Source organism: Momordica charantia (genome assembly GCF_013281855.1).
Source record: "Momordica charantia cultivar OHB3-1 chromosome 4 unlocalized genomic scaffold, Mcharantia_2.0 BLBB01000004.1, whole genome shotgun sequence".
NCBI classification, from domain to species: Eukaryota; Viridiplantae; Streptophyta; class Magnoliopsida; order Cucurbitales; family Cucurbitaceae; genus Momordica; species Momordica charantia.
In genome coordinates, this window is record NW_028275162.1 from 7,273,639 (window position 1) to 7,393,220 (window position 119,582).

General features: G+C 34.5%; 7 protein-coding genes, 2 long non-coding RNA genes and 2 pseudogenes across 11 annotated transcripts; 4 read left to right on the top strand and 7 right to left on the bottom strand.

The window, feature by feature from the left end:
- The first annotated feature begins 2,296 nt into the window (after positions 1–2,296).
- On the top strand, positions 2,297–3,997 carry LOC148211705 (uncharacterized; annotated as a pseudogene).
- A 119-nt stretch (positions 3,998–4,116) lies between these two features.
- On the top strand, positions 4,117–6,286 carry LOC148211706 (uncharacterized; annotated as a pseudogene).
- A 10,978-nt stretch (positions 6,287–17,264) lies between these two features.
- LOC111012210 (peroxidase N1) lies at positions 17,265–19,281 on the bottom strand. Its single transcript, XM_022286271.2, is given in 4 exon segments — positions 17,265–17,731; positions 17,734–17,898; positions 18,560–18,722; positions 18,833–19,281. Coding segments are annotated over 4 exon segments (996 nt in total). The 5' UTR covers positions 19,247–19,281; the 3' UTR covers positions 17,265–17,477.
- Positions 19,282–30,024: 10,743 nt separating this feature from the next.
- On the bottom strand, positions 30,025–33,972 carry LOC148211707 (uncharacterized). Its single transcript, XR_015790262.1, has 3 exons — positions 33,928–33,972; positions 30,509–30,601; positions 30,025–30,429 (listed from the first exon to the last, which is right to left on the bottom strand). It is a non-coding gene; the product is annotated as an uncharacterized LOC148211707 (long non-coding RNA).
- An 18-nt stretch (positions 33,973–33,990) lies between these two features.
- Positions 33,991–34,617, bottom strand: LOC148211708 (uncharacterized). Its single transcript, XM_088122566.1, has one exon. The coding sequence runs from the start codon at positions 34,615–34,617 to the stop codon at positions 33,991–33,993; it is 627 nt and encodes a 208-aa protein (XP_087978692.1).
- Positions 34,618–42,284: 7,667 nt separating this feature from the next.
- LOC148211709 (uncharacterized) lies at positions 42,285–48,144 on the bottom strand. The gene is made up of 3 exons (XM_088122695.1): positions 43,888–48,144; positions 43,262–43,810; positions 42,285–43,179 (listed from the first exon to the last, which is right to left on the bottom strand). The coding sequence occupies exons 2-3, from the start codon at positions 43,791–43,793 to the stop codon at positions 43,004–43,006; spliced, it is 708 nt and encodes a 235-aa protein (XP_087978821.1). The 5' UTR covers positions 43,794–43,810; positions 43,888–48,144; the 3' UTR covers positions 42,285–43,003.
- A 140-nt stretch (positions 48,145–48,284) lies between these two features.
- On the bottom strand, positions 48,285–49,672 carry LHCB6 (light harvesting complex photosystem II subunit 6). Its single transcript, XM_022286215.2, has 2 exons — positions 49,383–49,672; positions 48,285–49,024 (listed from the first exon to the last, which is right to left on the bottom strand). The coding sequence occupies exons 1-2, from the start codon at positions 49,607–49,609 to the stop codon at positions 48,475–48,477; spliced, it is 777 nt and encodes a 258-aa protein (XP_022141907.1). The 5' UTR covers positions 49,610–49,672; the 3' UTR covers positions 48,285–48,474.
- Positions 49,673–63,122: 13,450 nt separating this feature from the next.
- XYP1 (Bifunctional inhibitor/lipid-transfer protein/seed storage 2S albumin superfamily protein) lies at positions 63,123–64,219 on the top strand. The gene is made up of 3 exons (XM_022286217.2): positions 63,123–63,540; positions 63,683–63,709; positions 63,858–64,219. Exons 1-3 carry the CDS (start codon positions 63,195–63,197, stop codon positions 64,034–64,036), a joined length of 552 nt encoding a protein of 183 aa, XP_022141909.1. The 5' UTR covers positions 63,123–63,194; the 3' UTR covers positions 64,037–64,219.
- Positions 64,220–77,229: 13,010 nt separating this feature from the next.
- LOC111012184 (uncharacterized) lies at positions 77,230–77,676 on the top strand. Its single transcript, XM_022286237.1, has one exon. The coding sequence runs from the start codon at positions 77,230–77,232 to the stop codon at positions 77,674–77,676; it is 447 nt and encodes a 148-aa protein (XP_022141929.1).
- Positions 77,677–86,454: 8,778 nt separating this feature from the next.
- Positions 86,455–93,122, bottom strand: LOC148211710 (uncharacterized). Of its 3 annotated transcripts, none has more exons than XR_015790550.1 (4): positions 92,837–93,122; positions 91,755–91,870; positions 91,335–91,441; positions 86,455–88,034 (listed from the first exon to the last, which is right to left on the bottom strand). It is a non-coding gene; the product is annotated as an uncharacterized LOC148211710 (long non-coding RNA). The 3 variants fall into 3 exon arrangements; XR_015790549.1 differs by having other exon boundaries at positions 86,455–88,413; XR_015790548.1 differs by lacking the exon at positions 86,455–88,034 and having other exon boundaries at positions 91,073–91,441.
- A 1,929-nt stretch (positions 93,123–95,051) lies between these two features.
- On the bottom strand, positions 95,052–100,258 carry LOC111012207 (sulfate transporter 1.3-like). Its single transcript, XM_022286268.2, has 10 exons — positions 99,786–100,258; positions 98,760–99,142; positions 98,329–98,394; positions 98,108–98,221; positions 97,514–97,630; positions 96,913–97,039; positions 96,529–96,815; positions 96,252–96,442; positions 95,479–95,561; positions 95,052–95,382 (listed from the first exon to the last, which is right to left on the bottom strand). The coding sequence occupies exons 1-10, from the start codon at positions 100,150–100,152 to the stop codon at positions 95,162–95,164; spliced, it is 1,956 nt and encodes a 651-aa protein (XP_022141960.1). The 5' UTR covers positions 100,153–100,258; the 3' UTR covers positions 95,052–95,161.
- Positions 100,259–119,582: the final 19,324 nt, after the last annotated feature.

The following is a 119,582-nucleotide window of genomic DNA, read 5'->3' on the forward strand; positions in this document are numbered from 1 at the left end:
ATATTAAGTAATTTCTTTTATCCCTTCTTCTATTTCTCTTATATTCTCATCAAAATCATGAAAATTTATTTAAAATTTTATTAAGTGTGTTACTTGACATAAAAAGATCATAATATTGATATTAAATGTCTGGTTTAATTATGTAATTAAGAAATATATTTGATTATTCATTAATTTTCATTAATTTTATTTTCTTGCTTCGATATTTCCATATCGATGTCGACATTTTCAAAAGTAAATTGCTCATTTTTTTACCTACGATGACTAAAAGTGACTAATTATAGGCTAATTAAACTACCATTAAAGTAACAGTTACTAATTTAAACAATTTTCATCAATTTTTATAATTTTAGTGATTTTTTCAGAAATATCCGTCGACATCGACATGTCCATAAAATCGAGACCTCGGCATTTCCATCGACATCAAAATTTCGAACCTTAGTTCTAACTGCTTTGTCAACGAACTGATCCACACTGCTCGGCCCTCCCCAAGCTTTGTCTGATTCTGCCCCGAGACCGGGCAGCTCTACGTGGTCTTGTCCCCCAAACTTAGAGACATAGCCACGTACTCACACTTGATCGAAGTGGTTCCCACTGCTTCTTTCTTTGATCAATTCCACTGACATCTGAAAGAAGATTTACTCTCTACATTAGGCTTGACACTCCCACCCAAGCATGTCGCCACACTAGAAACAGAGCTCGTACCCTTCAATGCACTAATTTGCCCATGTAACTTCACCAGCTCGCTTGAATGTCTGACAGCTGAGGTCTGAACTCGATGGCCTATCAAATTCCCATTTCCTTTTTTTGTACTTCCCAACTGTTCAACTTGAGCTGATGGCAGATTCTTCTGATCTTTTCTGGCCATCAATGCTTCTAGTCTTCTAAGGTCTTGCCCTAAACCATCTGCAGTTACTCTGTGCATTCTCTGTCTTAGTGAACCCTTGGCAACCCTAAACTTTGACATATAAATATAAGATCTTTTGTGGCCTATTGCCACTATCCTAGATTTCCCTTTTGAGCTTCTAACAACCCCCAACAAACTCACTGTTGTAGCCACCATCGTCTAGCTTCCCTGTGGATAACAAATTCAATCTGAAGCTAGGAATATACCTAACGTCTCGCAACACCAACTTGGCCCCTTCACTTGTCTTCAAAAAAACATCTTCAATTCCTCTTCACTCTCATTTCCTATCCTCATTGAACCATAATCATCTGCAACAAAAGATGAGAACCAACGTCTGTCTGAAGTAACATGCAATGGTGCTGCAGTGTCCACTGTTGTAAAAGATGAGAACCAATTTCTATTTTCAAAATATCCTTAGGTTGATGACAAAATGAACCTAATCTTTTGTCTGATTCTTTTAGGATTCAACATTGACCATTTATACTGAATTTGAGGTTTTTTAAAGAGTATTATCATCGATAATGAATAAGGATTCGATTAAGGTTAAAGATAGATTCAAGCCTGAGTATGTTCAAGGAGTAAAATGTTTCATAGAATTGGCAAAACTTCATGTCAACAATACGGGAAAAACAAGATGTCCATGTAGATATTGTATGAATGTAAAGTGACTTTCAATTGATGGAGTAGAAAGACACTTGTTTATAAATGAAATATTACATTCATATACTCAATGGATATACCATAGAGAAGAACCAATCCCTTCAAGTTGTTATACAAGACATGAAACTCTTTCGCACAATGAATTAAGTAGAGAACACAATGTTATGAATAATGAGAATGGTGATATGTCTGGACTTCTCAATGATTTACAATACCTCATGGTAGAAGAAAATGTAGAAGGTGAACAATTTTGTTTTGAGACGGCCCCAAAAGAACATGGAAGAGACACGTCTAACAATTTTGAGCAGTTGTTCAATGAAGCGCGTAGTCAATTGTACCCAGGTTGTACAAAATTTTCATCATTGGATTTTTTTATAAAGCTGATGCATATCAAGGTCATTAACAATTGGAGTAATAAATCCTTTGATATGTTACTTGAATTGTTAAACGAAGCATTTACGATAGTTGCATCTATACCTAGTACATCATACGAGGCTAAAAGGAGACTGCCTGATTTAGGGCTTTCATATGAGTCGGTACATGTCTGCAAGTATGACTATATATTATTTAGGAAGAATATTCTGACTATCAAAATTGTCCAGTATGTGGTGAACCTCGTTATAAAAACAGTGATGGGAAAGCTTCACAAGTCCCCAAAAAATGTTATGACATTTTCCGTTGATACCAAGATTGAAACGGTTCTTTTCTTTAAAACATTTCGCTTCTGAAATGAGGTGGCATAAAGAAAAACGAGTTGAGACAGAGGGTGTCTTACGACATCCAGCTGACGCTTTGGGGTGGAAGCATCTAGATAGCACATTTCCTCGATTTGCTTCAGACCCAAGAAATGTTCGTTTGAGACGAGCTTCAGTTGGGTTTAATCCGTTTGGGAATACGAACAATTCGTATAGCATGTGGTCAGTGGTACTTATTCCATACAATTTGCCTCCTTGGAAATGCATGATGGAAAGTAATTTATTAATGTCATTGCTTATTCCTGGGCCGAAGTCACCTGGAAAAGATATCGACGTTTACTTACAGCCATTAATTGAAGAGTTGAAAGAGTTATGCGATACTGGGGTTCGTACTTACGATTGTGCAAGTGGTGAGTACTTTCAATTACACGCAGCTCTTTTATGGAGTATTAATGACTTTTCAACGTATGGCGACTTGTCTGGATGAAGTATGAAGGGATATCAAGCATGTCCCATCTGTAGAGAGGATAATTCATCTTTTCAAATAAGAAACAAAATTTGTTTCATGGGACATCTACGTTATCTTCCTCAAAATCATAGTTGGCGTGGGAGTAAACTGTGTGATGGAAAGTTATAACGATGCCCCCCACCAGTGTCAATGGATGGAGATGCGATTATTCAACAAGTAAATACACTGAATTTTCCAAATTTTGGTAAGAATCCAACAAAACAAAAGAGTAAAAGAAAGCGAGATTTAAATTGGACGAAAAAAAGTATATTCTTCGAACTTCCCTATTGGTCGAAACTTATGTTAAGACATAAGTTGGATGTGATGCATATCGAGAAGAACAAATGTGACAATATAGTAGGAACTTTGTTAAATATTGATGGTAAAACAAAAGACACAATCAATGTGCATTTGGATTTGGAAGATTTAAAAATTCGGAAAGATTTACACTTACAAAAAGAGGGGAATAAAGTTGTAAAATCGCATGCTACGTATACATTAACTGCTGCTGAGAGGGTGAAGTTTTGCAAATTATTGAAATCGACTAAGTTTCCAGATGGATTTGTTTCAAATATATCGAGATGTGTGAGCGTAGAGGATGAGAGGCTATGAGGGTTGAAAACTCACGACTGTCATGTTTTGCTACAACGACTCTTATTGATTGCCATTCAAGCATATGTATCAAAGTTTGTGGGTACGACTATCATTTAGCTATGTAAATTCTTTCGTGATATATGTGCAAAGACAATACGTATCAGTGATTTGGATCGATTGCAATCTGACATTATAATCATACTATGTAAGTTGGAGAGAATATTCCCACTAGCATTTTTTGATGTTATGGTAGATCTTGCAGTTCACTTACCATACGAAGCAAAAATTGTGGGGCCAGTTAGTTACAGTTGGATGTACCCTATCGAGCAAAGTCTCCGAACCTTAAAACAATATGCACAAAAGAAGAATATAGCTCGTCTTGAGGGTTCGATAGCCGAATCATTTGTCATGAATGAATCATTGACTTTCTGATCATTGTATCTGAGTGGAATTGAAACGAGATTCAATAGAGATGAACGCAACGATGATACTATTGTCAGTTATTGACGTGTTTAGGCTAAGTGCACGTCCTCTAGGGCATCAACTTCGAAAACATTATCTGTCATTGAAAGAAAAGTTGCACATTGGTATGTACTGAACAACTGTGCAGAGATAGAGTCCTATCGCGAGTAAGTTTGGCTTATGCTACGTTCACTTTAATTTCACACTTGGTACATATAACACTAATGTTGTTTTTCTCCTTTTTTGGAATTGTACTCAACATTTGAGCTCAATTCAAATTCTTGAAGACAATGTTTCTGCCCAATATGAACAACACAATACACAATTTCCTAATTGGTTAAAAAAATGTTATATTGATTTTTAGGGTTTGAATGTAGATGAACACAAAACGAAATCGTTAAGTATTTTGTTATTATCAATTACAGGTTTTGACATTACGGGAACAAGGCGAATTAGATGATGATCTTTATTCACTTGCGTTAGAACCCTCACTAATTGTACGTTCATATAGTGGTTGTATTGTAAACGGACTACGCTTTCATAATATAGAACACGATAGTCGTCGAACGATACAAAATAGTGGGGTCATGGTGTGTGGAGGAGAAGGGGATGACATGAATTTTTATGGTGTCTTGAGTGATGTTTGGAAGTTAGATTATGCTAAGGGGAGACGTGTCATACTTTTTAAGTGCAAATGGTTTGACACGGACTCTAACAAGAATAGAATTCGAGTTAACTTAGGTTTTAAGTCGATTAATACGTCTAAGTATTGGTATGCCGACGACCAGTTAATTCTCGCTAGTCAAGCTCAACAAGTGTTTTATTTGGATGACCCTAAACTTGATAATAATTGAAAAGTTGTGCAACATATTCTAAATAAACGTGTATGGGATATTCCAGAACAAGAAGACGTTGAAAATGATCAAATTTCGTTGTTAGAAGTAGGACCTAAGATCGAAATAGATGAATTCACTCAATATATAATACTTTTCGTTGGTTGCCTAAGTTCGTAGAAAAATACGACCAGACCAAGCAGGTCAGTTACAGGCACACGTACAGGGTCGTGAGCATCCACCAACAGACCCGTCTGTTCCAGCTTTTCCTCTAGATACGTCAATTTAAATATATGTAAAATAAATAAGTATGATTTAACTAATTGGTTTACTGTTTGACAACATACAGATAGATTAGGCGTGCGAGGATATACCCGATTGATAGAGCTAGCAAATCAAGTTCGTGCAACGAACGCAAAGGTACATATTGAATGTAACCACACAGTTAATAAACCAATATGTCTCATGGTCACCACATTCTCTATCGCGATCGAGGTACATACACGCGAACAAGTGGACCTAAAGGTTAACAAGTGGAGTGAGGTCGAAGAAATTCAGATTAGGACAATTGTAACTCAGCTCAAGGTTTGAGATTAATTACTTAATATGTTTTATCATTTTTTATGATGCAACAATAATAACACTTAAATATATGTTCAATGTTTTTTTGTTGTAGGGTCATTTTGATTTCAACGAATCAGATCGAGTTATAATGAAATTCATCTAGCATGAGATGAGATCGACACATAAGGCATATAGGACAAAATTGCGCCAAAACTACCTGAGTTATCCCACACTTGAGATTGCGTGCAACAATCCTCCAAAGCGGTTGTTGGCAAAACCAGACGATTGGAACATGTTGTGCGATAGATGGAAGACAGATGAGTGGAAGGTAATTTACGAATATAACTTATATTTTTTTTTAGAATTTATATTCAATATATATTCTCATTTAAGTTTTCTTTCGTTAGCAAAAATCTAAGACCAACAAATGCAACACTGTGAAGAGGTCATTCAATCATCGTATAGGGCCGGAGGCATTTGCTATTATTACAAAGGAAAAGGAACAATGCAATAATACTTTTTTAGTCATATACTTATATTACTTAAGATCGATTATCAACAATTATGTGTTATCAATTGCAGAAAGAAGAAGAGGAAAATGCCAACTTTTCTGAAATCGATTTTTTCATGGAGACAAAATACTCTGACACTAAAGGTTGAGTTGAAGGAGCGGAGACAACTTACATAATTTTACAAATCTTATAACAATTAACTTTAAATTACGCAGTGAATTTTATGTGTAAACATTTTGTTCTTTTTAAATATGTATGTAGCTAGACATGATGTGTGTTAGAGAAGAATCTAAACAAGACGGAGGCGAACCGATGCCAGACCTAGAAGTATTGGAAACAGTTCTTGGTATTGATCAGGCTACGTTAAGGGTGCTGGTTGGGGCCCAAAACCAAAGTTTCGTAGAGGTTATGCTTCAAGTGTAGCATCTTCACAAGAGGAAGAAGTGTTATCTCAAGAAATATATACTCTTAGAGAAGAATTTCAGGATCGTCTCACGCAAAAAGACAAAGAGCTTGAGGATCGTCTCTCTCAGAAAGACAAAAGAGCTTGAGGATCGTCTCTCTTAGAAAGACAAGGAGTTAGATGAGCATCTCGCAGCCAAAGAATCTGAGATTACGGGTCTACGCGATGAAATGTCAGATTTGAGATCAATGGTGCTACAACTTATGAGTCAGTCTAGTGGAGCCAGCTCGTCAAAATAGGTACGTCCACGTAGAGTGTTGTTAGAATTTAATAACCGTAAATTTGGCTATCTTGCAGTTATGGTAGCCATTTAGAACATGTATCATGAATGATTTAACTATGTTTATGTTTGAAATATTTTTGGATGATTTTGGTGAATCTGTGAAGTGAATTGGTGAGTGCATGTTTTAGATATTAATAGCAAGTTTTGGGAACATGAAGTTTGTTTTATTAGTTTCGTCAAAATAGGTACGTCACGTATAGTGTTGTTAGAATTCAATAACTGTAAATGTGGCTATCCTGCAGTTATGGTAGCCATTTAGAACATATGTCATGTATAGTTTAGCTACGTAGATGTATAATGTGTTTTTGGATGATTTTGTTGAATCTGTGAAATGAATTGGTGATTGTGGATGTTTTACATAATAAAAGAAAGTTTTGAGAATTTGTACTTTGAATGATTAGTTTTTCTTAACTTTTGGGGGTCTTATACGTACCTTTCCTTTAGTTTGTGTAATTTGGATTGAAGTTAATGAGTTATATGGACATGAGAAAACTGTGTGTGTTTTGATAGTGAGACTAAGTTTTGTGCATTTTAAGTTTGTTTGGGAGAGTTTTTATTGGCCTTGAATATATGAAAGTGTTTAAGGGAGGGGGGGGGATGATTATTAAGTGAATTGGTGATAAAGTTTGTGTACATGTTTTTAAGACTTAGTGAAAGTAAGTTTTGTGAATTTGAAAGTTGTTTTAATGAGTTTTTGTAAACTTTTAATGTTTACTTTGAGTTCATGCATATGAAGTGAGAATAACATATTTAGTTCATGGCATGTGGAAAGCTTAAATGTTTAATTCAACATGTCGAATGAGTTAGAATTGAAAGTTTGTTTGAATGGAAGTGGTGAGTTAACTTGTGGAAGTGTTTTTGTTAACATAAGTTTATTTGTTATTTGTTTTTTCAGGTTCGTTCGATTTCTATATCGAAAGCTTCTGAAAAGTTGATAATATCTCTCGTGAAGAATTTGATGATATAGGACATTTTCATATGTTTAGGTTTTTTATTTTGGGACTTCTTAGAATAGGTTTTCAATTTTAGTTTTTATGGAATTCTTGTACTTTTTGTAAAACCAATTTTTGTTTAATATTATAAATTTTTATATGAAATTTGAAATTTATGGCATCCAGGTTTTTATTATTGAAGTAATAGATCAGAAACGGGAAAAAAGCAATGGCGACGAAATCTAAATTTGGTCGTTGAAGGCTAGATTCTGCGATCGTCGCCGATGATATCTTCGGTGACCAAATTCGTAGTCGTTGTCGAAGGTGGCCTTCGGCGACCAAAAATAGAGGTTGTCACTGAAACCATCTCGCGACCGGGCAACGACGACGATTCTGGCGACGACTTAATTTCGTCGCCAAACGTGTTCGGGGACGAATTTTGACCTTTTACCGACGAAATTTGTCGTCGCCGAAACCTCGAATTCTTGTAGTGACTACCCATTTTGATGAATGGTCTACAGATGTGTTACTCTCAACACAAGCTAGAAACTCTTCAATTCGTTCTTCTTCTGACTTTTTGGGGGTCATATGCCCAATCTCGCAAAGCTTCATTGTACCAGCATTCCTATTTGATGTGTTGTTCCCCTTCTCAAACTCTTCTTTGAACTTCCTGCAAAAACGTTTAATGTGTCCCTTCTTGTGACAGTAATAACACTCCACTCCCCCGCTAAACCCCCATTAGCCCTGTTATTTCTCTCTTGCTGCTTCCCTGTGTAATTCATCTTGACTTTCCCCTTGTTCTGAACTACCATAGCTGATTCAACCCTATTTTCTGCCCTTGAAGTAGTTGCAGACATTTTCTCCAATTTCTTTCGGGTTTCCTCAGATAAGGCAGCATCACAAATAACTGCAAATTTCAGACTATTATCTCCCAACGAATTCGACATCGTGGTCTTCATCATCTTCCAACTGTCAAGCAAAGATGTTAGCAGTCTCATAACCTTCACCTCCTCATCGATCTTGATACCCACCCCTTCTAGTTTGTTCAATATGTCGGTGAACTCATTAATGTGGGAATTTACCAAGGCTCCCTCCTCCATGTGGATATTGAAATACTTCGTCCAGAGAAGTATTTTGGTGTTGGCAGAAGGTTTCTCATACCTGTCTTGCAAGGCCTTCATCAGCTTTTTCATAGTCATCTCTTTCGCCACAACGCTAGATACACCCATCGATAAAGACATCTTGATGTTTGCAACGGCCTGCTCATCCATCTCTTTCCAATCCTTGTCAATCATCCCGCTGGTCTTTCTCCTAAAGTCTTGTGTATCTTCTTGCACGAAAGAAGATCATTTACTTGCATCTTCCAAAAACTAAATTCTGTCTGGTGAACTTCAGAACTCCTTCATAGTAAGGGTGTGCATGATATTTGTCTCCCATGATTCTGCAACCTATGCTGTAATACCACTTGTTGGGAAATTAATGGCCCTGAATAATTTCCCCTTCCACAGGAATATTCAAACACACATCATAATATGCAAATTAAAACACAAAAATACGACACAACAAAATTATATTGGTTCACCAACTAAGAGCTACGTCCAGTCTTCCACTCAGATGTGGGTAATTCATTAGTATTGTCAAGAATTTGTCTATAATAAACTTTCCCCAAAAATATATCTTAGAGGTCCCAACAAAAGCCTCTTGGCTTCTAAGCAATCTAACACAATTACTGCAAAAATATCGGTCTCGATATGTCCTTCCTATGTTGCCAACACCTTAACCACCGCCACGAAATTGCTGCAAAAATCACCCCAAAAATCTGCTGCACAAAAAGAACCCACGACTGCTCTTTTTTCTTTTTGTTCTCACGACCACAACACATATGTCAAAAAAATAGGGCAACATTAAATTGGGCTTTTAGCCCATTAATTTGTTTTCACTCCTTTTTCTTCTTTTTTTATTTTGGGTAAGCCCATTAATTTGTTTTAACTCCTTTTTTTTCTTGTTTATTTTGTATATGCCAATTACCACTGAACTATGCTCACTTTGACAGGCGAACAACATTTAGTATCTACAAGTTATACTATATAATATATGTTTATAATTGTCACAATTATTCAATTATCTATTTATTATATTAAATATTTTTGAAGTTAGATTTCTCATCGGCTATATATTAGGGGTGTTCACGGGTTGGGTTGGGTTGGGTTAGGGGTATTTTGGGATCAACCCGAATTTTCGGGTTGGCCATATGGGGGAACCGACGGGTTAAAGATTGATGGTCAACCCAACCCACCCAACCCAACCCAAAAATTTCGGGTTGGATCGGGTTGGGTTGTCGGGTTGTCACGTTATAAAAAAAATATCAAAAAATTACAAGGCAGCTACTGTTTCAAAGGAAAAAAATTACATGGTAGCTACTGCAAACACCAGCAGCTGTGATGGCAAATGGTGACGGGCCAAGACGGGACACAGGGGCGGCAGCGGCGATCTGCGATAGGACACAGGGGCGACGGCGACGATCTGCGATAGGACACAGGGGCGGCGACGGCCACGGGACGCATGGGCGGTGACGGGATGCAGGGGCGGCGGCGGATGTAGCGGATAACGGGCGGCGACGGGTGTAGCGTGGAGCTTGGGTGAGGAGACAACAATGGAGGAGAGAAAACTATGGAGAAGAACAAACTATGGAGGATGAAATTAATCAAAATGAGGGAGGGAGGAAGGTGAGTAAAGAGGAGTGAAAACTCTAAAATGGATGGCTAAGATTAAAGTTCAAGGAAGGGTTGAGATTAAAGATAATAAAAATATTATATATTTATTATAAATATAAATATATATATATATATTATTAAATAAGTCTAATTCGGGTTGGGTTGGGTCAACCCGAATTTTTAAAGGGCTAACCCGAGACCCGACCCAACCCGGTCGGGTTGAGAATTTTCCAACCCAACCCAAACCGAGGTTTAATTGAACCCAACCCAACCCTGGGTTGGGTTGGGTTCGTCGGGTTCGTCGGGTTGTCGGGTTGTCGGGTTTTTTGAACACCCCTACTATATATCTCCTACAACATTTAAGATATACAAAGTTTATAGATTATTTTGGGTATATATTTAACTATAGAGCATACATTATGGACGGTGGATTTAAGTATAGTTGATTTTCAAAATTATCATCTAAATAATATCTTAAAATTAAATTTAAAGTGAGTCTAAACTTTCTTAATATCAATTTCTTAATCTGTCAAACATCATCTATGGAAAGAGAAGTAATTTTGACAATGACAAAAGTGATTTCCCAAACGCACCCTATATCCAACTAAACATATAAGAATTGCAACATTTGCCTTCTATTTAACTTTTGGTATATTCGTGCACTAATCTTAACAAAAGTAAACAGTAAAATTTTTCAAAAGTCGGGTGTATTTGAGAGTGATGGTAGAATGAGAGATTTTGAAAAAAAGAGATTTAAGTATTTGATTTTCCAAAATTGATATTTGAAAAATCAATTTAAACTGATTTTAAGCTTTCCTAGAATAAATTTTTTAATTTGCCAAACATGATTAATGGAGAGGGAAGTGATTTTGAGAATGACAAAACTGATTTTGGCCATACCAAAATCACTTCTAAACACACTCTAATTTTAACGAAAATCAAGTCTTATATAAAAATAAATTGAATTATGCACTAGATGAACCATTGAATCAATCATCCAAATTAAATCTCACAAATTTCAAAAAGTCAAGCTTAAGTGTCATCTTCAAGAAATCCTAACAATTTTGTATCACACGTGTTTTATACTTTACTAAATGAATATGAGAAGAATACTTTTTTTTTTTTAACAATTCTTCAAACAACTTATTAAAAAGTAAATCGTTATACTTATTCAAATTGAAGATAAAGATGGTAACACTTATTCAAATCTAGTCCAATTTGATTAAATTGAAAGTATAGGGTAAAAATGGATAAACTTGCCAAATTAATTAGGATAAATGTTTGTTTTTTCCTATTGTTGATGCAAAATTTTGTTGACCTGTTGAGGTTAGCCACGTGGCAACTGGCCGAGCTAACGAGGTGAGAGCTCATGCAAGGTAGGACCTGCAAAAAGAAAGTAAATACTCCAACGTTCAAGTCAGTATATGCACGAGCTCAAATAGGTCATTCTCGGAGCAGAATTGCATATCTGAGTAAGACGAATGAAGATCCTTTTAGAGGCGGAGTGAAGGGACACATCTGTTATGGCCTTTACAACAAAGCGGTTAGATGTCGGGCCATAGGTCGGTAATGGTTGAGGTCGGCTATGGATGAGCTTAGTAGCTCTGCGGTAGACGAGCTAAGGAGCTTCATCATAGGTGAGCTAAGGAGCTCGGCCATAGATGAGCTAAGGAGCTCAACCATAGGTGAGCTTGGTCATAGGTGAGCTAAGGAGCTCAGTGGTAGATGAGCTAAGTAGCTCGGCCATAGGTGAGCTTAGGAGCTCGACCAAGGTGACCTAAGGAGCTCATTCAAAGGTAACCTTAGGAGCTTGGTGGTAGATGAGCTAAGTAGCTCGGTCATATCTCGCCACGTGGTCGGTCATATTTTTGCCTCCAACATTTGCCCCCACTTTGATAAGTTAGGAAGCTAACTTGTCAAAAGACTATTTCATAGGATTTTGCACGTCAGCTTAATAGCTAGAGGGTAAGTGCAAGTGCACACTGTCACAAGTAATAATCTGAAAATATTTCAAGTTCGTCTCCATAGGGACTAGTTTTCTTTTAAAATTGATTTTGTAAACTACTTGAATGAGCAATCAAGTTTGGGAATAAAAATTGGTGGAATTGTTGGGAACACAAAAAACACACAAAAATAATAGAATTTAAAAGGCCAACCCCCTACTATTGTTTAGTTCTAAAATGATGAATTACACCTACCAGATGTGCCCGTAATTACACTCAATTTATGCAAACTGGTTCAAGTCCTATTCCATATCGCTTTTGGTTTGTTTAGAAGTTTAGGCTAGTGTTTACATATGTCTATGCAACTCTAGAATCCTAAATAAATCAAGCTCCAACTTACATTTAACGGGTAAGAGAGCCTATGTCTAGGATCTTGTTTTAGTTCTTATTTCTAAGTAACTTCCCGTTTTACCTTGATGAGATTCGTTTGACTCTAACCTTTTCAGAATTAAATTCAAACTAATGTGATTTAAACAAGTGGCCAACAAGAAAATCAACCTGATAAATTGTATCAATCAAGATAAGCAAAGAGAGTGTAATACGTCGTGCTCACTGATAAATGTAATTTAAATAGATGAACTAAACTCGTAGGAGGGTTGAAGAAACAATTTGCCTACTCATGGAATTGAAAGAAATTAAAGCACAAGAGAAGATAACAAAAGAAAGCATTTTAATTAGAATAGGAAAGAAAGTACAAAATGGAACAATTGAATTGCAATAAAATAAACAAGAGTAATTGTAGAAAAATAATTGAAAACAAAACTTAAATAAAAACTACAAAACTAAAGTAGAAAGGAAACAAAAGCATGGAAAATGAGATGCCTTGAAGTGATGTTTAGGAGCTCCTTTTATAGACCATGAAGGTAACAAGATGTTGAGAAATGCATGGGAGGTTGGAACCAGATGAGGTTGTAGAGATTTTAGGAACTAATAACAAATCTTGGACCAATTACTTAGTCAAAAGTTGTTATTCCCGTTTTGACAATCTAGGCATCGAATGTGGCTGAAGCATTGTGAAGCTTGAACTTTCAAAATAACTTGGCTGGCTCATTCCTCTAGTAAGCTAGAAATTCTGGTTCTGCAATGTGTCTGACGCATTTTGATCATCAATCTTCACTTTTCCTTACAAAATAAGCATATTTACACAAATTAGCCTTCATTTAGCTATAACTGAATTCCAAAGTCCCTAATCACAAACTATGCACATTTTTCATAAATTATATGCTTGAACTTACATTTTTCATCATAATTAACTCACAACTAAGCATGTAAAACTACTCTTTTTAGCCTTTAATCAAGTCTTATTATAGGACATACCAACATGTGGCAAAATTTAAGAGAAGTTTGGTCAAACTCTCTTTTCTGTAAGGTCTTATCATCAAGACTTGAGCTAATTTTTAGAAGTTTCACAAAGGGCATAAGTTTGAGCAGCTCGTGATTTATGTAGATCAGCTCCCTAAGTAGTGATGCACGAAGCTAGATTTTGCAGAAGCTTACTGATAAATGCTTTTCCTTTGGGCCTTGATAACCCAACAATCGGAGCAAGATATTGAGGTTGGTGAGCTATCTATTGGGAGCTTGGCGGGAGACGAGATTAGAAGCTTGTCTGTAGACGAGTTGTGGATGAGCTTAGGAGCTCGGATGAGCTTGAGCTAAGTTGGGTGCTTAGGAGTTTGAAGTTGGAGATCGACCTAAGTTGGGCGCTTAGGGTTTGACATGCGTACTTTATGTTTTGGTGCCCCCATTGAGTGTAGGTCAGCAACTCTTAGGTAGGGTGTCGTGCTTGCTTGAACATGATTTGATGATGAGAGTTCATCCTTAAGACAGAGTGGAGCTATGTTGTGGTTCTTTTTTAGGCCAAGGTGACCTATCTCACGTGAGCTTATCATTTTGATCGAGATGAACTGTTTAATGAGAGCTCACCTTAACTAAGATGAGGTATCGGCTAGAAGCTTCTTCTTTAAGTGGGGGTGAGCTAACTGATGGAAGTTCTCCCATTGGTTAGGGAAGAGCTATCAAATGGAAGTTTTTCCTTTAAACGATCATGAGCTCATCTAGAACTCTATCTTTAGTTGGGGATGAGCTATCTCTGAGATATCTCTGATCCAATGACCTATCTCATGAGAGCTCATCTTTTGAGTTGATGGAGGCTCATCCTTGAAGGGAAAGTCATCGTTTAAGTGAAAGTCATCCTTTAATTGCAGGTCATCCTCTAGGTCAAGAGTGAGGGCTTCCTCGAGGGGAAGGTCATTCGCAATGATAAGGTCTTTATCTTAGAGTAGGTCTTCCGGGAGAGAAAGTCATCCTCAAGGGTGAGGTCTTCCTCGAGGGGAAGGTCATCCGTAGTCATAAGGTCTTTCTTTTGGAGTAGGTCTTCATGGAGAGAAAGTAGCCATCAAGAGTGAGGTCTTCTTGAAGGGAAGGACATCCGCAATGATAAGGTTTTCCTCTTGGACGAAGATCTTAAAGAGCTTTGGAGGTCCACCCGATTGCTAGGAGTATTAGAGCTTTGAGAAACTGTACAAGTCATAGCTTGGTTTGGTAGGAATGACTTAAAATTATCGATTCCCACAAACGGTGCCAACTGTTTATGCACAATTCTGCCATTGAGGTCGGCCACATGGCAACTGACCGAGCTAACGAGGTGTGATCTTATGCAAGGTAAGACCTGCAAAAAGAAAGTAAACACTCCAACGCTCAAATCAGTATAGGCGCGAGATCAAATAGGTCATTCTCGGAGCAGAATTTCATACCTACTTAAGAGAAATGAAGATAATTTTATAGGCAGAATGAAAGGACACGTTCGTTATAGTCGTTACGACAAGGCGGTTAGATGTCAGGCCATAGGTCGGCAATGATTGAGGTCGGCTATGGATGAGCTTAGTAGTTTGGCCATGGATGAGCTTAGTAGCTCAGTGGTTGGTGAGCTAAGGAGCTCGGTCATAGATGAGCTAAGGAGCTGGGCCATAGGTGAGCTAAGGAGCTCGGTGCTAGATGAGCTAAGTAGCTCGGCCATAGGTGAGCTATGCAGCTCCATCATAGGTGAGCTTAGGAGCTTGGTGGTATATGAGCTAAGTAACTCGGTCATATCTCGCCACGTGGTTGGTCATATTTTTGCAAGCTAAGGAGCTCGACCATAGGTGAGTTAAGGAGCTCGGCCATAGGTGAGCTCGGTCATAAGTGAACTAAGGAGCTTGGTGCTATGAGCTAAGTAGCTCGGCCATAAGTTAGCTTAGGAGCTCGACCATAGGTGAGCTAAGGAGCTCGGTCATAGATGATCAGCTTAAGAGCTCGGTGGTAGAAGAGCTAAGTAGCTCGGCCATATCTCGCCATGTGATCGGTCATATTTTTGTCTCCAACACCTATTATTGTTATTTTGAGTAGAAAAGGATAGTTGATTAATGAAACTTTTTATTAATAAGATCATGACGGTATATCGTTTTTTTATTTTATTATCATTAATTTTTTTATAGATTGTGCACAATGAACTAGAGCTTGTTTGAGAATGATTTTAGGAGTGATTTTAACAAAAAAAAAAAAAAGATTTAATGATAATTGATTTTGTAAAAAGTGAGTTTTATATAATTATTTTAACATTTGATTAGACACTTTTTCAGGTCATCATTATTTCATTTTGAATTATTAATATTTAAAGTTTAAAGAGAGAATTGGACAAAATTTTTAGAGAGAAAATTTGGAGAGAAAAAAATCTTAGAATAGAAATTCTGGAGGGTGAGAGACAATAATTTTTAGGTAGAGAAATAAAAGAGATGTGAACTAAAAATTTAGAGAGAGATTACAAAAATTTTAGTGAAAAAAATTTGAGAGAATAAACAAAACTAAAGATAAATAAAGTTAAAGAGTGACAAAAATTTTAGGAAAGAGAAAAAAATTTCTCTAAGGTAAATAGAATGACATTTTTTAATATTAAAACAATAACCATTTTAAAAATATTTTTCTATTAACCTTTTCTTAAAAAAGTAATCTTTGCACAACATTCTTTTATTTTAAAATGGAAATGATTTTAGCATGAATTAAACATAAAAATGATTCTAGCAATGCCTAAATCACTCTCAAACACGTGCTTAGATCAACTCTAGTTTTCTCATGCAATTTTTTGTACAATGGTCTTTGATAGTGCAAGTCGGTGGGTATCACCATCAAGTTTTCCAACTGTTCTGTTTCCCTATAAAATTATGTGTTTCTAAAACATTGACAACGTTGTAATCTTGAATATTATTGACATCAGTCGCTAAAATAAGTTTTAAGGAAAATAAATAAATAAATTATAAGTCTTTGATCTCCGTATTTGGTTGTAACGAGTTGACGTTATATCTAATAAATTATTGAACTTACAAATTTTATCTAATAAATTTGACCAATTAAGTACTTTAATTAAAAAGTTAGTGATTTTTTAGAAACGTTAGAAACATATTAGATATAACGAAAGTTTAATCTTTTAGAGTTTAATGACCTCTAGATATGACTTGAAAGCTAAGGTACCAAACTTTTTTTCTTTGAAATCACTGTTTTATATATACACGTCACAACTAATTGTAATTGATTGTTGCTATCCTTTTTTGTGTAATAGATTTCATTAACCTTGCTACAAGTATAAATTTTCCACTAATAGAATCATAGGACAATACATTTAAGTCATATGAATTTTCCTAACCCATCAAATAAATAACACGATTGGATTTACAATGTTAAGAATTGAATAAGAAAGCTTGGTTGGACTTAATACAATATGTCACAAATAGAGCTTATTAATAATATAGTCTATCAATATATAGAGTCTATTACTGATAAAACTCATATATGCAAGTGATAATTAACCTCATATATATTACTGATAAAACAAACATAATTTCAAGACTATTTTAATCTTTTTAGTAGATTTTTGGGCTCCTTTTTTATTTTGTAAATCCAAAATGTTATTGTTATATTTTACACTAATGGGACTTGTTTTGGCATACACGTAATTTTTTTATTAGTATATTAATATGTGGGATTAAGATTTGATCCCACTAGTTCATATATACTGCTATGCTCAAGTTTTTGTAGCCGAAAGTATTTAAATATGTAGGAAAGCGGTTGAATCTCTTATCGGTTTTCTCGATCGTACTTCGTATACTTGTAAATTTACCATATATATATATATATTATATACTTGGAGTTTACTCAAAATATGTATAGAAGTATACATTCACTTCCATCGCAATATTTATCTCTCTCAATAAAGAGAAAAGTACAGACACAACAAAACTCAAACTGAATGACTAAAATCTAGACCAATTTTTGGCCAATTCTATCAACTTTTGATGATATTCTTGTGGTAATCTTTTTAGTTAACTGCAGAGCAAACTTTGCGAATTTCACCCTGAGACCCAGTCTTGACCTCAACGTTGCCCAACTTGACCATGGATTTCCCGAACTCGACGTTGAAGGTGAGACCCAAGAGGCCTCTGAGGCCGAGGAAGCGCTGGACGAAGGTGCGGGTCGAGGCGTCGGTCCACAGCATCTGGTCCGACTCCAAGATCCCGCGCCCGTTCATCAGGTTCGAAAAGAACGACGTGTCAAATCGGCTCGGCTGCCCGTGTCCAGTGCCACTCTGCGGGAGCCGTCCCCATTTTGAGGGCACAGCGCTTGCAGTTGGCTCAGGAACGATGGGTTTATCGTCGGGTCGGCGCCGTTCCCCGTCGTCGTGAAGTTGAACAGCCTGTAGCTGAAGAACTGGCATGCTGTCGTTCCGATCGTGTGCCCACCTAATGATATACCAACCAAAAATATTTAGTATTGACCCGTTCGCACTTATTTCACTATTACAATTTTCAACAAATAGGAGAGATAAATGTAGAAAGAGCTATTTTGTTTTCAGTTTTTCAAAAAAATCAAAGAACCGCGGAAAAAAATAATAGTATAGATCAACATGAAGATTGGTGATAAACTAATTAGCACTTAAGTTTTTTTTTTTCTTTTAAATGTAGTTTATATTATTGAATCGAATTACCAGATTAGTTATTGTTATTAGGGATACTACTATCAATGAAAATCTAGCAAGATTTAGAAGATATATAATCCACTCCTAACTGTCAATTAGTTTTAAAATAGAATTTTATGAATATTAAGATGATATTAGAGCTTAAAAAGCTCAAACGAGTATTCCATTCTAAAATTGAGTTGAATGAGTTCAAAAAATATCACCATTTTGAGAGACCATGTTAATTAAAAATCTATTAGACATAAAATTGAAAGTTCACCAATCTATTAAACAATTTTAAAGTTAAAGAGACCATCGAAAGTGAAATTTTAGAAATTTATTAGACCTCTTTAAATTTTAGAGATTTTAATAATATAAAAAATTGAAAATTTAGGAACTTATTATATACAAATGGTATAAATGATGTAGTTTAATTAGCTAATTACCAACAAGAGTGACAAGGTCTTGGGTGTTGAGACCCTTGTCACTGAATTTCTTCTTCTGAACATCAACTGAGTCTGTGAATCCAGGCAGGTCATTGGCCTCTGAAGCCACTGAAACTGTACCATCTCTTCGTCCAGTGGGCACTCCCCAACTTATCCCACTTGTCTGCAACCAAACAAAACAAATTTCAACATATTAATAATAATAATAATATAACTCATTTTCTATTAAACAGAACTACAAAAACCATCCAAAAATATGCATGCATGGCCTACCAAAACCACAGAGTCACGGGCAGCCAGTGTAAGAATGTCAGCACAAGACACGACGCCGGGGCAGGCAGCTTCGAGCTGCGACTTGGCATCATCGATCACCTCGAACCCTTTTAGGGAAAGGTTGGGCCCGGCCGTTCTCTCGGTATCGGAGCCCGCAATGAGGACGGAAGCATCGCAGCCTCGAACGAAGCAGTCGTGGAAGTGCATTCTCAACAGCCCAGGAGCGGTCGTGGGGTCGGATCGAAAGTGGGACTGGACGGTGGACCGAATGATGGACTCGACTCTAGGGCAAGAGGCAGAGTAGAAGCCAATGCGGGTGCCCTGGGCATGCACGGCGGTGGCGGTGAGACCGAGCAGCACCGTCACGACCGACACAACAAGAACAAGCATTGGGTTGAAACCAAGTTTGGCCATTGGAACAGTAGAATGGAAAATGGAGTGTTTTGTTTATGGATGAAGTTATTTGCATGGCAATGAGGAGGAATTTATAGAGAGTGGGAGTCAAAATTAGAGTAAGAAAAGCCGGCTGAAGAGGATGGGGTACAGCGATGCAACGTTGTCGTTTTGGGGTTTGTGGAGATTAGTCAAATAAATTGATTTTTATATTCCGCGTGGAGCGGAGGGAACGGGAAGCACTCATTGGAATATGACAAACGACATGTCGGATCTTTCCACGTCATCTTATCAATTAATTAATAAATCTTCATTTTATAGTCAAACATGCACTAAACCTAGTGAAGCATTTTAGTTTTAAATGTTTGATAATAATTTATTTTAATGTTTAATTGGTTTTACAAATACTTTTGACTTATTTCAACACTATTTTCATCTTATTTTCAAACCTAATAATTTTAACTCCACTCTACCCATATATATTTTAACAAGTTTTCAACTATCTATTTTCATGAGTAAATGTTAAATTTTATTGATAATAAATTTAGTACATAATATAATACTTAATGAGTCGATAAATATTTGTACGAGAAACCCCACCTACAGGAAGAAAATTTCTAATTCCTCTTCTAAACGTTATAAGTTTGTAGTCATTTCGATTTTTTCTTTTTAAATCTTTGGTGGCACTAATACCCAATCATCTAAAATTATGTCAATTCATGAAGCTAATATCATGTCATATAAATTTATCTCCAACCAATTTAAATATTTTGAAAAATATTAAAACATAAATTATTAAAATTAAAACTCTTCGAGTTTAAACGAGTAATTCAGCCTTTTAAATAACAAGTGTTTTGGGTCATGTGTCAAAGTTATCCACCAAAACATAGTCTCTCTTGGTGTTTATATGGCGACTCAAGAAATAAAGAAAACAATTTAGGGTCTGTTTTAATTAAATGTGCTTTGCTCTAAAATGGGTTTATATATATCTATAAACACTTCTTAAAAAGGTGTGAATATTTAAGAAAGAAAGCTGAGGTGTTTTATCTATGGAGGTGATCTATCGACCAACTACGTGGTAACATTTGGAATCGACAGCTACTAAGATGATCAAGGTAGTTACTTTAAGTGGATTCAACAAAGTTAAGATTCTTCGGCTCGACGTTTGAAAGTCGAACCACATTTTATTCTACATTTCTTACTGACCTATGATAGGTACGAGTCAAGGTTAAAGAGTAACCGAAGGAGCATAGGTAGTAGACATATTCTCTGACAAGAGAGCTTGTCTAAGGTTTTCGAAAGTCCTATCAGAAGCTCTACCGAGAACTCGCCTTTATAAATAGAGTCTCCCATCTCTCATAAAAGTACACGAAATATATTATTCTCCCTTAAATATTAGATCGAATTATATACTAATTAGAGTGTTAGAGTGCTAACTCTATTTTACAGGTCTTGTACTTTGGCGCTGTGATACATTTCTTTTACCAATGACTCTCAATTCGTCTCATTAATTCTTTAATACGTGTTTCTTAATTCACTAATCTCTCTATACTCTACGTATATTTTCTTTCACTGACTTTCTTTTTTTTTACGTACTTTCTTTTGACTTGTCTTCTTCACACCTTTTGACAAATTACACACATTTCTCAATCACTAATGTCTTTTATAACTACTTTTCTCCCCCTAAAGTCTTTTTGTACCTAAGTTTCTCTCACTTCATTTTAAAAGTTTTAATTGTTTCATTTTTATAATAATTTATCAATTCTATAAATATTTGTTAGGTAAATATTAATCCATGTTATCATTTTAAATTTGAAGTAGTATAAAAGTTGATATAATTTCAAATTTCGACTTTTATTTAACTGATCAATCATATTTTAATTAGTTTATAGTTTCAGTTTTTTTAAAGTACAACAAATTTAAAGATGATGGATTGAACCTCCGACTTTTAAATAATAAGGAGGGTGACTTAACCATTGAGCTAAATTCATATTTTATAACTTACGTTACATGTGTTTTAATATTTGAACTCCTTTAATATATATATATATATGTTTTCTTTTTTAACTTCATTTAACAAAACAATATATTCTAGCCACTAATTTTTTTTTTAGTTCTTTTAATTTTTTTTCTATTAAAAGAGATTAGAAAATGACCATCTTCTCAATAAAATGAAAGATGTCATCATGCAACTACTGTATAGAGAGAAAGTATGTAAAATATCTCCCCTTTTTTATTCACCTATAACATCTTTATCTTTATTTTACTTTTCTTTTCTTTTCAAAATTTGTAATTTAAAGAAATCTAGAAAATAATAAATATAATATATTTTAGTTAGAAAAAAAAAGGAATAAACATAATAGGTATAATGGATCAGGTATGGCTGGTCAATGTTATAAAACCATAGTTTGCATAATTAATTATTGTTACAAGTTTCCCAATCCCACATATACTAATTAATAAACTCAAATTACATAAATCAATTAATGAAACCCACACTTTTTATATTTTATACTAATTTTTACAAATTATAATCCTATCTGGCTTTGTTTTTAGTACAACAAATTGGATACTAAAGTTTGAACTTCAGATTCCAAAGAAGAAATAGGTATATAATTACTGCTAAATATAAACATCAAATCATCTTTGGCCCGGAAGGCAAATCATTCTTCATCGCATAAGCCCATGACAAGTCATTTCCATATACTTCTTTCGGGCGGGGTACTATTGGCCGGGCATGCGAGACGACGTTGCTGAGTATGCGAAGACGTGCCTAAATGGCCACGGCCTGAAAGGACTATGTCCAAGGGACTGCCGCTCGGCACAAAATCTTTGTCTTGTCAAGAAATAGGTATACAATTATTGCCAAATTATATTTATGTGACTAATTTCTATAGTACATATTATTCTTTTATATTTTTTAAAACGTACATTATATAAATCTAAATTATCTAGGTTTAAAAATCCATGAACTAAAAATTGTTAAAAATGTAGGAGCCAAGCAAAATCTATACATTTCTAAAATTTAAGAAAATCTTTCATTTGCACAATAATCTAAATACAAGTACAACATCCCAAAATTCCCAAAATGAAGATTTAAAAACTTAAATTAAAAAAATCTCTCAATAAATATAAGATAGAAGGAGATGATGGGGAAGTCCAAAAGGTGCAAGTAGTGGATTTTGTACATTTGCAACAATTACAGATTCCTGCTTTTGTTGACTCCATTTTTACTGTTGACTTTGGTCAACGAAACATTAAAAAGAATTTTCTAGTGTCCTCTTTTAATTTTTTTTTTCCTTTTTTGGATGTCTCCTCTTTTAAAATTAAAATGATACATTTTTCAACTCGTTAAGGATCCCACATTGATAAGATAAGTAACGTGACAAGTGTTTATAATAGATATGAGTTACTATTCTCATAGTCAATTGGTTTTGAGATTTGGTTTTGAGATGGAACCGTATGAATATTACTTTTAAAATATCTATTTTGATCCTTGTACTTTTTAGAAGGGATCATTTTGGTCCCTTCAAATTTTATTTTTTCTCATGTATTTCTATCATAATTTTAACATGACACTTTACTCATTAAATTTTTTGAAATGTAAGTATAAATTTTGTATTAATTAGTTTTCATTGTAAATAAAATTTGTACTAAAATTTCATAAATAATAACTAAAATAGTTATTTTTTAAATGTATAATTAATACATGAATTAAATATTAAATAAATATTTATAAGTACAATAACTAAAAATGAATCAAGCTTAGAGCATTCAGAAGCCTTACATTTCAATAATTTGATTTGTTTAGGTAAAGAGAGAACTCAAAGCCGCCTTTGTCGTTGGGCAGTGTGAACACATTCCATTTCTTTTGAATTTTAGAAAGCAATATGGCGAATTTGTTTTCGATCTTTTATTTCTAAAATTAAATTTATTAAATTACTTATATCTATGTTGCTTCATTTGTTTTATTTTTTAAATTAAATTATTAAGAGTTCTAATTTAGTCGTTATAATTTTAAAATTTTCAATTTAACCCTATGGTTTGAGTTTAGTTTGGACTTAGATCTATATAGTTTTAAAACTTTCTATTTAATCTCTATGTTTTTTATACTTCATAAATCCTCCATATTGTTATATTAAATATGTAACATATTTCAATTGGACGTTATTTATTGAATAACTATTGAATAACTATTTACTGATTACATTAGGAGTATATATAGAAAAATGTGTGAACGTGTGAGTTTTCAAGTGAGTAAAAATTTTTACGAATGATTTATGAGATTTAATAAAACTATAGAGATCAAATTGAAATTTTAAAATTTATAGATACCAAATTCTTAATTTAATCCAAGCTATCGAATTGTGCACTCCTAAACCATTGAAATTTGAATGCGAATTATTAACCATTTATTTTTCAAATTTTCTTTTGATTTCCTGCTTGTAAAGTTGGTTATTTAATTTCCTAGTACAATTTGGCTCTTGCTTTTTACATAGTTAGATGTATAATATAAGATGATTTTTAATCTAGCATCTCATAATCTGACAGTTATATCGAATAATTTGCTCATGAAAATAGAATATGATTTTCAAAAATTGGCAAAAACTAAAAAAGCCAAACTCAAAAAGAAAAGTTTGAAATACGTGTAATTATAATTTTCAAAAAACAAATTTGTAGTGAGTGAAATTTAACTTTAAATTTTATTTTTCTTAAATTTAATTGTAGGATAAAATTAATATCTTCTCTTAGAAGACATCGTTTTTATTTAAATTCTATTTTATTCTTAAAGTTTTCAAAATATCTATTTTAATCTTCGAATTTTTTTAAAGATAATCACTTTGGTTTTTAAACTTTAGACATGACTATTTTGAGTCTCTAAAATTTCAAAAGAGATTGTTTTTGTAACGCCCCAAACCTAAGATTCTAAGGTAAACACACTTAATTTTAGAGTTTTTATGATTGACATCGAGAAAGAAGGTGCATAGGTAGTAACTATCAATTCTTTTAAATTTTTCTTAATTGCTTCTATAATCTCTAGATTTCTTTCGTTCAAATTTAGTACCAGTTGATCTATGTACTCTTCCTCTCTACTCGAGCGTCATAGTTTTAGTCATTAGTATTATTCTATCATCTAATAATCACCCACTCAATTCTCACCTCAGTCAACTTATCTAGCTCCAATGTCATTTACCACGAAAACCAAAATAGTTATTTATTTTTTCAAATATTAGAAACTCAAATATAACAAAATTAAACGTTTATGAATTAAAATAAACATACTTCTAAAATTTAAGTACTAAAACAAAATAATTTTTATAAAAATCAGGACGAAAATGAAATTTGGATAATGATTATTATACCACTAGAGATGCTTCCCAAAATTTTCAAATTTGTCACTACTTTGCTCATGGTGCTTCTGAATATTCTTCCACTCAAAGCTTGGCATCTTTGAAAATTTTGCAAAACATCAACATCATCTAGTGCAGCCTATCCCTATATCTACAATATATATATAACAATATGGTGCCAAAAATACCTAATCTAGCCATTATTCATAGAAAATTAATCCACTTTAATTAAAATGGATGTACACCATACTCTCTTTTTTTAATTATGTTTATATTACTACAATATATTACTCTCTTTTTTATGTCATATCCCATCAAATCAGCTATTAATCGTCCAATAGACATGTCACACCATTTTTAGATTAGATTATTGTAGCGTATCTTATTATATTTATGTACTTAAGTCGTAGAGAATTCTTTTTTTTTTATGTTGTGTGTAAGAAAAACTTAGAGAGAAGAAAAATGCATGACTAATCAATATACTATGTCATTCCTACTAAAGTTACATGCTTCTTATATACGTAACATATAGAAGTTAACTCAACAACTTAACACTGATTATATTTACATTATGCAGATGTATAAATATAGTTAAAGTCTAAATTTTATTTTGGTCAATTAATACTTAGAATTAACAGGTTAATTATTCAATTATACTAAGCTTACTGAATAAGATACCCATTATCATCCTTAAAATAATAATAACTTTTAGAACTAAGATTCCATTTTAGTTCCCTAGTTTAACCATGTCTATTTTAAAATCATCATGAGTTGGCACATTGGTTCCAAAGGAGTCAAGAAATGAATTCAATGGGTAGTTACCTAGGTTTTAAAATCCTCAAGTTTCCCTGACAACTAAATATAGTAGGTTTAGATATTTGTCTCCTGAGATTAGTCGTGGTGCGTGGATGCTAGTCCAAACACTCACGTTTAAAATTTATATATATATATACTTACTTATTTGGGTGCCTAAATTTTCAAAATTCTTATTATGTAGTCTTTGAAATTTAAAAAATAATTAGTCTAGTTCTTGCTACTATTCTACCCTCAATTATTTAACAATGTGAATTTGGCTTCCAATATCTATGTTGATCAACGGTTGAATATATATGCACTGAAAGTATCGATCATTGGGCGAATATCAGGTATAGCAAAGTTAATGGGGACGAAAATGTTCTTTTCTAAAGTTCGAAAATTAAAATAGATATTTTGAAAGTTAAGATATTAAAGGGCCGTTTTTTCATGTGAATCTTTGCACACATGTTGTCTTGTAAACATGTAGGTTACTAAAAAATTTCAAGGTGCTCACATATTGTGAGGGCAGTATTGTAATTTTTCAGTGAAAAAAAAAGAAAAAAAAAATAAGATATCTTAGTGGAAGGGTAGTTTGGTCTTTTGACAAGAAAACAAAACATGGGACACGTGTGTGTGTGTGTGTTGTGACGTGTTTAAAAAAAAAGAATAGGAAAGGGAAAGGGGAGAAAACGAAGGAGGAAAAACAAAGAGAACGGAAAAGAAAGAGGGCAAGGAGAAGAGAAGAAAGTAGAGGGGAAAGGAGAAGAAATTGAAGGTAAGGTTTGTATTTATGGGTTTTGTGAAAAATGTCATGAGAAGTTTGAGTTCTATGGGTATTCAATGAACGGAAAGCTCCTGTTGTTCTTGGATGAGAAGGAATGGTAAACTCGTGGGGTTCGATTTTGCAAAGGATGTATGTTTTGGTTGAATTTTATGGTGGAAATATTATGAGGGAACGTTGGTATTGTGATGGGTTTTTTTTGGTAAAGAAGGGTTCCATGGGAGAAAGAAAGGTAAAAGAAGTGCAGATTTAAGGTGGGTATGGAATCTGTAGAAGAAGGGAAGAGAGAGAGAGGAGTGTGGGGGTTGGTGTTGAAGAGAGAGAAAGAAATCAAGAGAGAGGTAATTGATAAATTAAGGTAAAAAAAAATAAAAGGAATGGGTATGTGCGTGAGATGGAGCGTGAGAAAGAGAAATTGAATGGGTTTGGTGGGACCTACTTGTAAGAAAGAAAAGTAGTGAGTTTTTAATGAAAAGAGAGAGTGGGGAAATTGGGTAATAGGATATTTTGAAGTTATTATGATTGAAGTTTGAATTAAGTTATGTTGAAATTGGAATTAAGTGAGTTAAATTGGTTTTGAATCGATATTTCAGGTCATACAGGAATTGGAGCAGCCTACGTACCAAATTCACCTCGTTCATAGGATTTGTGGGTGGTTATTTGACTAAATATTTTCAGATATCTATTATAGAACCTCAAGAAAAATATATAACATGTGTTTGATTATTTCTGCTGAGAAATTGTGTTTTGTTGAGAATTTCTGAAAAATTGTTGTGTTACTAATATGATTAGAAAGAAATATGTTTAGAAGTGATTTGTGATAGAAATGTTCTTAGAAAGAAAGAAAAAAGAATTTTTAGAACTATTATTGAGATTGAGAATTTTCTGAGAATCGTTTTCAAACCACCATATTGTTGTATCCAGGTGATTACTTGTATGCTATGTGAATGTGTTTCTATAGTATACCCAGAAATAGAAGGTCTTTGGGACCATTTTACTCTGCGCGTTGAGAGAAATATTCTGCTGTGTATATTGAGATTACTCTATGCCAGTGGACCAAAAATAGAATTATTCTGCTGTGCGTATTGAGATTACTTTGCACTAGTAGACCAGAATAGAATGTGGATACATATATGGTGTTGAGTTTTCTTAATCTGTTTTAGGTTTGAAAGAAGATATTTGATATGTGTTTCAGAAAGTGTTTTTACGAAGTATATGTTGTTACAAGTTATGCTCAGAAAATTACTGAATTTTAGTTGCTCAAGTTATATGAAGTTTTAACGAGAACGTTTATTATTTCAGATTTATGAAGCTCGTCTGGAGAATTGAAATTTCAGTTGTTTTTATGGAATAAGTTTTACGAAATTATTTTCTTAATAAAATGCCACTCACTGAGCTTCCTAGCTCACTGTTTATCATTGTTTTTCTCCACCAGGCTGCACCTGAGTTTCATAGAGACTTACCGACCAGTTTCTGCCACTCACCGTCTCAGAATTTGCATATCATTTCGTATGTACAACTAGAATGACTTATACTGGAATAGTTGTACCTTTTGTGGTCGTACAACATGTTTAGAAGTCGTGGCCGAATAGTTATTTTTAAAATGAATTATGTTACACTTTATGTTTTATATGTTGAACAATAATCTAAATTAGTTTTAGAAATTTAGAAAGAATTTGACTATAGACTTGGTAGATGGTTGGGGTTTGTGGTCGGCACGACTTGTCCTATAGTTAGTAGGTGTTTAGGGCGAGTCATGTCACATAATCCTATAACATCCGGACGGAATCTAACGTATTTTGGGTGTCCTTTTAGAATGTGGGTTCAAGATTCTCATGTTGAAGACATCATTCCTTTCTGCCCTTCATTCAATTTTACTAATTTATATTTTTAATTTTATAGTTTAAATAAACTAATATACTAATTAATAAAGAACTTTATGCAATAAAGTAAATTTATATCTTACATTCACATCTAAAATAAATTTCAATTCAATTAAATATCTCAATTTATTTTTAATATTTAGAAGGAACTATTATTAATAATATTTATTATCATAAATATATAATCTTAAAGTAAATTTTTTACGATCAACATACATTTAATATGTTTCCTCTAAAAAAATATAATAGGATAAATATGTAAACACATTTCATCCAGTATAACACCAATTATATAATTGTCTCTTTAGAAAAAAAAATATTAGAATTGAAAATGAAATTTATATTTTATATTAATTATTTAAAAAATATTATATTGATGTAAATTAATTTATTCTAAAAGTATATATATAATTAATATATGAAATTAATATGAATTAATAAAATATTAAATTAATAAAAATAAATCTATAATATAACTGCAAATCATAGTAAATTAATGTATATTTATATGAATATTCATAAAAGCATTTTTTGAATATTATATAAATTTAAAATATTTTTAAAAATAAATTCGACAAAACAAACATAGTTATCCCAATATTTCCTAAATGATTTCAGACAGTATTCCCGAAAAAAAAAATTCTTTTTTTTTCTTAAGTTTAAGAAAGGCATTTTTAAATTTTACTGACTGAAAAAGAAAATCTAAAATTTAACAATCAAAATAAAATATAAACCTATACTTTTTCCCACCTGTATTGACTTTTAAGTTTTAGTTGTTTTCCCTAATGATGTTTGTAATGTCAGTTTCAATAAATCTATCTTATTTTTGTTTGCAAATGTATTCTTTTCTTTTTTTTACTCTAATTTATTGAAAATAACATTGATTTTAGTTGCATTTTATAATTAGCAAAAAAAAAGGAAAAAAAAAAAGAAACGAGAGTACTGAACGAATCATTATAATTAAATTGTGAAGAAAAACTTAAAACTCAAACTTCACCCAACTAATTTTTCTTTATTTCTTTACTTTGATTAACTCAATTTATTTCTTTTGGTTTTCCTCAAATTTATTACAATTCTTTTTCAAATTTTTGTCAAATTTAATTACTAATTATTTTCAAATATTAACAAAAAATTTAATAGGCAAGTTCCATTATATTTTTTTAAATTTAAGATTTACTAAGAAAACATTACACACATGATATGTTTCAAAGCGAGAATTTGTAAACGTTTCTATTTTATATTATATTACTTTAGTTAAATCTTCAATTGATTAATCTAATTTTCATCTCAAATTAAATTAGATCCAAAATCATGCAGCTAATAATTACATAATTACGAGCGTTAGAGATAATTAGAATGAACAATGCAATTGAATAGAATTGTTGAGAATGCGACAAAGTTATATACTAACTAGATAAGTCTGCGAATTTATAAGTTAAGCTAGGGTAGAAGGTAAAAGAAGGAGAATTTTACTTTTTTTTTCTCCTCTTTTTGTCATATGTCTGGTTCCTTCTTGAACTTTTTCATCAAGGATTTAAGCGGAGAGGCTCTTGAAGTGTGTAGTATCTTTATAGCGTCAAGGTACTTGTACGTAGCGCTTAGACATCATGCCTTCTCTATGTAGGTACCCCTTTCGTAGTGCCCTAAGCTACCCTTTTCATAGCACCTAGGGTACTGAGCATTTTGTCTTTTGACTTTCTTTTACTTTATTCTTTTTACTTCCATTCTTATCTAAATCAAATATTTGATTATTTTCAAAGTAAAATTAGCAGCAAAAAAATAACCATATAAATTTAGTTTAATTGGTCAAGATATTATTATTTATTCTAGATTCAAATCCTTCCCTCTCTATTAATGAAAGAAGAACAAAAAAGTGGTTGGAAATAAGGAATTGCTTAATGAATTAAACAATGATGATTCAATACACACATACTTGACTTAAGTCCAAGTTTTTTTAAAATTATTTAATTTAAAATCTTATAGCTAGAATTTGGTAATACTGTTGTGTATATATGATTAATTAAAAAGGAATTGAGAGCATGCTTAGCATCTTATCAGATAAATAAATCTTAAAAGGCCATAGGGAAGTTTTTTAATATTATCATAAATAAACAAAATTATCAAGAGAGATTATTTGGAAGTCTAAAAGCTTTGTCACTAGTTGGGAAAAAATATGACCTACCATGAAATAATAATAGATCATTATTCGTGATCGGAAGACAATACCTTGAAATTGCACAGTGGATGACCTATTAAGCTCGACAAGAGTAGTAACAAATCGTTGATAGCTGCGAAATGATTAGGCGTCGAGGTACCATTCCCAACGTGTCTAACCATGTAACAAACTCTTCAAATGGTATAATAGAACTCAGACGTGGACCCACTTCATTTTACCTATAAATAGAGATTCATTCGTGTAAGTAGGTTTCCTATTTGATTAACTTGTTGTGATAGCTATAGGTTGAATTCTTACTAAATGAGCATCGGAGTGTTTGTTCTCTTTGTGCAGGTCTTCGGTTGCATAGATCGCTTCGAGTAGCTCAACCATATCCACCTCGCACGTGTCCTTAGGTGTAAGATTGATATGGAAACACTAGAGTGGTGAATAGGGTTGCTTACGAACTTATAAATTTTAAAAAGAAAGTTTAAGAATAACAAAAAATCAAATGAAATTTAAATGCATAAATGAAAGAGTAGAGTGAGAGATGACACCATAAATTTTTATAGTGGTTCGGAAATCCCTACTCCACTCCCCAAGATCCTTTCTTGGGTATTTTACTGCAACGACTCTCTTGCAGGTGAGAATCAAACCGATCGATTCTCTTTTTGTCATAGGCTAAAGAGAAACTCACGATCCTTTTTATTGGTTCAAGATCCAACCAACACGATCTTTTTCACTAGTTCAAGATCAAACCACTACGATCCTTTTTACTGGTTCAAGATCAAACCACTCTCACAATACCAAGGTGCACCCACACCTTAATACAAAATCCCAAATGAAGTAAAAATAAACACTACAATAAATACCTCACGAAGGTGAATTATACAATATCACTCGAATACATAGATTAAGCTCCCACTATAATGTATCTCTCATAATAACAAAAAGCACCAAATTTTGATATAGAGAGAATGAGAATTTAGAGATTTGGAGAGCAAAAATTGAAGAGGAGAAAGATGTTTGCTTTGATAATTGGTGTGGAGAATGATGAATTTGGTGGCTTTAAATAGAGTTTCAAGGATGAATCTTGGTTATTGGATTTAGGGCAAAATTTAATGAACATTTGAGATTAAGAAAAAACATAAGGAATAAGGAATAAGGAAAATCTAGAGAAATTGGTAGAGATTGAGAAAACTTGTGAAATTGAGAGAAGCTTGTGGAAGTGATAGTATTGTGGGAATTTGATTTGTGGAGATTGAAAGCGACATATGTCATCTTTACATTTGTTTGATTGTTGGATGTCAGGTTAGCAAATGTCTAATTGATGTCACATGTCAACTTATGAGTAGTCCATTTGTCCATGTCACCCGCCACGTATGATTTTTTTTCCCTAGCTTGTTTTGACCATAACTTATTCGTTTGAATTCTGATTTGAGTGATTCGAAAGGTGTTGGAATCGTCATTCCGAGCACTACACTATGGACACCTTGAAACAAGTCATTGGTAAATAAAGCTTGTTATCATCCAAACATATGATATGATTGAAGCTCCTAAAGTTAACATTAGGAAGGTCAGATTTGAGTCTTTTCTCTCATAGCTCGCTCCGAATATATAGCTTGGTCCTCTCTACCTCGCATGTGCTCTTCAGGTGTTCAAATTTTAGCATCGACAAATGGTGCCATCTGTGGGAATCTCGATTAAAGTCATTCATCTCTATCATAAATTTTTTGAATCCCATTATTTCTAACATTCAAAGCAAACACCTTAGGAAAAACTCACAAAGAGAGAGCTCATCTAGGGAAAAAGAGTGTGACCCACGAGGTAGCTCTTGTCAACCAAGCTCCCACGAGATAACTCTCTTTGTCCTCAAGGATGATGCCCCACAAGATAGCAGTCAACCACAAGGATGAGCTCCAACAAGTTATCTCTTCTTGGCCAAAAGGGTGCCCCATGAGATAGAACTCATCTGCCAAAAGAGTGAGCCTCCACGAGATAGCTCTTCTCGGCCTCAAGGTTGAGCCCCCACAAGATAGATCTTGTTCGCCAAAAGGATGACCCTCACGAGATAGCTCTCCTCAACTAAAAGGATGAGTTCCCACGAAGTAGCTCCCATCAGCTGACCCTCATCATTTGGCCGGTCCGACTCAGCCCAACCCAAAGAAGCAAAGGCCCGAGCTTAGCTGAAGCCCAAGCCCTACGAGCCTCAGGCATTATTTAGCTCGGGCTAGGGCCGACGACTCAGCCACTAAAACCTAGGCCTGTGACCCAATCCATGGGTCTAATACAATGGGCCAAAGTTGGATCGGACTTGGATTGGCCCTTTGGATCAAGCTTGAATAAGCCCATATAATAATTTTTTTAATTATTAAAAATTATTTTTGAAATATTTTTTCAAACAATGTTCTTAGTTTTAGATTTTGTGTTTTTATTTTATTCTCTAGTACAATTTTTTTTTCAAAATGTTATCAATAAATTTTGTTATATCATATTCTTACAACTTCATTTATTTTATTTTTAAAGAAATTAATTGTATTACTTTACTATATTAATATAAAAAATATTTAAAAGAATGAGAATGACAAAAAGGAAATTAATTAACTATATCTTAATAAATTAATATATGTATATATTCAATATATAATAATATGGACTATATTGGATCGGACATTTGAGACGTCCCGTTTAGACAGTCCAATTTAAAAAACAAAGATTCATATCCAATCCAATTTAAGGATTGGTCGGGTTGGGTCGAGCCGGTCAAACGTTGACTTTGGGCTGAGCTTGGATCGAGCTTGGGTTGGACTTAGGTAGACCTTTGGGCTTTTAGCCCAATTATGAGGCTGACCATCAGCTAAAAGGATGGGCCCTACAACATAACTCACCTCAGTCAAAAGGATGAGATAGCTCTCATCGGCCAAAAGAGTATGTCCCATAAGATAGCTCTCCTCGGTCAAAAAGATGAGCCTACACGAGATAGTTCTCATCGACCTCAAGGATGAGCCACCACAAGATAGCTCTTCTTGGCCAAGAGGATGAAGCCCACAACATAGCTCACCAAGGCCAAAAGGATGAACCTCTATGAGATAGTTCGCCTCAACCAGAAAGGTGAGCCCCCTATGAATAAGGATGTTCACGGTTCGGTCTGGACCAGTTTTAGGGTCGAATGTATTTTTTGAATTGAATTTGAAAAAATAAAATAATAGAAACCGCAACAAACCGAATGTATTTTTTGAACTGAACCGTCAATTTGGTTCGTTTCGATTTTACGATTTCTAGGTTTTCTGGACATCTTTCTTATGGGTCTATCTTGTGGGTCTGACTGGACGATTTTTGGATGGAGGCAATGCGGCAGAGACGGAAAGGTGTGGTGGCAGCCACAGAGCAAGATACAGTGCGGCGATAGCAGTGAAGACAAAAAGAAACTGTTGAGTCTTGAGGAAGAGTTGGGGAGATAAAAAAAAGTGAAAGAGAGAATAAGAAAACTAAGAACAAGATAGAAAGTAAAGGTGAGGAAGAAGAGTTCACAAAGAAGAAGGAGAAGGGTTGAGCCTCGGAAAAGGAAAAGGAAAGTAAATTTGAAAAGATAGAAAGTTAAAAACCTAAAAACTTCAAATAATAAAAGTTATGTTTGTCATTTTAAATTTTAAATTTTAAGATTAAAGGTATTTACCAATTCTTATTTAGACTTTCAAGAAAATAAAAAAAAGGGAGAAAAAAAAGTTTTGTCATACCAGTTGTGTGTACTTGTACCACAAGGTAAAGGTTGTTGTCACTTGTCAGCTTCAACCATCCCATCAACTTTGGCCATCAGGAAAGTTATTGTTTTGTTGATAATAAACAGTGTCAATAAGAAACAAATTAGAAAGCCACAAAGGACAGTTCAACGACCAAAAAGACGATAAACCCTCTGCACATGCTTTCCTCGCCAAGCTGTGTGCTACTCCGTTCACCTTCCTCGAAATGTGGTGAAAACCTTCAATTGGCATGAAATCCGCCACCTTCTGGATATCTTCCGCCAACAAAGAGGTCTCAGTTAGCTCCACAGAGTAATTGTTGATGATGTTCACGACTTCCAAGCAATCCGATTCCACTTGAACTTTGATTCCAGCCTCAAAGGTACACAAATGTTTCATCGCTTCGAGCCCTTCTAAAATTGCAAGAATTTCCAAAGCTTTAATAGGCCATTTCCGTTGTAGATGTTGACAACCCGCCAGAATGAGATGCCCTTTCCAGTCACGAACCATCCACCCAACTCCTCCTGCGTTCAAAGAGTCTATCCAAGTACTGTCAAAATTGAGCTTCCATAGAAAGGGTGCCGGGAGAATCCAGCCGAAGGAGCCAGAAATTTCTTTATCGTCCAAGTGTCGGTTCTTTTCGAAACTTTTAGAAAAATCTCGAAGTTTGCTTTCTATAAGATTCATGAGCTTTTGAATGCATGTCTGCTCTGTGGTATTGTGCACAATTTGATTCCTGTACGTCCATATACTCCATAGTAGAATGAGTTCTATTTGCCTTTAATTTTGATCTGAATCTCTCCAAATCCAGTTCAAGTAGTCCATAGCCGTCCAAGCTAACCTGTCCAAAGGAAACGAGCCAACATTAAGATTCAGATAAAAATCCCAAAGTTCTCGAACAAAGCTTCAATTGAAGAACGACAGATGAATTGTTGTCTCTTCTTTCTCTTGACAAAAGGGGCATCCCTTATTAGTTACTATGCCTTTGGAGCCAAGGTTTGCCTTGGTTGGAATGATGCCTTGAATCATCTTCCAGCCGCAAATCAAGATCTTAGGTGGGACTTGAACTTTCTAGAATCTCTTCCACTATTTACCCAAAATGTTGTCGTTCGAGGATGAAGCTAACGTAGGGTCCTGAATTTTAATACCCAATCTATAGGAGTTTTTAACCTTAAAAAGACATTTTTTGTCAAATCCCCAAATAATCTCATCCCTATTACTATTCTTGCTTAGGGGAATATTGAGGATTAAGTCAGCTTCATCTTCCTGGAACCGTTCCTAATTGCATCTCATTCCACATCCCGGAAGCCCTAATGAGCGACGCGACCTTGCAATTCTTCAGATAGCTGTGCACAAAAGTGGACTTAAAGTTTCCAGTTCTAGGAAGCCACGGATCTTCCAAGATATCCACACCCAGACCCGACCCTATCCTCCACCGATATCCTTTCATGAAAAGACCATAGCCCCACAGGATACTACGCCAGACAAAAGATGGATTGTTCCCCAATTTTGCTTTGATGAAGCTTTCGTTTGAAAAGTAACGGTCCTTAAGCGCCCGAGCAACCAGACTATTAGGATGCTTTAAAAGGTTCTAGATTTGTTTAGCAAGCATGACTTGATTAAAGATATTTATATCTCTGAAGCCCAAACCTCCTTGGTCTTTCAGAATGCACAAACTTCCCAAGTATGGTTATTGTGGCAATTTTATCCATGAACTTTCAATTGTAAAAATTAAACCCTCAAACTTATTATAAGTGAAAAAATTTGACCCCTGTTTAGGGGTAAACATACCCAGGACACGTGGAGGACCCTTATTGGTGTTTGAAGAAACTAAATAAGAGGGATTGCCTAGGTCCACCTCGGCCTTCCCGAGGAGACCGGGTTCGCCCATTATCAAAGACTAAGTATGGGCGTCAAGGTTCGACCTGGCTGGGGTCCAACCTGCTCGGAACCCGACAGGTCCGATATGAGAAAAGACATATAACCGCCGGTCGTGTGTACTGTCGGATCCATCACCTATAAATAGAGGGCTTCATTTCACGCTCAGGTATCGAATCTCACCTTGAACTAAATACAGAATCTGATCTATACTGACTTGAGCGTCGGAGTGCTTACCCTCTTGTGCAGGTCCACTCTAGTGTTCAGGTCGGAACCGGAGACCGGGTTCGAGCTTGATTAGTGAAGAACTGTTGAGCAAACTCTTGCATAAACATTTGGCGCCGTTTGTGGGAAAGGACGATCTAAGTCATCCCGATCTAAGAAACATACGCAAAGATGGTGCAGCCAGCAAACTCTAATAACACGACAGAACGGAGGGGTTTGAACGCTGATAACGGCCCTCAACGAGATCTTGACGCTAGAGCGGTCGAGGACTAGGTTCGAGCAGGGCAAGAAGAAGATCTTCCACGGAGATCGGCCCGCCATGCGAACCAGGAGTTACCCCCTGTTCACCCTAAACCCTCAAAAACCAACCGAGGCCGAGGAGGGACCTCCAGAAAGGCCTCCAGAAGGGCCAACCCGACAGCGGACCCTGAGGCTTTATCTACTCTCCAGCGCGATTTGGATGATATATGCCATCGGTTGCGCACAATGGAAGAAATGTACGCTGAGGCGACGCAAGCCAACCGGACAGCGTCCCCCTCCAGGGTCCCAGGCGCACCTGGAGAAAAGGAAGGACGAGTTCCATCTCTCCATCCTGGCGACCGCGAGCCCATTCCCAACAATGAGGGGGTGGATTATAGCTTGCAGGACAATGATCTTAGAAAGCACCTCACCGATAAGAAGAAGAGGGCATCTCGGGAGCCGGAGGACTCTCCGTCCTACTCCCGAGAATTCTCCAACTCGGACCTCAAGGCTCAGTCAAAATACAAGCCTCTAACACCAGAAGCTGTGATCACCAGAGAAGAATTCGACCTGATGAAGCACAGGTTCGACGAGCAGGTCGAGGCGCTCAAAGCCAGGTGCGAGAAGAAAGAGTGCTCGTTTGACGATGGCGACCTGGGAGAATCGTCATTCACCTCGGACATCCTGGAGGCCCCAATTCCTCCAAAGTTCAAAACTCCCACAATGAAACCTTATGATGGGTCTAAGGACCCGAAGGATTATGTTGAGGTCTTCGAGGGCCTCATGGACTTTCAAGCGGCAACAGATGCGATAAAGTGTCGCGCCTTCCAAATCGCGCTCACCGGCAGCACGCGCCTGTGGTACCGGAGACTGCCGACCAGGTCGATCTCGACCTACTCCCAGCTGAGGAAAGAATTCATTAGCCAATTCTCTTCTCGTCATTACGATAGAAAGACAGCGACTCACCTCGCCACCATCAGGCAGAATGAGGGAGAGACGCTGAGAGAATACGTCACGAGGTTCCAGGAGGAGCAACTGAAGGTCGCGCACTGCTCCGATGATTCGGCCATGTGCTACTTCCTCACCGGCCTGGCCGACGAGACCCTTACCATGAAGCTCGGAGAGGAGGCTCCAGCAACCTTCGCTGAAGTTCTGCAAAAGGCAAAGAAAGTCATTGAGGGGCAAGAGCTCCTCCGAACCAAAACTGGCCGACCTGAAAAGCAAATCGACCAGAAGAAGCTAAGCCAAGAGAAGAGGAAGGTCGATTCTAAGTCTAAAGACAAGGGATCGTCCACCTTTGGCAGCAGAACCGAGTATCGTCGGTCGGAGATCGGCAATAAACGAAGCCAACCTTACGAGCGTTATACTCCAACCACCATCCCCATCTCTGAGATACTTACGAACATCGAGGAAAGCGGGATGGAAAAGCTCCTCAAGCGACCTGAGAAGCTCCGAGGAGATCTAGAAAAGCGTAACAAGGATAAGTGTTGCCGTTTTCATCGCGATCACGGCCATAACACGGCGAATTGCTGGGAGCTAAAGCGCCAAATTGAAGATCTCATTCAAGATGGCTATTTCAAAAAGTTCGTAGGAAAGCTGAGGACCAACTCGGTAGAGAAAACAGAAGAGAAGAAGCATTCAAGGACGCCACCTCGTCGAGATGAGCGACCTGCGGTCATCAACACAATATTCGGGGGCCCTAGTGGGGGCCAATCTGGAAACAAAAGGAAAGAACTAGCTCGTGAGGCCAGGCGCGAGGTATGCATCATTAGGGAGTAGAAGCCTACTTGCTCCATTACCTTCTGTGATACCGACCTGGAGGGAGTTCATTTGCCTCATAATGATGCACTTGTGATCGCTCCTCTCATTGATCACGTCTTGGTCCAAAGAGTACTGGTAGATGGAGGCGCATCTGCCAACATCTTGTCCCTCCCAACATATCTAGCATTGGGGTGGACCAGGTCACAGTTGAAAAAGAGTCCAACCCCTTGGTTGGATTCTCTGGAGAGTCAGTCTCCCCTGAAGGGTGCATCGACCTGCCGATCACGATCGGACAAGATGCCACCTAAGTAACGCAGATGGCCGAGTTCGTGGTGATCGACGGCAGATCGGCCTACAACGCCATCTTTGGGAGACCCATTATCCACTCATTTCGGGTCATCCCCTCCACGCTGCATCAAGTCCTGAAGTACTCAACCCCTAATGGAGTAGGCACGATCCGAGGTGAGCAAAAGACTTCAAGGGAGTGTTATGCATCCGCGCTTAAGGGGTCGTCAGTATGCGCCCTGGAAGAGAAAACCAATCAAGACGAACTACCGAGGGAAGGCAAAAAGCAGTTCTCCCCGCCAACAGAGGAGCTCGAGCTTGTTCCCTTACTTAGCTCTGAAAAACAGGTAAGTATAGGAACCAAACTGGGGGCCACTGACAGGGAGGAACCGATCAACTTCCTGAGGTCTAACTCGGACGTCTTCGCATGGTCTCACGAGGACATGCCAGGCATTGACCCAAAGATCATGGTGCATCGCCTCAACATAGACTCATCATTCCGACTTGTAAAGCAAAAAAGAAGACCTGTAAATAAGGAGAGGAGTGATGTAATTGTTGAGAAAGTTAACAAACTTTTAAAGGCTGAATATATAAAAGAAATTATGTATCCCGAGTGGCTCTCTTATGTTGTGTTAGTTAAAAAATCCAACGGGAAGTGGAGAATGTGCGTGCACTTCACAAATTTAAATAAGGCATGCTCAAAAGACTGCTTCCCTTTGCCAAGGATCGACCAGCTCGTGGATGCAACAGCCGGGCACGAGCTGCTCACCTTCATGGATGCCTACTCCGGATACAACCAAATTAAAATGCACTTGCCAGACCAAGATCATACCGCGTTCATAGCAGACCAAGGTCTGTACTGCTACAAGGTGATGTCTTTTGGCCTAAAGAATGCGGGTGCGACCTACCAAAGAATGGTGAACAAAATGTTCGCCAAGCAGATCGGTCGGAATATGGAAGTATATGTGGACGACATGCTTGTCAAGAGCAAGCAGTCAAAGTCGCATCTTTCCGATCTGACCGAAGCCTTTGGAGTACTGCGCAAGTACCAAATGAAGCTCAATCCGACCAAATGTGCCTTTGGAGTCTCCTCGGGAAAATTCCTTGGTTTTATGGTAAACAACCGTGGGATCGAAGCTAACCCAGAGAAGATAAAGGTCGTGCTCGAGATGGAGGCACTCAAGACTCTAAAGCAGCTTCAGTGCCTCAATGGCAGGATTGCAGCCTTGAATAGGTTTGTGTCAAGATCAACGGACAAGTGCCTTCCTTTCTTCAAGGTTCTTAGGAAGAAGGGACCATTCGAATGGACGGTAGAGTGTGAGCAAGCACTAGAGCAGTTAAAAAACTATCTCTGCTCGGCACCTCTACTCGCAAAACCATTGCCAGGAGAGAAGCTCCACTTGTATCTGGCAGTGTCTGATAGCGCCGTCAGCTCGGTCCTAATCAAGCAGTAGGGCGCGTGCCAAAGTCCCGTTTATTACACTATTAAAGGCCATGACTGAGGTCGAGACCAGATATCCCCAAATGGAGAAGCTGGCCCTCGCTTTAGTCACATCGGCCCGAAGACTTAGGCCGTACTTCCAGGCACACACTGTTATAGTACTCACAAACTTGCCCCTAAAGAATATCTTCCTTAAGCCTGAAACGTCAGGGCGTCTGATGAAGTGGGCATTGGAATTGAGTGAGTACGACATCCAGTTCGGGCCTAGAACCGCGTTAAAAGGGCAAGCAGTGGCGGACTTCATCGCGGAGCTTACCCCACCGTCCCAATCGACCGAGTCCGACCTTTCGTGGACAATCTACGTTGATGGATCTTCCAATGAGAGGGGGTGCGGGGCAGGAATTCTGTTGCTCGCACCAAGTGGTGAGCGATTTAAGTACACCCTACGATTCAACTTTCAGACTTCAAACAATGAGGTCGAATACGAAGCACTTCTGGCAGGCCTGCTCGTTGCTAAAGGACTGGGGGCCAACCACATTAAGGTCTTTAGTGACTCCTAGTTAATTGTAAATCAGATTAAGGAGGAGTACCAAACGAAGGACCCCCGAATGGAAAAATATCTGAGCAAGGTCAGATCGCATCTCGCCCAGTTCAGGACTTACGAAGTGATTCAAGTTCCAAGATCTGAAAACTCCAATGCGGATGCCTTAGCCAAATTGGCATCAACATATGAGACCGACCTGGCTAGGTCGGTCCTGGTCGAGATCTTGGACAGTCCTTCAATCTTGGAGCCAGATGTGATGGAGGTTGACACTTCATCACCCTCTTGGATGGACCCAATCGTGGAGTTCATCAAAGGAATTCCACCGCAAGATCCGAATGAGCAAAGGAAGATGGCACGGAGAGCAGCTCGGTTCACACTCCAAGAAGGAGCGTTGTACCGACGTGGCTTCTCCCTGCCTCTGCTTAAGTGTGTGACTCCCGAAGAAGGCCTTTACATTCTTAGAGAAATCCATGAAGGAGTGTGTGGAAACCACTCAGGCGCCAGGTCGTTGTCGGCCAAGGTGGTTCGACAAGGGTACTATTGGCCCACTGTTGAACATGATGCAAAACAATTTGTGAAGACCTGTGACAACTGCCAGCGCTTCGCAAATATTATCCATCAGCCTCCCGAGCTGCTTACCCTCATCTCGGCCCCATGGTCATTTGCGCAATGCGGGGTTGACATCATAGGTCTTTTTCCCCTAGGCAAAGGGCAAACCAAGTTCGCCGTTGTCGCTGTGGACTACTTCACCAAGTGGGCCGAGGCCGAGGCGTTGTCCCACATCACGGAGTCCAGAGTCACACCTTTCATATGGTCAAACATCGTATGCTGTTTCAGTATACCGAACACCATCGTGACAGACAACGGAAAGCAGTTCGACAATGCAAAGTTCAAGGACTTTTGCAGAAAGTTGGGCATAAGCCACCTCAGTTCGTCCACTGCGCATCCAAAAGCAAATGGGCAGGTTAAAGCGATAAACAAAATCATAAAACGAGGACTCAAGCTAAGACTGGATTCCAGAAAGGGAAGGTGGGCTGAGGAGCTACCTAAATTATTATGGTCATATCGGACCACCCCAAGGGAGTCAACTAGTGAAACTCCATTCTCTCTAGCCTTTGGCTCCGAAGCTGTTGTACCAGTTGAGATCGGCAAACCAACAGACAGAGTAGAGCAGTACGAGCCAGCGAAGAACGAAGAAGAGCTACTTCTTAACCTGGACTTATTGGAAGAAAAACGGGAAATGGCTCAGCTGCGTCTAGCAGAATATCAAAACAGAATGGCCAGACATTACAATGCCCGAGTTCGACCTCGAAGCTTCCAAGTTGGACATTTGGTCTTAAAGAAAATTCAGAGTCATGTGGGCACCCTTGACCCAAGTTGGGAGGGACCGTTCGAGGTTAAAGGCATAGTCCGACCTGGAACGTATGTGCTGGCCGATCTGGAAGGAAGAGTGTTTGCACATCCATGGAATGCGGAGCACTTGAAGCGCTATTATCCTTGAAATGTCAAAATGGTCCTAAAATGGACTTGTAAAAATTTTCAAGGGGCGGAACTTTTAATAAATGGAGTGATTTAATTTCATAACTCCGAGTTCGATTAGAAATTAAATAAGAGCCACGGACTCCCATAAGGCAAAATTCAATCCTTTAAAACCCATGGGTGTGAGGTGCGATGTGAATGTTAAAAGTGGACTCAAAATTCAACCTTTTGAATGTTTAAGTTAAAGGCAAGATGTAGAAAGTTCAGATTGCTTAATAATATCTTTCGGACTTCCGAGTTCGAGGAGAATATCAAAAATCAATAAAAGAAACTCTCAAATTCAAACCTCGGATAAGAGGTGCGATGTGAAAAGAGTTATCCCACACTCAATCCTTTAAACTCATGAGTTAGGGGTGCGAGATGAAAATATTCATATATGATTTCTGACTTACAAGAAAAGGAAAAAGCTTAAGGAAAAGGCAGTAAAAGAACAAACGGAAATGGAAAAATGGAAGTTTCATTGATTAAAAGGACAGAGTCAAGGCTTGTATACCTTGTAGCTCTGCCCAAAGGCTTACAAAAGAAAAAAAACACACACAAACAACAATAGCAAAACTAATGAGGCTCAACTGCTCCTGAGGTGAGAAGATAGCTCGCCTTTAGAGCCTAGAAGGTTGACCTCCTGAGATCTGTTCTGCTGAGAATGAGCTTCCTCTTGGGTAGTGCCGACCTCAGTAGGCTCCTGACTTGGGGCCTCATCTTCATCCAGGTCGGAGTAGTCAGAGTCCAGATCTCTGACATACTTGTCCACCAGGGATGCAGGACCTGGAGTGCCGTTAGGCCCAGAAGCCCATTTCTCAGCGTACCTCTTCTTCAGATCGCCGAGGTCGACCTGGAGGTGCGGCATATCAGCAACAATGCCCTTCATCAGAAATTTGAAGCCTGCGTCGTTGAAGTCTTTGGCAAACCCATCAAAATCTGGGTGTTGCCTGAAGGCTGCTTCAAGGAGAGCTCCGTTGGTGAGGCGCTCCTTCTCCGCCTTCAGCTCAACAATGAGATGCCCAATTGCAGCGTCATTCCCTTCAAGGGCCTAGAGCATGTCGTCCTTCTCCTTAAGGAGTTGGAACTTTTCCTTCTCCAGCCCTTTGGTGATGGCGTGGGCAGCTCGGAGGTGGGCCTTATGCCTCTCATCCTCCCTCTTCAGCAGCTCGGCCTTGTCTTCAACCTCGACCCTCAGTATGTCCACCTCGCTCCGAGCCTTCAGCAGCTCGCCCTTTAGCGTAGTGGCAGCCTCCAAGGCAGCAGAAGAATTCTCCCTCTCTTTCGCTGCCAAGGCCTCCCTTCCATCTAGCTCGGCCTTGATCATGATCGCTGAATGGATGGAGGCAGTGAACGCCTGTAGAGCACAGAAGGCAAACATATGTTAGACCCAATCGCAAGTTAAGAAATTAAAAACAAAGTTAAGAAGTAGATCTTACCTCGACAGCATGATCGATTGTCCGTTGCAGTACGGACCCAGGATCGCTTACAAACTTGGATGCTCTTCTGAGACAGCGATCCAAGCAGGCAGCCGAGATGCGTGACACCTGGTCTTTCACCCCGGAGCTTGACGGTTCCATTCTGAACCGCATCTTCACGTCGGATGTCCCCCCCCATCCGAGCTTCCGGGTCATCCACCAGATCGGCGTGGCTTGAGGGCAGGGGGCCGCGAGGTCCAACCTCCGAGGAGGAGGTGGCTTTCTTCTTTTTCTTTCTCCTCTTTAGAGGAGAGCCCTCTCTCACCTCGCGAAGAGGTGACACGTCCAATGCTTCGGACTCGCTCCTCGAGTGCTTCTCCCTAGAGCGCTCCCCAGTAGAATCCAACTCGATCACCAGAGTCGGAACTTCAGTTGATGGCCCAGCCTGGTCCTGAGCTGCGGGTTGGTTCATAGCGGGAGTCACTGGGTCAGAGCTTTGAACTGTCTTAAGGGCGTGAGCACGGCCCTTAGACTTACGTTTCACGCTGTTCATGAATCCACACACTATGGCTGCAATACGAATAAAACGGAAAGTCAGAAATGAAAACTTAAAATTGAGATTGAAGTCGAGATCGAGCACGGCTTACCGAGCTCGGAATTTGACCTTGAAGCTTCAACCGGGCGCACTAAGGGGTTGTAGTCTAACAACCCAGATTCCAGAAGCAGCTTGTCGGTCACCAAAGTTCCGATCTTCCGACCTCTGGGGAAGTGATCTTTGTAAAATTTGAGGGTGTCGAAAGAGGCTTGTGTAAGCTTAGGGATTGGTTTGATCGACACTGCACAGGACAAAAAAGATTCAAGTTAGACATGAAAAGGGAAGAATAGAAAAATTTAAAGAGGTAAACGCAACGGCCTCATACCTAGGTTCCCAAACCTAACAGGCACATCATATAAGGGACGACCTGACTCGTCCTTTGCCAGCCATTCACCTAAGGCAAAGAACCACTTACCTACCCATCCTTTGATGGAGGTCGGCCCCTTGACTATGTCACCGCGCTCTTCCTCGCCCACATATAATACCGACCTGGTTTTTTAGCTATCCTCTTGGCCTTAAAACACCCAAGAAGTTGGTCAAGGCTTAGTAGCTCGGCCTCATCCTCGTCCCGAGCTCACAACCTAAAAAGAATGGCTAAAGCAAAAATGACACCCCACCCATTGGGGGCCACTTGAGCAGGAGCCAGTCCAGTTCGGTTTAAAAACTCATGGGCAAAAGGATGAAGAGGAAGTCTGAGGCCGTACTCAAACATCTTTAAATAAAGAGTGACCCATCCCTCTGGGGGATTGTCAGCTCTTTCCCCTTCCTCTGGAATCCTAAGAAGGATATCATTCGGAATTTTAGACCCCCTACGGAGGGGTCTGAGATAGTGCTCGGGCATCTTTGAAGGGTACTTCAGACCCTGGCCCGATGTGGAGGTATCATTATCCTCCCCATCATCTAAGAACCTAAAGTTCTCTATTTCTTCCAGCTCGGACTCTAACCTACGAGCTAAGACCTCCCCAGAATCGCTTGGTTTGGGGGGCGAACTACTTATGGTCTGACCCGCACTACCTATGCTATCACTACTGGAGGGGGAGGACAAGAAAACTACCATATCTGAAAGAAGAATAAGAACAAGGAAAAGTGACTGACCTACAGAAAGGGTTCGAGCTGGTTTCAGATCGAACTCCAGAAATTCAAGAAACGTAAGGTTTGACCTGAAGTTTCGGGACTATTTATAGCTAATCGGAAAAACTTCTGCGCCGTACACGTGTAATCAACGAGCGACTAGGATCTTCTCGAGATCCGCAACGACAGAATACTCGAGTGCTCCGACAACCTGGCAGATCGAAACGTCTTCTGCAACGGTTATATTCCCTCTACAAATGAAAAGTCGCCACGTGTCAAGAATGGATTCGAATGAACTTCTCTGTCAGGTCGAGATCGAACGTGACAGAGAGGGGGCCAATGTTTGGGGGTAAACATACCCAGGACACGTGGAGGACCCTTATTGGTGTTTGAAGAAACTAAATAAGAGGGATTGCCTAGGTCCACCTCGGCCTTGTCGAGGAGACCGGGTTCGCCCATTATCAAAGACTAAGTATGGGCGTCAAGGTTCGACCTGGCTGGGGTCCGACCTGCTCGGAACCCGACAGGTCCGATATGAGAAAAGATATATAACCGCCGGTCGTGTGTACTGTCGGATCCATCACCTATAAATAGAGGGCTTCATTTCACGCTCAGGTATCGAATCTCACCTCGAACTAAATACAGAATCCGATCTATACTAATTTGAGCGTCGGAGTGCTTACCCTCTTATGCAGGTCCACTCTAGTGTTCAGGTTGGAACCGGAGACCGGGTTCGAGCTCGATTCGTGAAGAACTGTTGAGCAAAGTCTTGCATAAACAACCCCTAAACTTTCAAGAGTAAAAATCAAATCCTTGAACATTCACTAATAATAAAATCTCACCCTCTCAATTACGAGATTGTAAAAATTAAACTCTACCATTTTAAAAATTATATCTAGTATACCAATTCCAAGTATTATCAAAAAGGGATTGAGCAAAATTCATTTGAATCTTGTGTTTGAATTCAGATTCTCTCACATAGAAGCCATTAGAAATCTCTAACTAGAGATTTGGTTTCTTCTGCAATTTTTGCTGCTTTCTCCATCTCGATCGTTCGATGTTTAAGCATATGTTAAATCAACTACCTAAGCCATTACCACTCTGTTTCTGCTGCATGTGGTAATGGCTCGCTCGACCTCGAATAAAATCGAATGAGGCAAGCAAGAGTTGGTTCCTTCCCCACATGCCTCAACAATATAAATGCATCAAATATTTCGTGACTAAATTTTAGTAATTTCTACTGCAGAGGACACGAAGAGTTCGTAATCAACAACATGGGTATTGGGTAGATTTCTTCAGAGTAGTTCGTAATCAAAAATGGGAAGTTTTGGAAGAAACAACGGGGGATATGCCTGAAAAGCCGTCATTGAAGCGCATCAACAGAGAACAAACAAGAAAAATGAGAAACCCGCCACATAGAGAGGGAAAAAGAGACAGATTCAATCGGGTCTGCTTCAAATTGGAAGATGAAAGAAAATAAATTCGATTTGGTTATAAGAATCTTCGAAACGAAATAAAAATATATTTTTTTTAGCAGATCTGCTCTCATCCCACCCAAATTAAAATTTTACGATTTAATTTTTACAATGGCATATTTTAGAGGGTCCAATTTTATTACTTTGGAAGGTTTTAAGGGTTTAAATTTTTACCATTGAAACTTTATGGTCTAATTTTTTCACTTATGGAAAGTTTCAGGGTTTAATTTTTACAATTAAAAGTTTAGGGATGAAATTGTAACAACTATCATATTTTAGGGGTGATTTGTGCAATTTACCCTAATAATAATAATAATAATATATACAGTTCAGTTTTAGATTTTGGTTGTCAACCCAAACCGAAATCGAACTGTATTAATCGATTTTAAAGTTTAACATACCGAACTAAACCGAGAAAACGCTAAAATCGATTTTTCGGGTTGGTTTAGTCTGATTTTGTCGGTTTCATCGATTTTGTCGATTTGATTGTGCACCTCTACCTACGAGATAGCTTACCTAGTCCAAAAGAACTAACCCTAAAAAATGTGAGCTCCCATTAGATAGCTCATGTAAGCCAATAGAGAAAAAATCTAATGAGAGACCGATTAAAGTCTCCAAGGAGAGACCAATCACGATCACCTCGACTTTGAAGATAGGCCACCTCAAGTTAAACCTAAAGAATGAGATATTTCAAGAAAGCTCACCTCGGCTCAAGCGCAAGCTCCCATGTGAGATCTCACATAAGACTAAAGGATAAGCTATGACAAGGATGAGCTATCCCAAGAAAGACTAACCTGAGGTATGAAGCATAAAACCCATTTTTCAAAGAGCAATACCTCGGCCTTACTTTATAGCTCGGCTATACTTAGAGAATTTTGACCTTAGACTCTTCCAATGCGACCTTAGCCACTCCAACTTCTATTAGTGCGGCCCAGCTTTCTTCCTCTCTTTTCCACACCAAAAGTCATGTGCTTGCCAACCGCTACATGACAAGCATCAAAGTGAACCGAAAATGCAAGAAAATATGAGTACAAGTGATAAGTGGTTAAGACCGGAGTTAAGGAAAAATGCTACCTCGGCTAGAGGTAGGAGCCTTCAATAGGTCGATTTGACTCAACACCTCGTAAGGGGTAGACATATTTTTAGTCAGAGCTAAAATGAAAAAGAAAATGTTACTAACCTAAATCAGAAAGAGTTCTGACACACGCAAGGAATACCAAAAGTAGAAAACGACCGTTGTCAGGGTCTAGGGTATAACTTCTGATCCCCTAAAAATGATCGTCTTCGAGGTCCGAGGTAAAACTCATCATCTCCTAAAATTTATCATCATGATCATGGATCGAGGTATAACCCCTCGTCCCCCAAAAACGACTATCACCATAGTCCAAAGTAAAACTCCTCATCCCTTAAAAAGATTGTCACACCACAGGAATTTATGGCTTTCCTAACAGTATTTTTGCTGACACTCGAAAAATCGTCGATGATCATCCGGGTTTGAGGTATAACTTCTCATCCACTAAAAATGATAGTAGTCAGGGTCCAAGGTATAACTTCTCATATCTTAAAAACGATTGCCATAAGGTTTTGAGGTATAGCTCTTCATCCCCTAATCAAGATCGTCATCAAGTTTCAAGGTATAACTTCCCATCTCCTAAAATCGGCCCTTATTATTTATCCTTACCAGATTAGGATTCAAGGGAGGAAATATCATTCTTCGCCATGAAGAGGTGTAATTCTATGGCATTCTAGTTCTTTAGTAACCTTTAAACATTTCACATGAAAATTTGAGGGTTAATTTTCATAATTAAAAGTTGGAGTTTTAAGTATAACAACTTATATACTTCCAAGTGATTCATTCAATTTACCAAAAAAATAAAATAAAAAATAGAAAAGACAGTTGGAATTGGCATGACACACACTCATTTTGAATTTGATCAGGGCTCGGAAGTCCGAACAAAACCCCTCCCCTTCAAAATCTTATCTCAAAATCAACACATGTTCATGTTCATGTTCAGTTCCCAAGGCCCTTTCTGTTTTTGGTGAAAATATGAACAATTTTACCTTCACATTAACAAATTCTTCAATCTTCTATTTTACAATCCAAGAGCACCCAGCGGCGTCTTCCCCTGTCCAGCTTCGAAGTAGAAGATGAGCATCGCCAACATGGCGATCCGAGCGTGCTTGATCTCCGCCAACTTCAATCTCTCCAGCTTCTCCGTGTCCGGAATGTAAACTCCGTCCTTCAAACTTCCGGCGAATCCCAACGGATCGAAGAATTTCCCGCCGGGGTACCCCTGTTCTCCCGTCGCGTTCGCGAAATTCTCCGCCGTCCTCGACCAAGGCGTCGCCCACTCCACCGATTGTGACTCAGGGTTGAAGAAATCCACCCACCGCTTGCTTTCCACCCATCCCATCAGCAGCAGCTGTGTTCCCAGCAGAGATCCGAAGGAGAAGGGAGCAATTGCCCTCGGATCCGCTCCGGCTTCGAACCATGGGATCCCACTCCAAGCCTGCCCCACGAAGATTCCGACCACAGCCGCCATTGCCCACCGGCCGTGGATTAGCTCTGCCTCTCTGTACCACTTCAGGAATGCTGGGTCCTTCCCCAAGCCCAGTGGGTCGAACCCGTAGTCGCCTGGGAGCCTACACAAGCAAACAGGTGACTAATTGCTTACAAAGTGTTCGATGAAATGCCTCTTCCAAATTATAAACAGTAATTGCTTAGAAAGCGTTCGACGAAATGCTTCTAATAGACTATGAACGATAACTGCTTAGAAAATGTTCGGTGAAATGCCTCTTCCAGATTATAAACTGTAATTGCCAAGAAAGCGTTTGATTATGAACGATAACTGCTCAGAAAGTGTTCGATGAAATGCCTCTTCTACTTGTAGATTCAATACAATAACTTATGAAAATGTGCACTCTTCCAATTGCAGGTCTAAATCTAAATCTAAACAATAGGTGAAAAATGTGCAAATTGTGAGAAGTGAGAGGGACATACGAGCCATCGAGCCATTCGGGGTCGACCAAGTTGCCGCCGCCCCTAACGCCGGGGAGCCAAGACTTCTTGGGCTGAGCAGCGGCGACGATGACGAGCTTGCGAGAGCCGACGACATTGACACCACCTCTGGCTCCAGCGAGCAGGGCGTGGCTTCTGCTACTGCCCCCACGGAGGAAGGGGGAGCCAAAGCCATTAAGCAGAGCAGCAGAAGTTGCAGTTGCAGCCATGGATGGTTTGTGGAAGAAGTGTTTCAGCTTTGAGGTACGTAAATTATGACTTTATGAGATATGGTGGATTGAATTGTGGGTTTAAATGGAGCCATGTGTGAATTGTGATGATGAGAATCTGGAGGGGAAATCTGAGGGATAGATTTCGGACCAATGAGAAACAAGTTCTTGATCATCCGCTCCTCCACTTGGCCGCCAACCACGTGGACTACCCCTTTTTCAGCCTCATCTTTCACTCCCCAACTATGAAAACCAAATCCTTTTCATCAATTTAATGAGCACCACCTTCTTTTCTTTGGGTTAAAATGAAATGTACTTTTGATTAAAAAAATAATAATTTTTCAAGATGAGTCTAACTTTCAAAGTGGCGCCGACTAGACCATAGTTTGACTGGTTAAGATATATATGATCGATCAAATAATTTTTTCTATGAGCAATGCTATTAGTAATGGTCAAGAAACCTAAATGATCATTTGAAATCAACAATTGACAATAAAACGTAAAATGAAAGATGGGTTTCTTACAAATTAGAAAGATAAATTTCCAATACTCTTGAAAGAACGTTTAATAGTAATTTGGTTGACAATCATTTTCTTACATTCATAATTGATAAATAGAACATTTAACTTAGAAGGGATATTACTAATGTCTTAATCAAAGGGATATTACTAATGTCTTAATCAAAGGGATATTACTAATGTCTTAATCAATTGAGCTATACTTAGGTGATGTAATTAATTACAAAATCTAACTTTAGATTTTGATGTCAAAATAGGATTAAATTGATTGAGTAGAATGCTTCAAATGAAGCTTTACTATAATTGAAGCAATTGAAGCATTTTGGATTCTATTGATACTTTTGTAATATTTTTAGATGTATTTATATATGTATAAATCCTCCCCAACTATTTAGGCTTGAAACCCAAGAAAATCTTCTTGGGCCCACTAAGCCCAATTGCACACATTGGACCAGTTAAGTCTATTGGGTTTAAGGATCCAAGATCAATTGGGGCCCAAAAGATGTTGAATCATACAATGTCATGGGTTTCAAAGCCAATCTTGATGGACCACAATCCAATTTCACTTGGATATTAAACAAAAGCAATCAATCAACCCTACATTAAGAAATTTAAAGTTACATAGTTAAAGGAAATAGGTGCTACATTGCTCTAGAATTACATTTTGAATGATTCTAAGCTTGTTTTTGTGTAGTTCAAAGGTTTTGTTCTATTAATTAAGAATATCATTCCATTAACTTTGTAGTCAATTGAGTTTTGTATCGATCTGCGATGGCTCGATTGACAAAATTTAATTGATTTAAAGTTTTTATTCCGAGTTTGAGTCTTTTTAGGCTTCTGCCCTCACTTATGTTTTGTTGTTTTGCTTATATTTATGGTCGATTAAATTTTTAAAGGATTATTTGGTAACACTTTAGTTTTTCATTCCCTTTTTTAATGAATGTCTCTAAAATTGTACAAATTCAAAAAAAAAACATACAAAGCTCAGTTGAAAATATTATTTTATTTTAAAAAATCACAATTATTATTATTATTATTTGTCCATTTTAAGACTCGTAATATACCTGTGAATTGTGATTTCCGACACTTGTCTATATAATGATTTATTCAAATTATATAAATGAACAAAAAAATAACCATGATAATTAAAATAATTTTTATACAAAATTTAGAGATTTACATAAAGCATTTAATAGTTTAAAGATAATTGTAATGAATATAAAAATTTAGGAAAGAAAATTCTTTCCGCCTCGCTTAGCCCTATGCCATCTAGGTTCATATTAGGTATTTTGGACACTGCTATTGCAAAATATAGTAGGCTCAAGGTGATAACATTAACCTTTTGCATCGGTCTATATTTTGCATTCTTGAATCATACCAGATCTCCAATCTCCTACTTTAATGACATTTCCCAATCGATTCCTTCTTTGTTATCGAGCTGATAACTCGATACTTTCTACGAGCACAAATCCCACGATTTTAATGGTCACACAGAATTCTCCACCTTAAAGCTTCGCGGGAACTACTTTATGATGACAGACGATTACTGCCCAACCTATAGAAACCAAACAAGGGCTTTCTTTTTTGTTAGTACAACATGTGGATGAATATTCAAACTCACGACTTTTTGGTTTAATATAAATGTCAGTTGAGCTACACTTGACAACAAAGACTTAGTAGAGATTTAATAGTCAATCCAAGCATAATTTAATAGATGGAGTATTTAATCACCGTCCGTGTTGATGATTTAATTCTCGAGCAATAATGGTTGAACTAAAAAAATGTAAGAGACTAATTAATATATATTGTATTTGGGTCCAATATTTGCGTGAAATAACATTCGAGCATGGCCCACAGGGCACGCAGCAGAAACCTCAGTCAGCTGGTCGCATGTCTATGAAGTTTGAACGTTGTCCCCCTTCCCCACTTCTTTATTAATTGTTACTTTTAATTATTATTTTATACTTTTCCTTTTGGCCAAAAGTGAGATAAATTCCCAATTTCAATGCATGCTACTTACCAGCTCAATGCATCATCATCATCTAAGTTTGGAAAAAATAAATAAATAAATAAAAAATACATGCATATATCGTATTTACCGAATATACTTTGATTCTTAAGTCAAACCAGAAGCTTTGTGTGCGGTAGAATGAGTATTAGTAATTTTTTTACACTTCCATGGTGAGTGAGAATGTCCTAGATACTACTCACATTCATTGTTAACTATATTAGTATCATTGCCAAGACGAGCATAGTTCAACGGTAATTGACATATATCTTAAATCAAGAGATTGAGAGTTCGATCTCCCACCCCACATGTTTACCGATATTAAATGTTGGTGTGAACATGCTTTGAACGGAGGATCTCCTACTCTGAATATCATTTTAAACATAATTAAATCATCAATGAATTCAAACGCTTAAGTTTGTGAGTTAGGGTAAATTTAGTTATTTATAAGATATCTAATAAGACTAAGTCTAGCTCGTTAACTCTATCATCACTAGACAACTAGTTTATAATATGACAATTTCCCACCATGAGACGTGTGTCACTAATTTATTGGCTAAAACATTCTTCAAAATATGTCTTATAGGTTGACACAAAAACGAGTTCTTTTCACTCATCCAATCTCTAGCAGAGTTAAGTCTAATATCTTTAACCTCCTTTTCATAGTAGACTTTTAATTCATCAAATTGGACCGTAAACTTGGTTGAACGTTTCAATTGTTATTGAACTTCGAGTAGGCTTTTGTTTGCATGATATCATTAAAAAAATATTTCCATACATGAATTCGATGAATTTAAATCATAGCTAGGCCTATTACCAAGTTGATACAGCTTCAACGAAAGAAGATACTAAAACTAGATTCTTTTTCGTTGAAATTTAAGAATTTTGAGAGGTTTATTTTATGATTGATGTTGTGCACAAACCAAACTTAACTTTGTGCAAGACTTGTTCTTCCTTAATTAATGAGTTTTGAGGAATTTTTTTTCCCTTACTCATGGTTTCACTGAATATTAATATGGTATTAGAGTCCAAGAGTTCAAACGAGCCACGATCTTGACTCCTTTTATTGCCAATTGATTTTGAGATAAAACCCCACGAATATTAATATTGAATTCTAATTTGTCTTTTATTGTATTTTTAAATTTCGGCCAAGCAAACACAAATTTACTGTATTCCTTGTTTTTAAAACATCAAATTGATTCCAGATCTCGTACCAAATAAAACAGGGCTAACAAACTGAAAGTCAATAAAGATTATGTCAATCAACTTATTAAATTTTAAGAAACTATATTTTTTTATTATAATTTAAACATGGATGAGACTCAAACACATACCTTCAAATAAAATTACAATTTTTTGACCTGTTAACTTTTGTTTATGTTCTCCACACGAGCGTAGATCAAATCGTCAATGCATTACTTACCCCCTTAAAAATATTGGATGCTCAATCCCTGGTTGAACTCAAAAAAATATGGTGCGTTTAAGTTTCTAAAATCAATTTTTAAACTTTAAAGATCAAAATATCAAACAAAGCATACGTAGCACAGTGGTCAAAATATTAGTAACATATCTTATAGGTCAACGTTCAGATTAAATTGGTTATCAAACAACTTTGTTTTCAAAGGTTGTTAAATTTTATTTTAACCAAACATAAAAAATGTGGACATTATATCACTTAATTACTTTTCTTATAAATTGGAAAGCATGAAATGGAGAAAGACAACATTTAAAAAATGTAGGTGATATTTTGAAACATTAATAATGAAAGTTGCTTCCATTTGAGGAGAAAATAAAGGAGGTAATTGAGGAGCTCAATCAATAGCAATTATGATCACCACCATGCCTTTCTGTCATCTAAATTTCAAAAGATTAAAAAAGAAAAAAAAAAGGTGAAATCAAAATAGGAGATTCTTTTTAGCTTGATAATTTTAAATTTTAAAAGTGCTTTTTTTTAATATTATAAAAAAGTAAAAAAGTTAAACTGTGTATGGGTATCATAATGATTGGGTGTTTTTCTAAATGAAGGCAGCTTTTTCTCATTTTTTTAGTGCTTTATTGTCTGTTTTTTTTTTTTCATTTGTTATTATCATGTGATGCCCCATTGCTAAAAAATCATATAATTGCTTTAGATTGTGTTTGATAATTGTTTTATTTTCCATTTTTTGTTTTACAAATTAAGTTTTTTTATTCATATTTATAATATCTTTCTACTTTTAAAAATATTTTGAAATGCTGCAAAGTTTAAATCATAACCCCTATACTTTTGCTAAGGATACAGATAAAGTTACCAACTAATTTATTTTCCTAATTAGAGCCTCCTTGGTGGGGCACTAAGCCAATATCCATAAATTGTTTTCATACTAAAAATAATATTACAAGCATATCATGTTATTTGTTAGAATATCGATTTCAAAGAAGTCGCCATCTTTCCTCTTTAATAGCCTCTCAAACATCTTTATCTTAATTAAATTGTTTCTCAAACAAAGATCATAAGCGAAGGAAACATGTTTCTTTCGTTCACGGTATACTATCAACTCTTTTACATTCCTTTCCTAAAAAAAACTTGTCCCCATTTAACTAAAATCATATGTGTTGATACAATAATTTGATTTTGATCTCCGATGTCGATGGATCCAACGAACACCTGCACATAAATAGAGAACTACACACCAATGTGGTGCTAAGTTCAACACACTCTGATGTCTAAGTAGCAAAGGGTTTAATCGAGGGTAGCAAGTGTAGGATTGCGAGAGTATACCTCGCGCCCAAGATCTCTTCTCTCTTATTTATAGAGGAAGTCTCTTTGAGCCGATTCAAATGGACCGACTATAATCTGATGCGGTCCATTGTAAAGGGAAAAAGAAAGGAGAGCCACAAGTTATTTCTCATCATAATGTTATCTTATTAAAAATATCCATGTCTTCATTAAATGATTAGCCCACATGCATATATATAGTGAAGTTTTGAGGCTAGGGACAAGGCAAGAAGGTACGCATGTCGATGTTGATGAAGTTGCCAATTTCATGAAAATGTCGATTAAATGTTAATGTAGATGAATATTTTTAAATGGGGTTGCATTTCTAGCTAAGTTAAAAATTAATAGTATTAATATTATTGTGATATCTTGTTGATGTTTTTTTTTATAATTTATTAATTTTTTGGAATACTTTAATGTCGAATTCATAGAAGACAGAAACTCAGTACTTTTGTGGAGATTAAAGCAAGCCAGCACATAATTACATCATACCAAGTAAGGGTTTAGGGTATGTATGGTTAAACATGAACATAATATAAATAGCTAAGCAATTAAGACATCTTACTCCTTCTCTAGTTAGAAGTCGATGGTTCAATCTCTGGTCTTTAAAGAAAAAAGAAAACTATGTTTGAATTACTCTCTCATTTTCCTTCTCTTTGTTTTATATTCGGTGATAATTGACTTTGTGTTAAGATATTAAAAATTAAGCAAATATCAATCACAGTAATCTTTAAGATTTTTTTGAAGTACAATATTTGGTTTGAGATATATGTCAATTACCGTTGAATTGTGTTAGCTTTGGAAATAGTAATCTTTTAATTTGAATTAAGATGGATAAATAGAAATATCCCTCTATCATGTGGTACATACATAACTTTAGAAGGGCCCATTAAATAACCAAATAATATAAATATATTGATATGTGATTCTTAATTTAGAGTAAAAATAAATTCTAACATAAGAAAAAATTCAAGCAAAATGAAATGAACTTGTATTATTCAATTGTCTAAACGAAAAATACACATAATGAGGGTTTGGTTGGAAATTAAACATGTTTTAAATTTGAAATAAATTATACATTATTGTGCACAAATATTTCTTAATTGTCTAATTAAACATAGTTCAATTTGTTTGTGGTTTAATTGGTGATTGTTTTGGGGCTGGTTTTAACTTCCTATTGTCATTTTATCTTATAGGAGCCCTTCAATCAAAGAAAAAGGAAAAGGAAAAATAGTGGACAAAAATAAGTTTCAACAAGAGCCCAGTTAACTTTACGAGTTCTAATCATAGTATATGTTTTGATGATAACAAACTTTATTTACTGACAATTTTAGTATTTCAAATTATGTGTTAGAGAAGATGAATTCAAATACATTTTGAATTACTCAACTTAAAATCCACCTCCCCTAACAAGACAATTTTTTTTTAAAGAGTTTAAGTACCTATTCGACGAGAAATTCAACGAAGAGAAACTCAAATTAATGAACTTGTATTGTATTGAATTTTTATAGTGTTACAATCTCTAATGTATGATCCTCTAATTAATTCTCTCATATGTGAACTTTAATTCAAGGGCTTTTGAGTTTGTTCTTGAATTAATGAGTTTGCGCCTTCAGCTTCTAACGTATTGAAGAATCTTTAGAGTCTTCGGTTGTGAAGCTTGATGCTTGGCAAAGTTTGTGGCTTGATGAAGTCTTCGGCTCGCTTGACGAAATATGCAGCTTGATGAAGTACTTTGGTTCGTGAGGTATTCGACTTGTGAAGTCTTCGGCTTGTAGCTTGTGAAGTTCTTCGATCGGTTGTCTGGAGAAGAGAAGATCTCCAGTTCTTTCAGTCTTATTGGTTCTGGATGCTTCGCAAACGGTTGTAGATGACTCTGAATCTTCAATGCTTCTCGATCTTTCCAAATGTCCCAAATGAGAGGTGACCCCCTCTATTTATAGAGCCGGCATGGGCTTGAGCCCAATCTCCTTGTGAATTTTGTCCAATTAGTTGATTTCATCGGACGGTCATAAAAGAGACACGGGGCATAATTTGATTCGTCGATTTTAAAACTAATTTAGCACACGTGTAAATTTAAGATTGGTCCTAAATATAATTTTAAATTGATGACATGGTATTTAATTATTGACCAAATTTTATCATTCAACGATACCTATTAATCATTTTGAAAGTTTAACAACCTATCACATACAAAATTGAAAATTCAAAAAACATTTATCAGAAAACTTTAAAAGTTTAGGTAAGATGGACTAATGTTGTAATTTAACCCCAAACAAAGAAAAGTGATTAGCAAACCAATCTTCAAAATACTTTCTTAACAGAATATATTTTTTTCTCTAAGATTTGAAAATATATAAAAGCTTTATTTTTCTTTTCTTTTTTGGGATAAAAAAACTTAATTTTTAGAAAAGAAATAAAGTGATCGTATTGAGCGTTTCAAACTTTCAAACTTGGATTGGGCCCACCAACAAAACAGCTTTGAAACGGTGCGTTGCGTTGCGTGAGCTGTAAACTAGCTCAGCAATTTCAAGCGTGTACGAATTTGGCCACCTCACTTTCTTTCTTTATTTCTTTCTCTTCCAACCATCTTTTAATTCCTTCTTTCCCTGTGTCACTCTACGTCTCAAACCTTTTATTTCCACTCTAATTAGTTGGACCAAAATTTATTCTACTACGTTAGTTGAATTAACGAGTGATGAAATGGCGTGTTCATGAATGGAACGAAGAAAGTAGACTGCTTAGATCCCGTTTATTTACCCGCAATCGTAATCAATGATTCGTAATAAAAACTTTGATTCCCATTGATGGTGTTTACCAAATTGTAGGAATGTAATCAAATGGTCATCAAACTTTGTAATCTCGTTACATAAAAAGGTGTAATCTCATTACACTTCTGTAACTTCATCAATCTCATTCTCATTACTTATTCCGTGGACCCCACATATATATTATAATTAATGTACCACTTTTATCTTTTCTCTCTTCTCTATAGATTAGATCCATATAATTTTTAATTGATTTTTTTATACTCTTATAATTTTTTCTCCAATTTTTATCAAGTTGATGTGATTTTATTATATAATATGAAAAATTAATATTAATTAATATCAATAAATTTTTTAATGTGGTATTATTACTTTTAAATGTTAGAATAATAAAGCTTAATAATTTGTTACGTTAAAGTTTGGTTGTGCTCATATAAAATATTTTATTTGATGTAATTTTATTTTAATTATTCATTATGTATTGATATTAGATAAATTGTTATAATAAAAAATATTTACTATCAATAATATAGTAATAAATTAAATTAAAATTTATTATTATTGTAATTTAAAAAAGATTAGCACAATAATGTATTTGTAATTAGCTAAAAAAGAGAAAGGGGTATATTAATAATTCTCATATATCTCATTCCGATTCCAGACAGTTTTAGTAAACAACATCAAAGAATTTTGATTACGATTCCAGAAAATTTGTGGTAAACAACATCAATGGAATAACATTACGATTCCGATTCATTTCCATTACGATTGCAGATAAGTAAACGTACTCAGCCAAAAAATAATAATAATAATACAGTTGAACTTGTATATTTGACTGCTCAATCCATTATTTTTTTAGTCTTTACCCTTATATTATTTGGTTGGCCTAGTGTAGACTAATTAGTCGAGTTAATATGTTATATATAGACATAAAAAGTAATGATATTTGATAGTGGAGATCTGTTAGAATTAAATTTGAAAGTTTGGAAGAAGTTGTAATTGAAACTAAATTTGCAGGTGAATAATGACTAATATAATAAATAAATAACTAACAACCTTTTTGGTTGCAAATGAAGATTTCGTTCATGTGTTATTAAGAGGAGATTTGGTTTCACACTTTAAAAAAGTGATTTTTTTATATAATATTAAAACATATATTTTCTTTTCAAAGGTAAATTTAGGATCATTAAATTACTAAAAAAATGTATTATATTTGAGAGGAAAGGCATTAAAAAAGGTTCTAAAAAACAGTTAGAGAAAGAAGAAAAAAGTTGGAGAACGTTAGAGACAAAAAAAAAAAAAATTGGATTGAGAGAAAAAAAAAAGTTTGAAATAGGGAGGGATAAAAATTTCAGAGAGAAAAAATTGAAGATTAGAGACAAAAGTTTTTAGATTTACATAAAAAAGAAATTAGAGAGACAAAAAAGTTTGAAAACGAGAGGAAAAAAATTTAGATTGAGAGCAAAAAAAATTAGAGAGAAAAAAAAAGTTAGAAAGAGAAAGAAAAAAAAATTTGTAAAGAGAAAAAAGTTAAGAGGGGGGAGATTAAAAAAAAAGAAAAAAAAAGTTTAGAGAGAAAGAAGTTAAATAAAATCAAAAGTGAGGAAGGGACAAAAAACAAATAAATTAGAGAGTATAAAAATTTTAGAGTGAAAAATAATTATGTATAAATAAAGTGAGAGTAGAGGACCAAAATTCAACCGGGGAAGAGATTCGAACTTATAATATCTTGATTGGAGTACGTCAATTACCGCTAAACTATGTTCACTTTGGCAAAAAATTAATTCCTTCTTAATCACTTGAGAATCACTCAAACATTGTAAAATACAAGTAATTTTGACAAGAACAAAAATGATTTTGATAATATCAAAATCACTACGTAGATTTAGTGCAAGTTTTTATTGAGTTGATCCAAGACAAGTCACATGTTGAAGATCATGTGGATTTTGAAATTAAGATGAAAGCTCGTGAAGTAATTTATCGACAAAGGAGAAAATCCTATTACCAATAATGAGAAATCGAAGATATTTTTATTAGATTTTAAATCTGTATCTTAAAAAATTAAAAAAAAAAAAAACATGGCAACTAAGGTTGCACACAGTCGGTCGATTTTGAACTCATCAAATGCCAACCACTGACAGGTTGGTTTTTGTTGGTTGGAGCTCGAAGGTTTTTGAAGATTTTGTTGAGAGGATTGTTGTAGTCTTCCAACACTTTTAAAGTGAATATTTGTTTTAAACGCTTTTGAAATGCACCTCGATTATCTTGCAACAAGTGTTCATTAAATTTTATTTGCTTGCTATTGTTGTTCTATCGATCTAATCATATTATATTATAACAACTTTCGTATTTACTTTTTTCTCAAAAAAATAAAAAGAAAACTTTCGTATTTTTTTTAACAGTTAGTAAAATGTTTGCTAGTATTACTGTTAGAAAATTAATCTATACAACGGATTTCCTCCAACATTTACTATTTATTTTCTTTGAAATTAACATGCTATTGTAATTTTCTAAAGAGTACATTATTATTATTATTATTAAAAAGAGGCATTATTATCCTCATTTTTACCAAAGAATATTATTCTACTCTTTCTCTTAAATTTCGAATTCCCATGTAAAATTATCGAGTCCCTCCCTAATTAATTATTTTTTTTTTTTTGGTTGGAAGTACCGTACCTAATTCATTATTGACTTGCTTAAAATAGTAAAATTACACATTAATTAGGGAGAAAAAACTTTTTCTTCCATTGGCATTAAAAAGGAAAAAAAAAAAAAAATTGGTTTCACAGCGTTTCTGTTGTCCATCTGTCGTTGCATTGCAATTGCGACCTTTCAAAAGGCCATTGCATGCAAAATAAATAAAAAAAAAAAAGACAAAGGCATGTAACTGAACTGTCCGATGCGCGACACGTTTCCACACTACTCATTTGCCCCCACGTGGCACCATCTCCCACTCTCCTCTCTATCGGTTCAAAAAGTTCAACTTCTAGCGCCTCCCTCCTTCTCAGCCGCACACAGAAATTCCTTTTTCCATTCCTTTTTCTTTTTTCCACACCTACTTTTTCGAAATTACTAATTAAGTCCAAAAAATATGATAAAATATTGATAAAAAGGTTATAAAAATAAAATAATTCGTAAAAAATATTTAAATTAACAAAACCGTTTCAATATTTCTAAATAAATAAAGAATTATTAATATTAATATTATGTGATATTTTGTTAATATTTTTCATATTTTATTAATTTCTTTTATTTTGTAATACTATGGAAATGTCGATTTATCCCTTACATTTTGATGTCGAACCCATAGATACGTGTGTTGACCAGTAAACAAATGTTTAATATCCTAATTAAGCCTCAAAATTTGACTTAAAATTTTAAGATGTTAGATTATAAAAAAAATCCATGAAATTTGTCCATTGTTTAAAAACAATATTGGTGTCCTTTTAAAAGTTTGAATACTACTCTTAATTTTTCATCCGTAAATACTATTTAGATAAACATCCGTTAATATTTTGAATGGAAAGTTGACGTGATAGAATCTAAAATGACGTGATAATTAACGTTGAAGAAACTATTATTTTAAAAAGGAAAATTATGGCAAATTTTAATATAATTTGACTTTTCTTTCTCTTTTAAAAATGATAGCTTTTTCCACATTTTTCTTTCTTGCTTCCATGTAAATTCTCAAGTCCTCCAGATTTTGTCATTTTCCGTTCAAAATATTAACAAATGTTTGCTCAAAATGTACTTTTGAAACGTTTATGTAACATCAAGAGTAGTATCGAAACTTTTGAATGATAAAGATATCTTTTGAAACGTTTATGTAACATCAAGAGTAAATTTTTGAATGATAAGAGTACTTTTGAAACAAATGGCAAAATACAGAGATTTTTTTTTAATTGTAGAATCTGTTTAGGGGAAAGAATACCCTGGACACGTGGAGGACAGCCATTGGTACCCCAAGGTGACCATGAGTCATGCCCCAGCTCGGACCGCCGAGATCACCACCACTAGCGTTGACAGATGCTGAGTATGAGGGCCGAGGTGAACCTGGCCGAGGTCCGACCTACCGGGAAGCTCGGTGGGGGCCGATGTGAGCTACTGTCAGCGGCGTGATTCTCGGGTGTAACCGTCGGTCCCGAGATTACCGGGTGTAACCGACGGTCCCGAGATTACTGGGTGTAACCGTCGCAAGATTAGCGGACTACCACCCATAAGTAGAGGACCTCACTCCGCGATCAGGTACGATGATTTCTGACCTCGAACTAAACTGGGAAACCGACCTATACTGACTTGATCGTCGAAGTGCTCACCATTTGTGCAGGTCCGCCCAAGTATTCAGATCGGTCCGGAGACCGAGTTCGAGCTGCAATCTGAAATACACTGTTGTGCATATCCTTGCATAAACAGAATCCATATCACAATTTTTTTACTACAAAAAGTGAAATTCGAACTCATGACTTCTTAATCAGAGACATGTGCTAATTATTACTAAACTAAGTTGATGTGGACTCCAATATCATATTTATAGACCAAGAATTGTGACTTATAAGAACTGTTTTTAGTTCTGTAATGGTTGAAATATTACCTTTTGAACTTTAATTATGTGATTAAAAATAGTTTTTTTTCCTTATTGGAAGGTGGGAATATAACCATAAAATAGTAAAGTATCTTTATCTACTTTGTGATGTTGGAATTCACGTGATTAAAATAAATTTTATTAGATATATATTGATTTTTTAGTATAACATGTGTGGATGAAGAATCGAACTCCCAATCTCTCCGAGATATATGCTAATTACCATTCAACTATGATACTTTAACACTAGTGATATATATATATATATATATTGATTGGTTTGTTTTGGAGTCAAATTCAAATTATTATACGTGAAAGTGGATAACTATTCAAGATAGATGATGTGCCAGTATAAATTTTTTTTTCTTTTTAAGATTATGTCAGATTTCGTTCCATTGTCTTATTTTGCAAAGTTATTTATTTACCATTTTCAAATGAAAAATCAATTTATTTGTATTACGGAGATGTCATATTATCATTTAATTAAATAAAAATATTTATTTAGTAATTTAATTGAAAAATTTAAAACTTACGAAACAAATATAAAGCCATAAAAGTAATGAATTTTACTAGATTTAAATCCTCACTTTTTTGTTTACTTTTATGTCAATGATGGTCAAAGTCATCTCTGTATTTTTTATTTTTGTCCATTTTAATATCTGTATTTTCATAATTTCTATTTTAATCTACATATTTTTAGCAAAAGTGACTTTAATGGATACGTTGTTTACAAAATCTTAACACAAATTATATACCAACAAAATCTTTAACGGGTTGAGATATATTTAATTATAATTTAGATTTAAACGAATTAAAAATTAAAAATAGAATTTAGACGTTTCAATTTATTCCCTCAAATTCCTTATTTAAATGCCCTTTACCAACCTCAATCCACACTCCTCCACTTCCCCACTCCTTCTCCCTCTGCCTTCGCTTTTCTCTCTCTTCTCAGCAATGGCCGCCACGAAGCTTTCTCTCGCTCTCTGTGCCCTAGCCGTCCTGGCCGTCAATTTCTCCGGCGTTGCGCCCGCACACGACGCTCCGCCGCCGGCGGTGGACTGCTCCAGCCTCATTCTGAACATGGCCGATTGCCTCTCCTTCGTGTCCAACGACAGCACCACCACCAAGCCCGAGGGATCCTGCTGCACCGGCCTCAAGACCGTTCTCAAGGCCGACGCCGACTGCCTCTGCGAGGCCTTCAAGAACAGCGCTCAACTAGGCGTCGTCTTGAACGTCACCAAGGCCCTCTCTCTCCCCGCCGCTTGCAAAGTCTCTGCTCCTGCTGCTGCTAACTGTAAATGTAAGCCGAAATCGTAATCGGAATCGAAATCGTAACCGAAATCGAAATCGAAATCGCTTTGTTAATTAAATTCTTCTTCGTTCTCTCTGCGAAACCCTAGCGAAATGTGTTTCTGAGTGAAATCGATTTTTCTGTTTTGCAGTGTCGACCTCTCCCGCCGGTTCTCCTGGTACTATTTCTCTTAACGATTTCCGACTAATCTGTTGATTTAGATCTGGATTTTTGAATGTTGTGGAGAATTTCGAAATGTTGTTTGGTAATTCTGCTGTTTTGTGAGTGTTGATTTGATTATTTGTTTGAATTATCGTTCGATGCAGCGCTCACGCCGAAATCCTCGCCTGGACCGTCGACTGCTGCGGCGCCGGAGATCGGCGCCCCGACGACGAGCGAGCCGGCTCCGGCTCCGGCCCCCGGAAAGTCCGCAGCGTCGGCAGTTTTCGTCTCGGTTGGATCCCTAATCGCCGCCATTGGTGCTGCTCTGTTCTGCAGTTTTTAAGTGGGAATACGGTGTCGTTTTGGTAGGCAGAGAATTTGGGGGAAAATTGAAATTGAAATGTTAGTGTTTAATGTGGATGGAAATTTGTGGGAGTGTTTGGTTTTGGTTTTGTTTCTCTTGTGGTGGCTGTAATTTGTGGTGTGTGACTCAAAGCAGATTATAAAATTCATTTTTTTTACTGTCTTTCAAATCCACTCAAATATCTTTATTTATTTTTTGTTGAAAGACTTGAATCTTTTTATTTATTATTTTGGTGGTTGAATTTTTATATTTCTTTTTCACTTTTATAAATGAAATAAACTAAAGTGTATAGAACAAAATATTACTTTTAAAATAAGATTTAAATCAAGTTTGCCTAAAAAAATAACAACTATTTCCTATTCTATAAAGTTCAAATTCTACACTCAATTTTTAAATTTGTTTAAAAAGAAGAAAATGGAAGCATGTTGGAGAATGATTGTCAAATAGAGGTATATGTGAGCATGTGGTTTCAATTATACCCATGAAACGTGGATAAGTTTAATTATAACCTATATTTTTAAAACTCTCATTGTTAACCTTTTAAAAGTTCAAAAAGACATTTTCATTAGCTTTCCTAATTCCTAACAAATATTATTATTTTGGAGAAAACAAGATATTTGAAATTATATAATTTTTAATATATTATATTTTTCATGATTTTAATAAAAATAAAATGAGTTTATAATTAATGTAAGTATTTTAAAATTTCAAATTCAAAAAAATTTGAAAATAAATTTACATCACAAAATTCAAAATAGTTAAAAAAAAAAAAAAATCTAAATAGAAGACCGTAGCTTCGCTTTGGCTATGCAGTTATAGTTGAGGCTTGGTATTTCTTTGACTTTATTAATATGTGCTTTCTTTTATTTTTACCTCGACTTAGACAATTTTAAGATTTTTGTTATAATAAAACAATTTTAAGATTTTTATTATAATAAAACAATTTTAAGTATTAAAGGTTAAAATTAGAATTTTGAAATAATAGAGGCAGGATTGAAATTTGAAATTTATTCAAAACTCCAAGGACATATTTGAAACTAGTTGTGCCTTTTATTAGAACGGGAACTCTGACCCTGATGGTTTATTTATCCTTAATATTAATTTAATAATATATTTTTTTTATGATTGAGCTTCTGTCCGTTTTCAAATTATCTCCTTTCTATCACCTTCATCTTCCTCCCCTCCGACCGCCGTCTAGTCCTCGCCAGCCGTCACTACCATCATCGTCAACTTCCGGCGACTTTGGCCAAAGATGAAGAGGGAGATTCAAATCGGGAATCGCTCCGGTGAGCTGATTGTTCTGCAAATATAGAGTAGCCAAACGAATCAGATTGTTAAACCCAGATGAAATCTCCCCTAAAATATTGTCGTCCGCCAAATTCAACAGAAGCGCCGGAAAACAGAGTTCCCCTGCAGGCTGAGATTATGAAGCGCCTGAAGATTCCGGAAATTCGCCGGAATCCGGGCGAACAGAGAATTAAATCGCAAAAACAGAGTTACAAGCCCCACCGGAAGTTCGCCGGAAGATGAAGCTCGAAAACCCCATTCCGGTCACAGCGCCGCCCGGTCGGAGGCCAGATACGGCTGGACAAAACCCAAAACCACCATCGTGAAAACTCCTCGCGGGAATCCATTAGGGAGCTCCATTCTTGCACCAAATTGAACAGAAAATCGCTAAGAGTACCACACGGTGAAAGAAAGGACATAATTTGAAAAAATAAAGAGTCAAATCAGCAACAATTATAGCATCAAGTCAACCCACGGTCAAAATAGTTTAATCACCATTTTTCAAATTTTAGACCAAAAAGTATTATTTTGAAATTTTAAAGACTAAAATAAATACCTCCTCCGAATTTCATAAACTAATCATATTTACTTTAAAATTGTAGACACCAAATAGACCTTCTATTTACTCCACACAATTGAAATTTCTTTTTCTTTCCTCACAAAATTTTGAACTGTTTCATTGAAAACTCGGATTCACTAAATCAAATGGATTAAGCAAATACGCGAATTATGTGATCCAAACAATAGAAATTTTGAAAATGACTTTTTTATGTTTTCGGTGTTTTCAGATTCAGAATTTAAAATTTTTAAGATGCATAATTACATTAAAAAGAACAAAAACTTTGATAAATATATTACTTCGATTATAAACTCATTTTATGTTTGTTAAAATTAAAACATGTAAAATATAATGTATTCTAAATTATATAACAGTGTAAAATAATAATTATATAAAATTTATAAAAGATGTTAATAAATTAATTAATATAAATTTAGATTAAACTAAAATTTAATTTGTAACTAGTTCTACTTTACCAATATATTACTAAACACAATTGAATAATTTTTTAAATTAAGATTCAATTACCAAATCTGCTATCAAATACATATCTGAAAGCACTGAAAACAAAGAATACAACTCTGTTTTTCAATAAATCCATCGTTCAATCAAACGTACCATTTATTATTCTAGAAACAGTAATTATGATAAATTTCCAGAGCTTCACCGGTGAACTCTCCTCCACATGGCACCAATCAGCCGTCCTACATTTATTATTTAGTACTGTAATTGTAAAAAAAGAGAAAAAACAAATAAAATGAAAAATAAAAAATAAACTGAAAAGAAAAAAGATAAATTACGGATTTGGTCGCATCGGAAAGAATGATCTCCCTTTGATTCTTCTTGTCGTTTTAAAACTCTCATTGGATAATGATTTTGTTTTAGTTTTCAGTTTTTTAGAATTATGGTTCCAAAAAGACTTCTCTTTTGAATATATATATGTAAGTTCTTAGTCAGATTTTAAAAATAATATCAAATTTTTTAAAACTATTTTTTTCTTCAAATGTGGATCAGATTTTAAAAATATTTACAAAAATTGTAGTCCTGCCCTAATACTTGCTGGTTCCATTCATATTTTGACATATTATTGAGTGATATATTACTTAATTTGATACGTCCCTCACTATCATTAAATATCTTTTAATCGTCAACAATGAATGAAGCTAGTATGAAAAACTTTGCACAAGAATTTTCTCCAAAAAAAACTATATAAGAACACAATATTTCCAAGCTTATTTTTTAAAAATAGAAAACAAAAGACGAACTTAATTTTTTATTTTCTATATTTAAAAATTAAGTCTAAAAACACTACATCATTAATGATCTACTTTTAAAAAATATTTTTGAAAATCTAAGTCAAAATTTAAAACCTAAAGTAATAGTTTTTGAAAATATAGTTTTGTTTTTAAATTTTAGCCGGATTGAAAAATCAACCATAATTTTTAAATATAGACAAAAATTTTGGCGGGTGAGCTATACTCACTTAGACAATTTAATTCTTATGCTTTAGTCATCAAATCTTAAAAAAATTCATTCTCACTATCACTATCATATTGAATACATGACATTTTTTTTATAAATTTATTTGGTAATTAGACATTAAATTTGTATCGCTATGTCAATATTTCTATTGACATTATTTCCATAAGTCTATAAAGTTCGACATCAATACTGGGAGCGAATCAATATTTATGTCTTTTTAGTACTGAATCAATATTTATGTTATTTCATACAGAAATGATGAAACATGAAAATATCAATAATGTAAACATGATATTAATAATAACATGTTACCTGAGTTAAAAGTGTAATGTAATAATAAAATGTTAACTTAGTTAAAAGTGTAATGCTTATTTATGAATTTAAAATTTAACTGAAACATCATCGATATCCATATTTCTATAAAATTTGAGACAACATTGATATTTAGAACTTTAGTAGCCTATTTGAACCACTGTATTAATTGATTAGATTAGAGTTTAGAAATCAATAAAATCAGAAAAAATTGATAGATTTTCAAGTAATTAGTAAAAGACCATTTAGACACAATTTGTGAGAATAAAACAAATCATTTAAGTACCAAATTAAAACCTTTAAACCTAAAAATCAAATTGAAATAAATCAAATTGAAATAAAGTTAAAAAATAAACTCGATTATTACCTTAAAAAATTATTTAGTGACCCACATATTAAATTTAATAGGTAGCTTTCTTCTTCTCTTACTCTTAGGTCTCCAAATTGCAAGATGAGAAGTAGTTAGACAAGAGTTATGGGCTGCCTCTTATGGCCCACCATTTTTTCTTAGGCCCATTAGGCCTGCTCGATGCTACAAAAATCATATATAGTTTATACACCATTTTAACTAATACATTTATGCACACTCCTTACACAAATACCCAATTTATAGGTTTCCTTTCAAAAAAATAAAACTAGATTTTATTAAAATATATATATATACACCCAATTATCTGTCAAACTCTTAATAATATACCAAAATATTCTTTTTAGTTTAAATCACAAAGTTTTGAAGGATCAAACCAAAATATTCAAAAAGGAATTCAACCATGGTAGAGTTAGGATCAAACTATCGACCTTAAAAATTATAATAGATGAATTTGTTGGAATTAATTTAATAATTAATTCATATGTGGGTAACAAATTAAAGAGCAATTATATTTGGGCTATTTAATGGGCATAATGGACCCATGACTTCCCATTTAGGTGTGGCTTGCTGACTAGAAATCCTAGGGAGATTAGGATTCGACCTCTATAAATAAGGAAGAAAGCTACACCTTAAAGGTACGCCTAAACACCATACTCTCCACACTCAACTTCTCCGATCATTACTAACTTAAGCATTGGAGTCCGTGTGACAAAAGCCACACCGGTCCTAGTGCTATTCGGTTTTGCAGGTCATGTCGATCCCTTTCATACTTTGAAGATTGGTGCAAATTTGACGAGATTTCAGGAGACCAAATTTCTGGATCACATAACTAATCCTCTATAATCGGGTTATGGAAAACAAATTTAGATCATACATTTAATGGAAAAATAGAGAATGTAAGGGTTTTACAAAAGGAAAACATGATTTGAAAAAAAAAAGTTTTAAAATAAGTTGCAAACGAGAAGCTGTAATCTGAATGAACATTACCCCTTCTCCCTCGAGCTTAGGGGAGTAAAAACTCTCGTTCTATTCCACAATAATGTGTGATCACAAGTTTCTCCTAACATAGGAACAAAAATGATAAGAAGAAGAACATGTTGAAATTTCATAAACACTACAAGAAAAAGACTTTCACAAACACTTTAAAAACGTTGCTAAAAAATTTAGCGACGTTTGGCGTTTCGTCGGTAAGAACGTCGCTGATTCCGCGTCATTTTAACTTTTAGCGACGTTTTGACCTCGTCGCTAAAAATACTATCAGCGACACGCGTGGTTGTCGCTAAAAATACTATCAGCGACACATGTGGTTGTCGCTAAAAATAATTTTAGTGACATACCCATGTGTCTTTGAAAGTTACTTTCAACGACGTATCATTGCGCCTTTAAAAGTTACTTTCAGTGACATTTCCCTGCGTCATTGAAAGTATTTTTATAAACTGACATTTCCACTTCACTTATTTTTAATACCTTTTGATGATTAATACCGGCATATATAAAACGTCAATAAAATTATTTATAATATAAAAAGGAGTACATAAAGTCCTCAAAATGTGTAGACCATAGAAACAAAGAAGTTGTCTTAGTATTTGCTTCATTTACATAAAATCTATCCTGTAAAAAAAAACACGACTTATGTTAACAACAAAACTTATTTAACTTGAAAGTACAATCAAACTCTCTTTCAAAACCTACGTAAATAATATGGATACACCAACTCACTAAATAATGAAACCGTATAAAGTGAACAAAACTAGAAACCTTATGAAGGTAATATATGACTACCCTAATATAAACTATACGTGCAGGCACAACACTTCACTATGACTATATAACATAAGCTATGACTACCATAACTGCAGGATAGTCACAACACTTTAACTATATCAAAATCGATATAAATAAGTACACGCATTAGATATATAGCCACACTGATCTATAAACAACATCAATAACTCAAATGCTCCGCTAACTTATAAATATACTAACCCACCCATATGGACATACATAATCTATGACTACCATAACATTAGGATAGTCCCGACACCTCAGCTATATCAAAACTTATATAAATAAGTACATGCATCAAACATATATTCATGCTCTTTGAACAATATAGACAACTCAAATGCTCCTAACTTGTGAATATACTAACAAGCTCATATGGAAAAAAACAGTTTTCATTTAAATCAATACATACTCTGTGCATTATGATTAACATGTTCACCCACATCTTCTTATCTTCTTGGTGAGCATTTTCTATGATTTGACAACGACATCCTGTAACATAATAATGGAAAAAATCAAACTCTAATTAATAATGTGTCACTTAGACATAAAATTCAAACTCTAATTAATAATGTTTTGTTATAATCCATATCCAACATGAACTTCAAATTCAAAAACTTCGCGATCCAATCAAATAAACTTCAAAATTCATCAAACTCAGCACATTAAAATCCATCACCATACTCACACATAAACTTCAAAATTCATCACTAAAATCTATGAACTCCATCACTCGCACATAAATTTCTAAATCCATCACCAAAATAAAATCCATCACCAAACTCACACCAAAATCAAGTTCATCACCAAACTCACACCACACTCATCAACACATCAAAATATTTCTCATAACCCCAAAAGAGAAAAAAAAAAAGAAATTAGAAACTTGAATCTTCTACTTCCCGTGGTTCTCCGGGAATAGTATTCATATAGCCTACAAGAAAGAGACCAAAATTGAAGGTGAAATCTATGATTCATATATATTCTTAAACGATTAGAGTTTAATTAGAATAAAAAACTCTAAAACATAAACATCAAATTCATATATATAAACTTGTCCAACATAAAATTCAAAATAAAAAAGGGTAGAATTCATATCCAAACATAAACTTCAAACTCATAAACATTCACCATAAACAAGATAAAAGAATACAACTTTAGTGTTGGATCACCACAAAAGCTAAACCTCTAACCCAAAAAATTAAGTCGAGGGAAAAGAATAGCTTAGTGATCTCCTGAAACATCACCTTAAATTTGGTCCAAACACGTAAAATATTAGCCATCCATTTCCATTTCTCCCAAATCAATTCACCAACAAATATTTTTCTGTTTCAATACACAGTTACCACTTCATTATGATCTACTTCACAAAAATTTCAACTTCAACTCCCTTCCATACGACTTTGTTCGACCCAACTCACTTCCATTACTTTTTTACTCCAACAAACCACATAAAAATAAATTTCAGCAACATCTCAAAACAATAAACTTTCAATTTACATCATAATGAGTACACAAACACTTCCATACTTATTTTCAATTCAGATCCATAATGTCGATTTCAAAGAAAATGTAAAAGGCATCCATAGTTTTGAAGCAAAAAACCCACGGAGAAAAGGCACGACAATACCCATGGCGCAACCCACGACAGGACCCACTGCGACAGCAGAGATGGTGATGAGATGGTAGTGGCGATGTTAGCGACCCACGGTGAAAATCGCCAACGACGGAACTGCGAAGGAGCAGCGAAGACTGACGACAAGACCCATGGAGACGAAACGGCGATGGAGCGAAGATTGAATGGTGAAGGAGCATCGACGAACAGCTGAAGAACGAAACAACGAGGGTTTGGAAGAAAATCACGAATGAGGAAGGGAAGGGGTTGGGGTTTCTAATCTTAAACTTTTAGCGACGCCCCCTAAATAATGTGTCTCTGAAAGTATTCTCAGTGACACATTTAATAAATGGCTCCCTAAAAACTGTATTCAGCGACATCCTTATTTTCAGCGACATCTTTAATAGTGGTGTCGCTGAAAACTGTTTTTAGTGACATTGAAAGTCAACGGTGCGTCGCTGAAAATACTTTCAGCGACGCGCATTAAATGTCGCTGAAAATGAGTTATAGCAACATCCATAATAAAACGTCGCTAAAACGCCGCCGCAGAAAGTGTTATTTCTTGTAGTGAAACTTGGGTTTCCAAAAGTACAAGGAATAGAAACTAAGCTGAATAACAACGACTAAATTAAGCTAAGGCAAAGATAATTTAAAGAACTAAGGAATCCTAAACTATGTTGGAAAACAACCCTAAGAAGCTTGTAAAGTGATCAAGGACAGAATGAAGCTTGATGCAAATGAAGGAGTGAAAGCTTGAATTTATAGGCAGCCACATTTGGTTGGGTAGAAAAACGCTCTCCACTTTAAGCTTCCAATCCGCTTGACTGACCCAACATCTTGTTCAAACATACTCTCCTACACTTGCTTGACACATATGGAGGCTGAAAACTTGTCAAAACACTTGAGAACTTACATTTTATTAAGGGCAAAATGGAAGTTAGGTGCCTGACACCTCCCTGAGTCCACATACACAAAAAGTTCGGTTTTTGTTTTTGTTAATTTTCCACTTTAAATGATGTTAAAAAACTTAATTTGTGCATAAATAGACTATGATTAATCATAATGCATGAACATAATCTCAATTGGGCACTTAAACAAGCTAAAACATGTTAGTTTTAAACAAAATAAAGTAAAACATTGAAACTACCTCTTTCAGCATGCAAGCTGGCTCATACTCATGGATGAGAAAAAAAAAATCTTTGCAAGCGAGGAGAAATGATATGATTTCCAAAATAGAAAAAGAAAAAAAACCAAAAATAATATTCTCACAAAAACTTGTGAGATGTGTTTCACTATGTAACCTGGGTAAAATTATATAATGCTTATAAATTTATGAATACATGATACTACAATAGTTTATTCTTTTATTTTTTTAGTAAAATGTGGAAAGAGAAAAAAAAAAGATAAGAGTATCTTTGGTCACGATATCATTAACCATAGGTGGTCCTCATGCCAGATTTGTAAACATCTATTTTTCGAGCGTGACAAGCTAGCTCGCTCATGGGAGATAGGGTTGTAGGAGTGTACTTGGAGTGAAGAAAAAGCCTGCAACGTGATTTGATCTCTGGTAGTCTCCGAGGCCATTGATAAAAATTTGGAATAATTGATTTATCACTTGTTTGTTCATTACCAAGAAACTTTCATTGGATCAAGAAATCGACCTTGTGCCACATCATATATACTTTCCTAAAGCAGTTTATTTTCTTATTATTTCTTATTTTTAATTAACTAACTTGATTGAAATGAATTGATACACTTAAAAACAAAATTTGGAATTTTAAAATAGTGAAGAATCTTTACATTTAGCCTAAAATATATAAAAAAATGAAACTTTGACTTCTCACATAACTTTTCCAACGACCTTAGCTCCACGAACAACTTTTCAAATAACACCGACTAATTAACAGATTAGGGCTTCACAAAACTTGTTTAATTATGCAGATAATCACCAAAAGCAAATTCCAAATAGACGAGAACAAAGAAAAAATTGGTAAAATTTGTGTTTTATTGAGTTTTATAAGCCAACCATCTCCCATGTCACGACAGTTTATTTAGGTCCTCCGTAATAATTGTTGGGAGAAGCTGCGAGGCACACGTGGAACTACTTTTCAAGGATCCCACATTAGAAAGAAAAGAGACCTAAAAATGGTTTATAATAGATATGGACTACTCCTCCCATTGTCAATTAGTTTTGAGATGAAATTCCATGAATATAGATAACGAGGATGTGTGAGGCTTCATCCAAATTTGATTACATACATTACTCTATTTGCAACCATAATAAGTGCGTTTGGGCACTTGCATGACATTTACGTGCCGCTTATCCGATGTCGATTAATATTTCTAAAAAATTATATATAAAAAAATTCATATATTTAAAATAGCAATCATTTCACTCAATAAAATTGATCTAAAATTTATTATTAATAATATTATGAAAATGATGATTCTGTCGAGCCTTCCAAACATGCGTGTGATTTCTGTTTGCCGGCTTTATATTTCTATTTCTATTCATTCATTGTGGAGCCTTTGGTTTTATCAGTAAAAATAGAACTGCCGCAGCTGGTCGCCATAGGAATTTTTAATTTTATTTTATTGTGAACTAATGTTTTTAACATTATTTTATACGTGCAGTTCGCTACACTATTGACTAAGTTTTAGAAATGTCATCTCTTCGAAAATAAAGTTCTAAGAAATGTCCCATTTTTATTCCTTACATTTTACATTAAAATAACGTTTTATTTTTCCGTCATTCAAATAATTCTTAAATTGATAGTCGTCTCAACTTGCTTTGTTCTCGATCATAGAAAGAAAAAGGTAGTAACTGATCTATAAAAATGAGAATGCACCTTATAACTTATAAGGTACAGTACCATATCAGTTTATTTGAAGCATTTTCTTAACCATATTGTATCATATTTGCATATAGTCGTGAGATTCTTCTCATTTGTAAGTGGTATTTGTTCATTTACATATTTTTTCACTTGGGGATATCAAGAAATTCCAATGAATTTGTAATATAAAATAATAGAGGAGCGTTGCAATCTCGACATTGTTCAAGTAATAAGGTATATTACTAAAATTATTTTAGTACAACACGGTCTATATGAAGTGGGTGATTGTTGTACTAAGAAAATGTATAACTAATGTCTTATTTATTGAATTATGCTCGAATTAACGATCGGGTATTAGTGTTTCCCTTATACATTATTTATATTTTTTATATATTCATTTGCAAAGTAGTTTCTTCTTGTTCTTGGGGAAAGATCTTCTAAAATCTTTTTTTACTTTATTTTAAAGCAAAATAAATATTCAAAAAGGCATATTTTGGTTGGCATGGGACGTTTTATTGGTTCTATTATGTGGAGCGATGCGCCGCGAAAGATGAAATTAAATGCAATATTGCTTTAAAATTTTTACTTTATTTATGAATTTCTCATTTATTCGACTCTATTTGGTGTTTTATGCGATCAATAAAATATGTAGTAGTCTCTACTTGTGTTATTAATAATTTTAAGTGATTATGGATAATGAAAAAGGTCAACCTAAGAAGTATATTGAAATACTAAATTTGAAAATGTAATAACATCTTAAATTCTTTGGAGCGAGGAAGTAAAAAGGATAGATAGGGTATGACACCAAATTTATAGTTTTGCTTTCATATAAATATTGGATTCGAATACCGGACTCTCCGCTTTAGTATCATGTTAAGAATGAATAAACCACCACTCAATCCAAAAACTTAATATGATAGGTTGGATAAATTTAATTCATTTATGAGTATCTCAACAAGAAGTATAGAAGAACGCGTAAGATCTAAGACATATAGTTAACTACGCTTGTTGCTACAATGCGACTTACCTTAGCATGCGTCATGGCGTCTATTGGAATTTTGAGAGTAGTTGGACTTTGAATGAAGTTAGTTAAACTGGGCCTGGTTGATAATGATTTACTTGTTTTAATAATTAATAATTATTCAACGTCACATATTTGTGAAGTTCATTTCGAGTATTTTTGTTCAAAAGAAAAACTTGGCTATATATCAATAAATAATAAAATGAAAATGACTTTTAGTTGGACAAATAAAAATATTACTTTCAAACAATTAGAGGTATCTAATTATTGAGATATCCCTGTATCAATTAAATTTACCAATCCATCAGTTTAAGCTTTTCGATTAGGTGACGATTTGGAGAAATTGATGACGTGGAAGTAAAAAAGAAACTTATGGATAGAAACAATGATGGAATATATGTTTATGAAAAGTTGAACTTTAGAAAAGATAGAGATATTTTTTTAAACAAATAGTAAAGTTCGGAATATCTTTGTTGTTGTTTAGTCTATTTAATATATGTATGTATAATTTTCAAGATATAGTATTACAATTTGCAGAGTGAAATTTCAAATATTATAATTTTAACAAATGTTGCATACACCTTATGTTATCGGGTAAAATCAAGGCGCGTGTCGCGCCTTGAGCTTATCCAACCACATAGGCCAGGTCAAGGAAAAAGATTATGATCCGAGCATATTGGGTCTAAACCTGAGCACACCTGGACTTCTCGAGGACAGCCAACGGACATGATACTAACACTTCGTACCCAAATAGTGATACACTCAAAAGATCATCCAGAGCATTGCCATGCCCCCATTCGCCATACAAGAGTAGGAGAGAGGTTGTCAGTGGGCTCCGTCGCACCTAGACGCGACACCTCGTCGTCCCCTATCTCTGCCCCTGCTCTTAAGCTCACTATCTATATATAAGGAAAAGAGAAACCTAATCAAGGTAAACCGTCTTTCCCTACACAATTTCCTGTGAGGATTCGACACACACTCTCTAGTAGACTCTCATCCTTGAGATAATATCCTATTACTCTTTTTGCTCCACCCGTTAGCTCCCAATTTGAGTTCTAACTTTAACATTGGAGTGCATTTGACAAAGTACTACGATGTTAGATTTCTTTGTGCGGGCAACAAGAGCTCAAAAACAAAGACATACGTTGCATCTACGTAATGCTTACCTATGCATAAATCAACATCAACACCTTAACTATGGTGTACTTACGTCCACAGTTATAGTTTATTAATTATCTTAAACCATGTGTTTTGAAATTAATCCCAACGATAATATTTCATCCGGTGAATATATTACTTACCTTCATCAAAAGTTTGAATCCGCGATCCTTTATTGTACTAAAAAAAACATCCAACCAATAGCACAAATATTAGCTAGAAATATAAATTCTCGTATGTCAAAGTCAATTTGAACACAGACTTTACTGCACAAAGACACATGGCATTTCTTGAAGTAGAAGAAACCAAAACATTACAGATCATCTCAAGTCACAAACAACACGAAACTTCTAGAACCCCATGACGTGCAGCTAAATACATAAACAAGAAGAACAAGACAAAGTTACGGTCTTTCCCTTTGCAAATATAACATAGAGTTTGTCGACGGTAACCATGCAGTCAAAAAACGCGTAAACAATCCCTGGAATCAGCCGTCGTTTTCCACAGCCCACCATATTTTTCAATTCCAAACAAACCACACCGCAACTCCCTTTGTCTCCATGCTCTAAACCCTCCACGAGCCTTCCGCGAACTTCAACCAAAGATTCCTTTTTTCTTCCCTATAAACACCCATTTCTCCATCATTTGAATCCCATCATTCCAATTATTCCCCAAACCCTAAAAAACCCTAAACCCCAATGTTTGTTTCTCCAAGTAACACTGCCCCATTTTGCTCTATTCCTCTAGGGATGAAGGGCAGCCGCCAAACGAGGCCGCTGCCGCCACCCCCTGCAGTGGCGTTCCCTGCGGCGGCCACCGATGACTACTACAAGTTGCTTTCGGTGAGCGGCGGGAGCGGCGCGAGTAGTGAGGAGATAAAGAGGGCTTATAGGGCCATGGCCTTGCAGTATCATCCCGACGTTTGCGGTGACCCCTCCATGAAGGAGCAGTTCACCAGGATTTTTGTTCGGCTCAATGCTGCTTACAAGACGCTCTCAGACCCGGTTCTGAGACGAGAGTACGACGACTCCGTGATGGGGCTGGAGAGTTTCCCGCGTGGAAGGAGCTTTGAGGGAGACAAAAGCGTGTGGCAGTGGCAGATTATTGAGCTCCAACGGCGGTCCGCTGATCTCCGGAGGGATCGGTCCTCGTGGGGTGCTCGAATGCGGGCGCAAAACTGTTATGAATATGAATAAATGATTGGATGTTGTACACGGTCGCCGATCAAAATTAAATTTTTTGAATTGAGCGGTGCTTAGACTGATTTGCATGGAGTAAATAACATATATATCATGCAATAAGATTCTTTTTAAATATAACATGATTGAGGCTGTTTAGTGACTTGGATTGACAGTTGTTTTTCATTGGGATTATGAATTGTGGCCTCCTTTTTTTGTTGTTCTTTAGAAACTCTATTTGTGGGTGCAGTTCTTAGAAATGAACAAATTAATTTTCTGCAGATGTGTGGTTCAGGAAGTTGATTTTAAATATAGAAGGCAGTTACATATTAAATGAGAGCTTCCCGTGAAAAACAAAACAAAACAAAAAGAATGCATAATTTTTCCTTAATTAATAAGATTCCAAAAGTGGAAAAGAAACTTTATCATAATTGGAAGAGCTTTGGAATTTAGGGGAAGAAACATTACAGTTTTTCATGGCTATGATTAATCATGAGTGGATTATTTTTGAAGAGCCTTTTGGAGCTCAAAGTTCAGATCTCTACAGCGAAACACCAGTAGGTTCATTATTACTCTTAATAATAAGATGGTGTAATTTGATCCTTAATAATAAGTTAGGTTGAATATTATTTTTAGGAAAATTTCCCTCTTACCGGTAGAGAGCATTCTGATGACATAATAAAAAGACTATTGTTTTTTACTTTTAAATTATTTTATGAGTAATTGTATTTGGACAGTAAAACTATTTTATTTTATTTCAAAATATGTCACCAACTTTTAAAATTTTCAAAATATAGCAAAATATTAGAATTCTGATTTTGTAATTTTTTATTATTATGACTTTACCCCTTTTTCAGATCTCGTACGAGGGATCCATGGTGGGTGAAGCCTTCGACGGCAAGAACCCTCCCAAAGTCCGGTACCAGTCAAAGGGTAACGACGGATCGAAGTCGGTGACCCTGAAATTCCAAGCGGAGTCCACAAGGACGTGCATCATGTTTGCAAGCGTTGAAGAGAAGTTCAACTTGGAAAACTGCAGCGCGTCTTCCATCGATGAAAATCGATAGCGATGAGGACGAGGAAGGGGAATTGGAGGAGGGAGATTATTAAACAGAGGAGGCGGCAGCTCGTGAGGGAAGAGGAAATAGTGGATAATCAGTCGATAGTGGGGGGATTGATGGTGTTGAAGATGAGCTTGGATGAGTAGCGGCAGACCGCGGAGAATTTGATAAAGTTTTTGGAAGAGGAGAATGGTGGGCGATGAACAGGGAGGACCCGACGGGGAGACTGATTTGAGTGAGGAATTGGAGAATGAGATGATCATCAACTTTGAATTGGAGATGAAATTGGATTTTATGGCGCATATAATGGAGTTGGAACGCCATTGACAATTGATCTATTTCTCTGATTTTTTTATTCCTATTTCTTTTGTTTTTACGATATTAAATTTAGAAATTTGATATATATTTGATTTACTACTAATATATATCTGATATATACTTCATATAATTCTGATTTACTACTGATAATATAACTATTATATATACTAATATAACTGTGATATTTGTGTGTTGATATAATGCTAATATATCCACATCTTTTTTTTTTCAATGAAAACAATGGTACAAACAAAGAAAATGAAATCGTTGTATATACAACTATATATCAGACATATATCATAGCTATATATGTACTAAATCAACGGTAAATCACTATGATATCAACAAATTATTAATAAATTGGCTAACATATGATTAAATTCAAAATGCTTTACATAGTATATATATATATAAAAAAAAAACTCAGTACCACGCCATTGAAAAAATTAGTAGATAGATTAGTAGTATATCAAAACACATATCAAATATAATATATTTGAAATCATTGGTAATATCAGTGATATATGAGTGGTAGATCAATGGTGCATCATGAATTATATCACAAGTATATATCAACACACATATATCATATTTACATAAGTAGATATCATAGTTAAGGTATATCAATGGTAAATCAAAGATATATCAAATATATATTAGAGATATATATTAGTGGTAAAATCAATCATAAATCATATAGTCATATAAGAAGTTATATGGGAAATTGAGGTTTTTTACCCACCGATAGTTCAAATTGGATAAATGAACCCGTTTTAAAAAAACCTAATTTTTGACTCCACCTCTACTTAATTTTGAACCCACCTTTAGTGAAAAGACGAATATACCCTTATTTATGATGCATTAACTTCCCCATTAACTTCCACCCAACCATTTCACCAAACTTTTAACCTCATATTTTACTTATGTTTTGAATTTAAAATAGTCCAAAATTTTCACACCATCCAAACTCCTCACATATCACGTTTTTTAAAATCCGAGAAAGAAACATTGCCATGTGTTTGATCATTGTCCCCACACTATCTAAAATCGTTGTCCTACATTTTCACATTTGAAGAGTTAGAGGTACGTTAACATTAAAATTTCTGAAATGATTTGAAATATTTTCCATTCATACATTTTCACTTGGCTTCTTGAAAAAAGAAAAAAAATGCAGTCAGTATCCCAAACAAGTATTGTTCCGAGATTGAAGCTTCGAGATCTGGCATTGAATGTTCAATCCCGGACAAATCCAGGTTCAATCCCGGATCGAAAGATGGTTCGGGAGTGAACCGGGATACATCCCGGACCAATCTCGAAGCACTGTGGTCCGGGATATGTCTCGGACCAAGACTGGTCCGAGACGGTCCGGGATGACATGTATTTTGTTATTTTTTTACCACTTTTTTTGGACGATATTCTTATCTCACTTGATTTTATCTATTTGCAGGATGCCTCGTGTTTTCATAACATTTGGTGGAGAATGGAATGATAGTGAAAAAGATTACGTTGGTGGTCGCACGAGAGGATTGACAGTGGATAGTACAACCACATACAGAGAATTTCTAGGTCACGTGTATAGATTGAGTAATATAAACCCCCTTCAATTCGATATTATAATTAGACGCATATATCATTTTAAAACTAAAGTTTGTGTAATGGAGATAACTGATGACGATGACCTGAATTTTTTTTTAATTGGTGAGGATTTATCTGAATTGCTTATATACCTATCTACTACGCCAAAGCAGACACATGAGAATGAAACGTACATGCCTTCTTTCCCATATCATGTAGGCCAAAACGTATCCTCGAGTTGTATGCCCACAGCTTGTATTCCCCCATTATAGAGACCCACACATTCGATACATTCATTTCCTTCCTCATCATCGAACCCCTCTTCTTCCCAACAACCACACCCGTATTACGGGCATTTAGGTCATGATATAGCGGGTTTAACACCATTGGAATCAGATGTTGTTCTATGTAACCTAGGAGATGACAGGGTATGTGATTGGAATGTGCCGGGATTATGGAATGATAATCAAGATGAAAGTGATGAATCATATGACCCGTTGGGAGAGTCAGAAGAAGGAGACTATGAAGCAGAATTCTGTCTTCCATCCCGGACCTTATCCCGGACCATTTCGCCTTCGGGATGAAAGGAATTCCAGCCTCATCCGGGATTGATATCGATCCGGGACAAACATCCGAGATGGAATTCAAAACGTCATCTCGATCCCGGATTCGATCCCGGATTCAATCCCGAACTCTATCCCGAACCAAATTCATCCGGGATTGAATACGAGATTGAATCCGAGATTGATTTTTTCCCCAAATTTCTCAGTCGTGCAAGCACAACATGAAAATGACCCTAGATCTACATGGCTGCTTCAGATAGCGCCGATAATGATATCAGAACAACAAATGTTTTTAAAAATTTTGTTATAATCTACCTGACCACTAACCTTGCGATCGATGACTTCGTAGTGCAAAACAATGGAAGAGAAAGTCTTGGAAGCGTAAGGTCCGGGATGGATGACTCGTCCAACGTCCGAGATAACGTTCAATTCGGGATGGGGTTTAGGGATTTAGGACAAAGCAAACGTCCGAGATGGGGTTTAGGGTTTTACTTGGAGGGAGTTCCCTTCATTTTTAAACATGAGGGTACTATGGTAAATTGGCTTGGGGAGAGGTTAAAATTAAGGGAAGTTGGGGTCAAAAATTAGGTTTGTTTAAAAGGTGTTCATTTATCCAATTTGAACTATTGGTGGGGTCAAAAACCCCAATTTCCCAAGTTAAATCAATAGATATCATAGTTATATCAATAATATATCTTTTTTTTCGAGAAAGTGGTACCATTTCATTAAGAGGTATGTGAGAAACATACATACAAAAAGGAGGAGCCTAAAAAAAGGCTGTCCAATTAGAGGAAATGGTAGCTATAGAATAATTACAAGAATGATTTGATTTGGAGAACCAAGATGAGATATTTATATTGATGTTCTCCCAAAGCGAAGCCTTAGATCTAATAATCTTCGAAAAAATGCAGTTGTTACGTTCCAACCATAGGTTCCACATAAGAGATCCAATGGCGTTACTCCAAAGGATATCGCGCTGGCTTTTGAGAGGTTTTGACAAAAGCTCGGTAATAAATTTGTCAATAGTTCTGGGGAAAGTAATTTGTATCTGAAAAATATTTAGGATGTGCAGCCAAACAGCAGTAGTGAATGGACAATGAAGAAATAAGTGATCTAAGGATTCACCATTTTGATAGCATAGAACACACCGATTTGGAAAGCTTACCATTGATGGAAACCGAGCTTGTATCTTATCTGCTGTTTTTCAGACCTCTGTGGAGAAGGCACCAAAGAAATAATTTGCATTTTTTCGGAATGAAGAGACTCCAAAAGTTGTCAAAGAAAACTGATTGATCAGTTTGTGATGGTTATGATAGGAGGGATTTCATATCCTGTACAGAAAATGTTCCATTGGAAATAGCTCTCCAAATGATTTTATCAGGGCCTTTAGAATCAAAGGGCTGTTTGAAAGAAGATGTAAAAATGGCCCAAATTTTCAGCTCCCTATCAAGCATAGGACGGTGAGGGAGGAAATTCCAACAACCAAATTGCCAAGCTTTAGAAACAGAGAGAGTTTTTTTGTCAGAGAGAGCATAAAATCTGGGTTTAGCTGGGTACAGGGGCCCGTTGCCGATCCAATTATGATACCAGAAATACAAATCTCTATCATTGCCAACTTCCCATGTAGTCGTTCTGTGAAAAATGTCCGTCATTTTTATAATACGGGACCAAGGAGCTTTTGAGCTACTGAATTTGCAAGTGGTGGGAAGTATCACTGGAAGATGTTGTACATATTTAGCTGAAATCAAAGAAACCCATAGGTTGTTATTTTCATTGAAGAAACGCCATAACCACTTTGTAAGCAGAGCCTTGTTTGTGATGCTAATACTTGTAATGCCAAGACCGCCTTGTGACTCGGGGAGAGTGACAATGTTCCATCTAATAAGATGAGATCCTCCTTTATCGCTGGTACCTTCCCAAAGGAAGTCCCTCATAAGCTTCTCAAGTGCTTTAGTAACTTAAGTGGGGGCTTTGAAGATCGATAGGTAATAAGTTGGCAACTGCTTAGAACCGATTGAATGAAAGTTAGGTGACCACCTTTTGATATGTAAGAATATTTCCAACGTTCAAATTTCCTGTGAACTCGCTCGATTATCGGATCCCAAAAAGATGAAGCCTTTGGATTACCTCACAGTGGCATCCCAAATAATTAATCGGAAGAGAAATAATTGGGTAATCTTCTAGCTAGATAGGGGAGATATTCAACTGGTATATTGATACCGGAAAATGAGGACTTTTGGATATTGATGTTGAGGCCAGAAGTTAGTTCAAAAGACTTTAGTAGTAAATAAAGATTCTGGAGTTTGGTCTCATCGGCAGTAGAGAACAGTAATATATCATCGGCAAATAAAAGGTGGGAGAGATGGAAATTCTTATGTTGAATAAGAAAACCTTCAATAAGACCCTTTGTGTAGGGTTCTTCCAAAATACGACTTGGATAATCCATAGCTAAGACAAAGAGAAAAGGGGAAAGTGGGTCTCCTTGCCTGATGTCGCGCTTGGCTGAAATATTTCCTCTCGGTTTGCCATTCAAAAGAATGGAATATGATACAGTGGAAGTGCATCCAATGATCCAAGAAATCCATTTGTCTGAGAAGCCTTTTTGATACAAAACTCTACAGAGAAAGTCCCAATTTAGCTTATCGAACTAATACCCCGTTTCTTTGAGCAACGCTAGAGATCGACCACTTCAATGGTATATCAGTTATATATCAGTGGTATATCAGATGTATATCAGTGGTATATCAGATGTATATCAAGTATATATGAATAGTAAATCAATAAATGATAAATTATATAATTATGTAAGAAGTTATATCAGTAAACATCATAGTTATATTAGCGGTATATGAGGCATATCAAGTTAAGATAAGTGGTAAATCATATAATCATATCATGAGTTATATCAATAGATACATAGTTATATCAGAAGTAAATCAATTGTATATCAGGTGATATATCAATGATATATCAAATATATATTAGACATATATTAGTGCTATATCAATATAAAATCAATAAATGTTAAATCGTATCATTATTTAAGAAATTATATCAGTAGATATCATAGTTTTATCAATGGTATATTAGTTGTATATCAGAGGGATATCAGTATTATATCAGAGGGATATCAGTATTATATCAGAGGTATATATTAGTGGAAATCTGAGGGAAATTGAATTCAACATCCCATAAGACTGGGCTACCGGGCCTCCGTGTTTTTGGGCTAGGGTAAATTTGAGATTTTCCAAGTTGGGCCTTGATAAGCCTTGATTAAAGGCTAAAAGTGTTAGGTTTGTATGCTTAGTTGGGAGTTAATTATGATGAAAAATGTATGTTCAAGCATATAATTTAGGGAAAATGTGCATAATTTGTGATTAGGGACTTTGGAATTCAATTATAGCTAAATGAAGGCTAATTTGTGTAAATATGCTTATTTTTTAAGGAAAAGTGAAGATTGATGATCAAAATGCGTCAGACACATTGCAGGACTAGAATTTCTAACTTACTAGAGAATGAGCAGTCAAGTTACTTTGAAAGTTTCAACTTCACAATGCTTCAGCCACATTCGATGCCTAAATTATCAAAACGGGAATAACAAATTTTGACCAAGTAATTGGTCCAAGATTTGTTATTAGTTCCTAATATCTCTACAACAACTAGTGGTTGCCAACTTCCCTTGAATTTCTCAAATCCTTGTTACTTCCATAGCCTATAAAAAGAGCCTCCAAGCATCACTTTTACACATCTAATTTTCCATGCATTTGTTTTCCTTTCCACTTTAGTTTTGTAGTTTTTATTTAAGTTTTATTTTCAATTATTTTTCTACAATTACTCTTGTTTATTTTATTTTATTGCAATTCAATTTGTTCCATTTTGTACTTTCTTTCCAATTCTAATTAAAATGCTTTATTTTGTTATCTTCACTTGTGTTTTAATTTCTTTCAATTCCATGAGTAGGTAAATTGTTTCTTGAACCCTCCTACGAGTTTAGTTCATCTATTTAAATTACATCTATCAGTGAGCATGACGTATTACGCTATCTTTTGCTTATCTTGATTGATTTAATTTATCCAGTTGGTTTTCTTGTTGGCCACTTATTTAAATCACATTAGTTTGAATTTAATTCTGAAAAGGTTAGAGTCAAACGGATCTCATCAAGGTAAAACGGGAAGTTACTTAGAAATAAGAACTAAAACAAGATCCTAGACATATGATCTCTTACCCGTTAAACGTAAGTTGTCACTTGATTTATTTAGAATTCTAGAGTTGTATAGACATATGTAAACACTAGCCTAAGCTTCTAAACAAACCAAAAGCAGTATGGAATAGGAGTTGAACCAGTTTGCATAAATTGAGTGTAATTACGGACACATTTGGTAGGTGTAATTCATCATTTTAGAACGAAACAGTAGTAGGGGGTTGGCCTTTTAAATTATATTATTTTCGTGTGATTTTCGTAATTCAACCAATCTCACCAATTTTTATCACGAACTCGATTGCTCATTCCAACAATTTACAAAATCAATTTTAAAAGAAAACTAGTCCCTGTGGAGACGAACTTGGAATATTTCCAGATTATTACTTGTGACAGTGTGCACTTGCACTTATCCTCTAGCTATTAAGCAGAGGCGCAACAGGCCTCCATGTTTTTTAAAAAATTTGTTATATTTGAAAAATTCGAATATAGATGCTAATTTTATTATTTTACCTAATATTTTTGCCATTATTGCAACCGACTCTTATTTTATTGAAACCCATAATATCATCAAAATCTCACCAAAATCTCTTTTAATTTTATTTTAAAAAATTGGTAGGACGATTCTTCCCATTGTTTTCTTCTTCCCTGTAACTTCTCACCTCCTTCTTTCTCTCTTTTGTTCTCCATTTTTTTTCTCAACTCGAAGCAGTAGTGTAACTTTTTTTTTCCTCTTTCTTCATCTACATTTCTTTTTCTTCAACTTGATCAAGTTTACAGGATAAAAAATTGTTCGTAGCAATTTTTGCAAAGGGATATGTAACTGAAGAAGCTTTGGGACATTGTATTATAGTTGCTACAATTTTTTTCTTGTTTCCCTAAACTATAGCTTGAGATGACCAAATATCACTACTGCATCAAGTTGAGAAAATAATGGAGACGAAGAAAGAGAAAAAGTAGATGAGAAGTTGTAGGGAGAGAGCAAAAATGGAGAAATTAAAAAAAAATACTAAAATAAATTTTGATGAGATTATGAGATTTAATAAAATAATTAAAAAAAAAACAATAGGCAACATTGTTTTCTTATTATGGGACACGTCAGAGTTAGAGTAAGGAGTACAGTGCTTCTTACGGTGAAGGAGTGAAGTAAGATTTGTCAAAATAGAGATATGAGCCATGTGAAAATTGTAAAATTACCTATACTTAAAAAACAAATAAACAATTTACAGAAAGAGGAAATAATAAAATTTTTGTCAACCTCCTAATATATGATTTATACTCCAAATTTAAGAAACCCTAATTTCTTTCCCCCTCAAAATCCACATACCCCTCCCTCCCTTTATCTCCCTCACAAACCCGAATCTCTCTCTTTCTCTCTCACTAAAACTAGTCGCCACCTTCTTCCTCTTTCCTTTGGTGAGAACAAGTGTTGGCGACGACCCTACGATAGAAACCTTGCACCAACGCATTCTCAAGCAGCAACAAGACACCATTTGCAACAGTGGTTGATGTTGGGAAAAAATAATATAAATCAATCGATCCTCCTGTAAGTTCTTCGAACAGGAACTATTTGATTTTCCCCTTCCACAGGCTAACAGCAGATAAGTAACAATAACAAAGGAATAAGAGATAGGGATTGAAAAGCTTAACACAACAGTTATTATACTGGTTCACCCCTATCTTGGGACTACGTCCAATCTTCTGCAAAAAAACGGATTCAACTATAGTTGCGAATATTACAATAGAGATCTCATTCAAGATATTACTATCTTGCTTCACTAGTAGAAATTCAGTTTATCATGAGGTTTTTAACGTCACAAAAATCTTTCATGACGTTTTTAACTCCATCACGTATATGCCCATCACGAAAGGTATACGAGATGTTTAAAAAACGTCATAAAAATTAGCACACGTGACGGTTAATTATCGTCATGAAAGACATGGACTTCCACGACGTTCATAAAACGTCATGAAAAATGATTTCGTGACGGTGATACAAGGTCATGGAAAAACCTTGAACAGGGGAGGAGAGGTCATGTGACATCCTTTCATGATGGTGTTTAAACTTCACGAAAGTATATTTTTGTGACGGTTTACAAACGTCACTAATGATTTCATTTTGTGACGATAAAAAAGAGTCACAGTTTGTGCGTCATCGTTTGTACGTCCCTATTTGCGCGTCATGGAATGTACAAATTTTATAATAACTCAAAAACTAACTATAATACGTATGAGACCCTCGGTCCCTCCACAAACTACATTCAACAACAATCCACAATTCTATATATAAACTTCTATATAATTAACACCTTCTATACATAATACGTGGACCACCCCTCCCTCCACAAACTACATTCAGAAACAATCTAACATTTACAAAAAAAAAACTGTATCTAAGTAATAAAAATGAAATCGATATATTCAAATCTTAGTACTGTATATAGCACATACTAGTCTTCCCATCTCTCCATAAATCATATCTAACTTACAAAGATAAACATAAATTGTTTGAAAAAATAAATACAAGACTCTGAAATATTTCAATTTGAACTAAAATACCAACCAATTAAACTAGAGATATGAAGCTTCCATTGCTCTAAATCCATCACTTGCTTCTATTGCTTTTTTGTTGTTTAATTTTTTCCATACTCCACAAAAAATCTAGAACATGAATTCAAGAGAAATAAGTTAGCTCTTGAAATAGACATAGCTCTTGAAACAAACATTCGAGTCAAACACTAAGAAGACTACCTTCGTAGCTTGTTTCTGTCCAGCGTAATTAAATTATGTGAAAGACACTATTTCGACTGCTATGCTTTTTACATAGAATATCATAGTAGGCCTTCAAGAATTTTAGGACTCAAGATACTTGGAAATAATCAGTAGGCTAGAGAAAAAATGCATTTCAATATAAACTATTTTTCATGTATTAGAACCACCTAGAATGTTCGTAGCTTCATAGCTTCCCTAATGAAATGTTCGTTTTTATATTTTTCATAGCTTCCCTCATGGAATGTGCATAGCTTCCTTAATGGAATGTCTGTCATTAAAAAACATGCAATTACTAATTACCTAAAATAAATGATATACCATTCATCTCTCTAAAATAAAACTAAACATACAAATATATCTAATTCACTAAGAGGATTCAATACTCATTCATCAAACACAAATAAAAAAAAAAACTAAAAATAAAATTTCGGCATGACTTATGCTAGAAATTACCACCTTCTTTATAAATATAGATTATTGTCCTAGCTATCAAGTGTACTATTAGCAAAAGGGAAAGACATTTTCTTCTCAGCTTCACAAACTCAAGGTTATGGTATATTACAAGCAGAAACAACAACAACAAGGAAGCTTTAGAAATGGAAGGACAAAATCGTTCTCACTCAAGGAAAAGAAAAATCAATTAGTCTTATCTCATTTATATTGATAAATTTTGTATATCAATAACAAGTGAATAACATTGGCTAATAAAATATCTTTACATCTATTGATGTCACAGGATGATGTAGAATCGTTGCACATGACAATTGAATATAAAGATAAAGGTAGTTGAAAATACACATTTCCTATGGAAGCCAATAAACCACCAACAACCACATAAGCAAAACCATCATCAGTAGGACCTTTCTTAAAACAAGGAGCTTCAATATGTAACTTACAAAGATATGCAAAAAAATTGTTTAAAAAAATAAATACAAGAGACCTTTCCACTTGAACTAAAGACCAACCAATTGAATTGGAGGTATGAAGCTTTCATATTGCTCTAAATCCATCATTTGCTTCCATTGATTTTTTGTTATTTAATATTCTCCAAACTCCACAAGAAATCTAGAACATGGACTTAAGAGAAATAAGTTAACTCTGGAAACAAACATTCAAACCAAATGCTAATGATTACTAATTTGAACTTAATTCTTCATCTTAACATAATGGGAAACAAGATGTAATCATTCTAAAACACAATACTTAAGCGTGTCAATCAAAATCATTCATTCACAAATTTATCTAATCTACAATTCAAACAAAATGGACATGGACAATGAAACGATAGTCAAATATAATTATAAAAAAATGTTCATTTAGTAGAAGACTAAAACTGTATAATTCATTGCATTCATATATTGCAACTTGATATTGAAGTAATGGCAATGATCCCTTGGATCTGCTTGTTCTGCAAATAAAACTATAATCATCGTGATAGTTCTTTAGCTGCAAAAAGAACATTATCATAATGAATTTGAAGATCGAAAAATAGGTCGATAACACCATAATCATATCATATCGAGAAGTTTAAATGATTGCAGGGTCCCTGATACTTGAGAGCTGTAAGATCATAAGCTCTTGTTGAGGATCAAGAAAAGAACTAAAATAAGAAATTAACTTCTCGGATTGTAATTTAACCATTACGGAAGAACATTTCAGTTCAGTCGAAAACCACAATAGAAACTCAACATATAATTATTCAATATTATAATAGACACACTATTTACCATAGAGTTAAAATGGTAAAATTTGAATTCCACAAGAGGAACTCAACATGGAAGCAGTCAAATATAAGCATGAAAAAATATATAGATTAACGAACTTTGGTCATACTAATTAATAAGAAGTTGTTATTTTGTAATGATACCAATTTCTACCTAAGCAGAAGAGAAATTCCTGAAGTCAAGAAAGCAAAAATAACAACAAGAAAAGACCTAGTCACTTAACCTTCTTTGGAACTTAGGACTTTCCACTGGTGACCATTATGCAAAATACGAAAAACCAAGGTCAAAGGAAAAGACTCCAGATGGAAGAACTGGAACTCGATATAATGCAAACTCCACAACTACAAAAACTCAATTATAATTAAGTTTAATGAAAAATATTACACATAAATATAAGTTTTGATTCGAGATTTTTAACAAACAAGGTCTCGAGAAAAATCTAGCTAAAGCCCAACATTTACACTTATACACAAAAAATTAGTTCAAATCGTTAGCTATTTGGAGATCAAATCATCAAATATCACAACCATAAACAAGCAAATAGTTCCAACAATTAGCAAGCATAACAGAAAAGTTCTTAACATTAAAGAAGTTAGTTATAAATAGCCATTTGTTTAGTCATTGCCACTGTGCTTCATTGATCATCTTTGATTGAGTCACCTGAATATCATCATTTTGCTAATTTGTATTGCCAAAAAGAAAACATTTAGACAAAACAATAACTATTTATTTTCATTCAAACTGTAATGCATATATACTTGACGAGAAAAATATAATGCTTTACAGTGACTGTAGTCATAACAGAGCATAATCAAACAATTATAAACAACTAGAATCAATCATATCCATCCAGAACATCCAACATTCATAAAGAAACATCTAGCAACAATATCCAACGCGCATTAAGAGATAAAAAACATAGATTAAAACATGTCATTCATACTAAACGCTCCTAACTTCTTGAGTCGGATTGAAACCTAGGCAACAAGGTAAAATCAACATGTTACAACTCAGTTTTGGCTACTAAAGTTGAATCTAAAATGGTGTTCAAAGGGTCATTACCCACTAAACCTTGCTGAAACGATGGCGAAAGTGTTGAGACTTGTAGATTTGATGACAAAAAGGTGTGGGTATCACAGATCGGGCTTTGTTTGGGCATGAGTAAGGCGTAAATTTAGAATAAGACAATTTACTCTACCAAGATTATGTAGGACACTTGTCCACAAAAAATGGTTTAAAATTTAACAAACCATACCATAGTAACCAATTGGGCTAAACTAACAAACTCTCCATTGAACCATTCTTGTAAACTATAACAAATTCCAGATTGGATGTAACAAAATCAGGAAAAAAAAAATACAACTACATGGGAATCACTTTTCAGTAATTTCTGATTTGGGTTAAGTTAAAAAAAACATATAATCTCACAATCAGATCAAAATAATGGCCATATAACAATTATCACCTTTGCTTTCCCTCCTAGTCTAGTTTCAGAAGCAAGGATTCGACTTTCCATAATCTTCTTCAAGTCGCTACGTAACCTTCTCTTGAAGTCTTTGAACATTGGTGAACCTCCAAATAGTAATGTATTCAAAAGTATAAGAAATAAATCTATTCAATAAGAGAAATAGGCTTTTGTAAAGAATAAGAATGACTACCACAATGAAAAACAATCATTGTATATGTCTAAGCTATTGAATTGAAGTTAATCTCAATAAGAAGTCATGTATAAAAAAACACTCAAAAAAAAAAAACAAAAGGAAAATAAACTGGACATAAAGTAAATGTGATAATTGAAAGATGATAGAAAATAGAGCAGCAAACAAAAAGTTAATAGAAGTCTACTTAAGAAACAAAAATCATCTAGAAAGGAGACCAAACTAACCTTAGAACTTCTCTTGCACAACCAAATGAAGAATAAAAAGGAAGTTTGTTCTCGAGATGACAATGGATGATACACGTTCCATGATATGCAATTAGCATTTGAATCATTCCAAACATCTTGGAAGAAAAATGACTTGGGGTCAGCATTAATATTATTCAAGAAGGTGGAGTCAGAGAGGTAAATATGTACAGTTGTACAGTTTGCCCATTTAAGGCATTTCTCTTTTAATTACTCATTGAGGGACCGTCTTCTAACAGCTTTTGTAATAGCTTAAATTAGGGCAATTTCAACAGCAAGGACATCATAGAATCCTAATACAAAGTTTAATAATATATTTAAAATTTTTTAAGTTCAAGATCTAAATTGGCACAATTGAAGACTAACTTTATGATTCATAATAATAATAGTGATAGTGAAATTTGCTTACAACACCACTTCTCTGAAGATCAAGTGCCTTTTGGAATATAATTTCCATATCATCTGACATCAAAGGCATTGCATATAATTTCAAATACAAATTGTAAGCTGCGAACTTTAAACTAACTCCTAAGTCCTATCCTTTCACTTCAATGGTCAAAAACATCCTTTAAACTCATAAAACATATAAAGACTTTTGATTGATTAGAAAGTTCATCACTATCAAACTAACCTAGAAATACTCCATTGACACTAAGAATACCAGTAATTGAATACTTGAAATGAACAACAATCCGACAATCAACTTCCTTAGACAAAAGACAAATGAAATTAATAGTAGTAACGATGTATAAATAGAGTATTAGTAACCAAAACTTGGAGAGATAAACTAGGAATCTGATATGCTGACATACCAAAATTAAAAAAAAAAATCTCAAACAAAACAAGAAAAAATTCACTAACAACACTCTAAATTAGGGCATTAAAAGGGCAACGTACAAGGCTAGAAGCCCCCAAATACCTCACCTGACAAACCTTCAAACTTGAATTTAGAACGAAAGAGCACAAGATAACAGAGAGGGCTAGGCCAATTGAACCCGAAGTTGAAAGAAAGCTATAAATTTGAGAAAAAGAAAGAAGTGGGTTATGCACCTAATCGAACTCACCAGAAAATGTTCAGCGTTTGCCAAAGGAAAAATGTGAAGGACGAAGCACAGAAGAATCACCGCTCAAACAATCGCTCAGTAAAACGCCCGTTGAAGTTCACCGCACAAACGAATGCTCTTGGGTTCGTCGTTGCTCGTTGTCGCACGCTACCAAGAGAGAGGAGATACAGTGTAGAGGAGAAGAGAAACTACGACCCAAAAGAGAGAGGAGAAGACAAGGGTTTGATTGTTTGGAGTGGGAGGGAAATTCATTTGGGAAGTTTTGGGAGGGAAGGAAATAACTTGGACTTCGTATTTTTTATTTTTTGGATTTTTTTAGATGGAAATATTAACTTTATATATATAAAAAAAAGATAGAAATATCAACACAATTTTTTATTTTTTTAATCACAAAAAGTAAAAAATTCGGAACACTACATCTTTTCCTGCAAAAAAACGCGCCTCAATCTTTCGTGACGTTTTTTAAACGTCACAAAAAATCAACTTTTTGACGACCATTTCGTCACGGTTAAAAAATGTCACGAAAGGTCAAAAATCCGGAAATCTCCATTTTTTCCTTCCAAAAATGAGTTTTTTACCTTTCGTGACGTTTTTTAATAATTTTCAACAGTATTTTACTATTCATGGACGTCACAAAAACCCAAAATTCTAGTAGTGCTTCTAAGTACGTTAACAATGGTTACCTAGGATTACACAATTGGAAATACCCTCACTAAACCAACGACATACAAACTCTTTTTTCATACAATGTCTACAACTACTCAAGTCTCTCTTATTTGGACTTTGTACAAATGAAACCTTAATAAAAGAGTTTTATTTATAAGAGGTCAAATATTTCAATCTTTATAGGAAAACAAAATATCCTACCCCTTGTAGGAATTGGTAGTAGTGTTTGAAAATCCTTTTAGGACATGGGTCATCTGTTTTGGCTCCATTATCCCAACAGTTGACGTCGAGATCTAGTCCTTCACTAGCGGGAGTTTGTAGCAGCGACAACACCCGCATACACCCTAAACTCCAGCAACCCCATTCACGACTCCGACGCTCAGATCTGTGGTGGATCCTTTGCGACAACAGCTCGACACCCAAGATTTGAAGCATTCTCTGACAACCCACGAACTTATCGGAGATAACCCACGGACAACGCGAACTCCGATGACTCGATTCACGACTCTGACGTTCAGATATGTGACCGATTCTTGCAACAGCAGCTCGACACTAAAGATCTGAAGCATTCTCTGTGACCCACAAACTCATCGGCGATAGCCCACGGATAGTGCAAACTCGAACGTCGACCCTCAAATTTGTGACAACACTACTTTTGATCCCGTCGTGAGCAACAACTTTTTAGTTACGTTCGACACTGACCCACACTTGATCGTAGTAAAATTCGTGTTACCCACCCTTTCTCGACATCGGACAACCAAGCTCGAACCTCTTCGAACTCGATTCTAGGATTTCTTTTTTTCCAAAGAATAAGCATACGTTGGGTATATCTTTAAGGATATGGATTGTTGGAGTTAGTTTTTGTATTTAATTTATTTGTTTAGCACAGTAAATGTGACACGATCCCCAAATCTTATGGAGTATATATATTTTCGGTACTTCAAAATATATATATAGCCTAATAACATATTAGAGTTCTGGGCCCATATGAGAATCACATAATAACTCCCCATACTCATATATATTCACCCTCCAAATAAGACATATATTAAAAGTTTGGGAGTTCACATTTTTACCCCTCACATCTCACATATCATTGTTGGACTAAAAAACTGTTTTTCCTGTAACAAAGCTCCTCGTCCCAATAAAAAACAAATTAAAATAGTCAAACATTAACATAGCTTAAATACTATTAAAGAGATATATGTTGTGTGAAATTTGAGATTCAAATCTGATGTGGTATGAAATCTCTGAATTCTAGGGATTTTAGTTTCCTTTCCTCTATTTGTTTCCTTTTGTGGTTTAGAACAATTTCTGTATATATGTATCAACTAAACCAAGAGAAAATACATTGAAAAAGTTCCAATTTGTCAAAATCTCCACCCATATTTGTTGACTAGATACGAAACAAACTAAAACAACAATTTTTTTTAGGTAAGAATAAGATTTAAACTTTCATTATAGAAACAAAGCAAACAAAAAAATGAGCGTTTGTACACAACAGTTTTTAAAACCCTCAAGTATGAAACCAAAAAGAAATGTACACACATTGAAACAAAGGACAATAAAATGTCTGTATATAGCTGATAAACTGTACACTACAAGAGCGAGCAACATCAAGACAGTGAAGATAATTGGTGCAATAAACGTTGGTAGTTTTTAAGGATCAAGAGCAGCATTTGGGGCATAAGTCTTGACAGCTTCGTTGACACTAAGGAAAATGTTGTTTGGTCCAATGAGCTCGTCGAAGTTTGCAGCTAAGAGCTTCTCCATGATCACTGGACCTGGATTTGCAAGGGCAAGCTCAAGTTCCTTCTTTTGTAGATGGGTGTGCAATCCTTCCAAGGCGTGGATGCCGCTCGTGTCGATATCGGAGACCGCTGCACAGAAGAAACACACAAGTAGTATTAGTTTTCAATCATCATCGTCGATGCATATATGAGAACGGCTTTTATCAGTTTGGCCGTTTTACTTACGAGACATGTCGACGACCACAACTTTGATCGGCAAAGATTGGTCTCCTAGCTTTTCTGTTTCGTCTGCCAGCCATCTCAGTATCCTGAAATAGATGAGAGATTTTGTTATCAAATATGCTCTAGCAGCAATGACTACTTGTAGAATTTAAATTAATTACAAGTTTAGTCCTTAAATTTGTATCTAATAAGTCTCTAAATTTTCAAAAGTGTGTAATAAGTTCTTGAAACTAATTGTATTTTTGAACTTTTAATTTTTATCCCTATAAAAAATTTTCGTACGATTTTTTTAGCCATCCAAAAAGTGGGCAAGTTGGAGAATGAAGAAGCTGTTAAATTTTGTTTTCTTATCATGTAATTTTCATCAATATTGAGAAATCCTTTTCGAGGCAGTGAAAAGATAGTAGACTAGAATTAATTGCTATGACCGTTATGCTTCAATCGAGTTATTCTATTCCACCTCTTAGAAAGAAAAAAACTTAAATCAAAATATTTAATAGCATCGTTTGCTGTATAATGCATACAGCTCTAGTTGCTAGTTGGGCCGGTTCACTAGCCCTGTACAAATTACCCTTTTCTTTTTTTCCTCTAATGCAGCTTGATGCTTATATAATGAATAGAGATTACTCTATTGGAGCTTGGTACAATTTTCCTTATTACCTTTATTTTTCTTCTCTAACTTTTACTATTACTATTGTAGAAAGAAAATCTTGGATCTGTAAACTCTTCAAAGTTTCCGAGAGGGAAATAGAAATGAAAGTGGAAGTAAAAAGTACCTTTCTTTAACATAGTTGGCATTGGAGAAGTATATTGCAGAATCAACCCTAACCATCAGAACTCCAGCAACCCTATTTGCTCCTGGGTACTGCAAAATGTTTCTAAAAATGGCGATCTTCGGGAGCTTCCCGAGCAATGCAATGCGCGGTCTCGTCACTTGCAACAGGATTTTGAACAACGATAGACTAACCTGTTAGATTATGTTATTTGAACGAGGGTTATTCTCGCATTATAAGATGATCAAGCGAATAGATAAAGAAATGAAATTTAGTTTACCGCAATGAGAAGGCCAATCTCAACGGAATCAAAGATGACGCCAAAGAAAGCTCCCATGCAGGCGATGAAGTCGAACTTGTCAATCTTCCATAGCAAAATAGCGGCATCGATGTCGATGAGGCCAATGACAGCGCAGATGATGACTGAGGCCAGGATGGCATTAGGGGTGTATTTGAAAAGCGGTGTGATGAGCTCTAAGGTTAGGAGAACGACGCAGGCCATGACTATGTTCGACACCGGTGTTTTGCAGCCGGCCATGTAGTTCACCGCTGACCGGGAGAACGATCCTTCATCGACCACCATAGCAAAGCTCGAAGGATTCAACAAAAGACAGAAAAGAATAAAGAATAGAAGAGAAGATAATGATGTTTATGTTTGGAAAACCTGTGGCTACATAGCAAGAAGTCATGGAGCCAGCAATGTTCATGGTTCCAAGAGCCATCATTTCTTTGTTACCATCGATCTGATAGTCCTTTAGGTCTGCAAATGTTCTTGCAATGGCCACAGCTTCCTAAAGTTCAAACAAAAATGCCTTTTTGAAATTTAAAATATAAATCATAAAAAGAAACACACTTGGAAACACTTTTCAAGACTGTTTTCCAAATTATAATTTTCTTTTTTGTTTTCCATAATCGATGTCGTGTGACTTATATACTAGCATATCTCTATAATCAGAATTTGTTGTCTAGACGGAACAATTTTATGACCAGCGCAAAGTTCAAACTTGAGATCGTAGTACCTCAAAGTCCAAGTACTATGTCATCCCCGCCTAGTAACACAAATAACCTAATTTTAGATCTAAAGGAATGTTATTTCTTTCAAAATTTTATGTTTGTAAATGGTGTTTCTAATGTTACGACTTGCATTCGAACCTCGACTTTTATGGGTCATTTTTATCGCAATTCTTGAAAAATATGTTAAAAATTAGAAGAAGAAAAAAAAATATATATATATATATATATAAAATGAAACAATGAAGGTCTACCGTTAGGGCAATCAAACCAGCAACAACTCCAATCTTGAAACCTTTGGCAACATAGTCTCCATGGAAGAATATCTCATCAAGGGATGATGGATTTATTCCCTTTTTTATGTTTCTCACCTGAAAATGTTACACCATATTTATTTATGTACAACCAACACATATTCTCTTATTTCTAAATAAATAAAAAAAAAACTATGCATCCACAATAAATATGTTTTTATTAAACATAAAATTAATTGGCAATAAATTGTTATTAAACAAATATTAAACTTGAAAATCTTTAGTTATTTTCGTGTTGTTTTATCATGTCCTTGGACGCCAAGATAATTTCAAACACATCTTTAATATGCAAAATCTGTAAAATATTAAATTCTTCAACTAATTTATTTACAAAATTAATGCAGACATACCCTATTCTAAATATGTCACATATAATAATACTCCTAATTGATAAATAGTATAATTACCCATTAAACATTAAAACATTGCTACATGGATTAAAGACCTATATAATCATCCCAAAATTTCATGGTTCAATCAGCATCTAACAATTATTGAACTCAAAATAATAAAAAAGCATATAAAAGGACTTACAATTTGTACTCCATGTTTATCTGCACGAGTGATGTAGACAAAAAATGTAGAGAGTACAACCGAGACTAAGGGAGCGATTGCGGGTATCCAGAAAAGTTTCTTATTTTTCTTTCCCTGTACATTAAAATCAACAACATGTTATAAATTAAACACCAAAATCTTACCAATACAAAAATAAATAATGAATGTCAAAATTTAATTAAGGAGAATGAAGCTCTTACAATGTATTTGGTAACAAGAAGAAAGGCCAAAAATGAGACGCCTATGAGAATAGTCTCCCAGTTCCACTGCAAGCCAACCCACAAACAAAAAAAAAGTCTTTAATAAATATATTTCCTTAAACTTGTTATACGTGCTTCTAAAATTTGAGTAAGTTATAAGTAACTACTCTCGTAAAATGGTAAAAGAAAAATTAATGATAAATAAAATAAAGCTAGACAGTTAATTATCATAAGACTGTTACTTTGTTTCGAAAAGAAGTCGTATTGAATTTTGTCCTTTATTTTGTCATGTAATGCTAAATTCGTCAACTTTGTTTAATAAACATATCAACCAAATATATAAGCTACCATAAAAATAAGAACAAAGAAATTAAGAAAGGAATAATAAACCGGCGAGGGCCAGCTTAATTTTAGGGAGGGAAGAAACTTACCCCGTGGTGCACATTACTCCAAACCGAGCGCATCACAGAAATAATATCAGTTTTCTTGGTGAAGTTTGCTATGCCGAGGAGACCCTTCAGCTGCTGAATGGCGATGGTGACGGCGGCGCCGCCCATAAACCCGACGATGGCGGCATGTGACAGAAAGTCGATCAAGAACCCCAACCGGAAAAACCCTAGAGCCAACTGGGTTACTCCGGCGAAGAAAGTCGCCGTGAAAGCCAGGCGCCTGTACTGCTCGGGTTGTTTCAACGGGTCGAACTCCTTCTGCAGCAGCGTCCCGAGCAAAAGCGACACGACCGCGACGGGGCCGATCGCGATATCCCTTGAGCTCCCCATTGCCGCGTACACCAGTGGCGGAACGAAACTACTGTCTGGAAACACAAGAATCCAAAGTCTTAATTTAACTAATAGATTATGTTAAATTTAATCTTTTATGTTAATAGATAATACTTTCTATCCTAAACTGCTTTTCGTAATTAAATTTTCAACGAGTAATAGAAAGAAAAAGATAACAACCTCTTCTTTTCTTCCTTTTATTAAGAAAAACAAAATAGCTTGCAACAGGGTGTTCTCTCCTCTACGTGTAGATTTGGTCCGCAATTAAAATGTTTTTAATAAATCTCTAAATTTGGAAGGTTATGCGTATGTATTTTTATTATTATTATTATTTTGATAACCGGGAGTTAGAACTTTGCTCCTCTATACTAGGGACACTCGCCTCAATCCCAAGACCCAAACTCCGAAGAAATGAACGGTTTTTTGTATTAAGTTCACTAAAAGATTCTAACTTTAAACTTCTAAAACGGTATGACCAAGAGATCCAAACCTTTGTCAACCAAAGTGCCTCTTGGGAGCTCAACTTTGTATGGAATGAGCCTATAACTTCATTATTTTAACTTTGATCCAATCCAACACTCAAGTTGCTCGCACGCCGAACTAATTTAGCCATATAGAGACTAACTAAACACAAAATTGAAATTTCAAAGATGTGTTAAAGACTAGATAGACACTTACAAAGTCCGATTTGGGGTGGGAGACTGGCGAGCTTGGCGTAACCAATGTCCTGAGGAATACAGAGGCTGGCAATGGTGAGGCCAGCAATAAGGTCCCCTTTGAACTTAGCCAGACTGTACTCTCTTCCCCATTGGAATATGGGGAACATCCCTTGCACAAACAGCGCTGCCTTCTTTCTTTTGGACTGGTCCTTGAAGTGCCTAAGAGGTTGGTCGTGGAAGAATGTCTCTGCCACCACACATCTCAGCTCCTCCCATGCGTTCTTCCTCGGCGGTACCCCGACCTTTGGGGGCGGCGCGTCGCTCCCCGACTGCCCCATCACCACCTTCTCAGCCATCGCCTCGTCGTACACGATCCGTCCACTCATTCTCGGGAGTGTGTGTGCGGCGAGCCGAGCAAGAGAAGAGAAGAGAGAAGAAAGCAAATAATGTGATTAGATTTTGTTTTGGTGTGAGGGCGGGGGAAGCGAGGAGGATTTATAATGGGAGTTGGAGATGTGATAAAAAGAAGGTCAACGGTTTAGAGCGAGAGAGGAGAGTGAGGTTTTCATAATAATGTACATGGATTACTATTCATTCCTAATACATAATCGTTTACTTTCTCTTTCGGGAAATTATTGAGCTTTTTCTTTAATGTTTTTCCTATTTAAATATAACCACCAACAACAAATTCTACGGTAAAATACGACTTTCCAATTTCATGTTTAATAAATTTATGAATTTTTCACTAAACCAAACATAACTCAAATGGTTAAGGTATATATCTCGCAATTTTTCTTTTTATGCATTTCGCTCTTCTATTTGTCAAAAATTTTATAGTGGTTAGCAAAAAGTGGTGCTATCTAGGCACTTAAATATATATATATATATATATATATATATATATATTTTATGTAGTATCATTTGACAAGTTCTCTCTAAAATATTTGGATTTTTGATTTTTTTTAAAGAAATAACATCAATTTACACATAACCATATTTGGGTATTTGAAAAAAAAAAATATAGTCAGCACCTATAAAAAACATAATAAATAAATATATACAGAGCAAAATATGGATGATAAAAGTAAGCATCTAAGTACTTTCAAATGTTTAGTAGCTTGAGACTCTTTTCTTTTTATTTATTTCCTTCTTTCTTCACATTTCTTCTTACATTAAAGTAAGAATTTATTTTGCTTTCATACCTTTGGATTAAAATTAACTAAATATATGGATCCTATTGTCTATTTGGTGTATATAATATAATGTGTGTATATATATTTTGGGAAACTTGTCACTACTTCATGTTAATAGGTTAAATTGTATCCAAACATGTCTTACACACAAATGATTAGCTAGTTTCTTTTTTCCTTTATTTTTTTACCTGGTATATAATATGTTGTGAAGGATATATTTTTTATTTAGTAAAAACCAGCTACCTCTCATTTAGTAAGCGTAGTAGGAAGTTTCTATTGGAATATTTTATTCTTAATAAGTAATTGCATAAATTAAACAAAAAAAAGGTTAATTTTAATATTAATTTTTATGCATAAACAGTACCAACAACTAAGAAAAGAACAAATTAAAGGGTCTGTTTGTAATAATGAGTTTTGAAAAACAGTGCTTTCCAGTGTAAACACTTCTTCGAATACTTTTGAAAGAAGCATTTCCTAAAAGCAGTTTAAATATTTTTAGTGGTTTTATAATTTTCAAATCTACGATGAAAATTTTTAATAGTGACTTTAATGGGCAAAAATACTCTTCATCCTTCCAAAATATTATTATACTATTTGCCTTCCTCAAATAAGGAGAAAAAAATGTGTCCCCAAACAATGGGTAACACCAAGGCTAATGGTTATTTAGTGTGTGTCTATATGTATATACATAGTTCAACAATTGAGACCGAGGGAAGAATGGAGAGCGAACCATCGACGTTAGGACCGGTAATAGTTGTATATCTTGTCCATTGAACTAAGATCGAATTTTTGGTTATTTAATGGTTAAAAAATACTTTTGATCCCTGTACTTTCGTTACAATAACGATTTAGTTCTTGAACTTTAATTCGTAACGATTTAGTTAATGTACTTTCAAATTTGTAACACTTTAGTCCCCAAACTTTAATATGTAACAATTTAGTATTTGTATTTGAAAGTTTGTAACGATTTAATTAGTCCTTATCGTGGATTTTTTTTTTTTTGTTAAATTTCTTATATATATAGATTGATAAACCAATGAGTGACTAAATATGTTTATAAATTAGAAAGATTAAATTGTTATATGATAAAACTTGCCACTTAATTTTAGTAAGATTTTTTACGATAAGGACTAAATTGTTACAAAATTTAAAGCGACTAAATCGTTACAAACTAAAGTTTAGAGACCAAATTGTTACTTTAATGAAAGTATAAGGACTAAATCCTTAGAAACTAAAATTTAGGAACTAAACTGTTACTTTAGTGAAAGTAGACTATTTAATATATTGAAATCATAATTAATTTTATCTTTTTTTGTAATATTCTATTGAGTTCCCACTTTCGACCCTACGTAAAATAGTTATCTCCAAGGAAAGCTTGTGGCCTACTAGATTTGATCACTTTTAATTTGACCCACATTAAACAAAATGGTAAGATTGTATATAATTATTGAAATATGTTGCCCAACTTTACATAGAATTAAAAGTTCCAACATTTGTACTTAGAGATGGTATTGACAGTACACTTTAAAGTTGGAATTTCTCTTTTTCACATGTACTCATAAATTCTTTGGAAGTTGAAAACATTTCACTTTATAAGTCCTGTTAATTAAAGTTTTAGAATTAATAAACCTTGTTTTCAACATTGCAACAAGTCTTGATACAAATGGAAGTACCAAGTAAAAATTAAGATAGGCCTTTCTCATTGAATAATATGAACAAGTACATCAAATGGGGATTTTTTAATAATTGGTTTTCCAAAAGTCAGATATTTTTCTTGTTTTGATGCTTCTAAGGAAAAGTAATAATGTAGAGCATAGGCTAAGTTATTAGAAAGATTATTGACTTGTAAATGGGACTAGAATCTCTAAAGATCCTGCTAGCTTCTTGGTTGAGATAACTTGATAACTATTTATTAGTAATGAGATCATATTAACAATCAGATCAAAATTTCCATATTGATTAGATTTGAAATTTTTATTTGGGGGTTAAGAGAAAAAAAAAGTTAATTTACATTTAGGTTCAAAATAGGCAATAACATATTAAATTAATATCGAGATAAGAGTATTTTTATCCAATTTCAAAAATAAAATCGCAAAAACATACCGATTTATTTTAAGGTGTTTCCTGTGTTATTATTTATATTGAATCCAGAAATAGGATTGATTGTCCATCCTCTTTTTACATACTAGGTAAGACAACATCTAGATAATTCAAATAGAAGTAATTGGAACCTTTTAAAAATTCATGGGAGAAAAAAAAATTCACAATAACTAAAAAATAATAAAATAATTGAATAATAATATACTTATGTAATAATAAATCGTTTATATGAAAATAAAAAATAAAAAATGTTTTACATTTTGAGATATTTTTGGGAGTTGAAAATAGCAGGTTAGCACCACACACACCAAACTGTAATCTCGACATTTCCTCGACATGAATAAATAAGACATGTTAACGTTAGACATAAAGATTTATAAATTAATATAACTATTTAAAGTTAACTACATAAATGAATCCCAAAAGAAAAAAAAAAAGTTAATTACATAAATTTGCAATTGCAATATCTAGATGGGGTAAGGGTAGGTAGGTTCATAAAATTTAATTAAGAATGTCGTAGGTGTATTAGTCTTGATAAAGATTTTTGTTTTTTAGCTCAATGATTATAGGATTGAGGATCAAACATCGACATTTCTATGATAATAAATGTTTTTATCCATTTGAACTATGCTCAGATTAGTATACGGGTAGATTTTATTCAATACTGTTAATTAAAAATAATTTGGATCTTATAAAAATTGAGTCAACTAACCTGAGTTTAATCAAAGCTTCCAAGGCGACTGAACTCCACCAACTTAAATATAGTTCAACGAGTTAAGACACCTACACTCGATCAAAAGGTGGTAAGTTTGAATTTCCTCACCCCACATGTTATACTAAGAAAAATAAAAAAGAAAACGACTAAATTTCTTCCGTTTCCTTAATTTTTCTTAAGAAAATTAATTTATTTAACCTAGCACCAAAAAGAAATAATAATTTGGTAAAAAGTCGGTTTTAGTTTAGAATCTTTCCACGCCATGCACGCATTGGCGATATTGTTAAATTTTCCGTCACATTAATTTATATGGCGAATCCAATAATGAATTTTTTCTTTTGTTTTTTTTCCTTCGGAAGGTATCCAATTAAATGAATTAGATACAATTAATATATGGTCATATTGATGTCGTTTCAGCATGGCGAAAAGGTATAAAAGCGATAGCTAATCTTCTCAACAAGTCAAGATATCAGAATCTCGACGAAAAAGTTAGAGGTTCAGATCTCTACCTCCACATATAATTTAACTTGAAAAAAATTGATATAATACCTGGTTGACATAAACATAGTTCAACTTATTAATATATTGTTCACTCCCCAAAAGGTAAGATGTTTGGATCCATTTATTTCTTGTTGTACTGAAAAAATCGATAAAACTTATGTCCGTATAATAATCATTTTATTTTAAATCTACTTTTTTTTTTCTGATATCCGTGAGTGTCCGGGCTCACTTACTCTCACGAGACAACCGTCTGACCCTACAATATTTGATATCGAAAAGCACATAAGAGTTACTAATTCCTAAGTGGCCATCATGGAGTTTGAACCCAATTTTAAATCTTTCTATTTGAAAATATTAAAATTAAAAATGATGTTTTCTTTTAGTTTTCCATTTTTTTTGAAAAATAAAAAATTTGGAATTTTTTTTCAAACTTCACATCTCCTCTCAAGCATTGGGTAAGTATAAAAATACAATAATATTTTGATTATCCCTCTGCATAATATAATAAACAATGCTGGTAGAAAATAATTTCTTACTCCTTGAACTACTAAATTTCTATTTGATAGAAATAAATTTTAGACTGAATTATTATAAAATGCCATTTATCATTTTAGACTAAATTATATAATTAAATTGCCCCTTTATCATTTTTGTAATTACTTTCAAATTTGCCCCCATATCCCATCTAGGGAGTAATTTATTTATTCTTCAATCTTGCAAATTATAAATTTAAGTTGTTTTTTTTTTCTTTAACTAAAACAATTTGAAGATACGAAGGATTGGACTTAAAGAAAAAGTATATTCAGCTGTAAACTTATGTTATTTATTTTTTAAAGAAAGCAAATAATTGAGTGAGAGAACTTGAAGATATCATGATCATTTGCAATTTTTTTTAGAAAGTGGCTTTTTTACCTTATCTATCTTTTGTTATTCATTTATCTAACTTGGGTATTGTTTTATCATTAGATCTTTCACGATCCCAAAGACATCGACAATTAGGAATGCAACTAATTGATGGATGAGTTTCATTGTCGGGGTTGGTGTGTAGGGAACATGTTTAATTATGTAATTTTGTAATTTGTGTTTGAGAATACTAGTATATTCTAAATTAATATATTAGCTTCCTTGTTCATGTTTAATATAGTTCAACTTTGTTATCTAAATTAATATATTTGCGTGTTCGATCGACAATTTGACTATATGATATTTCTATTACGCGACATCTACAATCAAAATTAAATACATTTTCTGTGACTCTTTTTTTATCGTTACAAAATGAAATCGTTAGTGACGTTTTTAAATCGTCACAAAAATATTTTTTAGGACGATTATCGACCGTCACGAAATATTCTTTTCGTGACGTTTAAAAAACGTCACGAAAGGATGTCACGTGACCTTTCCTCCTTGTTCTAGGTCTTTCCGTGACCTTGTATCACCGTCACGAAATCATTTTTCATGACGTTTTATGAACGTCATGGAAGTCTATGTCTTTCATGATGGTAATTAACTGTCACGTGTGCTAATTTTTGTGACGTTTTTTAAACGTCTCGTATACCTTTCGTGATGGGCGTATATGTGACGGCATTAAAAACGTCACGAAAGATTTTTGTGACGTTAAAAAAACGTCACGATAAACCGAATTTCTACTAGTGTACATAAAAAATGTAACTTTTACGTCACAGCCACAAGACATTTATATATATAAAAATAATATATTTTAATATTTGTTATATTAAAATAGTTTAACTATAAACTAATTAATTGTTTTAAAAGTTGGATCAAAAGGCGTTTAGATTCAATGAACCTAACACCTCGTTGAATCCGAAGAACAGCCAACCATATATGGAGCATTTGCTAAAGCTACAGAACCGTCATCCTTCTCTCCATCACAGCGTTCCAACACCCATTTCAAACCCTAATCGGCAACTACCGAATTACTAGGTTTTTTCTTTTTCTTCCCAATTATCTCCTCCAATCTTTTTTTTCTTCTTCCATTCAATTCATCCTTCATCTTCGTTTTGATATGTCTTTTTTGTTTGAGAAAAATATATAAACACAACTAGATTCCAATCAGTTATAGTATTTATATTCAACTTGATTGTTTGAACATCTGTGATACACAAGATAGATTCAATATATATAATCAGATCCATAAGTATTAATGCATTTGACTTTATTTTTCTATGAGTTTTTAGAAGATAAGCCGTGTCATGATTTTGTTTTATGAATCTTTAATTTAGGTGTCCACGTCTTTAATACTCGGCCCTTTATTGATTCAAAGTTATTATTAAGACAATGACATGATCAATAATAAGTACATGTTCACACATTCTGAGCTGCTCCTCAACTAATCAATATGTAATAAGAAAATGGTTGAAAATGAAAAAGGATGTAGTATATTTTTGTCATCTTGGCACCTAGTCGCCTTCACATTTCCCTACAAATTTTGCCATTTGAAGACGTAAGTACAATCCTAATGATAACTACTTTTGAGATTTGAAACCACCTTTATAAACCAACGTTTTAATCCTATTGAAAATGTGAATAACGTCTCGCATCAGTTAGAAAATGAGAACTATGACATATAAACGACGACAACATTTTCATTAATATTTTTTTTTAGTGAAAGCAAAAGCACAATATCGCCGTATCATTATTAAAATACAAAGACTTGTCCCAACACACTTGAGCAATAGATTTTAACCTTTCTACGTACCCAAAAGGTTCCAAAGATCAATAACATGGAACACATGGCAAAATTCTTGGAAGAAGGAGGAAATGTGTTTAGGAAGGGAGAGGAAAAGGAGAAACTCCTCCCCTAGATTGGTCCTGTTTAACATATAAATTAAATATTTACAATAATGAAGGAGCCAATTAATTATTGTAATTTGTAACGTCAACTATATTTAATGAGTAATTTAAAATCAATGGGAAAGATCAAGAATTTGAAAGTGTGTCTAGATTCAATGAACCTGAAAATAATTGCCCTGTTGGTTTGACCGAAAGCCAAGGCATTAAAAGTAACAAACACACATTATTTGTGTTGTGTCTGAAGATGGAACATTTAAGGAGAAACGACGTGCTTGGTTTTTCTCTCCATAAACCTCTTCTTCTGCTTCCCAAATTATGTCATTGTAAGTTCACAAATAATTTAGCTAGCTGTCTCTCTTGTGCTCTCTATATTATACAATCGCTTTGTTATTTATTATAATTGATATTCTCTTGCTCCATAAATTGGTTAAGATGAAACCTAGATCTTTTGACTCAACTTAGATTAACAATTACCATTTTAATTTTAGTTGCTCACAAGTTCCAATAACCCGACGCCTCTACCCATATATTTCCACGATAGTCTAGTTCGGTTAAACTATGACTCATTCATTGTGACCTACTTGTATTGTATTTGATTAGTTTTTTTTATGAGATTGACTTTTAAGTTTTCCTGCATTTGTTTTATAGAAATATAGGATATCTTAGGATGCGAGTATTGAGTCGTCTAAGGAGTTTTTGATGTCCTCTAAACATGAGTTTTCAAGATTCTCGTAAGATATTTCTTATTACATTTTTGTCCTTCAATTTTATTTTATAAATTATCTTTATTTTTATTTGTTCACTTTTATAATTAAAAGAAATTTAATGTATTCATTCACCTATAAATAACTATATATGTAATTAAGTACATTATTTAGAAAGAAAGATAGTTGGAGGTCCAAGACTTGAGTTCAGTTTTCACAACACATAGGAAAAAGAGTCTTTGTCTTGCTATTCCCGACAATTGCTCTTTCGAGGTTTAAAATAGAGGATCGGTGCTCGATCTTTACCAATTTAAACCAGCAAAATGAGTATCTTTCGAATTGGAAGACTTCATTGAGTGAGTGCACCAATTTAGCTTCAACTTTTGAAGATACCGAATCTAAGTTATTCTTCTTCTAATTAAGAATCCACCTAGAGAAACAAAAGTTTGTATAGCCAATATACTATAAGACCCCATATTCTAAACCCTAAATTTATTTTTAAAATTATTCTTATAATTGGGGTCGACTGAAGAACATAATGATTAATATAAGACCGGACTCAAATACAATACTTTATAGAAAGTAATACTACAAGGTCTCATATCTTCGATACTACATCGTTTTCAACACGAAAAATTTTAGACCTCGAAGATCCCTAAAAACTACCGTTTTTAATACCTTTTATACATGTAGGCCGTACAAAATTAGGATTGATCGATGAATGCCCTTTTGGTATTAATTTCGAAGACTTCCGGAAATAATTACTAAGAAGTTTAATCGTTTTTAGTGATTGTAAAACTGATTTATATATTAATTTAAATTAAATCAATTTTTCAATTCAAATTGCAGCTTTTGAAATTGATCTTCCCTATCAATTTGGCACATTTGTTCACAAACTTTTTAAATTCCCATTTTTTCTTCCAATCTACCTGGACAAGATCATTCTGAAACAACATAACTTACAATCAATCACAATACCATTAGTTTTTTTTTTAATTTAATTTGTTACTTCTACTCTTATTTAATTTAATTGAGTTTATTTTTCTTACATATTTTATATTTAAATTGGAATAATATTGTATTCAATATAACTTATCTACACAACAATTGTTTTTCTTAATCTTTTATCAAACAATTTAGAGTAAAACAAAATATAATTTTTAATAATATAAAATTTAAATAATTATCTTATTAAAAATTTGAAATTTTATATGTCTATTTTGGTCTTCGCAACAATTTAATTTTAGTTTATCAATAATAAGTTGTTTTTCTGGTTTCAAACTTAAGTTTACGGATCACTAATTTACTTTATATTACAAGCGAGGTTGCTTAGTATAGTTAGCAACAATTATTTTAGCGGCCATATGTTTCAAAAAGAAAAAAAGAAATTATTTTAGCAGCCATGACAATTTCAAACTAAGCTAAAATTAGGGGACAAGTCATTTCTAAGAAGAAAAATCATTTTCTACTCTTTGCTCAGTGAGACAATCTTTTAACTCTAAATTTTTTATATCACTGACGTCGTGTTTGAACCCTTGATTTACAAAGAATTGCAAGTCATATTGATTTTTAAATCATTTCCGTTGTTTGTTGCAAAAAGAAAGAGAAGAATTTGAAATCACAAGTGATTTAAAATCAGTTTTTTATTAAAAAAAAACAATTTTTTTTTCTCTTTTTGTCTTTCTACCTACGTCTTTTTGATCACCATTCAGTCAAAATCCAAATTGATTACCTATTTTGTTTGATGGTCTAAATTAGTTTTATTTTCTTTTTATTTCAATTTTATAACACTAATTAGGGTCAAAAGAATTTCAGTTCCAAATAAAATGAATTTACAAAAATATACGTAGTTTAATACATTTAAAATTTCCCTTTCATTTTTTAAACTATCTCCATATATATATTAGTTGAAGTATTGTTTTGTAATTCTATGTTATTGTGTTTTTGTATGACATTTGTTATGTTTATTTTTTTTAAAATAAGGAAGCATGAGCACAATAATTCAAAAGAAAAATAAATAAAAAATAAATAAAATTGAAGAGATCACCTATTTACTAGATAGAATATATTGAAAGTTAATTAGGAACCACAGTTTTGAAAGTTTAGGAATGACCAAAGTATAATTTAATCCTAAAATATTAAATTATTTTAATAATAAAAAAAGACCATATACATAGAATATATAAGTTAGGGATCCTAATTATTTGCTTTGGCGTCGACCATCATAATTGAATAAGTTTTGTTATTATTTTATATCATATAATAAGTGGTAGAGAAAATAATTGCAATATCAATTCACATTATCCATTAAGAGCCCATTAATGACCATTCATTTAAATATTTTTGTTAAAAATATACATTTCCAGAACTTTGGGTGTGCTACCTAAACTTTGATTAATGCAAGTTGATTACATATTTAATTTATTTTAAATTAAAGACTTATTTGTTAGTATAGATAAGCTATCAATGTTATTCTCTATTCTCAAAACAATATTAAAACCAAAGGTACGGCCTTTTCTTGTGGAGAATTTATGGATTATTTTAATGAAATAAAAGTCCAATTTTAATAATATCCCATCATTATTATATTTTAATGGTCGGTAAGACTTCCTTGCACTATTATATAACTTAGAACCAATGAAAATATAGAAGATTTATCCAAAACGAAAAAAAAAAAAAAAAGAGAGGCTTGCGCAATGACATTCCACCCATTAAATTTCTTGAAATGTGACCATAAATTTATATTATATGGTATCTAATTTTATTAAAATTTTGTCAAGAGGGACCAAACTGATCACTTTTTAAAAGACAATGACCGAAATGAATGTTATAATAATACAATTATTTAAATAAACAAAATTGAAAATACAAGGGCCACAATCAACGTTTTGAAAGTTAGAAACGAAATGAAACGAAAATAAATCAAAGCAAAAAGTACCATTTTTCACTTTTCCAAAAGGTTTCTTATTTAGGCTATGTGGCATATGCAAATTTTTATCTTGCCCTATATTTGCTTTTATTATTATTATTTTTTTTTTTGAAGAAATGCTTTTATTGTTGTCATAATGTTATATATGTAATTTCCCCATCTTCTGATTTTTAAATCCTTTGTTAAAAATTTTAACTAAAACGCCCAACAGATATGATAAGGAGGTAGGGTATAAATTCAAACTTTAAATGATCGTGATTTCAATCAGTGCATTTTATATAATTTAGTTAGTTTTGATTTGCATGGTTATGCTTTTATAATCTCTAATTTTTAATGGTGAACTTTTATCCTAACTCAATTGATTAAGATATATATAATTACTAAAAGGTTAAAACTTTGAATCTCAACTGTTACATGTCGTTAAACCTAAAAAGAAACCTAATTATTTAATTATTTGATCTATACTCTTTCTTTTTGGAAAAAAATCAATTGAGTTGATTGAAACCAAAGTGCTAATTGGGCATCAACTGTTATTAGATAGACATGTTAATGTATGATTAATTGCTTTTAGTTTGTGGTTTTTCTATTCTATTGTTTTCTTTTTTGTTTTAAAAAACCCCATATATGTTAGATAACTACTTCTTATTTTTTGTTTTTAAAAACTAAAATTTTTAGTTTCCGGCTCCACTCCGATCTCCAATTTGGGGCATCGAGGTCCAAGTTGAGAAAACCTCGTTTGGGATGGGGATGAACTTGGCAAAAAAACTAATATGTTTAGTAATTAATTTTAATTATTTTAAGAATTAAAAAAATAAAAGAGTAATAAATATAGATAATTTTTATATGTTATAATGAAACATATTATTTTCCTTCCCAAAAATAATTGAAACATATTATTTACTGAGTATAAATAATTAGTTTTAAATGATATTTAAAATTTTATTCATAATAACAATAAATATTCAATCTAAAATTTATTCTATTCATGAAAATTTTAGAGAGAGAAATAAATCTATCACAAATATGTCCAAAGAAAAAAAGAATTCAACCTTGGAAGAAAAATATGAGATTTAAAAAAATTGAAATATGCTTTTAAAGCCTATATATACAAAATTTTACATATAATTTCAAAAATGTTTTTAAAAAACATAAAACAAGAATTTAATTTAGTTATTAAAGAAACTTATTCTTTTAAAAATAAAAAATAAAAAATAAAACGGTAATGAATAGTAACCAGTATAATCATCAATTTGAACTAAAAATTTTATAATAAGATCGGAATATATCTCTTAACACATTCGAACATGTGTAGACGGATATACAAGTAGATGACATACTTAAACATATAATATAATATATGATTATCCGATAAGATTTCCACTCAACTTTGATTTAATTATAATTTAGGTTTTGAATTTTGATACATGATGATGCGAGAGAATCTTCCACATACTCAGCTTGTTAGCGAGTCTTAATCTTTGTATACTCTTTGACTCTTCTAATTTTATATAAGCAATTAAGCATAATTTAACTTGTTTAATTTAGTAAACAATTTCTATTTACAAATTTCTTTGAAAACTCATGAAATTCAACTTGTTTACACAGTGAAAATTTTCAACTTTTACAAGAAAAAATATTAAAAACTATCCTTTTATTGAAATCAAGAAGAGGCTTTTCAACAATCATTGAGATGTCTATATAAATGATTTCAATGGAAGCTCATATAAATGTCAAATAAAAATATATATACCTATAATATAACAACTTATTTATTTGAAAAACACTAAATATAGAACGATGTGACTTTTTTTTTCCTATATTTTATACAAGCTGACGCATGGTATAATTGAAAGGTTTTGTTTATTTTCTTAGAATATATGCATAACATTATAAATGTTTGCGAGAATTTGGAAATTTCAACCAATAACGTAATTATTAGGGACCGTTTGTTTCGTGGGAATCTAAGATTTCCGTTGGATGAGTATTTCGATTCCCATGTATGTTTGTTTTACATGGATGTAGGATACTCGAGAATTTTGAAATGTCCGAGTATCTTAGATGCCCATACGTTAGGTGTCTTAGAATTTTGCATGCTGTTTTGAAATATGGATTTTCAAGATTTTCATCCGGAGGACATATACTCTTTACATTATTTTTTGCACTTCATTTTTTCCATATATTTCTTTCATCAATTTTATTTATTTTTTTCTAAAAATATTATTTATTTTTATTTTTAAATTTATAATTTGAATAAATTAATTTACTCATCGTCTAATAAACAGCTTTATGCTATTAAGTATATTTGTACGTTATATTTATATATAAAATAAACTACAATTAAATTATATAATATCTCCATGTTATTTTCAATATTTTGACGAATTATATTATTAATAATATTTATTATCATAAATATATAATTTTAAAGCAACATTTTTTTTAACGATCGACATACCTATGATATTTTTCTCTTAACAGAAAAATATAATGTGATGATATGATAAATAAATTTCACCCTGTTATCTTTTTGAAAAAATATAAAAGTTGAAAATTAAACTTATATTAAATTAATATAAATTAATTTGTTCTACAAAATAAAATATTAAATTAATTCAAATAAATCTATTATATTAAATGAACCTCGAAATTATATGAATATTTGTAAGGGATGTTTATGAAAGAGAAAAAAAAAACTGAGTCAGGTATGACCTGGTTAAGGTGTGACCGCTAGAAGAGTTTGAGTGTTAGGAATGACCAGCTCAAGAGTGAGGTTGAGCAAGTGTCTCGAATTAGCTCAAAGACCACTTGACGAAGAAATACCTACACAAGGGAACAAACACTCCCATGTCATAATCATGTGGGGAATTACCACTCTGATGTCGGGAAGAACAGCAGCACCCAGTGTAGAACTCTTCTGCACCTTTAAAACCAGAATGATGTGGGAGTTAGCCCACGTCATTCAATTGCTCATTCCCCTGCAATTATACTTGGAGTTAAATTTAATTATTTATTTAAATGAGTAATTAATTTAATTATTAATCTAATTAATAATTAATTAATTAAATCTAAATAATAATTAACAATTAATTATTTAATCTTTAATTAAATATCTCATATTTAATTAAAAAATTATATATTATTCAAACGCATCTCTGACATAAGTTATAGTTTTAGTTTTAATGTACATTTTATATACAATAATTTTAATCTTATACACAATAATTTTAATATGAATCCAATTCATATTAATTATTATTTGAACCCTATTCAAATATTCTTATCATGATATATACTTTAATTTTGAATCTTTATTCAAAATAAACAATAAACTATATATAATGTATTATTTATATACACTATATATATTTCCTTATTTATATAATTTGAACGTTTCAAATTCTTCCATAATTATTAATCTTCGTTTTAATTGTTATGAGCTAGCAAGGGGACCTAATGGACTTATCGGTTAGAAACTTCAATATATGAGATGAACTGATTAAACTCATTAACTATATTAATCAACATTCGTTAACTATGAGTCATTCTACTAAAAACCTACCTCTGCACCATTCTCACTGTAATATATTTTGTGTCCATGGAAATTGGCTAACGACGACAAGCCAATCATTTACAAATGTCAACTAGATCAAATTATCGTTTTAACCCTGAGTTCCATCTTACACCTTAAATACCACTACTTCTCTAATTGAACAACATGTTTATGGTCCGACCCTTAAACAAAAGTAACTATCTAAAGATGCCCGATATCTAAAATTTTAGGCATTTGAAATTCCAATCATCTTTAAATGACGGGCATCTACATTCGATAAAAATAAACGGCCCGCCCATTAATGCATTGAATAGTTAAAATTGTTAAGAATATATTTAATATTGTTAAGTACTTAGTATTTGTTACTTCTATTATTAGTCATGTCTATTATTTGCAAGGGCAATCATGTGCTCTAAAAAAAAAAAGAAAAAGCCCAAGGGCAATCATGTAATCTTTTTGTATTTCCCACCGTATAGATATACAATCTCAATACCCTCATAAAATATTAGAGGTGTATATTTTTTACATTCTTCTGAAACAAAATTTTCTAAAGTTCACCGAACACATGATTCTCTTACAAAAATTTTCATTTTTTTTGAATTTATATTAAAAAAAACTTTCAAAAAAAAAAAAAAATATATATATATATATACTTTTTAATTTTCATTCAAAGTGAACGGTGTAGTCTTTGTATTCTAAAAAAAAAGTAATTCCAACCGTTAATTTTTTTTTATTTTTTACCAACAACCGTTAAAAAATTCTTGGAGTCATAAGACATGTAATTGAATCTACTATTTTTACTCTTAGTTCTAACCAGTACTGAACCACAATTTAAAAGTGTTTTGTTTTGATCATTTTTCGATTAAAAACCATTTTACTCCCTGTCATTATTATTTTTTTGAAAAACTATTTACCAAAAAAGTACATTTCTCTCCCTTGTTTAAGTTTTGAAAACTAGTTTTTTTTTTTCAAATCAAATTTCAGTAAAAAAAATTAATGATAGAGATTAACATTTTTAATTAAAATTAAGAGAATAAGATAGAACCAAGGTTAAACAATTAAGATAAAGTAATAGAAAAATTTAAGGGCAAAATTAAAATAAATGCGAAAAGTATATGGACTAAAATACAATTTAAACCCTCCTATCTCTTCTGAAGACTTTATTAATTAACGATCACTCATTTAAATAATATTACTATTAAATATGTTGATGTGTGGATTTCGATCCTTCAGCTTTCTTCCTCGCACACACCTAACTCGATGATACGGGAACTGATACATACAAAACCAAACTGATCTAAACCGGTGCGATTTTAGTCACACGGGCTCCAATGCCTAAGTTAGCAAAGGAGAGTTGAGAAATAGTGAGTTTCAGTAGGCAGAATCCCGTCGATATCCATTGCTTCTTGAGCTTCTATGCTTGGCTCGGGCAGAATCTCGACTGGTACAGTTCTTCCTAAGCCAGTTTCATAAGTTGCAGCTAGTCGAGCTAACGCATCTACATTGACGTTTTGAGTACATGGAATTTGTCGAATCTCATATTTTGAGAACTGGTCGAGCTGGTCTTTTACCTGAGAAAGGAATTTCGCCTTAGAACTCATCTTTCACCTAAGCTACAATCAGTTCTGAATCACTGAGGATCCGTATGTTCCTGACTCTAATGTACCTGGCCACTTTTAGTCCTTCTAACAGAGCTTCATACTCGATTTCGTTGTTGGATCCATCTCTATCTAGAGAGACTAGGACTCATCTACGTAGAGTGTCCAGGGTTACTCTTCCTCAACCAATTGTGGGTCGATACTATATACTTGAGGTTCTGTTGGTGTTAATTTTGCTATGAAGTCTGCCACAGCCTACCATTTCATTGCAGTTATTGGCTTATAGTGAATATCGTACACATTGAGCTCCACAGTCCACTTTACCAGTCGCCCAGAAGTGTCTGGCCTTTGCAAAATCCGTCGTAAGGGAAAGTTGGTGAGGATAGTTATTCTGTGAGCTTGGAAATACGGACGTAGTCTCCGAGCCGAAGTGACCAGTGTTAACGCCAATTTCTTCATTTACAGGTATCTAAGCTCTGCATCTACCATTGCTTTGCTTGTGTAGTAGATTGGAGACTGTCGTCCATCTTCTTCTTTTATCAACGCGGAATTCATTGCAGTGTCGGATATAGCTAAGTATAAGTAGAGTTCATCACCCACGATCGGCTTTGAGTGGAGTGGGCCTGTCCCTAGGTATTGCTTGAGCTCCTTAAAGGCAGCCTCACCCTCTTCTGTCCATTCAGATTGCCCTTTCTTCCTCAGGATTTTGAAGAATGGTAGGCACTTGTCAGTCAAACGGCTGACGAATCTGTTGAGTGCTGCTATCCTTCCGTTGAGTCCTTATAGTTGCTTTAAATTTCTAGGTGGATCCATCTCCAGAATAGCTTTGATCTTATCTGGATTGGCTTCAATTCCTCTTTGGTGTACTAAAAATGCCAGGAACTTGCCTGAGGTCACTCCAAACGTGCATTTGGTAGGATTTAGCTTCATCTTGTACTTTCGCAAAACGTCGAATGCTTCTGCCAAATCCTCCTCGTGTCGCTTATTCTTTTAACTCTTTACCAGCATATCGTCTACATAGACTTCCATATTTTTGCCGATTAAGGCTGCAAACATTCGATTCACCATTCATTGGTAGGTTGCACCTGCATTCTTCAATCCGAATGGCATCACCATGTAGCAATACAAACCTCGGCTCGTGACAAAAGAGGTTTTCTCTTGATCCGGTAAATGCATCTTGATTTGATTATATTCGGAGTAGGCGTAAATGAAACTCAATCTTTCATGTCCTGCAGTGGCATCAACCAGTTAATCTATTCGCGGCAAGGGAAAAGAATCCTTTGGACATGCCTTATTTAGGTCTGTGAAGTTTATGCACATTCTCCATTCGCCGTTTGGCTTTTTTACTAGCACTACGTTGGATATCCACTTGGGATAGTGTACTTCTCAAATGAAGTCTGCTTTCAGTAGCTCCTCTACCTACTCAGCTACGATCTCATTCCTTTCTTGGTTGAATGCACGACGCTTCCGTTTCATTGGCTTACAGCTCTCGTCGACATTGAGTCGATGTACCATGACTCCTCGATCGATTCCCGGCATGTTCTCATGTAATCATGCCAACACGTCGGCGTTGCTTCTGAGGAAGTTTTTAAGGCTTTCTCTTTCGTCATTCCCCAATCTGGTTCCAATGTTGACTCGTTGATCTTCGACTGTCAGAGGGACAGATTCTACCTCTTCAGCCGATTCTCCCTTGTCAAGGGTGGTCGAATTAAGTCGATGACCGGGGCTCGGTCTTGCCTCACCCGAGTGGTCGGTCGCTTCATTCAGGCTCGAAGCCGGTTCTCCCCTGTTAAGGGTAGGTGATTTAAGTCGATGATCAGGGCTCGGTCTCGCCTCACCTGAGTGGTCGGCCGCTTCATTCAGGCTCTTCTTTTCGAAACACTGCTGACTCTCACCAGGATTCATGTCGTCTTGCTCCACTCTACACGCCTCGGATTGAGATTTCATTTCGACTAAGCTTGCTTTGATGTATTATCCCCACCGACGGCGCCAATTATTGATGTGTAGATTTCGACCCTCCGACTTTCCTCCTCGCACATACCTAACTCGATGATACAGGAACTGATACCTGCAAAACTAAACCGATCTAAACCGGTGCGACCTTAATCACATGGGCTCCGATGCCTAAATTAGCAAAGGGAAGTTGAGAAATATTGAGTTTCAAGTATGTTACTTGCCTTTCCATAGTTAGGCTGCACTGCTATTTATAGCTGTGAGGATGGTTCCAGAACCTTTTGTAGTCGAGCCCTAATTCGGAGTTGTAAGGCCCAACGATTGTTAATCAACAGAAGAGGTGGATGTTGGACTGGCCCCGAACAGGTGTGTTTAACCTTTTGACGTTAGATCTGTGCGGAGGAAGTCGATTATACCTTGGCTCGAAGGCCAAGGTGAGAAGCAGACACCTCGGCGCCAAGGTGGGGTCGGCGCCTCGACGCCGTGATGGCCTCGGCGCCGTGTCGTCTTTTGGCATGGGCCGGCCCGTTACGTCATGGGTTGGTCTCCCCTAGTCGATGGTCTCGGACTTCAAACTCTTGTCTCGTTTTGGGTCGTTTTTGTTTTTATTTTTTATACATTGAAATAATGTCAGTGAGATGGAAAAAAAAAGAAGAAGAAGAAAAAGAAAAAAGAAAAAGAAAAGAAAAGAAAAGCTTCTACAGTGTAAGGATAAAATAAATAAAAGAAACTACTCATTTTTGGAAAAACAAAGAAACAGACTAGGATGGTTAGAGAGTGATTGAGATATATTTACTCTTTTTTAGCTCTACGAGATTTAGAATCGAAATAGAATTTTTTTTAGTACGACATGTTGAGGAGGAGATTCGAACTCACAGCCTCTCTATTGGAAATATATGTCAATTACCGTTGAGTTATATGCTCGCTTTGACCAAAATAGATTTAATTGAATGTTGTTTTTGTTTGTTATTATTTATAATAAGAAAGATCTAAATTAAATGTGATTTTTAGGTTTACCTAAAATATACCTCTCTAATGTAAAACAGCGTGTTCAAATTCTCATCCCTACATCCCATTGTAAAATAAGATTTCACATTAAAATAGTAGACTTAATGCCAACACCTTAGGCTAGAAAAAGCTCTTGCTTTGTTGTATTCAAGGATAAATTTACTCTTTTTCACTATGAGCTTGTAGTTTTCTTTTCAAAAGAAAAAAAAAAATTGTCGATTGTTATGATTCCAACACTTATTCTTCCATCCCTGGAGATCCACGAAGCATCACCATATATAAAAGGGAAATTGTATTTGATAGCTAAACTTTTATACCTATTTACAAAAATGTCAACCATTTTTGTATTTTTCAAATATGGTAAAATATTTGAATTTTTATTCTCGGAATTTTTATTATTCCAATTTTACCCTTATGATATTTGATATACACATGATATATATCTGATATACGCCAGATGGATGTATATCTGATATACGCCCGATAGATGTATACCTGATATACGTCCGATAGATTTATATTTGATATACGTCCGATGGATTTCTGGTATATTTCCGATCTACGTCTGATGTACATCCGATATATCTTTGATATACATCATATGTATCTCTAATTTATGATATACTCAATATATTTTTAATGATATACCTATGTATATCTTATCTGATGTATCTCTGATGTACATTTGATGTATATCAGTGGTAATATTAAATATATTTGTAACTAATATCTGATATACATCAGTAGATATCAA

Coding starts and splice junctions, on each gene's coding strand:
- XYP1 (XM_022286217.2), top strand. CDS start 63,195: ATGGCCGCCACGAAGCTTTCTCTCGCTCTCTGTGCCCTAGCCGTCCTG. Junction 63,541..63,682: donor TGCTGCTGCTAACTGTAAAT/GTAAGCCGAAAT, acceptor TCTGTTTTGCAG/TGTCGACCTCTCCCGCCGGT. Junction 63,710..63,857: donor CTCTCCCGCCGGTTCTCCTG/GTACTATTTCTC, acceptor CGTTCGATGCAG/CGCTCACGCCGAAATCCTCG.
- LOC148211709 (XM_088122695.1), bottom strand. CDS start 43,793: ATGAACAGCGTGAAACGTAAGTCTAAGGGCCGTGCTCACGCCCTTAAG. Junction 43,180..43,261: donor CAATCGATCATGCTGTCGAG/GTAAGATCTACT, acceptor TGTGCTCTACAG/GCGTTCACTGCCTCCATCCA.
- LOC148211708 (XM_088122566.1), bottom strand. CDS start 34,617: ATGAATCTTATAGAAAGCAAACTTCGAGATTTTTCTAAAAGTTTCGAA.
- LHCB6 (XM_022286215.2), bottom strand. CDS start 49,609: ATGGCTGCAACTGCAACTTCTGCTGCTCTGCTTAATGGCTTTGGCTCC. Junction 49,025..49,382: donor CCCGAATGGCTCGATGGCTC/GTATGTCCCTCT, acceptor TTGCTTGTGTAG/GCTCCCAGGCGACTACGGGT.
- LOC111012207 (XM_022286268.2), bottom strand. CDS start 100,152: ATGAGTGGACGGATCGTGTACGACGAGGCGATGGCTGAGAAGGTGGTG. Junction 99,143..99,785: donor CCCACCCCAAATCGGACTTT/GTAAGTGTCTAT, acceptor TTGTGTTTCCAG/ACAGTAGTTTCGTTCCGCCA. Junction 95,383..95,478: donor TGTGGTCGTCGACATGTCTC/GTAAGTAAAACG, acceptor TCTTCTGTGCAG/CGGTCTCCGATATCGACACG.
- LOC111012184 (XM_022286237.1), top strand. CDS start 77,230: ATGAAGGGCAGCCGCCAAACGAGGCCGCTGCCGCCACCCCCTGCAGTG.